At 55.5% G+C, this 137923-nt stretch overlaps 5 protein-coding genes and 1 long non-coding RNA gene across 10 annotated transcripts; 3 read left to right on the forward strand and 3 right to left on the reverse strand.

Annotated features, from left to right (window-relative positions):
* The first annotated feature begins 486 nt into the window (after positions 1-486).
* SAMD14 (sterile alpha motif domain containing 14) lies at positions 487-16425 on the forward strand. 3 transcript variants are annotated; one of them, XM_044248722.1, is made up of 11 exons: positions 487-572; positions 2887-3069; positions 3886-3940; positions 10115-10281; positions 10746-11034; positions 11796-11883; positions 11983-12057; positions 12139-12298; positions 13480-13599; positions 13683-13838; positions 14711-16425. In XM_044248722.1, the coding sequence occupies exons 1-11, from the start codon at positions 564-566 to the stop codon at positions 14864-14866; spliced, it is 1458 nt and encodes a 485-aa protein (XP_044104657.1). In that variant the 5' UTR covers positions 487-563; the 3' UTR covers positions 14867-16425. The 3 variants fall into 3 exon arrangements, with proteins under 3 accessions (XP_044104657.1, XP_044104658.1, XP_044104659.1); XM_044248723.1 differs by lacking the exon at positions 2887-3069 and adding an exon at positions 3502-3779 and having other exon boundaries at positions 542-572; XM_044248724.1 differs by lacking the exon at positions 487-572 and adding an exon at positions 3491-3779 and having other exon boundaries at positions 2989-3069.
* A 291-nt stretch (positions 16426-16716) lies between these two features.
* Positions 16717-33033, reverse strand: PDK2 (pyruvate dehydrogenase kinase 2). Of its 3 annotated transcripts, none has more exons than XM_044248727.1 (11): positions 32989-33033; positions 29991-30132; positions 22803-22874; positions 22237-22421; positions 22031-22120; positions 21758-21835; positions 19516-19595; positions 19328-19426; positions 19060-19167; positions 18375-18488; positions 16717-17801 (listed from the first exon to the last, which is right to left on the reverse strand). In XM_044248727.1, the coding sequence occupies exons 2-11, from the start codon at positions 30056-30058 to the stop codon at positions 17661-17663; spliced, it is 1035 nt and encodes a 344-aa protein (XP_044104662.1). In that variant the 5' UTR covers positions 30059-30132; positions 32989-33033; the 3' UTR covers positions 16717-17660. The 3 variants fall into 3 exon arrangements, with proteins under 3 accessions (XP_044104662.1, XP_044104660.1, XP_044104661.1); XM_044248725.1 differs by lacking the exon at positions 32989-33033 and adding an exon at positions 32018-32205; XM_044248726.1 differs by lacking the exon at positions 32989-33033 and adding an exon at positions 32018-32202 and having other exon boundaries at positions 19516-19592.
* A 5167-nt stretch (positions 33034-38200) lies between these two features.
* On the reverse strand, positions 38201-66207 carry ITGA3 (integrin subunit alpha 3). The gene is made up of 26 exons (XM_044248728.1): positions 65743-66207; positions 57984-58111; positions 57589-57668; positions 55644-55893; positions 54065-54151; positions 53473-53680; positions 52829-53025; positions 51111-51199; positions 50847-50983; positions 50598-50684; positions 49374-49441; positions 49167-49303; positions 48398-48547; positions 48203-48300; positions 47704-47851; positions 47354-47422; positions 46449-46528; positions 46261-46338; positions 45612-45714; positions 45290-45472; positions 44964-45086; positions 44106-44219; positions 43034-43132; positions 39527-39652; positions 38992-39134; positions 38201-38267 (listed from the first exon to the last, which is right to left on the reverse strand). The coding sequence occupies exons 1-25, from the start codon at positions 65946-65948 to the stop codon at positions 39024-39026; spliced, it is 3156 nt and encodes a 1051-aa protein (XP_044104663.1). The 5' UTR covers positions 65949-66207; the 3' UTR covers positions 38201-38267; positions 38992-39023.
* Positions 66208-70494: 4287 nt separating this feature from the next.
* LOC122907723 lies at positions 70495-75910 on the forward strand. The gene is made up of 3 exons (XR_006384745.1): positions 70495-70689; positions 73930-74021; positions 74426-75910. It is a non-coding gene; the product is annotated as an uncharacterized LOC122907723 (long non-coding RNA).
* Positions 75911-101145: 25235 nt separating this feature from the next.
* Positions 101146-106296, forward strand: DLX3 (distal-less homeobox 3). The gene is made up of 3 exons (XM_044250533.1): positions 101146-101470; positions 102519-102709; positions 104290-106296. The coding sequence occupies exons 1-3, from the start codon at positions 101146-101148 to the stop codon at positions 104635-104637; spliced, it is 864 nt and encodes a 287-aa protein (XP_044106468.1). The 3' UTR covers positions 104638-106296.
* A 13982-nt stretch (positions 106297-120278) lies between these two features.
* Positions 120279-125894, reverse strand: DLX4 (distal-less homeobox 4). The gene is made up of 3 exons (XM_044250534.1): positions 125510-125894; positions 121908-122104; positions 120279-121491 (listed from the first exon to the last, which is right to left on the reverse strand). Exons 1-3 carry the CDS (start codon positions 125763-125765, stop codon positions 121249-121251), a joined length of 696 nt encoding a protein of 231 aa, XP_044106469.1. The 5' UTR covers positions 125766-125894; the 3' UTR covers positions 120279-121248.
* Positions 125895-137923: the final 12029 nt, after the last annotated feature.

Raw genomic sequence — 137923 nt, forward strand, 5'->3', positions numbered from 1 at the left:
CGCCTCCGCCCCCTCTCCCTCCCTCCCTCCCGCTCTTTGTCTCCCCGCGCCGGCCTCCCTGCCACGCGCCCCCCGCACCGCCCCTTCCCGGGAGACCCCAGCGGACCCCAGCGGACGCGACGCAACGCGACGCGTGTGGGCCTGCCCGGCCGGGGGCCTGCGTCCGGCTGGTGGCGGGTCGGGGAGGTGGTTCCCTCCCTCTCTCCCTCCCCCCTCCCTCGCTCACACGCACACACACAAACACGCGCACACACACGCGCGCACACACGCGTACACGCGCGCGCGCACGGAGCATCCTCCCGTCAGGGCTCTGGTCCAGCCCCGCCCGCGCCTCCCGCTCCCCGCAAACCCTCTCCTCCTCTCTCGCTCCCCCCATCCGTTCCGGCTCCCGGACCCTCCGCGCCCGCTCCCGCGCCCGCCCCTCTCCCGGGATGGAGCGGCTCGAGCCCGCCCGCAGCCCCCCGCGGCCGGGGTGACGGCCCCCCGCCCCTCCCCGCCTGGCCCGCGCCCCGAGCACCATGGGCCTGAGGGGCTCCCGCGGCGCAGGACGCTGAAGATGATTGATGCTGGAGGTGAGGACCCCGACGTGGACGGGAAAGCAGAGCCGGGGTCACCGGGGCTCGCGGCGGGACACTGAGTGGGATCGGATAGGGCCTTTCTTCCCCATCCCTGGGGGGCTGAGCGGAGCTGGGGTGCTGGGCAGTCGGGGGAGGGGGCGGAGATAGGATTTGTGTCCCTAATCCTCTCCCTCCCGGAGAAATTAATTTTAAAAAACTGGTGTGGGGGGAGGGGGAGAGGGCTTAACTCCTTCTTGCCCGGCGCGGAGTTGGACGGCTGGACGGGAGAGAAACTAGCCGCCCGGCCCCAACTGGGAGTGCGGTAGGTGCCCCGGCCTCCGCGGTGCGGGGAGCCCTGTCCCACTCGCCCGTCGCCGCATCTCAGGCCTAAGGGAGGGGGCTCCGCTTTCTCCAGCTCCTACTGCCCCCCTACCCCCAGCCTCCCCTCCCGGCCTTTCCTTCCCGGTCTTTCCCAGTTGCACTTCTGTCTCGGTCTCTTTCTCCTCTTCCAGGGCCCCCTTTCTCTTCCCTGCCCCGCTGGGGCCCGCGCCTCTCCCTACAACAGCCCCTTGGCTCTCTCCTCAAAGCCCTCCCTGGAGCCTCAGTCCGAACCGGGCCAAGGGACCCCGGCCTCCAGCACTGCTTCCTCCGCCCAACGCATCTCTTTCCTGCCCTTTCTTGGCTCTCTCTGCAGCTCGGTGGACAGTCTCCACCAACCTGTCTGTCTCTGTTCCTAGTTCCCACTCCCCTCTGGGGCTTGTGCATCCTTTTCTCTTTCTCCTTCCCGGGCTCTCAGGAAGCCCCCTGTGCCCCCAGAGAAGAGTCAAAGGTCACAGGTGCTATTCCCCTGGGAACTGGAAGCTTTTGGAAGAAAGAGTGGCCTGGTAGCCCTGGTGCCCAGACTGTGTCCTGAGGGACAGGTTCATTTCCACCTTGTGGCAGTTCCTGGTTAAATGTGTACGTGTGTGTGTGTGTGTGTGTGTGTGTGTGTGTAGGAGGATGAAGGTGGAGGGGGGCTTCTCTAAAGCTCCATTTGGTGAGAGGGGCCTGGTGACCTCTTGGATGGCCTGCTTCCCAGGGTTCCCCATGGAACAGTGTAGGATGGATCCCCCAAACCCACCCCAGGGAACTGACGGAGGGAAAGAAAGCCATTTGTGCTGAATCAGGATGGATTAGACACAGGTGTGGGCTGGAAGGCCCAGCATACCCCCAGACGATACCCGAAAGACTCTGTCCACAAGGGGGTCTTCACCCTGGACTGGGACTTTGAATAAAGAACTCATGGGATCTCCATTCTCTGCTAATGTAAGAGAAGAGGCACACTACTGGCCTCAGAGAACCTCCTTCTGATGGGAGAGGCAGTTCTTATCTCCAGAGGGTCCCTAATCTGATGGGAATACCCTCCCTTCTCCTCAGGGAGCTCTCATCTGATGCAGAGGAGATCTGACCCATATTAGGGAATCCGTGAAGTATGAAAAACCCCTATTTTCCAGTGGCTGGGAAAGGGTGAATTTAGAAATTGTGTGGACAAATGGGAAGAGGGTGGGCTGTCTAGCTTTCTGAAGAAGGGGGCAGCCGGGTCCTGGTCAGCTGAGGCTTTGTGATTGAACGAGGCAATTTTGCTCATTCTTAGGGGCAACCTCTTTCCAAGATGGCCCTTCAGGCAGGAAGAAAAGTTCTAGAATTTCTTTGCTACTAGCACCCAGAGTTCAAAAATGGCAAGAGAGTTCTTGGAGGGCCCATGTCCCCTGGCCCTTTCTCACACCTCATTTCCTGCTTTCAGCCCCAAGCATCATCCACGGAGCGTGGGGTGGAAATAGTTTAGAAGCTTTCCCCAGTCCTAGACAGGATGGCCAGTTCCCCTTCCTCTCCCTTTCTCCCTTCTCCCTGCAGGGTCCTCTTCTCGTGTGCACCCCTCCAAAATTGCAGACCATCCCCCAAGATAAGGCTGGAGGGCAGGAGACAGGTGGAGTTTGAATTCTGCCTCTTCTCTCTTGCACCTCAGTTTTCCCATCTGTAAAGTGGGCACACTAAGAATCTCAAGCCCACACGGCTCCCCGTGAGATGGTTTGTATGTAATATCAGGAGAGAAATGTTGGAAAAGACCCCAGCAAGCACGAGGCCTAGCCTTCCCATGCCTGTCAATTGCATGTCTAGTCCAGCGCCCTGCCCTGCTCACGGGCGCCTGCGTGTCAGCAGTAACTGGAAATCATGTCCCAGCCCTGCAGCATGCCCCTGCCACTGAGCTTCCCCCACCCCCAACCCCCGTCCCCTTGTCCCCCCTTGCTTGGTATTCCCCTTCCCCTCTCACACCCCGGCCTTGGTTTAGGGCTGCTGCCATCCTGCCTCTGCTGGGAAGCCTGCCCAGATTGTTTCAGCTGCGTCCGTCCCGCTTCCCCACCTGCCTCCCTTCTTGCTTCCCCACCAAAAAGCAAAACCCAACCAAGTCCCAAGCCGTCTCACTTCCTGCCAGAACATACTTGCAGCACAAAGATTTGTCCACTGTGGTGCTGTGAGTACTCCTCATACCCTTCTGCATCTGTGAGTCTGTCTGGAACGGGGAGAACTGCGAGTCTGTCAAGCACAGGGGCCTTGCTGATGGTGCCAGGTTCCCAAACAGCTCGTGTGCAAAAGCAGGTGGTGAGCACACCAGTGATGGGGGTGGGGAGCAGGCAGGACTGGGTGACGGACCGGCATGATGGATTGCGGGGTGGGGGGGGCTAGTATGAGCTGATGGATGCAGAGATGGGAGGGTGGATGGATGGATGGACGGACAAATGGATGGCTGAGTAGGTGGGTGGGTAGATGGATGCAAGGACCTGGATTCTGCTTCTGAGCTTGCCATCGCCTTGTTATGTGACCTTAAGCCAGTCATTCTTCCCTCTGTTTCTTTATTTGGAAAATGAGAGGATTGCATTTAATCATCTCCCAAGATCTCTCCCAGGTTTGCTGTTGGACAGTTTATGATGAACAAACGTTTTGAAGGAATGCTGATGATGGAAAGACCCAAGACATTGTGGGGGAGGGAAGGTTCAGTGAGCCATGTGAATGCACACAGTAAATCAGCCTGGACCAAAACCACAGGACTCAGCCCATGTCTAGACTCTGAATTTGCTTCTGCCGCTACTCTGCCATGTCTCCCTCTGCCCCAACTCCCATCCTCTGGGCTGTGGTTCCGATGACTTCTTCTCCAAGGGGCTGGAGCAGGAGTTCTAGGGGAAGGTGAGGGGCCAGAAGGCCAGGAATAGGCAGCCAGGGGCAGCCCCCTTGTCGCCCTCCACCAACCTGGACCCCTTATTCATCAATCTCTCTTTCTCTCTTCCCTCAGCTCTCTCGAGTCATGGCTTCTTCAAAGCTACGAGAACCTGCGGATGAGGTTTTTGGTAAGTTCTGTTTGCTCTAACTCTAGCCAAGGCTACCGCCACTGGGGGGATTCCCTCTGGGACGTCAGTGTGTGCCTTTGTGTGCGTGTATTGTGGCCTGGCCGCCCGAGTCTCTGCCATGACACTCTATGCTAAGGACAACCGTGACGATTAAGGGTCTCCATTTATGAAGTGCTGCCTCATGCCAGGTGCTAGGCCAAACCCCCAACTCACAATGTCGCTTATGCCCCGCAATAAGGCCAAGAGGCGTGCCCATTGTACAGACGAGGAGCCGAGAGCACAGAGTACCCAAGTGGCTTGCTTTAAAGATCATGTGGCAGGTTAGTGGCAGAGCTGGGACAGAAGTCCAGACTGGGTGGCCGTACACCTGTATCCCAGCCCAAGGGACAGCCATTATGGCCATATCACACGGTAACGGCCCTTGGCCTACAGGATATGTATGGAAATCAAATGCTCAGAACGCAAAGTCGCAGTACCCCCAGGCCAGCCCGCTTTGGACACATGGGGGGTGGTGGTGTGCACACAACACACCTGCCTGCTCCATAGTGTACTCCCTGCCATCTTTCCATTGGGGGGGTGGCAAAGCCTGGGCAGGGCAGAGTTCCCAGCATGCACTGGGGCAGAAAGGCTGGTTCCCAGCATGCACAGGGGTGGAAAGGCTGGTTCCCAGCTGGATTTGGCAGAGGAGTCAGGGAATAAGGAACTTGGAGGACCACGAGGAACGTGAAGGGAGAGGTTGAGACAGAAGCCCTTGCCCGATGCCTGTAGCATGTGTATACCCCTTGGGACTCATGTTGGTGTGCACAGCCTCAAGGGGCTCCCCAGCTTCTCATCTCTCCCTTCCCTCCCCTCTCCTCCTCCCCCTCTCCAGTTCACCACCTTCTCCCCTGTGGGACCACATGCCTCCCAGCTCCCAGGAACACTGTTTTCCCTGGCCTCCCTGGGGCCCCGGACTCCTCCAGCCTCCAGCTCTGGGACTCAGACTCTTGTGTCTCACCATCTGCACCAGGCCTGGCCCAACAGAAATGAGCTTCCCCTCTCCTAGGCTTCTGGCCCTCCATTCCCACCCCCAGCCCCAACTCTTCCTGTTTTCCTTCTCCAGGACCTGCTGAGGTAGCTGGCTGCCTGGCCTGCTTCCTGATGGGCAAGGCAATTAAATATTCATGACTCCCCACTGCCCAGGGCTGGGAAGAGAAAGACCGAGAGAGACAGACCCACCCTGAGATGGAGGAAGGCCAGGCAGGCAGGTAGAGTAGGGGACCAGAGGTGAGGCAGGCCCCCACCTTGCCTCAGAAATGCCTCAGCCCCCTAGGGGTCCCTTTGCTCCCTAGACCCTCCCAGAGTCAGGAGAAGGGCCCCTTTCCCCAGTCCTGGGAGTCTGGGCTCAGTGGAGAGGAAGGTGGGCAGCTCCCTGCCCCACTTCCCAGAGTAGGAAGAACAGGGAGCCAGGAGGCCTGGATGCTTTCTTAACTCCCTCTGTACCTCTGGCCAAACCTTTCCTCTCCGAGCCTCAATTTCCCCACCTGTAAAATGAGGGGTTGGACTCACAGCTGCTCCCATCTCTGCCTCAGAAGAGGTGTAGCAGGCTTGGTCCTTACACACTGAGCCTCTGGAGTCAACCTGCCTGGAACCCTGGCTCCTCCCTTCCCTGGGGCAGATTAAGGCTGCCCTGGGATTCCTGGAGTCTCTTCCTCCTAGGGTTGTGGGGAGTTTAAATGAGCTAGTAATTGTGAAGCTCTTAGAACCAGTGCCTAGCACAGCAAGAGCTCAGTCAGTATTAGCCTTTATTATTCTGTTCTGTCCTCAGTCCTTGCTGCTTGCAGACAGTGCTTGGAGATGCCCCGTCACTAGGGAACAGAGGACAGAAGGCTCCCTCCCTCAGCTCAGCCCCAGGGCCTGGAAAGGCCAGGAGCAAACCAGGGGCCTGGAAGGAGCCGGAGGAGTTGTGTCAAGGCTGGGGTCCCAAGCAGCAGTCCTTTGACAGGACCTCTCCTCTCGCCAAGCCCCCACTGCCACCCCTGGACACCTGCAGCAGGCTCTGCGGGGGCCCACCCTCCCTTGCGGCCAGGCCAGTCGCCTCTCCTTGCAGGCTCCACTGGCCCACACCATCCCTTCTCCTTAGCAAGCTCCTTGTTCTTCCTACAGCCTTGGCTCTTTCCCGTCTCCCAGACCTCAGCCAGGCTGCCTCGTCTAAGACAGAGCCCCCAGCCCCTGCCTGTCTCTTTCTTCCCCTCCACAAATACCCCGAGGACCCCACCGTGTGCCAGGCTCTGTGCGTTCGAGGCCCCAGGGAGACAGTCACTGCCCTCAAGGGGCCTGAGTTCCCGGATGAGGGGCGTGTCCTGGGGAGGAGTGCCCCAAGGAGCACTGGATAGGGATGTGACAGATGCGAGGGTGTGGGCATCAGCGCTTCCCTGTGCCTTGAGGCCATCTCTGCGGGGCTGTGCACTGGCCCCGAAGTGTAACTTGGCTTCCTCAACACTGACTGAGCCCCTGCTCTTCCCCAGGCCCGACCCCAGGCTCCCTGGGTCCCCAGCTCGCCCCTCTGCATTGTGCAGATGGGCGAACAGGACGGTCGCCTCGGATCAGATCCTCTTGCCAGGCCTGCAGAGGTGAAGCTGTCCCTCGGAACTGGGGGGGCTTTGAGGGGACAGACAAGGAAGGGGTGGGGGGTACGTAGCACCTAGCGCGCTGCAGGAGCGCAAGGTCAGAGGCAGGAAAGGAAGGTGGCGACAGGGAGGGAGCCCGGTGGGGTCAGCAGGTTAGCACACTCTCAGCTCGTTCTGGCTGGGCGCACAGCTGCAGGCATTCTGTCGAAGCACTTTACCTGGGTCATCTTATTTGACACTCACACAACCCTGGAACGGGGATACTCCTCGTATGGCCCCATTTTACTGATGAGGAAGTCAATCCCTAAATGAAAGGAACTTGGCCAGAGTCCTCCAGGCAGCAAATGGCAGAACAAGATTCAGCCCCTGCCAGCTGGCTCCTCTGCTGTATAGAGGAGGAAACGTGGGGAACACGGAAGGGGTGAGCTGGAACCCCCCTCCCCACCAGGGCCCGACTGGGGGCTGAGGGGCATGGACTTTATGTTATTGACTTTGGGACCCCCTCACCACTCCTCAGCCTTACCCTGGGTTTCAAAAGCAAGCAGTTATAGGACCAGTCAGAAAAGTGCTTTAGAAAGTTTCCTCTAGCCTGTGGGAAGTGGGGAGGGAGGCCGACAGGAGGCCCGAGGCAGCGAGAGCAGGATGCCTGGAGGCTGAGTCCAGGCTTGGGGAAGGGACCGGTGAAGACCTGAGTAAGGCAGTTCAGTCTTCAGGGAGAGGAGAGGCCAGGTTCCAGGGCTGTGAGGAAGGCAAATCAACAGAACTATGTGTTTTTTTGTTTTGTTTTGTTTTTTAAGATTTTATTTATTCACTTGACAGACAGGGATCACAAGTAGGCAGAGAGGCAGGCAGAGAGAGGAGGAAGCAGTCTCCCCGCCGAGCAGAGAGCCCGACGCGGGGCTCGATCCCAGGACCCCGGGACCACGACCCGAGCTGAAAGCAGAGGCTCCAACCCACTGAGCCACCCAGGCGCCCCCCCCTTTTTTCCTTCATTAAAATCCCATTTTCTAAGCACCTACTACATGCCAGACACCAATTCTGGATGAGAACCATGAACAAAATACAGGAATGTTTGCCTTCACAGAGCTGACATTCTAACAAGCAGAGAAACAATGAACTAAGTCAGTAAAATAGACAGCACGCCAGAGGATGACACACAATGCAGGGAAAAACCAGGTTGGGGATCTGGGGGGAATTGTACAATGAGTGGTCATTAAAGTCATCAGTGAGAGAAAGCATTTAAGTCAAGGTCTGAAGGAGGCAAAGGACAGAACCCTGTAGAAATCTGTGGCAAGAGCCTTGCAGGAAAAGGGAAGAGGAAGTGCAAAGGCCCTGAGGTACAGTGAGGCTTGTATGAGGAAGACCCAGGAGGCTAGGATGGCCAGAGTAGAGGGAGCAAGAGGGAGAGAAGTAGAAGCTCAGAGCGGTAAGAGGAGCACAGACTGAATCCGGAAGGCCCCTGGGAGAACTTGGCAGTTACTCTGCAAGATGGAAGTCCCCGGGGGGTTCTGAGCACAGTAGTGACAAGGGCTGACATGTTTTATCAGGATCACTCTGGTTGCTGTGGTGTTGAAAATAGACTGTATGTGGGAAAGGGAGCAAAAGGGGAGACCAGCCGGGAGGCTTCTGTAAGAACTGAGGCAGGAGGTGAGAGTGATCTAGACCAGACCAGGGAGGCTGTGTGTCCCCTCTCCTCTCTCTTCCCCGATTTCTCCTCCTCCCCCCCTTCTCTCCCTTCCCTTCCTCTCCTCTTCTCCCTTCTTTCCCTGCTCTCTCTCCTCTTCCTCTCCGTGCGTACGCGCACGTGTGCATGTGTGCACACACAGACACAGGAAAACGGCAGTTTGATTGTGGGAAGTGAGAAGTACAGAGATGAGCCAAATGCATTCCGTCGTGCGTTCTGGGACTGTCACTCAAGGCTCATCGGGTCCTGGCCGGCCTTCCACCTCTACCCGCTGCCATTGCCCTGGATTAATTTGAATCTAATCCAAAACATCATACCATTTCGCCATAAATATTTCAGTATGTCTAGATGTATTTCGAAAGTAGAGCTAACAAGAATTGTGGCTAGATGAGTTTGGAGAGTGGGAGGGAAAGAGAGTCAAGGGCGACTCCAGCACTTGGCCTGAGCCATCGGGGAGATGGAGCTGCCAGTCATAGCCGGACACAGACATTGAAGCTGCCCGTGGCACATCCAAGGGGAGGGGGCCAGGAGGCAGCTGGCCTGGGGAACTCCTGGCTGGAGCTGGGGCTGAGGGCAAAGCATAGCTCGGGGCAGTTTTCATCGGGTGGATGGGTCTTTCATGGAGCCGAGGAGCAAAGGGGAAGCCAGTCTGAAGCAAGGTGGTGGGTTCATGCCGATGGATTATTTGAGGACTTGGGTGTGTTTGACCTGGCAAGTTCCCTGGTGGGTGCTGAGGTGCCCAAGCTTGGAATTCAGGGGGGCTCAGGGCTGAACCAGGAGGTGATAATGAAACCAGGCCAGCAACTGGGGTGGCTTAGGGGGTATCTGCAGACAAGAGAAAGAGGAGCAGGCAAAGCTGGGTCAGCATGAGTAATGGGATGGCAGAATCCTGAGATCGTGGGGCAGGGGAATGGGGAAGAATGGTCTTAACCCGTGCTGGATTTGGAAAGAAACTCTTCTGCTTGGAGACCCCAAGCTTGGGGACACTGCAGAGCGAAGGCTTCATTCCCCAGGGGGAGCAAGTAGAAAGAGAAACTAGGAGCAGTCGGGTTTACGCACGGTCCATTGGCTTTGCCTACTCTTCCTTGTCTTCATCCGGGACCCAGCCCCGCACCACTGACCCCAGGATGGGAGAGACAGGCCAGCCGCGTGGGGACTGGGTTTTCCTCGATGCCACTACTGTGCTCCCGTTCATCAGGGCTGGGTCTGAGTGCAGATCTGGGTATGGTACAGCGGGCCAGGGTTCCAGCACGGCCAGTCAGGCTCAGAGCCCAGACCACTGCTAGCCGCTGGCTGCAGGCGAGAGACTGAACCTCTCTGAGCCTTAGCTGGCTCAGCTGTAAATTGTAAGTAACCGCGGTCCCTAGCTCCCTGAGCAGATGAGGTGATGTATGAACATTCTGGCACACAGTAGGCTCTTCTTAAGTGATAGCTGTTATTACCATCATTGGTCTGATCTCATCCCCAGCCCTTCTCTCCACAAACCTACCCTCCAGGGGCCCTGGAAGGGGGCCCCCCCCACCCCTGCACTTCCCTACTGCCCAGCATTGCACACTCGATCATCAGCCTCCTCTCTTGCAAACTGCCACCCAACCTTAGACTGGCTTTGGTGCTCCCTCCCCTGACCCATCCCTGACTGTCCTGTCCTCCTCTGTGTCTGTGAGAGGTCCCACCACACTGCTATATTTCTGTGCTGACGTGTCTGGCTTTCTCTGAGACTGTGAGGGACCCCACTCTGCCTCTCGTTGGTACTCCCTGTGCTGGGCGCTCAAACCTTTGTGGAATGTCTGGGGGTGTGAGTGCTGGAGGCCTGAGGGCGGGGGGCCTCTGGGCTTGCTGTCCTCATGTGTCTGGTCTCTGTCCCCTTCACCTGGTTCACAGACCTGGACTTGGCTGTGCCAGAGACCGTCAGACTGGACAGCAGTTTACACAAGGCCCGAGCCCAACTACTGGCCAAGGGCCGGAGACACCGGCCCTCCCGCTCCAGGCTTCGGGACAGCGCCAGTTCTGCAGAGGATGGCGAAGGCTCTGATGGGCCAGGAGGCAAGGTGGGGACAACCCACCCGATCACTGCCCCCCCACCCCGAAAATCCCTCCAAACCCTTTTCCAGGGAAACCACAGCCCCAGACTTCTGACATAGTAAGGCGAACAGGGATTACCCGCATTCATTCTGGCTCGCCTGAAACTTTTAAGGAAGGTATTATCCTTCCCATCTTACATGTGGGGAAATTGAGGCTCCGAGGTTCAGTAACAAACTCACACAGTTAGGGAGTGAGGGAAATGAGATTTGACCCCAGCCTACGTGACTGAAGGCCCCCACCCCCAGCCCGCGCCCCCACTCCTCACTGCCCAGCCACCCCCATGGCCCGTGGGCACGAGGACAGGCCTCCCTTCCCAGGATCCCAGTCCTTGCTCCAGAGGCTCCCTCGCAGTTTGCAGGGTGAGACCAACTCCCAGCCCCTGGGGAAGCGGGGAAGAAGGTTGGCAGTGAGCCGCCGCCCCTTCCCCCAGGTGACCGACGGATGCGGGAGCCCCCTGCACCGGCTGCGCTCGCCTCTGCACTCGGGCCCAGGGTCCCCGGCCGGGGGCTCTTTCTGCCTGGAGCCTCCGGGGTTGCGGCGCAGCCTGGACGAAGACGAGCCTCCGCCCTCGCCGCTCACACGCTACCGGCCCCTGCACAACGCCGCCTCGCACGAGGGCCTGGCCGCCGCCTCCTGCTCGCCGCCCCGCTCCGCGCCCTCCTCCGACAGCTCGCCCAGCTTCGTGCGCCGCCACCCGCGCGCAGAGCCCCACAGCGAAGGTGAGTGGCAGCCGGTGCGGCGCCCTCTGCTGGCGAGCGCTGGGACTGCAGCGGCCCCGCCGGTCGTCCACCCACCCCCGCCAAGCAGAGGGTTGGAGCAAGTTGGGCGGGGCGGTGAGGGATGAGGAAGGGGTGGGGGTCGGGGGACAACACACTGTGGCTTCCTCCATCACTTACCCAGCGCCTACTATGTCACTGTTGGGCACTGGGACACACAGGGAAACAGAGGCACTCTTTGCCCTCAAGAGGCTTACAGTTTGGGGGAGAAACAATCTAATAATTCTTTATAGTTTATGGGAGAAGTGATCAAACCATCTCTTAATTAAATATGTAGTTATAAGTTGTAATAAGTGCACGGTTGCGGCGGGGGAGGGGGCAGCACATAGCGGGGTGAAATGACCTCGTGGGGAGCCTCCTGTAAGGCTTCTCTGAGGAAGTGACATATGAGTCAAGATTGGAAGGCAGGTTAGAAGTCAGTCAGGATAAATGAACAGTGAACAGTAGTGGTCCCTACTTTTTCATGGTTTGCTTATGGCTTTCATAGCTATTCCATGAAATAGGCAGGTTTGATTCTTGTGGGTCAGGTGTTAGCCTCATATTTGGGACGAAGGAAGCTCAGAGAGGTAGAGTGATTCCTCCAAAGTCACACAGCTATTGAAGGGCACCCGAGCCAACTTGCCTGCTTCTAAGTCAAAAGAGGCAGCTGAAGGAGGCAGGCAAGCCACTCCACGGGCTATTTTCTTCCCTCTCTTCCCTAAAAGATGACAGCCGGGATGCTAGCCCACCTGAGCCTGCCAGCCCCACCATCGGTCTGGATAAGAAGACTCGCCGAAAGTTCCTGGACCTGGGGTGAGTGGAAGAGGGGCCAGAAGCAAAGGCTTGGAGCCTTGGGGTGCAGGGTAGCACAGCGGGCAGCACTGCCCCACTCCCCCCCACCTTCCCTCACAGGGTCACCTTACGCCGAGCATCCACTAGCAAGAGCCGGAAGGACAAGGGCAGCAATCGTTTGTCCATGGGCAGCAGGTAAGCTTCCGCTCATAGTTCCGGAGGGGGGGGGCACCCACCCCACGGTGCCCACACCCATGCTGGGTGCTCTCTCCACAGGGAATCAGTGGAGGGGTCCAGCAGGTCAGGGGGCTCCCCGTTCCTGCCCTTTTCCTGGTTCACAGACAGCGGCAAGGGCTCGGCATCCTCTGGCAGCACCACCTCGCCCGCCTGCTCCCCTAAACATGAGGGCTTCAGCCCTAAGAAGTCAGCTTCTCAGGTGAGTCTATGGCTTCCCTGCCCCCCATATGGGCCCCAGACTCAGGTGATGTGAGGGGGTGGGGCTGGGATCCAGGCATTCCTGGGGTCTGTTTGTCCCGTTTGTCTACCTGTTTGTCCATCCAGTTTGTCTATCCATGGAGCCATTCTGTGATTCACTAGTTCATCCATTCTCTGAGTTCATTCATTGGTTTCTTCACTCATTCACATTCTGAGTAGTTCCTCCCCTGAGTCATTCACCACATTCAACCCACTGAGCACCAGGCTTCCCTCCTCAGCCACCCAGCCTGAGGCCGCCCCCATTCGCGCTCTTCTGCCTGGCTCCCCACGTCCCATCCCAGTCGTCCCAGTCACCGGGCAACCTGTGTGGTGGGGTGAGGCTTGGAGGAAATCGGGATGAAGGGGACCCAAACTAGCTAGAGCTCAGGAAGCAGGGAGAAGTCAGGGACAGAAGCAGCCACAAGTGTCTGCTTCTGCTCGTGCCGTGCTCTACACTAGACAAGGCTCCAAGGGCTGCTTTGGCTTTCCTTTCACAAAGCGCAGGCGTGCTTATCCCAATTGTCCGGATGAACGACTGAAGGCCCAGAGAGAAGGGACTTGCCATGTGGGTTCGATGCGGGCACCATGCCTGTTCTGTGGTTGTTCCTTATGTGCTACTGGGGCTGAGGAGACCAGAAAGCTGGGAATTCAGGGGAGAAAGAGTTCCATCTAACTTGGGACTTCCTGATTTCCTATCTGTACAGACTCCCTCTGTCTCTTCCTTCCCTCGTGCTGGGCCCTGGGATAGCAGGGTAAACAGACAGCCCAGGGCTTCATAGAGCTTCTGATCTCTACCCAGGCACTTAGAAGCCAGGGTGCTAGGGGCTATGATGGGGAGGCCCAAAGGGAGGACCCCCGACCTAGCCTGGGGGAATCCTGGTCAGCTGCCTACAGGAAGGGACACCTGGTCTGAGACTTCTGCCATTCCTGCTAACTATTCTGCCTCATTTCTGGCCCCACAACCTCCTAGAAGTCTTACATCCTGATGCTTCCCATGAGTACTTCATAGACTAGGAGGCACTGCGCAGCTCCTGGTGCCCAGCCCCCAACTTAGCTCCTTCCAAATGCAAGCAGTGGGTTGGGGGACTCCCTTGGGCTTGAGGGTGAGCTGTTTCCTCAGCAGCTCATACCTTTCCTCTCTAGGAATCCACCCTGAGTGATGACTCCACGCCCCCTAGCAGCAGCCCCAAGATCCCCAGTGGTCCCCGGCAGGAAACCAAGTGTTCCTACCCCTACCACACACTGTCCCAGTCTTCAGACGAGGTAAGCAAGCCCTGGGCTCTGAGTGTTGAGGCGCAGGCCACAGGCCAGGTCTTCCCCCTCACCATCCTTGGTCTCTACCCCAGTTCCTGGACGAACCTCTCCCCACGGTCCACCACTGGACCAGCCAGCAGGTGGGCCAATGGCTGCACAGCCTCAACCTGGAGCAGTATGTCGCTGAGTTTGCTGCGCGACAGGTGGACGGGCCCCAGCTCCTGCAGCTGGATGGAAGCAAACTGAAGGTGTGTCAGGGGAGGAGAGTGGTGCCCCAGTTGGAGCCCAAGGCAACCTTCCAGGATTGGGATCCCCCCAAACCCTGATCTTTCATTGCCTCTAAGGCCACTGCCCTGACCTCTGACCTGGGTAAGGTCCTTGGCCTGATCTTTGCACTCTAGCACGGGTCCACTGTCGGACATGAAACTCGAGCCCCGTCCTTCAGTTTGACCTTCAAGCCTCAGCTCAAGGCTCCAGGATAACACTGACCTCTAGGACCGTCAAGAGTCAGATCACCTGACTCTTGACTCTGAGTCCCTTGCTGTCATAAGAAACCAGGCCTCTGCCTGATCACCTTGCCTGATTCTCAGTCTTGGAGGCTGCTGGTAGTCAGGGGAGGTCGGGGAGGGGGGTGGGCTCAGATCTCTGCGCTGAGAGGTTTCTAGCGTGTTGCCCACCCTCTGCTACATTGCTTAGGCAAGAGGTGGTGAGGAGAGGCCCCCAGGGAGTCTCTGCAGTAGGGAGGGGCCTTGGCCACTGACTAGCACTGTGACACTGGGCAAGTCATTCCCCATCTGTGGGCCTCTGGGGGCTGGGCAGGTTGGTACCAAGACTGAACTCCCGAGTGGAGGAATGGGAGCCGAGGATTGCCAGGGGTAGGGGCAGGGGGTAAAAGGTCTGGCACCCTCCATCATCCTCTTTCCAAAACGCTCCCCTTTGGACTTCCTGCCCTGGTTCTGATCCACGGGCCCATCTGGGAGGCAGAGGCCACACTTCTGGGAGGACCTGCTGAGCTCCAGGCAGAGTACACCCACTTGGGGCACCGCAAACTGGGGGTCAGAGTTGGCTAGGGCCTGAGGGATTCTGGGGCTCTTTCCCTCACCCTTGAATTCCTCCCCAGAGCCTGGGGCTCAGCAACTCACATGACCGGACGCTAGTGAAGCGGAAGGTAAAGGAGCTGGCAGCCGCCGCTGAGAAGGAGCGCAAGGCCCGGGAGAAGGCCGCACGGCAGCGGGAGAAGCTCCGGCGCCGGGAGCAGGAGGCCAAGAAGAGCTAGGGGAGGGCGGGGGGCAGGCACTGGCACCCAGGCGCTGGTGGCCGCCGGGCTCGGTGGGCACAGGCCTCAGCGGGGAGGCGGGGCCTGGGCGCCAAGCTTGGGCTGGCCGGGCCCCACACTCTCAGGGGGTACACGCCCTCTCTTACCCTGTCACTGTCTGGACCCAGATCCCCCAGAAAGGGAGACCCCAGGAGAGGGCCCAGTAATAAATCCAGTTTTAAGGACTTGTTTGGCACAGAGTTCCTAGGGAGCTGGCAGGTTATGGGCAGAGGACCGAGAGGCCACGGCTGACAGTCAGGGAACCCTGAGGCACATGGGTCAGTCTGATCATCTACCCTCGGGCCATGGCCATGCTGGCTGGCTGTGAGCTAGGACACCTGCCTGCCAGCTGGCCTGTCTGCCTTCTAGAGGCTCTGAGATAAGGCCTAGGTCCCAGGGATCAGAGAGGCAGGAAACCTCTCAGCAGGAGCAAGTGGACCGTCACTCCTCTCCAGCCCTCCAAGCTGGCTGCGTGCTGGGAGAGCTCTCTTCTGCTCCCAGGGGAGGCTGGTAGGCGCTGCGGCAGCCCGCACTCAGGGTAGACTCCTAGCCTCCACACGGCGGGAGAGCGCAGAGAGCAGCATGGGTAGCCCACACAACCTTGGCCAGGACTTTGGGGGCAGGAAGGGACGATGAAAATGTCCTTCTCTTTCCCCTTCCTGGTCCCATGGGTCCCAGTGGTGAGATGACATCCATGCAGGTCTGCCCCTCCTGGGGCCCACTCAAGGCCTGGTCTTTGACCTACTCCCTGACACAGGGCCCACTTCTATTGCTCCCTCAAAGAACGGCTGAGCCCTCTCTGGGGACAGAGCCAACTTGGGAGCTGGGGTGTGTGTGACAGAGGACACCCCTAACCAATGCTTAGGTCACGTTGAACAGGTAAGCCCTCACCCCAGCCAGGTAGAGAGGCAAACTCTAGGAGTTCCCCTGGAATCTACTGGAAGGGTTCATCAGCCTTCCTCCATCTGCTCTGGTCCCTGTCAGGGTCTCAGTGGGTTCCAAAACTGGCACGCTGTGCAGGCTCTGGTTCTCTGGGCCATGACGAGGGGTCGGGCCAGGCCCCTGGGTGGGGCTGGGATCTATCCTGTGAGGAGGAAGCGTTCAGGTACAGCACTGGCCAGCAGTTCCTGCAGGACTGGCCGGTGACCAGCGGGGCTGGAGGCCCTCTGGTTAGAAGTCCACCTCCCCCTTCACCTGCCCGGAGTGGTGGACAGAACCCAGTGCATGCCAACTCTCCTCGTTCCTGCTCTGGGGCCGTGGCTCCAAGGCCATCCCTGCCCTGGCCATGGTCTGGTCCCTGGGACTCAGCCCTTTACTTCTCTCTGCCATCTGTATGGGCAGAGGAGCCACACAGGAAACTGAGCTATGGGGGCACTGGCACCATCAGGGTCTGCTGGAGGGGCTGGTGGGGAGGGTGGAAGGCACCCAGGCCTTTGAAATGATCAGGAGCTCTATGGGCACCCACCTGCATGTGAAGGGAGGGTGGTACTCCATTTATTTCAATAAACACTTACGATGTGCCAGTGACCTTTGTTTGCCCCCGCTGGGAGGCTAGGCTGGGGTGGGAGGCAGCGCCAGGCCCTGAGCATGGAGGGGTGACACATCTGCCCCCCGGGGCTGCCGTGTCAGGTGTCCTGAAGGGATGGCTCTGCCTGGCGGTGTGCTCGTGGGACGTACTGAGTCATGCCCTGGGCTGGGTATCCTGAGTGCGTCATACGGCAGTCACAGGGTCTGCGGTCTGGTCTGCGTGCCTCTGTGCCTGTGGATCTCTCCCCTCCCCCTCCCTCCCCAGGAAAGCAGCCAGGCCATGGTCTCATTCAATCTCCTCTTTACTGCGGATGTCATCATCGTCATAGCCACTGGGAGGAGCACACCACTTTAACCCCCGTGTGCTAAGGGGAAGGGTGAGGACTTTTCAGGGCTATAAAACTCACTATGTACATAGAGCATTCTAGGGAGAAAGCCACCCCAAGCACGTGCATGTCCAGGCACGGGGGGAGCAGGGGTCTGGAGCTCAGGCGGGACCGTGTGGGTGTGGGGTGGGCAAGGGGCCGTGTACGTGTGAGGACATGCCAGAGAGGGCCTCGGGAGGCGCCTAAGGGGCTCTGACCAGTGTGGCTAAACAGCTGATCTCTGGGTCCTCCCCAAGTCCTCCACTTTAAGGGTGTGCTCTGGGTGAGAATTGTCCCCTCCTAACCTTCACCTTCAAGCCTAGGGTAGAGGGAGAGGCTGCAGGACCACATCCCCAAACAGGGGCCTGAGGGGGCAACCCCCTTCTCTACCCAGGGACACTGGCCCCTGGCTAGCGCTGACCCTGGGCCAGGGCTGGAGTCCCTGCATGGGCCGGGGTGGGGGATAAGGCAAGCAGGGTGTCCGCTTGGAAGGCCAGGGCTGTGGACGGCAGTGAGGGGGACGCAGGACCCCTGGAAGAAAAGTGGCAGCTCTGGTCTCAGAAGGAGCACTGCCATGGAAACATGACTCTGGGACAGCCCCCACATCATGATAGAGACATCCCCCCATCCTTAGGCACCGCCCACAGAGACCAAACACCAGGGAGACCACCGAGGGGTCTCCGGGAAGATGGAGATTGGCACTTAGACCACAGACTGGTCACCGCAGTGACTTCCAAAGAGACAGAAGCTGGTCATTAGGGAGAGCCCTCCCTCCACGAGGCGGGGGAAGAGGAGGGTCACCGTGGTGGCCAATCCCAGAGACAACAGTCCGTCCTCTCAGGTGCAGGGAAGCAGGGCAGCCCTTAGCTGACCCGGTACGTGGACGTGTTCTTCGGCTCTGTGCTGGGCACACACCAGTCGCCGGCCTCCTGGATGGTCTGGTAGTGGCGCCAGGCTGACTTGTTGTAGACGGGCAGGCGTTCCACTGAGTCCGTGGACAGGGCCTGGAGAGCACCAGGGTCAGCCCATCCTCCTTCCCAGTGCCTCACCCACGTCTTGGTCAATCACCCTTTTCCCGGGGTGGGTTGTGGGGGTGTCAGACCATGACCTGCGCCGTGTCTGAGTCAGCCCAGCTAGGTGCCACACACTGGCTGAGACAACGAACCCTGGCCCAGAAAGACCCAGGAAAGGACCTGTCCCTTCTGTGCCTTGTTCCTGCCCGTTCCAGAAGGCTACTCACTCAAAGGGTCAGGGAGGCAGAAGTAAGGTGGACTGTGACCTTGAACAAGATCACGAACTCTGGGCCTCAGTCTGGTCCTGAGCTGAATGACAAGTTCTCTATGGCAGCCCCCCTTCCTTCTGCATATAAGAAGTCAAAGGTCCCCAAAACAGGGGTCCTAGTCATAGACCAAGGACTTCCTTAAACTGCCTGCCGAGGTGGGGATGTCTGCAGGCCGGGAACGGTAGCTTTGCTCTGATTCTCAGTCTGGAAAGAGTGGAGGGGAGGAGACAGAACCTAGCAGCAGGCTGACCTGCCAGCACAGCCCGCAAGCTGGTCTCCGCACCAGGACCCTCACCTTGAGATAGATGACTGCGTCGGTCCCAAAGCCCTCCATGGAGAAGAGCTGCAGGTCTCCCTGGAAGTACTTGGCATAGAGGCGGGAGATGGGGAGCCCGTACCCGAAGCCAGCCTACAAGGGGGCGGGAAGGGAGAGTGACCAGGAGGCGGGTCTGGGCCTCCCAGAGCAAAGGGACCAATGTGCTGAGTTGGGGTCGGGCCAAAGGATTCCCAGAATCCCTCAGGGGTCGGGGCAGTCAGTCTGGTGGAGCCAGAAAGGCTGAGCAGTCCTAGCCGCGGGTGGTAGTCAACAGGGGTGGCAGAGGAGCTCAGCCCTGGGAGCCAGCGGGTGTGGACAGGTCTCGGGGCTCCTGGGTCTCAAGTTCCCAAACCCAGCCCCACCTGCTCTACTGAGAAGGACACAGCTGCTGATGAGTGAACTCTGTGGGGTGCCACTGGGAGAAATGAGGAGAGACAGACAGACACCCGCAGCTCAGGTGGTGGGGGTTGCTGCGGTCTGGGGGGCGTGGGAGGAGCAGGCGGGCCCAGACTGGGAGAGGTGACCGGTGCTCCTACAGCTACACAAGAACAAAGACCACAGGAGGTGAGGAGGTGAGAGACGGGGAGAGTGACAGTTTGATGAGAAGAGGAGAAAAGACAGGAGGCCTTAGGAGGCAGGGGGCACTGGAGGGAAACCATCTCACCAGTGGGGTCCCTCCGGTGCCGGGCTGGGGGGTGGGCGCCGTGGAGTACATGTAGCTGAAGAGTCGCTCGATCTTCCGCAGGGGGACTCCCCCACCTCGGTCACTCATCTGGGGGAGACGGACATGGCTTCAGTGCTCACGCCCCCGCCTCGACACCCCTGACCTCTTGGTCGTCCCCATCCCCAGGGTCTCCTCTGAGCCCATCTCCTGGCAGGGGCGCAAGTCCCCATCCCACTGCTCTCCGGCCCCCAAATCAAGGGCCACATACTTTGATGGACAGATCTTCCTCACCCAAGGCCACCATGACCTTGATAGGTGGGAGGACAAGGCTGGACTCGTGGCTTTCCACAGTGGCACGCATGGCATTCTGTGGAGGGAGAGGCAGAAGAGATGAGTGACAGTGGCCTAGCCCTAACCATCCCCCAAGGCTGCAGAGGACCATCCCCGCCCCCTTACCTTGAAGAGTTCAAAAAGCATGTGGTAGAGGTGAGAGGGGACATAGACCATGTGAATTGGCTGTTCAGAGTTGGACGCTGCTGGGGAAGTCAAGACCAAGGATCAGGAAATTGTCAAGAGGTCACCATTCAGCATTCACTGATGCAACACCTAGCACCCAGCACTCAACCAATCACCCATTTATCCTCTAGCATTTGTTCACCCACCTGTCTATCCATACGGTATCCATCCATCACATGGTGTCTGTCCATCTACCTGTTCGTCCATCCATCCATCCAACCATTGTATCCGTGCAACATCCCCTAATTCCTCTCGCTACCTTTCCAACGTCCATTCAACCATCCAACTGTCCCTCAACTACGCATCTGTCCCAACACCCATCCATCCCGTCTACCCATGAATTCGGAGTCCAGATTCAGCCTTCCACTCACCCACTGTTCATGCAGCCCCTTCATCCATTCAAAAAATATCTTTCCAGCCTACATCCAGTCTACTAGCATTCACCTGGACCCCAGAGGCCCTGGAGAGCTTTTTAATCCAGTGAGGAGAGGGGAGGGCTGCCGCACACGGTTCTGACTCCACTCTGCCTCTCGAGGATCTCTCTAGCCTCAAGAGCTTCTTGGTGTGAGGGGCTGTGTGTCTTCTCCTAGTGCCTGGCACAGAGCTCTGTTTGCAGCAGGGGCTCAATGACTGGGCATGGATTAGCGAATGAAGGAATCCCAGGCCCCGTGCTGGGCAGCAGGGCATAGAGATGAATAAAATTCAGCCCTATGGTCTCGGAAATTCAAGTCTAGACAAAGGCATGAGTGACTTTAACCTTGGGTATTGTACCCAGAGCTACGTGCCAGGCCCTGTGCTTGACCCTAGGGATACTGAAGGAATGTGGCCTGTCTCTGTCCTTCCATCTCTGCCCCCAAGTTATTTATTCATTTATTTGAAGAGATTTTATTTATTTAACAGAGAGAGAGACACAGCAAAAGCAGGGGGAAAGGGAGTAGCGGATCCCCCCTGCCAACACCGCTGCCAAACTGAGCAGGGAGCCCAATGCGGAGCTCCATCCCAGGATCCCAGGATCATGACCCAAGCCAAAGGCAGACGCCCAACCGAACCACGTGGGTGCCCCATGCCTCCAAGTCATTCAGACAGTGACAGTGCGTGACAGAGGTACACCCCAGGGGGCTGGGTGCCTAATCATGTTTTCTGGAAAGTCCAGGAAGGCTTTTCGGAGGATCTGGACTTGAACTGGGCCTTAAAGATGTGGGCAGCGTGACTTCCAGGCACAAAAGCCCTCAGGTTAGTGGCACACAGGCAGGGGGTGGCTGAGGAACAGGTAGGGGAGGGAAAGGGTAGGGAAACTTCCAGATCCCTGATCCTCCTTTCCCCTAAAACCCTGGTTCCTCAGCAAGTCCTAACCTCTCTACCTCCAAAATATTTATCAAATCTACTCCCTTCTTTCCATCTCTGCTGCCTTTCCGTCCCCTGGATTCCTGCAGTGACCTCCTAACTGGTCCTCCTGAGGTCTTGCCCACCCCCTCCAACCTCTAAGTATCTTTAAACAAACATCAGACCCTGGCATCACCGTGCTTCGAACCCTTCAATGGGCTTCCCTGCTGCACACAACATCCCAGCTCCTGTCTGTAGCCCATGGGCCCTGCATGCCTTCGCCTCTGTCTCCAACCCCTTCCCCTTCTCCAGCTGGAGCCGAGACATAAGGGTGGGGAGCTGACTGTCCCACCCCAGGGGCTTCAAAGAGGGAAACCTCTCTCTTAATTATGCCACTGTCGTCTGGATTCTGAAAAGGCACCCAAACCGACCCCTTAGTAAATACACTGCTCCTCCCCATCGCTGTCACGTGATCTCATCTTGCCTCCTCCCTGTCACTTGTCACCATCTGAAATTAGCTTGTGGGTTATCTGCTCACTGGCTAATGGCCCCCTTCCCCAGCCTCCCTAGCATCAAGAACGTGACCTCCATGAGAAGAGCGACCTTCTGTGGCATGTTTACTGTTTAATAATGTTTACTTAGCAAATATATTAGTAATAATACTGCTAATAATAAGTCAATAATACTTCTGCTTCTGTCCCAACCAGTTCTTTTCCTTTATTTTCCCCCTCCCCCCATTCTTTTCCTGACTCCCCATCTCATCTTTCTCTCCAGAGCCCTTAGACAGACAGACACACACACACAGACACACAGACACACAGACACACACACACACACACACAGAGCCTCCCTCACTCACTGTTGATCTCCTGGATCTCCAAGTCAGGCGAGGCCATGTAATACTTGTCACACAGGAGCTTGGCCATATCGTAGGCATCTGAGAGAAGACAGTAGCTATTCAGGGAATGGGATGGTCCACCCAACAGGCAGTCCTCCTGGTACAAGGCATCCCCAACATTAAACCCAAACAGACGAGGCCCCTACCCACGGGGGAATGGCACATCCTCTGGCAAGGCAGCCAGAGGGGGTCTCTGGGACTCCTCTGTGGGCCAGCATGGTGGGGACATCTTACCCTTTACCACCTCGGAGACATTGCAGTTTGGGTCAATGCTGCCAATGTGTTTTGGGTGGGCTGGGTTGGTGCTGCCGTCAAAAATCAGGGCTGCGGGCGAGAAGGCAGGGAGCTGTGGGTGGGGCTCCCCTCCTACCCACCACCCTCACTCAGGCCACCATGAAGCCAGGGAGGCGCGCTCGGTCCCGCACCCCGGCCCTGCTCACTGTGCTGGTTGATGAGCATGCGGATGGAGATACGGCTGAGGTAGAAGCGGTCCAGAAAGTACTGGATATTCTGGTTGGAGACCGGGTCATCGCCGTATGTGTCCTTGTACTCCAGCACGCCCTGCGCCATGGTGGGCACCACGTCGTTGTGGCGGTTCCGGATGGTGACCAGGGCGTCCGTGAACCTGCAGGGCATGGCGGCTTAGTCCCAAACTGGGGGCGCCCCCAGACTCTCCCCCACGTCTGACCTCCTCTCCACCAGTCTTTGTTCATAGGACCCCTCCCAACCTGAGAGACACAGTGTCCTCCCTGCTGCTTCCCAAGCCCGCCCTGAGTGTCCCACCACCTGCCCAACGGCCAGGGGAGCCCCTCAGGGGCAAGAGCTTGGATCTTCCTAGTCAGACCCAGGGCTATGGAGGCCAGGGGCTAATTCACCCTCAGACTAGATATCTGTGAGGACAGGGATCATTTCTCCCATCCTCCTGCACATTTCTGCCTCAGGGCTGTGACCCAGGGCCCTTCGCCTGCCCCTGCCCTCCTGACCCCCCACTGGGGCCTTCACTCACTGGCTCAGCGTGCGATGGTCCTCCGGGTCCTTATCTAGGAACACCATGATGTCCAGGAGGCTTTGGACATACCTGTGTGCATTGGAGGGGGTGCCATTCAGCTCCAGGCCAAGCTGGGCTCCCTTCCCAACGAACTCAACTGCCCCCCCGCGCCTGCCTCACCCCTACCCACACAGAGCCACCCTGCCCGACAGGCTACACCACACTTTTTCTCAATTCATTTCATCAGCATGCGAGTCTCCCTGACAACACAGTAAGTTATGCAAGAACATCTCTCATTTGCTGGTCCCCCTCCTAGCACCTTTGCTGTGCAATCTAAGAATAGCAGTCTTCGGAGGGCACCGGGGATCATCCTGTCCCCGGGGTCTCGTGGATTACTGGCCAGGAGGGAAGGCTGGGGCAAGTCGCTTAACCTCCTGGAGCCCCTTCACGGAAACTGATACTAGTATTTGTCCCCCAGGGTTCCCGCTGCATCCCCTGGGGCACACCTGGCAGAGTGACTGGCCCAGGGCACTTCACAGAGCAGGAGCTCAGTGAAGATTAGTGCCTACCATTCTGGGCACCTGCTCAGGGGCCGTGTGGTCTGCCTAAGGAAGCAGATTTCAAACGGGGGGGTGGGGGGGGTGGGGAGGACACAGAAGTGGGAAAAGGCATGCCCAGCTCTGACCGTGGCAGGGGTCGGGGGGCAGAGTCCACGGAGAGCCAAGACAGTCCACTCTACTCCAAAGGCCCAGCAGGAGTGTGCAGACCCCCACAGCCCCCCATCTGCAGGCCTGGTGGGAGGCCAATTTCCCCAAGACCTAGAAGAGCTGGGGAACCAGGGGAGTGCTGGGAAGCAGGGGGCCAGCCTGTGGCAGCAGACAGCGCCAACCTAGAGCTACTGTCCCCCTACTCCTGTAAGCCAGAACCCCCACTGTTTCCCCGCTACCATGCCCAGTCCACGGGTTGTTCTGGAGATGGTCACACTCTGGCAGAAACATTTGCAGCCAGCAGGAGGCGGGGGCTGCCAAGAGCCCTGGGACAGAGCTCTGTGGCCTAAGGGTCTCTCTAGAAAAGGGCCTTTGATGGTACATGCATTCCTGTGTACAACAGTGCTTTGACCTTGGCAGGTCAGAAAGGCAGAAATTAGCTCCATTTCACAGGCTCCTAAACTGAGGCCCGAAGTAGTCATCAGGCTGGGAGGTGGTGTGGTGAGACTCAGTCCCCCACACTCTTGTCACTGCCCTGCACCGTGTCTGCTCAGAATGCTCACCTCGGCGTCCCTGAGGGCCCCTCTGCCCAGAGTACCCGCCCCCCTTCACCTCTCCCCCGCTGCTCTCACTTTGGACACTAGAGGAGAAGGTGGGGGGTGCTGGCTGTGGCACTGACTCTGCTGAGTCCCAGTCCTGGCTTGTCCCTCGGGGCTGTGTGACCTGGGTAAGTCATGAAGCCTCTCTGGGCCTGAGTTTCCACCTCAGGGAAGTGGAGGTTTCGTAGCTCCTTGCATCACTGCCTTGCGGTGAGGGCCAAAGGTGATACTCAGCCCTGTGCCTGCCACACAGTGAGCACTCTCGGGATGCATGCGCCCGTTACGAATGGTGGTTTACACACCGGCCACTGCTGAGCATGTCCTCTGAGCCCCCACAGGGTACCCAACACCCTCCTCCCGGTCGTACTGGCTGTAGGCTCCAAGTCCTGCTCTGGACAGCCTTCATGCTGTGGATGGCATGAACGGGGCCGTCCTAGCCCTGGTGCTCCCTGCCTGCCCTCCGCACCCGGCAGGAGAGACCAGTCTCCCCCATCCCTGCAGCCACAGCAGACAATCAGAGAGGCGCCCCAAAGGCAGGGCCTCAAGCTTCCCGGAGGGTAGGTGCCTGCTAGTGCCTGCCTGTGCCCAGAGTATACCCAGGGTCTCCCCTCCCCCAGCAGCTTTGCGGAGCATGGGGTAGTCCCCTTTTTGTAGCCGTAAACCGGCTCAAAGAAAGCAGGTGATATGGCCCAGGCTCCACAGTGAGGGGCAGCGCTGGGATTCAAACCGATGTCTGTCTGACTCCCCACCCACACCTCCTGGCCAACCGGTCACCATCCACATCGGCCCTGACAGCATGGCTGCTGATGCAACGGCTGCCCCGGATGTCCCCGGCCTCGGACAGCGCTCAGCTCTGCCTGCCAGCTGCCCTAGTCTGGCCTCCGTGACAGCCTGTGAGGTGGGTGCTCGTGCTGCCCCCATTCTCCAGAGGAGGCAGTCTCTGTGCAGAGCCGGACTTCTCTCTCGCAGGCAATGTGCCTCCAAATCCCTGCCCTGCCCCTGCCCCCAAGCCCAGAATCAAGCTTCAGGCTCCTGAGTCTGGGATGGTGAGGGGATTTGGGGAGAGAACCTGCAAGTGTGTAAGGCTGGGGTAGGTAGAGGGAGGGGAGGAAACCAGCTGGAGAGCAGGGCTCCAACCCCTTCCTAAGATGGGGGGTGGGGAAGAGCTGGGTGGGGGCAGGCAGGGACAGAGGGGTGGGAGCTAGGAGGCCCTGCCTGCTGGGCCAGGAGGTGCAGGGCTGGGGACAGCGGGCTAGCTGCCGGCACCACCCCTCTGAGGCTGCCTAACGGGCCCCAGAGAACAGAAGCGGGGCCTGGTCACACGGCCAGGAAGTAGAGCAAAGGGCAGCAGGATGGATGGACAATGGGCAGTGCCCGCCGGCACGGCATGGGGAGGGCTGCCAGCCTCGGGCCTCCCGTCTCCTGGACGATGAACCACAGTGAGGACCCCTGCCTGCCTCCCTCGAAGGGCTGTTCCTTCCAGGGAGTAGTTCCACATGGGCTCTCAGCAGGGAGGCAACAAGATGGGAAGGATCTTCCCAGAGGATGCTGGCCCTGGCCTGGAGCCCGCCAAGGCATGGCACCCCAGATGTCACTCTCAGGAAAGATCTGGTCCTAAAGGGGGAGACACTGAGGAGGAACACTGGCTGCTGGGCTGCCCACCTCGCTGACCTGAAGGGAAAGAACAGGGCTTGGACCTAGGAGGCCTGAAGCCTGGTGTAATGACAGACGTGGTGCTTACCTCCACCGTCAGCTGGACAGAGCAGGCTCAGCAGGCAGTGGGGACCCAATGTAGCTGCCCCAGGAAAGGCCCGGGCCTGCTCACCTCAGCCCCAAATCAGGCCGCCCAGGCCTCCTGCCTTCTGGGGCTTTCTAGCCTGCCCAGAGCCAATTCGGGAGGAAGGGGGTGGACTGTGTGGGGAGGTGGAGGGGGCGTGTAACCGGTAGCATGTGGAAGCGTGTGTGTGTTTGTGTGTGCACACCACGCACTAGCGCCCACAGCCGTGGCAGATAAGGAGCGTGAACAAGGCAGTGGCTATGTGAGGAGGGGGCGGTGGCAGACCTGTCCCTCGTCTGGAAGCTGCTTTCTGCGGGGGAGCTGAGTGCAGGCCCTGAGCCAGGCACACTTGGGTCCCGTGGCCGGCCATGCCCCACAGAGGCCACTGAGCCACTCCGTCCCTGGCTCGAAAATGGGGTTCACAGCAGTACCACTCTGACATCTCAGTCTCGACTCCGGTTATGGAAAGAGAGGCCAAGGGGTTCAGCGAGGGTGAGATTCCAACCCCGACTTCATGCCTGGCGCGGCACCGGCCCCTGGGGCCACCGCCACGGCACTGGTTCTTCTCCAGGGCTGTGGTTCCCACAGGGTGGGGGTGCGGGTCTCCCTCAGGCTGGGTTTGCCCATTGGAGGGAGAGATCATGAGAGGCTGCTGGCCACACTGCCTCCAGCCCTTTTCCCTATAGCCCCGGCAAGACCTCTGTGACAGGAGACTCACTGTCCTCTGATTCTACCCTGCGACTCTCACTTAACCCCCACTTTCTGGAAGCATGCTCCCACCAGCTCCACGCCCTCCTGACACTGCCTTTCTCGCCTGTCACATCCCAAGCCAGCAAGCGCATTCCACTAAGGTGAACCCTACCCTCCCAAGGCCTCGCTCGGGGAGTTTGGCGATCTCTGATCCGGGTCACCGCCCCAGAACCCAGCACTCGGACCTCTCTGCTCACAAGTGCGGCCGCCAGGTCACACAGCCTTAGACGGGAGTCTCAGCTCTCCGACCTGCTGCCTGAGTGATCTCACACACATGTCCTAACCTCTCTGAACCTCAGTCTGCTCATCTATGAAATGGGAGAAATGACAAGGCCTCCCACAGAAGGCTGTCAGGAAGGCTAATTGAGGGAACGTGTGGACATGCCTAGAACAGTACCTGACGCATGACAGGCCCTCCAGGTCTGTTTGCTTTCACCATCACCATCGCTGTGAGGACCACATTGTCCCAGAGAACCTTGGCCACACTCACATCTATGGCGAAGCTCGGGGACATGGCTTGTGTTGACACAGTTCTGCACACTTTTGCATCAAACGGTAGCATTTACCCTTAGAAACAGAGTAGCTCCCCATTTTACAGGTGAGAAAGCTGAGGCTCAGAGAGGCTGGGGGTCTGCCAAGGATTAAGGGTCCAGCAAGCAGTGAAGCCATGCCTCCAAGGCGAGCACGCTGACAGTGAAGTCAACGGCTACGGCTTCCTACTGCCTTCCAGGCACCTCCAAAACGGGCTCCCTCCACACCAGGTCTGTCTGGTTGAAACAATTCACCAGGTTTATTTAAAACCAGGAATGCTTGGGGCGCCTAGGTGGCTCAGTGGGTTAAAGCCTCTGCCTTCGGCTCAGGTCATGGTCTCAGGGTCCTGGGATCGAGCCCCGCATCGGGCTCTCTGCTCAGCGGGGAGACTGCTTCCTCCTCTCTCTCTGCCTGCCTCTCTGCCTACTTGTGATCTCTGTCTGTCAAATAAATAAATAAAATCTTAAACAAAACAAAACAAAAACCAGGAATGCTCACCTCATCCTCAGTGACTCTTGCCTAGAACCTCTCTGCAGCTGAGTAATAACTCCACCAGCCTCCCCACTTCGTATCACTTCCACTACGAACAGCATTTATACCGGACTCTTCTATTTTCCAAAGGGAGCGTTTGCTCCTTACTCGTCAGCCTCTGAGGGTAGAGGCCCTCTTGCCAGGCTCCTTGGTATGCTGTCCCCCTCCGCTCGTGCCAACCTGCCCACCGCCACCACTTCTGCATTCGAGCCAGCAGCAGGTTTTCCTAGAGGGGGTCTGCCCTCTCTTACAGGCGGCCACCTCGTCCCCAGCACAAAGTCCCTCCTCCCTTCGGACCTCAGGCTTTCTTGCTGCAGCCAATGATGCCCATTCCCCGGAAACAACCTCAGCAGGCTCTGGTCAGTGCATCAGGACATTCTAGTAATCCCACGGCCTGTTCTCAGCTGAATCAACCACCGGGAAGTGCTCTCTCTTGTCTAACTTCACTCTGTCCTGCTGTTGCTAGGCATGATTTAGAAGCTTCAAGGGAAGAAAGGCCAGGCCCAGCCCACACATGCGTATCTGGTTTTCAGAAATGGCCTCTCCTGGGGGAGTCACGGGCAGTTCAGCAGCTCCCTGCTCCCCCACATCCCGACACGCATCCCCCAGCTCTCCTAGGAACACAGCGTCCAGGGAGGGGCGCGAAAGGGCCTGGTCCTGGCATCAGGCACTCGCCGGAGAGGCAGCCAGGCCAGTCAACCGGGCAGAGCTGGAGGATAAGCGGGCAAACAGATGGCACCTTCTGTCTCCACACCATGACTTCCCCACCGCCCTGCGCTGGGAAATGCTGTTTGGCTCAGATGTCCCACACCTCCGAGGGCCAGGGCCCAGCGAGGGGTGACCTGGTTGGGCTACAGGAATGCCAGTCCTTGCCCTCTGTCCCTGTCCCCCTTCACAGCTTGCACCAAACTGTGCTGCTGGCACAGAGTCAAGTCCCAGAGGCCCTCGCTAGGCCCCTGCCTGCCTCCACACCCGGGCACAGGCAGCTCCGAGGCTTGGAATGCCCTTCCCGTCTTTCTAGGTCTAGGCTCACTCCGGCCCCCTGGAAGGCCTGGAGACGTGTCACCTCCTCTATGCGTCCACTTCAACTTCCCCACAACTCTCTGCTTCACCTGACACCCACTGTGCGCCTGCTAGGAGCCTGGCCTTGTGCACGGCCACTGTCCTTCCCGAATCTCATTAAACCAGAATAAGTCCTGCCTCTGCGTACATCCATGCATAGAAACGATGCTAGAAGCACACCACAAACCTTCTGAAACCCGACTAGCGTTTGGTTATGGCGTGGAGGGTAGTGGCTGGCACTCTCTTCGGTCTGTTTTCCCGTGTCTTCCAAATGTCCAAGCGGACATGTTATACTTCCACCATGAGAAGGAAAAAAGCCCCAACCCATGTGACTTTTTAAATAACATTTTCGTTCTTCAGTAAAAGTAACTCTTTGTAAGCTCCCTGCTCCCACCACCATCTACCATCTCTGTAGCTCCCGGAGGGCACCTGCTGCTGCTTTCCTGCCTCCGATATGGCACTGGGCTCGCAGCAGGTGCGGACCCCTGCTCCCAAATCCAACAGGGGACCACAGCCATGATGCACCACAGCCAGGAGAACCAGCGAAGCGTTTTGGCACAGGGGCCACCAAAGACCAACCAGGATTCACCATTGGTGTGCCAGTCACACAGCAAACTCTTGTTTGTTCCTCATGTGACCAGCCGTTGGTGTCTGTCATTCAATTACTTAACCTGGGAAGACTTCTAGAGGAAGCTTTACTGAGGATTTCCTTCTGCTACCAGAGCAACTTTTGGTCTTTGCCCCTCCAAAGTTCTCGGGGCTGGGTACGATGCCATCCCTGCGTCTGAGTGTTTCTCAACATCCAAAACAGTCTGACTTGTAGCTTGGATTATATCATTTGAAAATTCGTTTCTTCCTGTTTCTGTTTCCCTATAATGTGGCCCGTCCCCAGGTAAATAGCACCTAATAGGTGCTGGGTGTTCAGAGCCAGAGCTGGTGGTAAACGCTGATACTGGCATGGTTTGGGTTTTGGCTGTGAAAACAATCCCCGGGTGGACCCTGGGTTTCTGGAGAAAGGAAGAGTGGTAAGCATAGGGCTGGTAAATACGGAGGCTAGGAGCTTTAGCTCACTCCCTGCTCTTGCCTAGTATTCCATTTGACCTTGGGGCAACTCTCCAGCCTCTTGGAGCCCCTGTGCTTCCCCTCTGTCCCCACCCCCCTCAAGGCTGCTGAGAGCACAGAGACTCTGGGAGCCCAGGGGCATCTGGCAGCAGAGTGGGAGGTACAGGGACCAGGCTGGGGGTCTCACCAGCTCTGGACGAGCTGCACCGAGGGTGTGCTCAGCACTCGGTCAGGAAGCAGGTTGATCTCTTTCATGATGTTGGCCAGGCGTACAGGCAGCTCCTGCCTGAGGAAGGTGAATGAGGTTTTCTCACAGGCATTGCTGGACCCTGAGGGAGAGAGAGAGAGAGGTGAGCCCACAGAGCTGCAAACCACGGGAGCCAGAGGTCATCTCAGGGGTCAGGTCGATTAAATCCTTCATTTCCTGAGGGTTCAGAGAAGTGACCAAGGGCACAGAGCAGAGCAGCTCTCTTGATCTCCTGCAGTGCGCCCACCACCACGCCACCCTGCCCAATCCTCTCCAAGCTTGTGTCCCCCCCCACCCCAAGCCTGCTTGCCTTCAACCACAGGGGACAGTGCCACTCCCAGGCCCATCTGGAGCCAGCTCTGGCCTCAGTTACCTCCCTTCTTCACTTTCTGCCTCTCCTAGCAGACACTCGCTTTGAGAGGTGGAAGGGGTAGAGAGGGGTGGATCCAGTGGGCAGAGGAGCTCGGGAAGACCATGCCTTCCCGGGTCTGGGCCTGGCTGAGGGCCACTGTGCCTGGTCCATGGCATCTGTGGGGCCCCAGCGTTCTTTTTGGCCCAGTCTGTCTTCACCCAGGCTGGTCTCGTTGACTATTGTAGAGCTGTCCCTGCATTAATGCCCACATGGGAGGCACACAGGGCCCAAGGATGGGAGCCCAAATGTCTTGGTCCTTGGTCTGGCTTCAAGATGAAGACGGGAGTGGTAGACCAAGGCCATGGCCTAGAGTCAGAAGAGCTAGATGCTAGTCTAAGTTCTGCTTCCAAGTCTGCCACCTAGGGCATGTGACTACCCTTCTCAAGATCTGTTTCCCCCACTGCACTACAAGTGGACCAAACTCTACTTTAAGCCCCACCCAGCCCATTTCTATAATTGGGGTCCAGTTTGGACTGGACAGCTACTGGTGGCTGACAACGGGCCCAGGGGGCTTTTCTACATAGGGGGAGCTCAAACAGGGCAGGGGGACAGGCAGACAAGTCCTGAAGAACAGGGGCCCTGTGTCCTGGTTGCCTCCTCCCCACCCTCTCCCCTCAGTGACGCAGCTGTAACTTGAGCCAGGCACTGTCTCTTCAACTCCGGAGAGACCTGGGCACCCCGTCCTAATCCCCAGCTGGCACCAGGGAAATGCCGCGTAGACAGACAGGGGACAGGGCCCACACAATGCCTGTTTCAGTGGCCACAATGGCACAGCCTTGCTTCTGCTCCAGAGGCAACCCCAGGGCATTGCTGGTGGGTGAGCTGGCCCAGGAACCTAGGGGCTGCCAAGGCTGCAAGCCTTCTGACTCCACTTCATGGTGCTCCAGGCCTCCACCGGGTTGGGGACAGGAAGCCAGGCCCAAACAGATTTGCTCTTCAAGTGTCCTTGCCTACTGGGCCAGCTGGGGTTTCTTCAGTGGGTCGGGGTGTGCTCATCAGCCACCTCCCTCCTGTTGACATTTTTCTTAAAGAGCTGGGTCCCCACCTGACCCCAGGATGCCCACCCCAGCCCAGGTCTCCTTCCAGCTGTCTGCACCTCCTAATCCCGCCTTGTTTGTTACTCCCACCAGCATCCCTGCCCCATTTCTTCTCCAACACTCTGAGTCACTAGGACAACCACCATTAACCCTTTCTGTCTGGATATACCCCACTCCCTTCCTGCCCTAACATCACCTCCTTGCTGCGCCTTACTGGGCAAGACCTTTCACAAAGCCCAGGGACATACTTAGACCCCTCCTTCTCAGTGCCCCCACTTCCCACTGACAGCCCAGTACAGAGCTTTTCCCCAGGATACCTTAACCCTTTCAGGGACAGTCCTTGCCCCTCCTCCCCCCACTGCCTTAACTCTTCCCTGCCTGTACCCCAGCAACCTTTCCCTGTCACGCAGGGCCTCTCTTCTCCGCGTTAATTTTCAAGGCCAGGGCCCCCTCCCTCACCGCCCCCCGAGCTCCGCGAGCCCCCACGGCCAGCCGCCCCCACCCCACCCACTCCGTACCAAAGTCCAGAAACTGCTTTATGGACAGCGGGGACGGGGAGAACTTGCTGAAGTGTTCGATGTACTTGGGCGCCCCTGCCAGCGACGCATTCTTCAGCAGAGCGCGGACCCAGCGCATGGTGGCGGCGGCGGCGGCAGCGGCGGCCGCAGCTTGGGCTCGGCTTCGGGTCCTACAGCGGGCAGCGCCAGCGCTCAGCTCGGCCCAGCTCGGCCCAGCCCGGCCCAGCCCGGCCCAGCGACTGGGACCTGCAGCCTCCTCCCCGCCCCCGGGCGGGCAGTCCTCCAAGCCCCGGCCAATCGGCTCGTCGAGGCGCTCCGACGTCGCCAATGGCCGCTCACAAACAACGCCGGCAGAGCCAATCGCCTCTCGCTTCGGCACGTGGCTTCCCCCTGGACCCGCCCCCTTAACCCCGTCCTTGCCCTGGGCGGCCTGTTGTTTTCGCGAGGCCGCGGCGAGAGCCCGCCTCCCGAGCATTGGCTCCGCCCTTTCCTCCTACGGGCCCAGTCCGGCTTAACCCCTGCCTCCCCAGAGTTTCGTCATTCCTCCTCCCTTTTACTTCTTTCTCTCCCGCGCCCTACCAGATCTCCTTCACTCGCCTTCCCTGAAATTGTCCCGATAGCTTCCCTCTCAAAGGGACCTGTTTCACTTGTCCTGACACCCACTTGCGCTCCTTGAGGGGGGCGATCTGGTGGGTTCCCAGTCCGGATGACAGTGACTCGGACTGGGAAAGTTTGCAAACTTCGGGATCAGGATGCAAGACCATGCTAATCCCTCATACAGACGTGCCCCCCCTCCCCCGCCACCTTCCACAAAGATCCGAGCGGCTCGGGAAAGGACGGCCGGAGTCAAAACCCTAAGGACTGACGGTGATAGAGGCAGGCCTTAACATCGGCGCTGTCAGTGCAGTTTTCAAAACACTTCGATTATTCGCTGCTCATTTGACCTGAGAAAGCGACAATCTTCGCATTACCTTAGAGAAAGGTCCTGGCAGGTGATCTGGGCGCCAGGATGCCCGCCCTTCCCCAGCAGCCCTGAACTCTCGGCGGAACAGAGCGCGCGCTCTTGTGGTGAAACGCGGTACGCCCTGACCCCCCTTCGAAACCCCTTCCGCCCCCCTCCCGTCTTGTCCCTTTGAAGTTTTCTCTCTTTCACTGTTCAGTCCCTGGGCACCACTGACCGAGTGCTCAATATGTGCTGGGCGTTGTCTTGGGGACAGGAAACACAGAAAGGATAAGGAGGTAGTCTTCTCCCCGGATCATTTCATTTCTTAGTTTGGGAGGTAACTGCATAAGTAAATAAGTAGTTACTGTGTAACAGAATGTGATTACAGTCAACACGGAGCAATGCGAGAGGCTTCCCAACGGAAGGGACTCTTAGCTGAATGAATAATAACCTATGTGCCAGGTACTGTCTGCATCATTATCTCCTTTAATTCTTCAGACGGCTCTCAGGTGCTATTATTATCCCCATCATATAGATGAGGAAACAGGCTCGGGGATCATTCTCAAAAGCAAATCTGAACTTGTTACTTCTCTTGCTCACAGACTTTCAGTGGCTCTCTGCTTCTTACTGGTGCCTTTCCAGCTCTTGCACGATCTGCTTTGGCTTAACTCTCCAGCCTCCTCCCCTCCACATTCCCCTGCTCAACTCCCAGTCATAGTTGTCTACTGCCTTGAACCCGCCTCCAGTCTCCAAGCCCTTGCAAATACTGTCTCTTCTATTGGGATCATTTGTTCTTCTTGCCACCTATCCATTCTACAAGTCTCCAGCCCTACGAGGCTGGGTTCTGGGCTACCTCTAAGGGCTCTTTAGACCTGCCCAACCTTAGCACCATTTGGCTCCTATCAGACTGAGTGGAAATCGTCTGCTGACTCATCTGTTTTCTCCACTAGACTTTTGAGTTCCAGGAGGGCAGGGCTGTGTCTGTATAATTAACTGCTCTATTTCCAGCACCTGGCATAGCACAAGGCACATTTAAAAAAGGAAAAAAAGAGTGAGGACCACCAGGCAGACATGCCACAGAGTCATCAGGGAGGACCACCAAACATCCTTCCAGCTAGCAATTAAATCACTCATGATGTTGGAGGGTGCCGTGTTCAGGTTGCAAATAGGTACTTTGATTAAAACAACAACAACAACAACCCGACCCTGTGCCTCGCCTATAAACGTAATAAATAATTAATCATTAACAGCTATTACTATTGTCAAAATTTAAGTAAGGAGGAGCGCCTGGGTAGCTCAGTCAGTTGAGTATCAGACTCTTGGTTTTGGGCTCAGGTCATGATCTCAAGATTATGAGACTGAACCCCGAGATAAACGTAATAAATAATTAATCATTAACAGCTATTACTATTGTCAAAATTTAAGTAAGGAGGAGCGCCTGGGTGGCTCAGTCAGTTGAGTATCAGACTCTTGGTTTTGGGCTCAGGTCATGATCTCAAGATCGTGAGACTGAACCCCGTGCCGGGCTTAGTAGGAAATCTGCTTGAGGAGTCTCTCCTTATCCCTCTGCCCCTCTCCCTGCTCTCTCTCAAATAAGTAAATAAATAAATAAAATTTACATTTTAAAATACATTTTTAAAAATGTAAGTAATGAGGAAAAGGCTGTGAACTCTGACACTAGGTATAGGAGAGGATATTGCCCACGATCCTCTTCTTAGTGCTGGACTTCTCTATTGTGGCCTCTGTGCTTGGAGCAAAATTCCTTCTGCAGAGATTGTCTCAGGGTGATAATGGGAGTGGATGGCTCGGTCAAGCTAAGTTAGATGATGCTGAGGTTAAGCTCCTTCCCATCCCACCATGCCCAAATTTCCTATTACATGTACAAGGCAGGTTGGTGGTGGGAGGGAGATTCTCAGGAACTCAGACTGATAGACATTTTATCTCAAGGCAGGCTTCTACAGCAGCTGAATCAGGAAAGCAGAACTGTGGGGACTCTCGTCCAACATTCAAGGGTCTCAGCTCAGTATTGAGCCGTGTCCCTCCTGCTCACAACTGATTGGCCAGAATTAGTCACATGATCTCATCCAACCAGGAGGGGAATAAGGAAGTGCTACCCAGACCTGTGTCCAGAGGGGGAGGATCACCTTAGGGGTCCTTTCAGTGACACAAAAGCCAAGACCCTCTTTGGGAAGAGTTTGGAGGTGCTACAGCTCCAAGGAGCTCCAGAAGCTTGACATTATTGAAGCTTGACATTATCTTTTATATAAAGTGGGCATTGCTGCTTCTCTACCTTTTTTTTTTTTAATAAAATCTTGCAAGATTTTTAAAAAGTTTGTTTATTTGACAGAGAGCACAAGAGAACACAAGCAGGGGGAACAGCAGAGGGAGAAAGAGAAACAGACTCCCTGCTTAGCAGAGAGCCCGTCAAGGGGTTTGAACCCAGGACGCTGGGATCATGACCTGAGCCAGAGGCAGACACTTAGCCGACTGAGCCACCCAGGTGCCCCTGCCATTATGTTTCTTTTATAAAAGTATAGCACCAGTTCTGAAAATGACTACTTATACTGCAGGGTGTGTGTGTGTGTGTGTGTGTGTGAGAGAGAGAGAGAGAGAGAGGGCTGTGTTCTCATCCAAGCATAAACAGTGTCGCACACACACACACACGTTGGGGCTGAGCCTGTGGAACTGGTCAGAGGGATGTGTAGATCCCTAGATGCTATCTTTTTCTTAAGCAGTTAGTGTCCGCAAAGGACAGGACTGAGTGGGCCTGAGCTCTGCTCAGCCTGAGCTGGGCTTTGCCAACCCCACGTGTAGTATTACTCCTGACCGAGTGAATAACCCAGATTTTGGAAAAGGACCTGGGGGTTCTGATTTCTAGATCGGAGACCTCTGGGTAGGGGCTGGGGCTTTTCTGGGGAAACTGGACCTTCTGCTGTTAATTCACCCTGGAACGGGCAGGCCCAGCATGGAAAGTGAGGGGTGGGAGGTGTGGGCTCTGGTGGGGGCAGCAGAGGGCAGGGAGGCAAGTTGGGGGACACCGAAGCAGACATCGGGAGGGGCTCCTGATAGCCTGGGTCTGTGGGCTCTCGGAGCAGCTAAAATTGAGGATCTGCCGCTAGGCTTCTCTGAGTAGTAATTTTCAGCCTTCAGTGAAGTCTTCCAAACATCATAGCTTTGAGGACAACTGACAGAAGGACCTATGCCACAATTTAGGACAAAGAAGTCACGGGGAACGCAGAACTGCTCTGTTCTCCCCGGCTTGTGGGGAAGAGTGAGGGCTTGGGAAGCAGAGGGCTTGATCCAGTGCTGTGGGCTATGAGGGCTTGGGACTGAAGCAGCCTTGGAGGAATGGCCATAAGACTAGAACGCCAGGTACTCCTGCCCAGACACTGGCGGATACCATGACCTTCCAGTCTTTCTAGTCTTGAGTCACTGGTTCACCCTCTGATCTACTCATCATGGTGTCTAGGGATGGGCTTGAGGCAGAAAAGCAGGCTCTTATCTGAATCCAGCCACTGGATGAGGGCCCTGGGCTCTCCACCCTGGCACCCAACCTCCGTCCACCATTATCCAGGACCACCTGCTTCTACAGCCAAGTAGCTTTCTGCTTCTTCTGGACCTGGCACACCACCACCTCCACCTCCCACCTCCCTCCCCAGGGGCCAGCACACTGTCCACCAAGAAGCCATTTTGGATTCTATCCAGTCTACTCAGGTGTTTTCCCAGACTTTATGTTCTGGATCTCAGCTAGATGTCCATGACCATCCTTTAGATCAGGATGTCCCTGAGAGCAGGGACTGGGGCGTCCCGATCCATCTTCACTCTGCCAGCCTCTCAGATCCCAGCCCCTGCCTTTTTCCACCTAGGTGTCAGTTGTTTGACATCGCCAGACTGGACAGGGGGTTGGGACGGGAGGGTGGGGAGTGTGGTGAAGGGAGGGCAATGCAGAGCGTACAAACTGGGAGCTGTTTATTGGTTGCCGTGAGAAGCCTATATACAAAGAAGGCACAGGAGGGGGAGAGAGCTCCCCAGCTACAGTACCATGGAAGTGGGTAGGGACTGGGAAAGGGGGACTGACAAAAGGCAGGGGTCAGGAGAGGTTTCCTGGAACCAGCCTCAACTTCTAGAATGGGCCTCAGGACTTAGCCCAAGGGGGGAGGAGGCAGAGCTAAGTTGGCTTTGGAAGCCAAGGACAGCCAAGAACCCCACTTCTAAGCCCCCTACCCATGGTCGGTGAGGGCAGAGCAAGGTCCAGCTGATGGGGCAGGGACAGGGCTCCCTCCCCGTCCTACATTCAAGTGTCGCTCCCTCCATGATCTTGGGGGGTAGGGAATGGGTGGGTGGGTGTCTCTCCAGGCCTTCAGAGGCCTGGATGCTAGTGGTCAGTGGGAAGTGGGGTCTCCTCTCTCCTTCCAACAGCTCCTTAGTGGAGGATGGGCCCCTTTTTCCACTGAGCATCCCTCCGTGCTCCCAGGGCTGTGCCGTGGCTAGTCTGTCTCTGTTCCTTCAGACAGCATTCTTCCCCAGAAGGCATCTCCTCCAAGGAGAGAGGCCTTGCAAAAATCTGTGAAGGAAAGCTGTCCTGGGGACCTTCCTTCTAGTCCACTCTGCTCTTGGATCTGAGCATGCCAGGGCCTGGAAATGCCACCATGCCCAACCTGCGGCGGGCCCCTGCTCTCTGGGGCAGGATCTCCAGGAGCGGTGGCTGGGGGAGCCCGGTGCGTGGTTCCCTGTCAGCAGCAGTAGTCTCAGTAGCAGTCAGTCCAGTGACTATGGCTCAAGATGGGTCCAGTGTGAACGGTGGTGGGGTGGTCACCACAGAGGGGGCCTCTTCCTCCTGGCTCTGGCGGAGGCCCTTTGGCTTGGTTTTGGCACAGGCAGAGGCGGGGACACGTATGTCCGTGTACCATCCGTGATGTCCAACATAAGTCCACAGGCGGAGGGCACCCCCATGTGTCCAGGGCCCCGCAGCTCCAGCCCTCCCACGGGGAGCAGCCTGTGGCCAGACAGCACGTGCCTGTGCTAGAGGGGTGTGTGTGCCCAAACCTGCCGGCGCCGGCCAAAGGCAGTGGCCCCCGTGGACTGTCAGGGGCATAACTTATGATAAATAGAAGGGGCGCTGGGGGAGCAGGGGTGGGATCGGGGAGGACATCAGTAGTATCGGTCCCGAGTCTGCCAGCTGGTCACCCAGTGCTTCTTGGTAGGCACGGTGCTCCCTGGAGGTGGGTAGCGCTCCTCCTCCCGGATCCGCACTGCGTGGTACTTGGGCATGATCCGGTAATAGCGGGTCCGCTTAAAGAAGTCACACTGGGGGGTGGGGGAAGGGGCGGAAAAAAGGAAGGACATCAGCATCCAGCCCTTGAGGTTGCAGAAAGATGTGCTTAGCACCTCCCCCAACCAGAAGCCCTCAAAGCCAGGACCCCTGACCCAAACACATGCCATCTCCCTGCACTGTGACAGGGAGGGCGAGCTTGCCCACCCTTGGCCCCAGAGGAAGGAGGAACTGAGGAAGGCAGAGAGGAGTGGGGAGGCAGCTGGAGACAGTGGCCGTCGCTGACGCTGCTGACGCAGCAAGTGTGCCGGTCTGCCCTGATCACGCTGTGGGGGTGGGGGGCCAGCGTGTCACCCCGGAGGGGCTCGGAGGAGGAAAGGTAATAGGTGCAGGGGAAGGACTCTCCTAGTGCCCTCCTTCTCTGGAGGTGCAGAATCACTCTGGATATTTGCTGTGGGGCCTATAGATGGGGCCTAGCCTTGGCCTTGGTCCTTTTCTGATCCCCAGAAAACAAAGGGGGTCACAGGGAGCATTTTATGGCTCCCTCTTGGGGCCCCAAATCTTCAGCAGGAGGAGGCAGTGAGAAGAGCTCTTGAGCCCTCCCAGGGCATGGAGGGAGATGGTGGCCTGCTCCGTGGGGTGGTGCTGGGGCCAAGTGAGGTGCAGAGAGAGCCCATGAGGAAGAAGAGCAGATAGGACAGAATCAGAGGCCCTGGCCAGCTGCGGGGCTCAGGGAAGAGGGCCCAGAGGCCGTGTTACCCGGGTGGGCTGGGGGCAGGGGGCTGCCCCCCTCAGTAGTCGTCCGTCAGCCTCTCTGTCTCTGACGGCTGGCTCTTCATCTCCGCCTTCTGCCTCTTAGCTTCATACAGGGCGCGAGTGCGGGCTCGCTTGAAGAAGCCGCACTGCGGAGGGGAGGAGGTGGGGATGGGCCATCAGGGGGCGCTGGGGGGGTCCTGGCCAGCAGCACTCATGGGCTGGGGCTTAGGGCTGGGGAGCCTGGATCCCTGGATCCCAGCCCCTGCTTGGTGGTGTGGCCAGAAGCCAGAGCTCCTGGCTTCCCCTTTCCAGCTTGCAGATCCCCCCCATTAACCCGGCAGGAATGTCCTGGTGGGTGAGCTGAGGATGGGGGGCGGGGGGCAAGGGGTGAGATGGGAAGCTGGGGAGAAGGTGGGGACAACATGGGAGAAGGGTGGGGGTGGGTAGAAATGAGGAATGGGATGAGGGGAGAGCTAGTGATGGTCTGCTGGCAGGAGGTCCCAGAGTGGGAATCCCAGTGGTGGTCTGGGGTCCTAACCTTCCACAGCAGAAGAATGATCAACCCCAGGAGCAGCAGCCCAGCACCCACGGCCACAAGCACCAGCCACAGCTCGATCTCCGCTGGCAGTTCCTCCACCAGGTCAGAGTCAATGTCCACGGAGAACTGGCGGGGGTGACAAGGGGCTCAGCCCTGTGACCGTCCCGTTAGACCCCATGCTCGTTCATCCTGTCCCAGCAGGACCCAGGACCCTGCTGTTTGACCTATTACCAGCAGGGGGCACTCAGGGACCAGAAAAAGCCCCTGCCTGCCCACTGAGAGCGGCAGATACCTCCATCCTCTCTGGTTTTCCCTCCGTGCAGACCCAGCCCCAGAGGACCAGCTTCAGATCTGGGACGCAGCCTGGAGTCTGGGTTTGTAACCCACACATCCGGGCTTAAATATCCGCTCCATCCTTGAACTGTGTGGCATTGGACAAATAAGTTCACCTCTCTGAATCTCCATTTCATGCTCTCTGATAAAGGAGATCATAATAACCTGCCTCATGGTATGGCAAAGTGGTCAAGAGCATTCTGGAGCCAGACTACCTGGGTTCAAGTGCCAGCTGTGCTACTCACTGGCTGTGTGACCTTGGGAAAATCACTGAACCTCTCTGTTGTTCATCTGTAAAATAGGGGTTATGGGAATGATACCTACTTCATAGGTTGCTGGTGAGGATTAAATGTGTTTATTATCAGTAAACTGCTCCGAACAATACCTGGTACATAACCAGCAGTCCATAAATATTTACAAAAAAACAAAGAATGAAGAGCATGTAGTACCATTATTTTTCTTCCCCTACAGTGGAGGTAGACACACACACACACACACACACGTGCATACACACACATATATAGTTATATTATTATAATATAAAATTATATTACATACACTATATGTAATCAAACACTATTATATATACAATTGTGTTATATTATATTATAATATACAATATATTATTTTATAACACATATATTATGCAATATTGTATATAATAATAAAACATAACACATGTAGCATAAGTGTTATAGAATATATTATAACATAAAATTATATTACATATAATGTATTTTATATATATTGGGAGAAAATTTTTTCTGACTATACATTATTTCTTTAAAATTATTTTTATTATTATTTCTTTAAAGAGTTTATTTATTTATTTGAGAGAGAATGAGTGAGAGAGAGCATGAGAGAGGAGAAGATCAGAGGGAGAAGCAGACTCCCCAAGGAGCTGGGAGCCCAATGCGGGCCTCGATCCTGGAAGTCCGGGATCTTGACCTGAGCCGAAGGCAGTCACTCAACCAACTGAGCCACCCAGGCGCCCTTGATTATTATTTTTGTTTAAATACAGATGATATCAAGAAAACTAAAGGTTCCCAGTAATTTTACTTCCCAGAAATAACTCTTCAACATTTTGGTGAATCTCTTTCCATCATTTCTAATGCATAGGTTAAACACACGTCCTTTCTTCCACATAAGCAGGGTCTCTGTGCAGCACATACCCTTCTGTGACCCGACCTGCCTCCTCTTTCAGCTATAATTATCATCTCCTGATGTCAATTAAGAAAGATCGACCTAATCTCTGATGACTGGATAGCCATTCAAAATGTGCCACAATTTATTGAGCCGATCTCCTACCAAAAGACATGTAGAGTGTTTCCAATTTCATGCCATTATAAACCACGCTTTCAAATCTCCTCGTACATTTATATTTGCATATTTGTCCTATTAGCTCCTTAAGATATATTATCGTGGGCTGGATCAAAGGAAGTGTACGTTTTAAACTCTAATAGACATTGACAAACTCATTTCCAAAAACAATCCATCCATTTATACTCTAACCAATAGCATTTCCTTCTACCTCATCGGCACCAGACAGCCTTAGCGTTTTTTAATCTTTTTCAATCTGATGGAAAAAAAAAATCTTGTTGCTGTTATTTTTATGACCTCACTACTGAAGTGACCATTCCTAGTTCACCCTGTGGACACTGCCTGTTTATGTTATGCTGCCCTTTACCTTGACACACTAAAAATCTATATCAATCCTTCGTCATATATGCTGGAAACTCTTTTAAAAGCAACCTATCGTTTGCCTTTCTAGTTTCTCTTTATCTCTTTCACTATAAACAGATTTAAAATCTGTATTTTTTTTTAAAGATTTTATTTATTTATTTGACAGAGAGAGATCACAAGTAGGCAGAGAGGCAGGCAGAGAGAGAGGAGGAAGCAGGCCCCCTGCTGAGCAGAAATCCCGATGCGGGACTCGATCCCAAGACCCCGAGATCATGACCTGAGCCAAAGACAGCGGCTTAACCCACTGAGCCACCCAGGCGCCCCTAAAATCTGTATTTTAATTTAATATAACATTTGTGTTATATTATATTATATATAATATACAATGTATTATTATATATATATATAAACATATTTTAATTTAATATAACATTTGATTGGTCAATGTTTCCCTTGCAACTTCTGGGTTTAGTAAAATAACTCCTTCTCCCCATAATTAAAGATTATTATTAAATTATTTTCTGAGTTTTTTTCCTGGTATATTAAGTTTTATTTCCTCTACGTAAATATTTAATCTAACTCCAGTGTAGTTTTTGGTTATCATGTGAGGGAAGGGGTCTGTCTTTACTTTCCAAATGTGTTAACACCACTTCATAATCCAACTTTCTCCACTGGTTAAAAATGCCATCTGGGGGCGCCTGGGTGGCTCAGTGGGTTAAAGCCGCTGCCTTCGGCTCAGGTCATGATCCCAGGATCCTGGGATCGAGCCCCACATCGGGCTCTCTGCTCAGCAGGCAGCCTGCTTCTTCCTCTCTCTCTGCCTGCCTCTCTGCCTGCTTGTGATCTCTGTCAAATAAATAAATAAAATCTTTAAAAAAAAAATGCCATCTGGATAGTAACGTAAATATCTCTTTGTAACGTAACGTAATATCTCTTTGTAATGTAATGTAACATAACGTAACGTAAATATCATTGGTCTTTCCAGCTTTCCTCCGCTACCTCAATTGGTCTTTCCAGCTTTCCTCCGCTACCTCAATTTATTTTAGGAGATATACCACAATACATTTAAGCAACCCTCCCTTCATCTCCTATATTATGTCCTCCATATCTCCACTATAGCTTTTACACAAAAAAATGGACAATTTTGTTCTTTTTTTCCCCCTCTCTGATGTAACTCAGAATCAAGTTTGAGAACTTTGTTTTCAAGTCTCCACGGAGACGCAACACCCTCACAGACAAGTTGCGCAGATCCAGTAAGCCCTAGCAGAGTCACCGGGGGACTCATAACCATACCCCACCTGGGGTCCCACCTCCCCAGACTCAGACTTCATGGCTTAGGGGTATAGTCCAGACACCGGGAGCCCTCCAGAGGAGTCACAGACTGCCAATATAGAGAACCTCGTAGCTAACGTGTGTGCGGGTGCTCTGAAAACCTGCCCCCTGCCCCCATGCCCGGTCCAGGCACTCTGGCTCCTTAACGCGCTCACTCACCCACACGGTCTTGTTCTCCATGTTGATGGTGGGGATGCTGGTTCGGAGGAACAGGGTAGCCCAGCCCGATACACTGACTCTGTCAAAGTCTCTGTAATCCTGCATTGGAGAGATGGAGGGGTGGGTGGGGAGGGGTGGGTCTAAAGAAGCATCTGAAGCCCCTCAGAGTCTCCCTCTTGACCCTGAGCATCCTCCCCAGGTCACCCTCCCACCACTCGGCATCTTTAAGCAGCACCCCAAGGGCTCCGAGAGCTGGACATCTGCACACACAAATCCACATTATTCATGCATCGGGTCCAACGCCGGATGTGGGGGACAGCAGGGACAAGGAAGGTCATGGTCTAGGGTCAGGTCCCTGGGCTAAATCTGGCCCAGCACATGCTTTTGTAAATAAAATGTTTTTGGCGCACAGCCACGCCCGTTCCTTTCTACATTGTTTACGGTGGCTGGTGCTCCGTGGCGGGGCTGAGGACTTGCAGCGGAAACTGCACGCCCCACAAAAGCTGAAAAGGTGGATAATCTTGTCGTTTGCAGAAAAAATCTAGTCTAGGGGGCTGGCATGGGAGTAAGGGTGACCCAGAGCAGAGCGTAATCGGCGGCACGCGTGGCTTCGGAGAAAGTTCTGGAGAGGTTGTTTGCAGCTGGAAACCTCAGCAAAGACCTCACTGGTGGTGAAGCAACCGGGGAGAGCTTGAAGGCTGAAGAGGAGCTCCCGTACAGAGGTAACAGAAGGGGAGCTGGCCTCCCAGGGGGAGGGAGCAGCACCGCAGCCATGTGGGGGTGGGAAAGGAACAGACACAGGAGGGAACGGACTCCTGGGAGACGGCCGTTCTGGCTGGAGATGAACATGACATCACATCCACACACAGATGCACAAACGAACACTGACAGGCCTACAGGGGCAGGTGTACAGTACCTCCTGGGTGAAGTCCGACGTTGTCACTGACACACGCACACACAGGGGCACACAGACACGCAGGAGGCCTGGCTGTGACCCTGGCCTCACGCTCTCCCTGTTACTCTCCCCACCCTGGAGGGGGCGCAGTAGAGACGTCCAGACCCAGGCACTGACCTCAATGAAGGTGCTGTTCCACACTCGGGCCTGCACCGTCACGTTGGTGATGGCAGGGCTGTCAGGAATGGGGCACTCCAGCCACACGCAGCGGGCCTGGTCACTGCCGCACTTCTGAGGTGCGCAGAGGAAACGGGACATGAGACAGTCTGGGGTTCCACATTCTTCCTGCTTCATCCCTTCCCTTTGGCTCCTCCTCTGGCTTAGTCCCACCCATGGCTGACCCCAAGAGGCCCCACCTCACCCCTCCGCTCACGCATACCACCCCACCCCTACACTTCCACACTGAAGCACATAGAGATGCCACGGATGTAGACGACATGAAATCTGGTCCCTTTGCCTATAAATGGGACCCAGCACCTGATACTTCCTTCCCACCCCAGTCCCACACTGAGCCTTTCTTCATGCCAGCTTCTCCCACCTGGGACTTTAGCTCCTACCTCTCCACCCAGCTAGGCCTCAACTTGCCTCCTAGGCCTGTTCCTCTCTCCCTTCCAACAGAGGGCGCCCTGCACCACCCACATCTCCCCACCTCCCCTCCATCCTGCCTCTCCCATTACCCAGCTCTAAGGTCCAAGACTTTGGGCCACTATAGCACCCCCAAAAATATGGGGCTCTTGGGAATTAAGCCAGCGTCTCTTCCTTTGACCCCTGGATTGGCCGTTCCTCAAGGACAAGAGCAGTAGGATGCCCGCTGAGTGAGGAGATGAGTCTTCCTCCCTCTGACTAGGGGCTCCTGATGGCACAGGGGTCACATCACCCCATCAGACCAGTGTGCCCAGTCTGTGGTGCCCCCTGGTGCCCACATGCCCTGTGATGATGCAGACGATCCCTCCCAACCTTGTCCTGGCCACTCACCAGCTTGGTCTCAGACTTGGCTTTCTTGGCAGCAGCCAGAGTGACTGGCGGGGGGGCCGGGCCTCCCCCTGGGTCCAGCTGTCTTCGCCTGCGCTGTGGGGATGGTGGCCTGTCACCAGGGACCTGAGGAGGGAGGAAGATGTTAGCTGGGAGGAAGGAGTGGGAGCAGAGTCAGGGGAAAGGCAGAAAGGGCAGGGCAAGAGGGAGGTTCCTAAAGGTACATGAGGAGAGGGGAGGGCAAGACACTGGGCTTTCTGCCCTGCAGCATGCAAATGAGATATGATGCAAATGAGATGTAAATGCAAGACCCCCAGTGGTGTCCTTACAGAGAGAGTGAGATTCAGAGGGTTGACGAGGTCTCCAGGAGGCCGGCAGGGCCAGGACCCATTGCCGTGGATGGTGATCTCTGTGGGGTACAGCAGCCACTTGCCATTGATGACTTCATAGGGCCACTCAAGCCCTAGGACCAGGGTCCCCAGGGCTGTCAGCCCTTCTCCCATTGGGCTCACCTGTGGGCACAAGGGGTGTCATGGCCACTGCCTCCTGGCAAACCACCTCTATCTCACCCATCCGCAACCCGCACACCCTCAGACCCCAGGCCCTCCCTGCCTTAGAAGTCCCCGCCTGGGGTCCCTGTGGCCCCCTTACCTGGAACTCATACTTGAGGGGGCTTCCCACGTCCTCCGCAGTTTTCATGCCAGACTCACCCATCACCGTCCCTCCGAAGAAGCTTTGTAGTCGGTGATTTACTCTAGGGGTAAGAAAGATGCTGGAGTCTGAGAGGGTGGGAGGGGCCTTGGCAGAGGGGGTGGGCACCAAGGTAGGCAAACTCCAGCCCCTCTGACATCAGGCAGACCTGAGATAAATCCCAGCTTTGCATTCACTCGCTGTGTACCAGTTATCACTCAAGCAAGTTATGTATCCTCCCAGAGCCTCGGCTTCCCCATCTGTAAAATGGAGTTTGCTGAAGTCGCTATAACATGGGGCTGCTGTGGGAAGTCTGTGAGCTGCTGGATGTAAAATTCCTAGCACAATGAGCTCCCTTGAAATGGTAGGGCCACTCTGAAACCTTGGCCCCGGGCTGGCTGATTCCTCCACTGCTACCTGCCTTTCAAAGGAAGTAATAATAGCAAGAGTAATAATAGTGACTGCTGTTAGGGGAAGGGGTGGCCCGGGGGAAGCAGAGGCCTGAGGATACTAGGCCTAGAGGGGTGTGTCCAAGGAGCTTGGGGGCCACGTCGAGGACAGTGCGGCCTGTGCACCGTCACAGCGAGACTAGGGGAGGGATGGTACCCACATGCTGAGTGAGGCCCGGAGCGTATAGTCTACCAGCAGAGTCAGGGTCATTGGCCACAGGTTGTCCTGGTGACTTGACCTGAGGAGGGAATGCAGGGGATAGGCGAGAGCTGTCAGGTAAGGCCAGGGCTGCAGGAGGTCCCAAGGTACCTTACCCCTGCCACGGACTGGCTTCTTGAGGTCACTCACGTGGAGAGCTGCAGCTGGGCCTGGAGCTCCCTTGTGTGCAGGGTCACTCCAGTGACCTCGAAGGCGATGAGCAGCTCCATCTGCCATGAGGAACAGGGAGGCAGAGAGGGGCGTGTGGGGCTGGGCAGGGGTGATGCCATGGGGGAGAGAGGGGCTGAACTCTATTCGAGGGAGTTGGTTCTCTGGCCTCCCCTCTGATTTGGGCAAGCAATCTCTTCCTGGCCACCTGCATCCACACTTTCACCCTGTTAGCTTCATCCAGCTTCCCTTTCCCCTTCTTCTCTGTCCAGGACATCTCTGCTACTTTCAATGACATGACCTTGAGCAAATTACTGTAACTTTCTTTTTTAAAGAAAGATTTATTTAGAGAGAGGGAGAGCATATGCTGGGGGAGGGACAGAGGGGGAGCGAGAGGCAGAGAATCTCAAGCAAACCCCCCAAGTACAGAGGCCCAAGGGGAGCTTGATCTCGTGACCCCGAGATCATGACCTGAGCCAAAATCAAGAGTCAGGTGCTTAACCGACTGAGCTACTAGGCACCAGAGTTACTGTAACTTACTAAGCCTATACTATCTTTCTGTAAAACAGCATCTACCTCCTCAAACGTTTGTGAGAACTGCAACATAAAAAAAGTGTGAAGTCTTGGACTCCGGGCCTGGCACATAGTAGGTGCACAGAAAAATCAAGTTCCTCACCTCCACCTGCTCTAGTTTTGTGCATCGCCAGTGGCCCCATTTTTCTTAGTCTCTGGGCCTCCCCCCATGTACTCCTGTATTGCTCTGTCTCCTACCCTGGCTCTTTCCTTCAAGGAAGACTGGGAAGCAGGCAGGCAGAAGCAGGGTTAAGGAGCTCATCAGTGTAGCAGCCTGGGACCCACAGGCCTGGGAAGGTGTGGCCCACACTCACCCTCTGGTTCCGTTTGAAGGGGTTCCCCAGCTCACAGACAATGGTCTCATTGGCCTGGCATGTCCCAGCCTGAGGAAAGTAGAGGAATCAGGAGTGAGTGGTCAGAGTTGGGCATCTCCGGCCTCTTCCCTGTGGCACTGGGTCTGATGCCTACAGGTTCCTATAGCATTACAGCGGCCACAAGCACCTGAGGAAGCCCTGCCAAGAGGAAGCGGGGTGAACACGGGACTAGTGGGAACACATGTAAATGACATGCATATAAGGATGTAAACGCTCCCGGGGCCCTGCTTGGGCTCGGGGCCCTGCTTGGGCTCCGAGTCCTGTGGGGGTCACTCGCGGGGGGCACTCACGGGGCGCACTGAAGACAGCAGCAGGGCAGGAGGCACTGCCAGGGTGAGCAGTGCCTCGTGGGCATCTTCCCCAGCGCGCTCCCTGCTAGGGGTGTTGGTCACATTGATGCTCAGGAGCAGTTTTCGGCCATCTCTGCTGTACTGCAGCCTGGGGGTGCAGTGGGGAGGACCCCCGGTGTTGAACCCAGAGCCCCGCCCCAGGCCCGCTCCTGATCAGTTAGGCCCCGCCCCTCAGGCCTACTGAGTGAAGAAAGCTCGGTCTTGGGATAGCCAAGCCCCACCCTCCAGCCTCCTTTGGAGAAGAAGGCCCCTTTCCTGGCCAGCGAAGGCCAGAAGCATCGCTGGCCAATTAACATCCCTGCCCTCAGCGTGCCTCTCCCTGAGACCCCTCCCCTCGAATCTTCCAAAGTCCCTAGGATCTCCCAGACCCGTAGGGCCCCGCCCCTCACCAATAAAGCCCCGCCCCACCCTTGGCCAATCAGCTTGGCCCAGAGCTCACCTGCTCAGCGGCTGCCCAAGCTCTGACACGAAGGCCGCCTGTATCTCCAAGTTGCTGTCGCATTTGTTGTCCTGGCCGCACTCTTTCTGGAACTGGACCTGGGGGTGACCAGAGGCGTGAGGACCTATAGAGCACAGCGACGTCTGGCTTCATGGGCCTCCGGGTCCCGGCCCTTCAGGCCCCGGCCCCACCCACCTCGGTGTGGTTCTCCAGAATCTGCGCTTGATTCAGCACCGGGTAGGGGTCTAGGGACCGCAGCCCCAGCCGGGGGTGCTCAGGAATCCTCAAAGGCAAAGAGTAGTTCATAGAGATGATGATGGGACGGAGTTTGTCACGGACGTTGTCCTGGGGAAGGAGGGGGAGCTGAGCCCAGCACTGTGCTCCCCTCCCCTCTCCCCAAGTTGACTCTTCACACCACCCTGAACCCTCAAGGAAGAGCTGAGCCTCCACCCACCCTGAAAAACCCCAGTACGGTTGAACCCCGTCTGGTCCCATCACCAAATTGACCTCCTTTCTACAACTTCTGTCTGCAAGCAAGGTGAGGAGACTCCTTCTCTCTAGAGTTGGGGGGGGGACATATTGGGGGTGGGGCTTGTTGAGCCTCCCTTCATCCTTGGGGTTCCCAGGATGAGCTCTTTCAACCTAGATATCCTAGAGAGGGGCTGAGCTGGTCCCACACTCAGGGGCCCCTTTTGCCCACCAGACACCAACTAAGCCAAGAGTCCCACACCCCTCACTTTTGTAAGAGGCGATGAGCCCTTTGGCACCCATCCCCATTCCGAGGCCCTATCTCTTTCTAGCACATTCTGTGCCCTGTACCCGCTGCAGACTTATGGCCTCCCAGGTCCACCTCCCCGACCTCTGTCTCTGGGGAGACTCCAGTCCCTTGCCCCTGACCTGGTGGGGCATCTACCTCCCTCCTCCAGATCTTGGAGTTGGTGTCTGACCCTGGCCCCTCCCTCACCATGAGGAGCAGTTCTAGCTTCTGGCAGCGCGTGTGGGGCATGGAGAAGAAACCGTGGAAGACGGCTGACTGGCTGCGGGCAAAGCGAAGCCGAGGCGGTCGGCGGTCCCGGTCGGCCTCCAGCGTGTAGGCCAGGGCTGGGGGAGGACGGGGTGTTATCAGTGCCTGGGCAAGCATGCCCCTCCCCCCTCACACCCCCACACTCACTGATGTTTCTCCTATAGTTGGGGTTCCCAGCACTCTGGTTGTAAGCAAAGCACAGTTCCACCTGCACGCTGTTGAGAGGCGGGAGATACAGAGGGGGAGGTTACGGTGGGACCCAGTTATCCAGGCCCTGGCCTTCACCCCTGTACTGGGCCAGGGGAAACAGAGGTCCTTAGGAGGAAAGGCAGGGGCAAACCTGGGGGGTCCACAGAGCTGCTTTGGGGTGTCCTTGGTGTCTTCCCTCCCCCCTCCCCTGAAAGCCATAGAAAACAGGGTTAGGGGGTGGCAAGTTCGTTAAGCAACTGACTCTTGGTTTGGGCTCTGGTCATGAGCTCAGAGTCATGAGATCGAGCCCCTCACTGGGGGCTGGGGGGAGTCTGCACTCAGCAGGGAGTCCACCTGAGACTCTCTCTCCCTTTCCCTTTGCAGCGACCCCTCCCTCTAAAGTAAATAAAATCTTTTTTAAAATTTTAAAGAAAACAGGGTTAGAGGTCACCAATAGGGAAACTGAGGCCCTGAGAGCAAGAATGAGTTGCCTGAAGTCATCAGTTGATTGGTGTCCTGCCCCGTCCTGTAAAGGACACACTGTCCAGGACACACTGTCCAGATTCTCTCCCACTCACCCCTGCTTTCTGCTCTGGGACCATTTGCCTTCTGATCCAGGCCTCATTCACAAAAGGCCTCAGGGTCATCGCTATCATTACCGTGACCATGTTAGCAACTAACATATTCTGAGCACTTCAGGTGGACAAGGTGCCATGTGAAGGGCTTTTTGTACTTTATCTCATTTAATTATCAAAATGATCCCATAAATTCGTTATTATTATTAACTTTGTTTTATAGGCAATGAATCTGAGACTCGGAGAGATAATTTGTTCAAGGTGGCTCTCTCCCATCCACTTAAGTGTCTCCTTCTTCCCTCCTCCTCTAGGACCTCCCTCCCCAGAGCCCACCTCTACCACTGCAGTGGGCAGAGCTGGATTTGTACAAGGCCGTCCAGAGCTCCCACTCCTAACCACCACACTCTCCCACCCCTCCAGTATTTGCCCATTACCTCCTGCCACGAAGTTGGCTTTTTAATGAGGTTGGGTAGAAGGGGCAACACTTATCCCAGAAATCAACCCGATACGGGTGGAGTAGCAGGAGTTGCCAGGGGAGAGGTTTCCCTTCCTTGTTTGCCCATACATAAGGAGCAGCACGTGCACAGAGAAGGGCCCAGAGTCTCACCAGGAGGTGGCTGTGCAGAACGCTGGGTCCAGCACGGATGGCCGGGCCACCAAGGTCTTATGGAGGATGTTGATGACAGGCCGTGCCCTGCACAGAAAACAGACATTAGTGCTTCCTGCCTGGCCCCTGCCAGGCCAGGCCCAGGGCTCGGGCTTGCGTGGACCAGTGCTGAAGGTAGACAGAGCTGGGGCTCCGTGCAGACAGGGCTGGCGGGGAGAAAGGCCCCTATCCACCACTGGCCTGGCTTACCGCAGCAGCACGATGCGGTCGGACAGGCTCCCCACCAGCAGGTCCGGGTAGGAGTTTCCATCCACATCCATCCGTCCACTCAGTGAGTAGCCAAAGGTGGCCAAGCCGGGCAGTCCCAGCTCCTCCCCCTGGATTACCTGGGGGCAGGGAAAAGCAGTGGGCACAGGCTCAGGGTGCGCTCTGGGGAGCGGCGCCCAGGGGGAATAGGGAGAGGGTAGGTGAGGGGAAGGAGGGAAAGCCCCCTTTGTTCCTGTCCACCCGTACCTGCTGTGGCCGTCCCAGGAGCCCGCTGGAGCTGCTGTGGTAGATATACACTTTGCCCAAGCCCTCAAATGGAGCTCCCACGGCAATGTCTGGGGAAGAGAGGCAGGACAGGTCACCCTGAGTCCTGCGGGCCCCAAGTCTCCCCGACCTGGCACTCCAGGCCACAGGGTCCAGCAGGAAACAGACCTCACACTGCCAGGCAGCGCTCAGAACATCAGAGAACAGAGCTCTACCGCTCAGGATTAAAACCGGGACCGCTGTGAGCCCAGCTGCCTCGTTTTTATATTGTGGGAAAGCAGATCTAGGAGAGACAAGGGACTTACCTAGAGTCATGCCGCAAGTGAATAGGACAGGCAGGTCTACACTCCTGAGCACTGGCCCAGTGTTTGTTCCTTACTATGGTCCCTTCCCTCTCCTCCACCAGACTCCCCTTCAGACGCCTGGTTCCTCCAAGGGCATTTACCAGCATGGTCACAAAAGCAAGTGTTCCCCGTTGGTGACTTTGCCAGGTAGTTATCAAACACTGATCTCCTTTAATCCTGACAAGAGCGCTGGGGTTGGGGACTGCTGTCCCATCTTAAAGAGGAGGAAGCAGACTCAGAAAACCCAAAGTCACACAGCTAATGAGTAGAAAGGGGACGGTTGAGTCCATGTCTGTCTAACACCGGGGGCTGGAATTTTAAGCACACTATCACTTTCCTTGTTAAAAATTCCTTAGATTTTAGACTTTTAAAATTCTAACCATTATTTCCACAAATAAACCCCACCATGTTTCATTATCTTCTTAGGCTTTACTAAAGCCTTTCTAGTTCGCCGCTTTTGATCTGATAAAGCCTAGGTAACCGGAAAGCCAAGCTTGTTAGAAAAGTATGTAAAGGAAAAGTAGGTCCTGAGTAGAAACTGGATGGCTCTTCTATCAGTAAATGCTTGGGCTTTGCTAACTGAACTTTCTAGCACCGATTTTCGCTCTTCAGCGACTCCTCTGCTTTCCTTTTGGTTCTCAGGGATGTTCTGGGAAATTGAGGTCATCGGGAAAAGTGGTTTCCAGATAAGCCAGGGGCTGTCATTGCAACGAGGCTCTTCCTTCATCTATCTCTTTCCTTGATACCCCACGTCTGATTGATCCCCAAGTCCTGTAGAGCACTGAACATCCCCCATATCTGGGGCACCCACTATGTCCCAGCCCTTAGCATCCCACACTTGATCGAATACGTTCGTGACCTTAACACCCCCAGCTTGCTCTCCCCCATCCATCCCATATCACTCTCCAGAACCATCTTTCAAGATACCAAGTTATCATATCACACCCCTGCCCCTGAACCTCCTCTGGACACCCACCCCTCTGCCATTACCCAAATGTAAAGCCCCAGTTCCTCTGCCTGGCTTTCATCTCCACACTGCCTCTCCAGCCTCACTCATCTCTCAAGTGAACACCCCACATCCACTAAATTTGGATAGACTGAGCAAGTATCCCACGCTCTCATGGGGCCCCTTTGGTTCCCCTCTGGTTTGCGCACTCAGCCCAGTGGTACAGCCACTCCTCCCGGAGGCCCACCGAGCTTACCACGGGTCACGCCCCCTGCACAGCTTCTCTCTATTACTGCCATGAACTCCCTGGGCCTGGACCCCATCCCATCCTCTCTTTGGGTCCTGTCAAGCCTGGTATGCAGCAGGCACCCAGTCCGTGGGTGTGCTGGGGCAGGAGCGCTGGCTCATACCCTGGAATCCATCCTGGTTGATGTCACCAATGCTGGCCACGGAGAAGCCAAAGGCGGAGCGACTGGGGCCGTGGAGAAGGAGGGAGGGGTGGGCAGGGAAGGAGGTGCCTGCCTGGTTCATGAAGACATACAGGGCACCCCCTACCTCTTCTTTCCGCTCAAAGTAGTACGGGGCGCCCACCAGGAGGTCCTGCCACCTGCACGGGAGAGAAGGAGGGAGAGATGGGACATAACTCTTGTTTAGTGGGCACAACTGCGCCAGGGTCCAAGGCTATACAAATGGCATCTCTGGCCGTGGCTCCTGGGAAGGACGTGGCAATGTCATCAGGACCCGTCTGATAGAAGACACACGTCCCAGAAAAGACAGGGAGCGCAGATCACACCCCGACAATCCACATCCCCAAGAACCATACAAGGACAAAAGTAGAAGCAGGTGTCCTGCAATTGATGTGGAAATACCCAGAATCTCATCAAGACTAAGTGCAGTCAACATGCAAATCCCAATAAGGAGCAGGCAAACAAACAGACAGTTGGACAATCGGATAATTGTGACCTTCCATTGCTCTGCCCAGGCTTGGGCAGGCCTGCCGCCCTGGCCGTTCCCCAGGGTTGCGGGGCCCCAGAGGCTGTCCCTGGATCCTCACCCGTCATTGTTCAGGTCCGCCAGGGCAATGGCACTGCCAAAGTAGGCGCCCACCTGCGTGCCCTCCAGCACCTGCCTCCTCCGCAGGTCTCCGCCCGCCTCCTGACTCAGCAAGAAGACAGCGCCCATGTGGCGGTACCGGGGGGCACCTGTCACGATGGTGATGTCCTTGGGGTGCAGGATGGCGCTGCCCACCTGCACTGTGTACCCTAGGATGGGTGGGGAGGTCATCAGTCAAGGCTCAGTAAACTTGGTCCCCTTCCACCCTGCTTGCCAAGACTTCCCAAATATCTTCTGTTCCTTTATTCCAAGTTGGACAAGAAAGTGGACCCTGGATGCCCAGCCTCCAGTCTTGCCTGCACACCAGACTGTGACTTCCATGAAGGTAGGGACTGTGAATTTTGGGCACTGAGAACAGGCCTGGCATACAGGTGGTGCTCAATAAGTGTGTGCTGCTTGAGCTCAGTGGTGCTAGTCACACCTGCACCAAGGCCTCACTCTTCCACTAGGCACTGAAGGTGAGAGGCCAGCGTGCTAGGAACTGAGCCCCCTCCTTCCTCCACCACCCCATGACCCACCACAGCTCAACTCACCAATATAGAGGTTTCCTTGGTCCTCTGGGTCCTTATAGCTATATTCGGATAAATCCCAGTCCTTCCGCTGAATCATGTAGCTATTTCCTTTCAGGAGGGGGAGGGAGGGGTTTGAATCACCACTCCCTTCAACCACCATGTCCAAGTCCTCCTGACACCCCCACACAATAAGGATATAATAACCCCTTTTATTTCTGAGCCCTCTGCCATTGGAAAATCACATCTGCTTTAATAATTCTGTAAAGTAGAACAACGATGCCCATTTTGCAGATAAGAAAATCAAGGCTCAGGGATAGGGAGCAGGTGTTGAGCCAGGGCTGGAATCTGGTCATCTAGGCTCCTGGACACAAAATGACATTGCTCTCGCTCTAGACACTGAGGCCAGACTCCACACCACTATCTCCTGGTCCTGCCCCAAACTCAGCTGTCCACCTGACCCTTGCTCCCTGGGGCTGCCGCTGGAGGGCACCTGCTGCCTTGCTGAGGTTCTAAAGGACTAGGGGTTGTGGGGGAGGCAGGACCAGAGGACTGAGCCGAGCCCTCAGCCTCTGGTGTCTGCCCCTACAACTATGCCCTGGACTACCTCTTGGTCAAGTGGAGGAGATTCAGGACTCCCTCTGCCTGTTGATTCTGCAATTAACATAGATGCAGAAAGGAGAGAAGGCTCACTAGGACCACCACTATGTGGTGGAGAGAGGCAGAGATGGAGGAGCTGTGAGCCTCAGACACCCAAGTATCTGAGCGTGGCCATAGCATTTATAAGCACGGCTCTTGATCCAAAGAAAATACTCCCCGGCCCCCCAAAGATTGCCCTCTATGTATGGATGAGAAAAAAAAAATGCCCCCAACTCATCGAGAAGTGGAAAAGAGAAAGTAGAACAGCGAGTTGAGTGTGATCCTGTGTGTGTGTGTGTTTTAAAGATACCTATATATTCTAGGGGCGCCTGTGTGGCTCAGTGAGTTAAGTCTCTGCCTCCGGCTCAGGTCATGGTCTCAGGGTCCTGGGATCGAGTCCTGCATTGGGCTCTCTGCTCAGCAGGGAGCCTGCTTCCCCCTCTCTCTCTACCTGCCTCTCTGCCTACTTGGGATCTCTCTCTCTGTTAAATAAATAAATAAAATCTTAAAAAAAATAAATGAAGATATCTATATATTCTAAAATAAGTCAGAGGCTCCGCCAGACACTCGGTAGTCTGCACGGGGAAATGGGGCGAGGGAGGTGGGTGGGAGAGAAGGGGCACTCTCTCTCTCTGTATCACCAAATCCTACTGTCCCAGTTAGTAGCTGCACCAGGAGCATGTTTTATTGTCTTAATAAGGCTTTCAATGCTTTGAAGCAGAGTCAGACGGACCTGAATTCCAGTTCAGGTTTTGTAACTTACCATTGGCCCTGGGCAACTGACTTCACTTCTCTGAGGCTCAGTTTTCTGGAAAATGGGTCTAAGGACGCTTTGCCTCATAAGGATAGTTTAAGGCTAATAAAAATAATAAGCGCTTGAGGCGCGAGAGGGGCAAACAGGTCTCTTCTGCCTCCTGGGAGCGGGTGGTCTCGGCTCCTCCCGGCGTCCCCCCGCAGCACCTACCTTGCCAGTTGTAGGCCCCCGGAGCGCCAAAGTACACAGTGTTGTGGGTGAAGCCGCCGCTGGTTCCCAGCTGGCACATGCCTGTGGCCAGGTAGTCTGTGTTGCTGTTGCACATCTCGTTGTGGTACGTCTGCCAGTCGTCAGTGGGGTCCAGCTCGAGGTCGTTGCCCCGCACGTAGCACTTGCCCACCATGCGCCGCTGGTCCTCCGACCCTGACCACAGCACCTGGGTGTAGCGGTGGGCGCAGACCTAGGGGCACACACAGCCTGAGCCCGCAGCAGGGACCGAAGGCCGGCTGTATCCTTGGCCCTGGGCACCGCTGGCTTGGCTGGGGAGGAGCTCGAAGAGGTCTCCCAGCTTTTCTGCCATGCCACAGTGACACCTGGACCTGCGTCTGCTTTCCAGGATTCGGAAATCTGCTCTGAAGGGTGGGAACAATTTTTGGGAAGGCCAGGAGGTTTTGGATTTGAGAGTGGCGTACAGATCTTGGCAAAAGGAAAAGGGGAAAGGATGAGGGGATGCGGGGCCTGAGCTCTCTGGTCTAAACAGAGCAGATGAAGGAACTTAACCTCTCTGCTGTGCCCTCTTAATGGGTGGGCCATTGTTAAAATAATCATAGCAATGACACCAGTTAATAATAGCAGCAAACGCCTACTGAGTGCTTCTTATACAGCAGACAGAAGTCTAAGCTCTTCACATACAAACTCCAGTCGGTCTCCCAACATACCCCTGTGGAGTGGGGACAATTTCCACCAACCCCCCCATTTTAGATAAGAGGCACAGAGAACTAAGTCTCTAAGATCTCACATCTAGAGAGACGCAGAGACTCCTCAACCTCCCAAGTCTGAGCTCCTAAGCGCTAGGCTGCTCCTGCCTCTCTTGTAGCTTCTGGAGGGGCTCGACAAACAGTCGTGGGACACATCAATCAGAAAAGGGTGTTGATAAAACAGTCAGGGGCCAGGGGAAACCCGGAACTGGGTCTGCTTGCTTTCTGTGTCTGCTTCCAGCCGTGAGCAACCCCAGCAGCAGGCCGGAGTCACTGCCAAGCCACTGGTGCTAGCCGAAGCGGGGCACACAGTAGGTGCTCACTGAACATCTGTGGAGCGGGTATGCTTGCAACTGAAGAAGGGCCCAGGATCTAGAACCACCCTCAACAGAGGCCTTCCATAACACAGTCCGAAAATAGCATTTTCGTGAACTGAGGCGAACCCGGGGCTTACGATGGTGTTCAAAGGTGACAAACTGTAACAGAGATGACTATGGGGGTGGCCATTGATTGGATGGGGACACACTCTCTGGAGTGATGTCAATATCTCTTTGATGGGTGTCGGTTTCACAGGTGTTTGGTTGGTCAGACCTCCTTAAAACTTAAAATCTGTATGTTTAACTGTCTGTAGATTTCACATCAATTTTTAAAAAATGAAAAAAAAATTTGCCTATCTGGGATTCAGAAATTGAGACCCCAGAGGCCGACACGGAAGAAGGCAGCCAGGAAGTGACAAGTGACAGCAGGGAGTGGCCCCCAAACCCCCAGGGGTGAGCTGGGGTCAGCAGGGCTGTGCCTCTTCCGCCCGCCAGCCTGTCAGGAAGGAGAGGGCCCAGGCCGCACTGCCCCAGGCTCCCTCTGCCCTTTCCTCCTCACAGTTCCCTCAGCTCATTCCCACGCAGGGTGAGCACCCCGGGAGGGGGTGGCGGTGGGTGGGGGGGTAGGAAGCGGGTGATTCAGACAGGACCCAGGCCCTGCCAGGCCCTGGAAGCATGCCAGAAGTGCAGATGGAGGAGGCACTCAGGACCATGGAGACATCCAGCCACAGAAATGGACATCTGCAAGGTTCCAGCTCACTCACTGAAGACCCCTCTCCTGCCCTCTGCTTCCCCCACCAGCTCCTGGGAAATGAAGGAGAGGACTGGCGTAGAGGGAGCTGACAGTGAAAGCCTACTTACCAAGACTCTGCCTGCAGGGCCCTGGCTGGCCACTGTCACCCCAAGCCACATGTCCTCAATAATGTGATGGTCAGGGTCACCTGTGGGCATGGGAGGGATCATGAGCTGGGGAGCCCGTCCTCCTGGTGCTCAGAGCCTCTAGAGGGTAGGGGTTGGTCTTCCTGGCCCTCCACTCCTGCACGCCAGCCTCCCTATGCCCTTCTCCAGCCACCATTAATCTCAGCTCCACAGATGCCACGTGGTCCCACTTTCCTCTAGCGCTCCCTCCTCCCAGAGGGAGAAGGAGGGAGTGGAAACCGCCCAGTTAAGCCGGATAGCTCCTCCAGGTCACCCTCCATGCTACCCCCTCCACCGGACGCCTGCCCCAGTGCTGACCCCCAGCGCCCTCCCCTCACTTTTCTCTGAGATGTCCATCCGCTCACAGTCGTCCTTGTCAGCAGTGAGTGGGCACAGGTAGACGGCGCCGGTCCTGTTGGTGTAGCCATCAGGCAGGGCGAGGTCCCGAGGAGCACCAGCCAGGAGCCTGGGTGGGGAGGATCCAATGAGGTTGGTGGGCCTGGGCTCAGAATCCCCAAAGTGTGCTTTGAACAGCTTTCTGTTCAACATGTTTGCTGAGCACCTGCTGTGTACCAGTGCCAGGCTGTGTGCCGGGCTCTGGGGTCAGGAGATGAATGGATCCCGGCCCCGGTGCTCCAGGAGCAGCTAGCGCAGGAGAGGCAAGAAAACAGACATCTGCAGTCAGTGCCTCCAGAGAGGAAAGCAGGGCACAAACCAGCCCGGAGGCAATGGCATGGGGAGTAGCGCGGGAGGCTCACAGACAGAGGAACGGCACTGAGTCTGAGGACGGCCAGGGCTCACCAGGAGAAAGGGAGGAAGGGCACAGTAGGCAAAGGTATGACCTGCATGAGGGCCAGGGAGCATGAACAAGCAGTGTGACTCAGGATCCGCACAGCCCTAAGTGTGGTGGGAGCCAGGAACATGGTGGGAAGTGGGGAGGGCAGGGTGGGAAGGGGGTTTCAAGCAAGGCAGTGACATGATCAGATCTGGGTTTTGGAAGGGGTGCTTTGGCCTCTGCGGTAAAGGCAGACCAGAAGAGAGAATGACTGGGGGAATCCTGGCAGTTTTCAACTTCCAGTGGGGGTGGGAGCTGTGGGAGATGACACAGGAGGCATTGGTCCTTCCTCTCTAAATTATATGAGGACTCGGGCCCAGGGGCTAGCACTGAAAGGTGACACTGGATGCAGGGAGTGTCCCTGAAAGCAGAGCCAGGTGAGCTGGGGTCAACAAGGCCCCTAAACAATCTGGGTGATGTCTATCCCTGCCCCCCGCCGCACAGGACTACCACCCCCTCGAGACAGGCATACAAGCTATGAGGGGATGGGCACCTGACACTTTGTGGACAATGGAGCCGCAGGGCTGAGTTCTTGGCAGGTGGGCCTGAGAGTGGGGATTGCCCCCAGCATGCCCAGAACCCATCTTTGGGGACAGCGACCGCAAGTTCCTAGAAGGGTGCCTAGGGCCCCGGTCACACATCCCATTACAGACAGGTGGCTAGAGGACAGGAAGGCAGATCAGCCTGGGAGCAATATCTCAGAAGATGGTCTTTGGCCCACCAGCATCAGAAATCCCTGGCCAGGGGCTCCTGGGTGGCTCAGCTGGTTAGGTGTCTGCTTTCAGCTCAGGTCATGATCCCAGGGTCCTGGGATCGAGCCCCACATCGGGCCCCCTGCTCTGCAGGAAGCCTGCTTCTCCCTCTCCCACTCCCCCTGCTTGTGTTCCCTCTCTTGCTGTCTCTCTCTCGCTCGGTCAAATAAATAAATCAAATTTATTTAAAAAAAGAAAGAAAGAAAAGAAATCCCTGGCCGATTTGTTAAAAACTGGCAAACTCCTCAGCCTACCGCAGATCATCAGAATTGAACCTGGAGGCAGAACCTCAGAACCAGCCTATTTAACAAATACTGTGCACCTCAGGTCAAGACAGCTCTAGCCCCTTTGCTCTCTGATTATCACCTCCCTGTCTGTAGCCTGTGGACATTCTGCCTGGATGGCCTCCTGGATCCTGACGGACACAGCCTTCTGGGTGGCAGGCACCTCCTCGGTACCCCTCTGTCTGGCCCCGGCACCACCATCATCCCCAGACTCCCAGCTCAGAACTGGGCTCCGGGCTACCCGCCAGAGTCTGGAGGAGCACAGCAACATCCCCGCCCACAGCTCCTGCCTGGGACCCATGAGTGAGGGCAGCGGGGGAGTGGGCAGGGCCAGGCCCGGGCATGCTGGGACCTGGGGTGCCTCCACCCACTGGCTGTCAGGAATGCACTGCCTGAGGGTGCTGGGAAGGGGGTGGGACCTCTGCCTGCGCCTCACTTCTCCACTCCAACCTCAGCTGGGAAGTGTCCCTGGGGGCAGGGGTGCAGCTTCTCCAAGCAGAGCAGCGCTAGGAGGGGCGGGCAGGAGGGCTGGCAGGGCGCCAGGGTGGCAGCCCGGGCCCGGTTAGTCACCCTCTGTCTGGCCTGGAGAGGGTGCCTGGTGAGTCCACTGCCTGACCACCCAGGTCCCCCCGCCCCCTAGTGACTGCCAGGTGAGAGAGAGAGGCAAAAGCCACGGGAAAGGAAACGTCTCAGCCTGTGGGAAAAGAACCGAAGGGCCTGGTTCTTCCTCAGGAGGGATGTTTCTTTTCCCTCTCTGAGCTGTGAGTGCTTCATTTGTGAAATGGGGACTGCGGCTGTCCCACCAACTTCCAGGGTTGCTGAGGGGAACAAATGGGTCCATGTTTCAGAAGGGCATTTGGACTATGACGTCATGGCCAATGTGAGCACTTAGTTCGGCATCAGGGACTGGACTTCCGTCACCCCCAGGTGTTCCTCCAAGCACGCAGGAGTGGTTAGGGAGTCTGGAACAGAGGGCAAAGAGCAGACTGGCTGTTTAGAGGGAGCGGAGGATGGGACCTAGGAGTCCTCCCATTGATGGCAGAATCACGGGGCGGGGGGGGAGGGCACTGGCTACGATGAACTTGAAGGGGTAGGTCCAGGCCTCAGGAGGCGAGGTGTGCCTCGGGATCCCAGGCTGCATTCCGAGGTGGGACACGCAGTGGAAGTGTTGCTGTCCCCCAGCTGCAGGCTGGGTGGCAGGGGGGACCAAGCTGTGGGGACATGGGTGGCCAGGGAGCAGGGTAACCGTGACTTCCCAGCTCTGTTCATCTCAGAGGTAGTGGGCTGAGGGACCCTTCCTCTTAGCCTCCTGGGGTACCGCACAGGGAAAGCCAGCCATGAGTAGCATTTGGGACTGAAATCAATCCATTTGCCGTCCATACTCACTCAGGCCGTCACCCTGTCCCAGCCTTGTGCCCACTGATGGGCGGTGGGGCAGGGCGGGTGCCCTAAATTCCAGCCCCACATCCCAGGCCCCTCCCTCCCCAGAGATTCCATGGGGAGCCCCCCTCTAACCCCCCTGGGGTATTTTTAGCTCCTACTTGGCCTGCTCAGAGGCCCTTTAAGGCCCTCTGGCTCCCAGCCCAGGATCCAGTGGGTCCCCAGCCAGGGGACTGGGAGTTGGATGGGGGAAGGCCTGTGCAGAGGGTCAGGTCCAGATCCCTCAAGCCACAGCCAGGTGTGGGAGGGGTCTTCCTGGTGCAGAAATGAAATGGAAAATAGAATGCAAACGCACCCCTCTACTGCTTGCTTTTGGGGCTGCTCCAGAGCAGTGGGTCCAAACGCTGACCCCTCCCAGATCACCAGTGAGTCCAACTCCAGGCAGCTGTCAGAAGGGAGGCCAGCAGGATGCTCTGCCCAGCTCTTAGAGCACAGAAGAAAGGAGATCTGACTTTCCCTCTCCTGGAGCCGGGCTGAGCCCCTCCGGGACTAGGGGGATGGATGAAATGACCTCTCAAGGGCTTTCTGACAGCTCCTCAGCCTCGTCTTTGGCTCCAGCCAGACAGCCCCTCCTGGCCTCTGGGGAGCCCTTGAACTCCAAGTTCCATAAAAGCACTTCCTCACCCCCATTCCATCATTCTTCCTGGGGTGGGGGTGGTGGGGGAGGGTTCAAAGCTAATGCAACGGCCAAGCTGAAAACGGCAGAAGCGGAGGAGGCTGGGGAATGGGGCCCAGGAGCATTCAAGGCACCAGGCTGCTCACCCCAAAGAGAAGCCTCCCTGGGGGGCACTGGGGTGGGGTGATGCTCAGAGAATCCGCCTGTATGATTCAGGGAGGCACCTCGGAAGCTTCCAGTTAACCTGGAGGGTAACAGGGGCCAGCAGAGAGACCACAGGCCCCCACGCCGCACTCCTCAGGGTTCCCTGCCCCCTTGAGCCTGGAGGTGGGTGGGTGGTGCCGAGCGCGGCTTCTGCGCTGAGACCAGGGGTGCAGGTACAGGCAGCCCTCGGATGCTGGGTCCCAGCTCTGTGCCCAAAGTGCCGCCTGAATTAGCCATCTCCCTAGAGGCTGCTCCTGTGGCAGCCGAACAACAGCCTCTCCGTCCTCCCCTACGTCGCCTTGACGCTGCCCACCCAGCCCCCTCTCCCTCCTGGTGACTCAGCCCTAGAACCAGAGCAACAGGCCAGAGGAAGCGAGAGAATGAGAGAGGACGGGAGAAAGAGGCCTTGGCCCCAAACAAGGCTGTTTTTCTCATTTCTTCTCCCTCTTGCTGGCTCCTTAGTATCTTTTCCCTTTTTGATCCTCTGCAGTGTGGGGAGAGGGGGGTTCTCCCTGTTATCTATTCTCCATCCCTCCTGCTGCAACAGACATCTTCCTCCGTAGCTTAGCTCGGGGCAACCCCCTTTCATTTCTTTCTCTAAAAAGTCAGGCTTCCCCTTCCTCCTGCCCCATTTAAAGCTCCTCGTCCTGGGCGGGTCGCTGGAGAGAGCCCAAGGAACAGGGCGCTCCACGGTGCAGGTCTGCCTGCAGCCACAACTGTTCTGCCCATCTCCTCCAGCATGAGTCTTGGAGGCTGCCAGGTGCCTGCCCTGCCCAGGGAAACATGTTTTAGGAGAGCATGGCAGGTAAGCCCGGTTCCTGCCTACCTCAGATATGACCTCATCAGACAGAGGCACAGCCACGCCCGCCCCAGGCTCCGTAGACACCCTCAAGTTCATGCAAGCGCAAAGGGGAGAGAGAGCTCCAGAGGTATCTTTGTGGTCTACAAGGTCAGGCCGGACCAGGACAACTGGATTCCCAGGAGGGAACCACAGAGTAGGTGCTGGGGCCCAGGGGGCAGAGACCAGCTCCCAGAGGAATGGTCCCTCTGCTTCCCCAGGGCTCACATCCTACCCAGAAGCCCGAAGCACCTTGGTCCTTGGCCCTCTTCCTCACCCGTACTTCCCGAGACAGGGAAGCCGGGGCCTGGGTAGGGGTGAACTCTGATGTGGGAGTTCCCTAACTCGGGTCCAGAGATAAAGACGATGGGAACGAGATAAAGACCTGGGGTTTTAACGGTTTCTGAAATAAGGCCTTCTTTGAAAACAGGATGAGAACTGTGCTCTTCCCTTCCCCTTACCCCCGAAGGACGCACAGATGCAGGATTTTCCGTGTATTTGCAGGAACCACCCCCCCAACCTCCTGCAGACCTTCTATGAACTGAGGCTAAAAGTTTGTTCAGGACCAGGAGACCTCCCCCCTTTTCCAAAAGGGCTTGTAGGCTAACAGAATATAATACCTGACTGGTTGGTTCCCCGAAACTGTGCGCTCAGACAGCTGTTCACATCTGGCTACACAGCTGGCTGCAGCTTAGCCCAGCTGGCCCAGCTGGCCCTCCCAAAGGGCCAAGGGGCAGAATTCAGCGAGAGGAGGAGATGAGCCAAGATAGAGAACCACAGGGAGAGACATGCTACCCAAGAGAATGGCCCAGAACTTGATCTAGAATTACCTGCCTCTCCACAGTTCATTAGTTTTAGAACCTTCTGGGCTTTAAGCAGGCCTAATGTGATCTCTAGCTGCCCAGGAAGAACAGTAAAGCCCCTCTGCTCAGCCATCTAGGGTGAGACCCATGGGTACAAGGGCCTGGCTTTGGCATGAGAGCCCTGAGCTGCTCCCCGGAGACACAGGCACATACAAAGTGATGTTCACACACTGCCTCACTACAGTCCCACTGGCACCTCATGAAGAAGGCATGTTGTCCTTCCCTCACCCTTGACAGGTGGGGACATTAAGATTCAGGTATTAGTGACAGATCCAAGACTAGAAACTGGCAAGGGGACTTAGGGCCCTGTTCTCCCTCCCCAGCATCTGCTTTCTTCTTAATAGGCCAACAGAGGCAGGAAAGAGTACATAGATCCAGGTCCAACCTCTCTTTGGAGAAAACTGGCCCCAAGAAGGGAAATATCTTGCTCAAGGTCACATAGCGGGTAGGGGGTTGGATGTGGGGTTTACAGAGGCCATTATCTACTCCAGATTTTCATTATTCACTCTCGATTTCCCCACCTTCTTTTTCCACTGTGTTGTCTTATATCATGCAGATTCAGTATTGAAGTCTAAAAAAATCTGGGGTGCCTGGGTGGCTCAGTCAGGTAAGCAGCTGCCTTCAGCTCAGGTCATGATCTCAAGGCCCTTGCATCCAGTCCTGCATCCGGCTCCCTGTTCGGTGGGGAGCCTGCTGCTCTCCCCTCTGCCCCTACCCCTGCTCGTGCAAACTTGTTCTTTCTCTCAAATAAATAAATAAAATCTTAAAAAAAAAATAAAAAGAATTCTAAAAATTATTTTTCTGGGCTGGGGCAGAAAGAGTGCCAATACAGAAACTTGGGCTGATAGCCACTTTCAGGGTCTCCAAAAGATGAAGGGCTGGTCAAGGGCAGCCCACAGTTGCTGGTGCTGTGCTGGGAAGGGTGTGGTGGCCTAAGCCTCTGCAAAAGCGAGATGGAGGCCAGGTAGGTAAGTAGACTGGGCCAGGGCTGGGCCAGCAGGGCAGAGGCCAAGACTGAGGCAGAGTTTGGACTTTGGATATTCCAAGCTTCCTCAAGTTTCTGCAGGCCCCAGCCAGAGTTGGGAAAGCTTTCAATACACCTTGTAGGAAACCCTGTCTTCTTGCTCGTGGAGCTAGACACCAGGCTGGGGTAGATGTCTGATAGGTTCCCCAGCCTAAAGAGGTAGGTGGGACCTGCCTCACCTGTCCCAACTCCTTCCCTTCTGCCATAGCCTCCCCTCTCCCAGCTGCCTTTTTTTCCCCAGCTGCCAACCTCAGCACCTGAGCCCAGGGCAGAGAAACTTCTAAAACCTAGACTTGCCCCTCTAGGCAGGAGTGTGGCCGGTGGCTGTGGCGGGGGTGGGGGTGTAATAGGAAACACGAGCAGCTGGATGCAATCTCCTTCGCTCCTCTCCCCTACGGGTAGCTGTTCCCCCTCCTTCTCCTTACAGCTGTCCGGGAAGGCGAACAGAAGAGAAAAACACCATTTCCCTCTTCAAACCAAAACAAACACACTCAGGGTTGAAGATTCAACATGAATCTGTGGAATGCAGGGAAGATGTCTGGTGGGAGGGCGCCCCTGTGGGGGGTGGGGTCGGGGACAGGAGTGCAAGCAGGAGTTGGGACAGCTCCTTCTGCCTCCCCATCTTCAAGGGGTCAGAGGAAGCTCCTGGACAGTTCCAAAGGCCCAGACTCGCCCATCACTTCACCCTGCACCCGCCAAGCATCAAGCTCCCAGTGCCTGCAAGGCCCTCCAGTCTGGATCTGCAGAGGGTGTGGCTGGCAAGGCCCTGGCGCTTAAACATAGGGGGCCACAGTTTCTTCCCAGTTAAGGGGGAAGAGGGATCCACTGGGTGTTTACCTTGCAGTTTTCCCCAGGTCCCAGCCCTGGAGAGAAGTATTCCTACATTAGGTACGTGGTCGAAGGCGTGGGAGGAGGCTCAGGAAACGGGGATTCCACTTCTACTTTCAAGACAGCTTTATAGGGCTGAGGGGCTGAGTTTAGACAGGTTCTGGCTGGGTCAGCACTTGCCAGGGATTGCGGACCCCATCCCACACCCAATCCCTCTGCTTCCCGCCAGACCTGGGTAGGGAAGGCCTGCCCAGGTTTCCCCCCGCCCCGCTTAATACCCGTTCACTAGAGCCCGCGCCTCGCGGGCCTGGAAGCCGGCCTGCGACTCGGCTCTGGATCCACCCGCACCCCTGCACACACACTCTCTCCCCCCGCCCTACGTTCCTTCCCACCCCCAGCCAACCTCAACTTACAGGTAGCGCTGCTGCCGCTCCGTCTGCCGGTGGAGGGCGACCGAGTAGCCGAAGAGGCTGCCGGGGTTCTTGGCCTCCTTCACCACCAGGAATCGGGTGTCCAGGTTGAAGGCGGAGGCGACGCGGCCGCCGGCGGCCACCATCAAGGCGAGCGCACAGAGCATCCCGCGCGGGACGCAGGCGGAGCGGCGGGGGCCGGGGCCCATGGCTGCGGGGGCGGGGGCCGGGGCAAGAGCGCGTGAGGGCGTGCCGCTGGGAGTGAGGACCTGTTCACCTGCTCCCCGCGCCACCGGAGAGCACTCGGGCGGGCTGCGTCGCTGAGCCCCGCAGCGCTGAGAAGTTTCTGGCCCCCAGCCCCGGTCAGTTTCACGTCCGCTCAGGGTCTGCGCTCTCAGACTCCTCTTCGAGGTTCGCGGGTCTACTCTCCCGCCTGCCCCGCCGGCGGGTCACGGCCCCCCCCCCCCCGCCCCCGGCACCCGGCACCCTGCCCCCAGCTCGTCCCGGCCGCGCCCCCTTGGCCGCACCGTAGCCTTCGATCCTGGCTCGGCGGCGGATCTGGGAACGCAGACCGGTCGACCGCAAGAGAGACGGGAGGGAGCGGTCCCCTGCGCGCGCGCCCCGCCTCCCCACGCCCAAGCCCGCACCTCCCCACCTTGCGCGCCCAGCCCGGGCTCCGCTTTCCTTCCGGGGAAAGAGAAAAGGTCCCGGCTCCGCTACCGCCTCTTAAAGGGGCAGCACCGCCCCTCCCTCCTCATCCTCCCTAACCAGGCTCCGCCCTCTCCCCCAAACACCTGTCGGGAGCCCCCAAAGGCTTGGATTTCCCCTCTCCGCCCCTTGCTTCTCCCAGGGAGCGTCACCTCCCCAGCAAGATGGATTGGACGGGCGGCGCCGGGGGGTGGGATTTGTCCGGCTGCTTTGCTCCGGCGGCTACCGCTGCTGGAAAGGCCTTTCCTGGCGCGGCCACCTCTGCGGGCCCGCTGGAGAGCCCCGGCGTTGGCGCATCTGGGAGGCGGACATTCGCGCGCCTCTGGGTGGAATGCCGGCTTCGCCTCCGCAGCGCTGTGAGTCCCTGAGAGGCTGTTGGCGGTCTCTGGATGTTCTTCCTCGCACCCAGTCCCTTCGCTGTCCTTGTCGAGATGTGTTTCTCTTGCCCGCCCGCCCCCGCCCACCCTGATCCGGGCTGGATACGGTCCCTCCGCAAAGCCGGACGGATATTCAGCAGTCGTTCTAACCGAGCATTGCTAATTGTGATGAGCCGCAAGACAGCGCTTCCCCACAAAGGGCTCCGCCTTCTGGTATCCCTTATAAACCATTCGGGGTGGAAATGGGTCCCTTCTGCTTAGAATGCACAGTGTGGCCCGGGAGCGGGGCCTAGACTCTAACCATGTCTCGTCCACTCCAGCCTTCAGGGCCCAGCCCAGCAGAGGTCTCCTCCTCCTACCCAGGCTCAGCCTGAGTGTTGGAGACTGGGCAGAACGCCAGCCTCTTTAGGTGTGTAGTGGGTGGCCCCAGGTGGAGGTAGGTGGGCGGAGCGCAAAGCGCTAGTCATCCTCGGAAGAAACTAACTGAAAGGGAACTTCAAGAGGAAACTATGTACTTTCTTGAATCGAACTCAGATTTCTCATACCGCAGCATAGAGACTCACTTCCCCTGCACATTCTTTTCTACAGGCTGAAGGAACTTTGTTTGGCCCAGAAGTTCAACCTTCAGCCCTCACTCTCTTGCAGTTTGATTTAGAGTCCCTGTCTCTGAGAGTTTATAATAATAAGAAGAAAACTACTGTGTAGAAAGTGCTCAGAAAAAAAAAAGTGCTCACTCAGAAGGAACTATGTTAAGTGCCTTACAGAGATTATTAGATTCAATCTTCACAACAATCTTTGAGGGTTATCTGCTTTATGATGAGAAACCTGAGGTTCAGAGAGGTTAAGTAACTTGGTGAAGACCACACAGCTTGGATTTTAGTTCTGTATTATCTGACCTCGGAGTCCTTCTTGACCCCGTATGCTAATCATTATCATTGGTTTGATACTCAGGGCAGGTCTAGGTTTGGGGGAACCTGAAGCTTGTACCATTTGGCACCTCCCTAAGGAAGGGAAGAAGGACTCGGAGTACAAAATTATGTTAACAGCCTGGACAGGAACTTGAACGTTATAGTTTATGAATCATTTCACATGCAGACTCCTATATCATCCTCCTATCCTCCCTTTGAAGTCAGGATTATCATTCTCATTTAACTTAGGAGGAAACCTAAGGTTTCCAAAGTCCAAGTTCAGATGGCTCACAGGGCTGAGGGTGAGGGAGGGGGCAGAACTAGGACTGGAAGCTACTCACCACAGCTGCATCTGTAAGAGACAAGTCCCGACAGATGTTGGTCACACAACCAGATGCATTGGAGCAAAAGCAACTACAACAACAGTGTTCTCTAAGGTTCCCAAGCTGTGACTCCCCAGAGTCACCCAGCCTCTCCCCATGGTCTGCCTTGTGGCCCATGGCCTGCAGGGGTTAGGAGACATCTGGGCATAAGGAACAGAAAGCTGACCTGGGTGGAGGTTGACCAGTTACCTTGTTCTCCTTTGGGCTGGCTACTGGGTCACAGCTGCCTTATTCTTGGAGAAGAGAAGATGTTTGGGGCCGGGAGGGCAGGGACCAGGGCAGATGCTCTGTGTGGGCAAGGAGTCCCACCTGAAACAGCTTTGAGAATCCTGTGATGACAGATGGGCTCTATGCCAGGCGTTATCTCTTTGGCCATCCCAAACAGGAATGACCAGTATGTCCGATCCCAGGGCTGGGAGCAGGAAAGGGATGAGGGATGGTTTTTCCATTCCAGGGGAGTATCCTGAGGGAATGTGGGAGTGGGAGCAGGACTGCCTGGGAGCGGGGGAGTGCTGGAGCAAAGGAATGTCAGAGAGATCTGGGGGAGACGGAGTGGGGATGGAGGGAGATGTGGACACTGGAAGGGTCTCTGAGCTGGAGAGAGGCAGAAAGAGAAGCCTCAGGTTCATGACGATGGTCTGAAGTCCCCTGGTTCCAGTGACATACCATCCATAGCCTGATCTCAAACCTCAGTTGAATTTGTCTTGGCAACTCTTCTCCGTGGAAAAGGGCCCACCTAGAAAGGTAGACAGAGAGAAACAAGGGCACATCAATAACACACGTGAGAAGGAATCAGAGTCCTTTTTTTGATGTTTAACTGCTGACGCTTATAAGCCACACCCCTCCCCCTGTGCCCTACACCTGGACAAACTGATAATGAAGCCCCTGGTGGGGGGAGCATGTTCCCTTCTTTGGTGGCCACGGGAGATTCGAACCCCTTTCCCGCACAAATGCTCATCTTGATCTCAGTCCCTAACTGCAATAAGGCTTTCTCCTCTCCTTGCTCTCTCGAGCCATTCCAGACCTTGCTCAACAGGCCAGCCCTGCTCTCCCCCAGAGACCTCGATTATGTAAATAATAAACTCTTTAATACCCTCTTGGCCTGTGTGTGACGTCATCAGTCTTGACATCAAGCAAAACCTTGGGTGGGGTCTGTCTGCTTCTGCCAGGGACGGTGAAAACAGGTCAACTATGGGTTCTGCTGTGGAGGAAGGGAGGCTTCTTGGAGGAGTATCTGGACAAGGGAGAAGGGAAGGACTAGTAGGACAAAGCCTTGGGAGAAAAGAAAGAAGAAGAGTTATAGGGGTCTGGATTGGGGTGAAGTTTTCTGAGTCACAATGATGACAATGTTGAGATTCTTTGTTTTTTTTTTAATATTTTATTTATTTATTTGATAGAGAAAGAGCACGAGAGGGGAGAAGGTCAGAGGGAGAAGCAGACTCCTCATGGAGCTGGGAGCCCGATGCAGGACTTGATCCCGGGACTCCAGGATCATGACCTGAGCCAAACGCAGTCACTTAACCAACTGAGCCACCCAGGTGCCCCAACGTCAAGATTCTATCCAGGTGACTTGGTTTATTCAATGCTTGCTAGGTTTGCATTAGCCTTCCTCTGGGGACCCCACCCCCCATATCGCTGTCTCAGAGCCCCGGACCACTCCGCTTGCTAGCTCCCTCCTCACAGGAAGCTCTGAGCGCAGACAGGTTGTGCGTGGGCGGCTGGAGGAGAGAGAGATGGAGCAGAATTAAGGCGCCTTATGAGTTGAACATGGGCTCTCTTCAGCCCTATTACCTTGGGCAAGTTACTATCTTGCTCCAAGCCTTGATTTCCCCATCTGCACCATGAAAGGGCTGGAGGATATATCTCCTTATTCCCCAGCCGGCAGCCTGTGTATCCCAAGGCTCCTAAGATTTGTGGAACTAAGTGGACCAAATCTATTGAATTAAGACTCAGGTCTCTATCTCTGATCTGAGTTGAAAATGCAAATTACTGAGGAGGGAAGGAGGAGCAATGAAGCATGAATGGGTTTATCAGATTTCCTTTCTCCTGCGACCTAGATACATTCAGGCAGATGCCCCGTCCCTGCCTTGGAATCTGCCAGCTTCAAACATTCACTGACACGCCCCTGTGTACTGGCCCAGAGCAGGGAACCCCCAGGAGTGCTCAAGGGCACCTTCGGGGGAGGCCGAGCTTTCATCCAGACCCCACATTTGGAGAGCTGTCAAATGTAAACAGTCTAAACCTTTACCACCTTATATTTTAGGGCTGGTGCTTGGGGGACAATGGTGGGGGTGTAGAGGGGGCGACCCGCAGTCACTCTCGAATCTTCCAGCCCTGACAATGACTTCTAGTCTGGGCTTGCCCTGTGATTATAGACTCACAGGTCTGTGGGAAAATAGAACTGGGGCCCAGAAGTCGCTCACGGCGTGGTCATCGTGTCACCGTTTACGGCAGCTGTGTTTCCAGAAGCATGACAGCCCCTTGGATACAGGAGATCTTCAATCACTGCATGTCCAGCCGAATTCAACCAGCCACGTGTTCTTTATGGCCTTAAAAACAGAGAACCCAGGCGAGGTGAGTGGAAGGCCAGTTCTGTCTCATAAATATCCTCTTGTCCCTGTCCCCTCCCCAAGCCTGGGATCCTGTTGGGACAAATGTCTTGGCTCAGTGGGTTGAAAAGGAAAGTCAGAATTCTGAGGCATGAATCGCTGTGCCCACTGACTCACTTCCTCCTCCACACCCACTCCGGACCCAGCTGGGCCCTGAGGAACAGGTTGGAGCCTCCTCCCTGCCCTTGCTCCTCCTCCCAGCACCCCACCCCCCTGGGGCCTCACTGTGGACCTCACCCTTGCGGTAGAAGGCTGCAGCGGGACAGGAAAGCCAGATACCCCTGATTTGCAATCTGCTTGCAGGTTTCCATGAGCTAAGGAGCAGACGACAGGGCAGGGGGGGTGTGGGCAGGGAAGGGTGCGGGGTTGGGGGAGCAGAAGCCCCCGCTCTCAGGCTCCCCACTCTGATGTGCGAGGCAGGGCACCCTCTGGAGTTTGTTTGGGGAGGTAGCAGAAATTCCCCTCTTCATTAAGGGCCCTCTCCTTTCCTGCCAGGATCACAGAAATTCTCACCATTAGGCAACTTCCCTGTAGCCTAAGGCCTTGCCTCCTGAAGGTTCCTGAAGGCGGGGAGCTCTACCTGGCAGGGCAGCACGTGGGCTCCCTGGCGGAGACTGGCAGGATATTACAGCATCACCCACAGAAACCAGAGCCCCAGGGGAGAAATGATTCAGGCAGCATGAAGGTGGTGGTGGTGGGGGGGGTGGGAAAGGCCAGAGCTGGGACAAAGAATAACTTCAGGGGTGTGGGAGGGGCGGGCAGGGGTTCCAGACAGACCCCTGGCACTACCCTCCCTGGTTAAGGGTTGGCATGATGGGGTAGTAAGGAAGGGATTTCACTTTCCTGGAAAACAACACCCAGAATCCTGGCTTTTTCCCTCGGCAGTTCCCCTTCCCCACCTTGTCCTGGGATCCTCTGAAGAAAAGAGTCATTGGGTTTGGTTGGTTTGGAATAAGGTCAGGGTAGGAGAGCCTCTGAGCCAGGTACATCCAGACCACTCACCCCTTCAGTGGCAGAACTGCTCTGGGCAGCGTCCTGGTGGTAGCTGGAAGGCTTGATCGCTGAGCCAGATGGACGGAACCCAGGGCTACGGCCTGGGGGAGGACGAGCAGGCGCACACAAGGGCACGGACCCTAGGAGGTGCCATGGGCCAGGCATCGGGGCAGCGATCGCAAGGACAGAGGCTGGAAGGGACATGCTCAGGAAAGGCTTCAGCGTGCCGACCTTGGAATGGAAGGGAACGGAGGATGGGTTCCCACCTGGCAGTGAGCTGAGAGCTTTTGTGGATTCCAAAGATCCATCTGGAGCTGATGCAAGGAGGGACCTGAGGAAGGGTGAGGACCCACCCTATTGCACAGAGGGACACGGATCTGAGAGATGCTTGGGTGAGGTGGGGGCAGGAGATGATGCAGGGGACTCGGGGAGAGGTCAGTGGCAGGGATGTTTTGCGAGTCTGCGGGACATCTAAGGCCTCCTAGGTGGAGGCACAGGTCGCCCCAGCCATCTGCCAGGGACCCCAGAACAGGGGTGGAGAGAGGATAGTACACTCCAAAGTAGTACACTCCAAACCTACCAACAGAGGGAAGTTCTTAGGGGCCTTTCCCCAGAAGCACTAGCCTCAGCCTGGACATGACCAGGGCCATGGCGGTCTGGCTTCTAGTGGTCAGGCTGGGGTCACAGCAAGGTCCCTGGAGATGGTTCCTGGGGCACCGTCTCCCACAGACCCTTGCCACCCACACGCAGGACTCCAGGCCCTCCAGCTCTGTCCTTTGTTCTGTCTAGCCCCCTTGTTGTTCTCGCTCTCTTGGTGGCCCCATTTACAACCCCAGGGGCCCGCACTTCATTCATTCCATGCCTTCTCTGCTCTCTACTCCCATAGACAGCTTTAGGCTTCAGAACACTGTACCCCAACGCTTGCTGCCAGGGTGCCAGGCAGGGGGAACCGCTGCCTCCGTGAGCATCGGCCTTTAACTCACTTTTGGTCTCCTCTGAGCCTCAGTTTCTTTGCAAAGGGTGATGATCATGCCCAACTCTAGGGACAGCTGGGAGACTGAGTGAGAGCATATCTGGAGAACATGGGGCATGCGGCCAGACACTAGGCCTTTCCCCTCTCTTCCCTGAAATAATCGTTACCTGGCTCAGAGGCTCTCCTACCCTGACCCTATTCAAAACCAACCTTGGGGGCACCTGGGTGGCTCAGTCAGTTAAGCATCTGCTTTTGGCTCAGGTTGTGATCTCGGGGCCCCAGGATGGAGCACCTAGTTGGGCTCCCTGCTCAGCAGGGAGTCTGCTTTTCCCTCTGCTGCCCTCCCCTGGGCCCACTCATGCACCTGTTCTCCCTCTCTCACATAAATAAATAAAATCTTAAAAACCAAAGACAAAAACAAACAAACAAAAAACCCAAAACCTTGGACAGCTTGCAGAATCAAGCCTCAAACACCCAGCTGCTCAGCTCAGCCTGGGGCTTGAGGTCCTCCAAGATCACTGCTTACCTTTGGTCCTTGCCCTCCACACTCCCGTTCTTTCCCCATGGCCCCAGCCTGTGGAGGGTGGGGGAGGGGAAGATCTTCACCCTCCAAATTCTGCTCACCCCTTTCTCAAGAGCTTTGTCCAGGGTGTTCCCTCCACCTGCAACCAGCACCGACCACAGTGCCTTTCTGCCCACTGACAGCTCCCCTTCTGTCAAAGCCAACTGAGGTCTACCGTCTTCCAGGCTCCCTGGGCCTCCACAGATGTTTTCTGCTCCAGGATAACCCTGTTTTTCCCTCGGATAGAGTGCTTGTCACGTTGGGCCATTGTGTCATTTATTGCAAAATTGCTTAAGCTCTCTGTGACTCAGTCTCTCCGCCACACACTGGAGTGAACAGCCGCGCACTAACCGTGCAGTCATTGTGGAGAGTAATTAGGAATTGCGCAGCACCTGAACATAGTGAATAGGTCAATAAATGCTATTTTTTTCTTAAATATTTATTTATTTGACAGAGATCACAAGTAGGCAGAGAGGCCGGCAGAGAGCGAGAGGGGGGAAGCAGGCTCCCTGCTGAGCAGAGAGCCCCACATGGGGCTCGATTCCAGGACCCTGAGATCACGACCTGAGCCGAAGGCAGAGGCCCAATCCACTGAGCCACCCAGGTGCCCCAATAAATGCTATTTTTTTTTATTAAGATGGCGAAGGGGGTGACAGTGGCTCTCTGTCTCCCAACAGCCCTGACTCCAGGGAAAGCAAGGAAAAACAAGCACAGACCCTCTCTCCACCTTGCCCATAGCTCCTGCTACAGTGCTCTGCTTGGAGTGGAGGTCAGTGATACGCATCAAATTGAATCTTCTCTGGTCCATCAAACAACTCATAGTGCTTCTTATGGGTTCCTCTTGGCTCCATTCCTGTGGGACATGGACATTTCTATGTCCAGGAAGTGAACCCCTGAGAACTAGTGGAGGTATTAGCACCTGGGGAGCCCCATCACAACACCCCCACCCCCGAGTAGCCTGTGGCCTTCCCCGGGGCTCCCAGAGTGGGACAGGGATGGGGAGACAGTGGAGAGTAAGCATCCTGGAAGACTTCTTGGAGGAGGAAAATGGAGAGAACTGGGCTGAGAAAAGGCATAGCTGTTTTCACTGGGAGTCTCACAGGGCTAAGCCCTATATGACCTTTATTCTTCATGACCAGCCTGTGACCTCAGTCCTATTATCCCCTTTTCCAGAAGAAAACAAAGGCCCAGACTGGCAAAGTGACATGTGCAAGATCACAGCACCGGTTGAGGGGAGCAAGATTCTAATCCTGATCTGCTGGGCTCTGAGGGGAGGGCTCAGCTCAGAGGCAGTCCAAACTGGGAATGGTGGGAGAATTCCAGCCTTGGGCCAGCTGCCCACGCATCCAGGGAGGCGGTGGGCGGGGCGGAAACAGCTACCAGAAGCCAGGGGCACGCGGCAAACAAGAGTGCCAGGAAATGACCCGGACCCGGGGTCCTTCCTCTGGGCCCGCCCTGTGCCCCTGGCCAACTGCTGCCTCCCATTCCTGGTGCTCTCTGTAAGAGAACAGAGAAAGCTGGGCCAGAGGCCAGGGATGGCCAGGAGGGTCTTGAAGCCCCAGAGGGGAGCCCTACCAGATCTTAGTCACCACCATGCCCCACCCCCTGCTGCCCCCGGGTCCCAGGAGGAGACACAGAGCAGGATCCTCGAGGTCTTGTGTTGTCTGCCTCGGCTGGAGCTCAGACTGGGGCAGGGCGCAGATAAGGCACGCGGAGAGATGTGTGTTGAAAGGAAGGACGGCAAGTGTGGCGTCAAAACCGTCAGGCTGGAGGTGAAGAGACTTGGTCCTGACCTGGTTCCTGGCCCCCCCCCACCCCTGCCTCGTGACCCTGGACGAGTCTCAGAACCTCCCTATCCATCAGATCAAGTCGTTATCCTGGAATACCCATCACAGCTTGGGTCCCTTCCAACTCTGACAATGCAGGTCTATTAATTCTTCGGCTCGCGCACTAACTTGTTATTTCAGCGAAATACATAGTACAGTTCAGTGAGTATATTTGGGAACTAATGAAGTGGTGGGCAGAGCGGCAGTAATAAGCAAAGTCTGTCGGGGGGCGGGCAGTGATTTGTTAAGAGCAAGGTGGCCTGGGTTCAAATTCTCCCTCCATCACCTGCTGACGGAGTAACCTCGGGCAAGTCCCTTACTCCTGTTGAACTACAACTTCCTTATCTGTAAGAGGGAGATAATAGGAGTATATACTCCATGGGGTTATTGTAAAAATTAAATGAGATAATGTGAATAAAAGAAAATGGTACATAGCAAGTGTGCAGCAAATATTAGCTATATTATTCCTTAGAGATGCGTGAATTTCAGCAGGCAAAGATGGTGGTGTGTGTATGGGCAGGGCTTATGGTGGGGTCAGGGGGATGCATGGGAACAGTGTGTCCTTAGATACAGAGGCAGGAAAACCCAGTAGGAGTCTAAGGAGTAGCAAGAGGCCAGTCCAGACAAGGTGGAAAGAGCTAAGTGGAGAGCAGATGGTGAAGGGCTTTGGTCAGGCTAGGAAACTTGGATCTGACCTTCTAGATTGGCGTTTTCTAACTGATGCTCCCCTAGAGTTCCATGAGCTGCTACTGGATGTTTCATAATCATAGGTAGGGGAGGTAGGAGAGGTGTGGGGGGAGCTTGGGTGGCTCAGTTGGTTAAGCGCGTGCCTTGGGCTCAGGTCATGATCGCAGGGTCCTGGATCAGCCAGGCATCAGGCTCCTGGCTCGGCAGGGCGTCTGCTTCTCTCTCTCTCCCTCCCTCTCTGTTTGTGTGTACTCTCTCCCCTTCTCTCTCCAGCTCTCACTCTCTCTCAAATAAATAAATAAAATCTTTAAAAATATATATATACAAGGGGGAATGGCGGAGAGGACTAGAAGTCCGCATGCAAAAGAATGAAGCTGGACCCCTACTTCAGATCACAGACAAAAATGAACTCAAAAAGGATCAAAGATCTAAATGCAAGAGCTAAACCTATGAAACTAGGTCTTCTCCAGAGAAAACACAGGGGTAAGTCTTGGTCATCTTGGATTTGGGAATGGATTCTGATGCGAGGACCCTGAAACCACAAGCAACAAAAGAAAATATAGGGAAACCCGGTGTCAGGTATGAATATTTGCATCCCAGCCTTGACATCCATATGTTAAAAAGCTAATCCCCCACGTGGTGATATTAGGAGGTGGGGTCTTTGGGAGGTGATTAGGTTGAGAGCCTAGAGCTTCAGGATTGGGATTAGAACCTTATTTTATCTTCTAAGATTTTATTTTCTTTATTTTTGTGGGAGAAGGAGATCACGTGAGCATGAGTGTGGGGGCAGGGGCAGAGGGAGAAGCAGACTCCCCACTGAACAGAGAGCCTGATGAGGGACTCGATCCCAGGACCCTGGGATCCTGACCTCAGCGGGAGGCAGCCGGTTAAGCCGCTGAGCCACCCACGTGCCTGATTAGTGTCCTTGTAAAAGAGGCTCCACAGAGCCCTAGCCTCACGTGAGGATATAGGGAGAAATCTGCCCCTGCACGGGGGCCCTCACCCTGCCGTGCTCACGCCCTGAGCTTCCCCTTCCGCCTCCAGAACTTCGAGCTGCAAATGTCTGTTTACAATCTTCCCAGTCCATGGTATTTGGTCACAGCAACCAGAAGGGACTAAGGTACTGTGACTCACACTTTAAAACCTCAAAGTTGGGGCACCTGCATGGTTCAGTGGGTTAATCCTCTACCTTCAGCTCAGGTCATGATCTTAGGGTCCTGGGATGGAGCCCCATATGTGGCTCTCTGCTCAGCAGGGAGCCTGCTTCCCCCCCACCTCTCTCTGCCTGCCTCTCTACTTACTCGTGACCTCTATCTGTCAAATACATAAATAAAAATCTTTTAAAAAAATAAAACAAGTAAAACCTCAAAGTCCTTCAAAGGACACCTTCGCAAAAAGATAATCCCTAGGATGGAATAAAATAGTTCTAGATCACATATCTGATAAGAGATCAGTACTAGAATATACAAGGGACACTTATGAGTCAATAGTAAAGAGACGAGGAATTCAGCTGAAACAGGGGCAAAGGGTTTGAATAGATATTTCTCCAAACAAGGCATAGAGAGAGACAACAAGCCTAGAAGGAGATGCTAGTCGTTAGGGAAATGCAAGTCAGAGCCACAAGGAGACACCACGTCATGCTCACGAGAATGGGTACAGCCAAAGAGTTAGGTAAGCTTCAGTAAAGACGCCGAGAATCCGGAGCCGTCATGCACCATCGGTGGGGATGTTAAATGATGCAATTGCCTCAAAACACAGTCTGGCATTTTCTCAAAGAGTTAAATATAGAGTGACCTTTTGGTCCAGCAACTCCACTCCCTGGCGTACACCCAGGAGAAACGAACACACACGTTTCCGCAAAAGCTTGTACATGGGTGTTCAGAGCAGTGTTGTTCATAATAGCCCCAAAGTAAAACTCACCCAAATGTCCATCAACTGATGAATGGACAAGCAAAATGTGTCATGTCCACACACCAGACTGTTATGTGGCCACAAAGAGGAATGAAATGATACACATTCCAGTATAGTCAAACCTTGGAGACATCTTGCTGAGCAAAAGGCTTCTTTTGCTCAGGCAGAAAAGGCTATATATAGTATGATTCCATTTATATGAAATGTCCAGGATCGGCAAATACGGAGACACAGAGCACATTAGTAGCTGCCTAGGGTCCAGGGGGGAGGGATGGGGGTGCAGACTGGGGATGAGGCTAAAGGGCCTCAGAGTATGAGATTTCTTTTGGGGGTAAAGAAGACGTTCCAAAAGTAATTGCGGTGAGGGTTGCTTGACTATGAATATTCTAAAAACCACTGAACTGTACGCTTTGACAGAGTTGTATGGTATGTGAATTGTATCTCAATAAAGCTGTAAAAAGAAAAATATAAGGCAGGGTGCAAAGCTATCGTCATGTTTACTTAGGAAATTCTGGGTCTGGGAGGGGAGTTTTTGCTTGGGGAAAGCTTTGAGCTGACATGTGTTGGCAAACGTGGAGTGTCTTTGAGTTTGCAGCATTTCCCAAGAGGATGACCGTAGTTTACCGTGGAACCGTTTTCAAAGGAGCTTCTCTTGGCTTTTTCCAAAACACATTTCACAGAACACAGTTTGGGAAGTCTGGCCACAAGGAATGGGGAGCCATTGAAGATTCACGCAGTGGGAGAGGGTCTGGCTAGAGCTGGGTTTTGAGGGAGAAAGGGCGGCGGTAGGGAGAATGGAAGGAGAAAGGACAGCTTAGGGACTTGGTGCCAGAGAGATGGTTTAAAAGCATCCAAATAGACTTTTCTCTAAAGAAGATACACAAATGGCCAGTAAGCACTTAGGAAGATGTTTAACATTATTAGTCATCAGGGAAATGCAAATCAAAACCGCAGTGAGATACCACTTCACACCTGCTGAATGTGCAGGCAGGGGGCAGGGGTCTGAACATGACTTTGGTTGTGTGTGTGTGTGTGTGAGGGGGGTGGTTGTGGAGCCACCCTGCCTCACCCCTCTTTGGCTCCTGAAAAGGGTGCTTCCCTCCTCCCTGGGTTCCCCCACCCAAGCCTTAGGAATTCCCAGACCCTCCCTGACCAAGACAGGAGCTCCCCACCACCCTGGCGCTTCCGGAGAGGATGCTGGGGGCTCTCATTCATCCTGGCTGTGTTTATGTCCCTTTTCCTGGAAGTGGGCTGGGCACCAGTCTTCGGAAGGCTGGAGGGGGTTGAGAAAGACCTAGATCTGGAGACCTAGAGGAGTTGGGGCAGTGGGGGGCAAGAGAGGATAGGGGCAGGTTGACCTGATCAGAACGTGGTTGGAGCAGGAGCCGGTCCAGTCGCAGACTACCTTATTTTCTGCATAGCCCCCCCTTCCCTAGGCCATGAGAAGCACACCCAGAGCTCAGGGCTGAGAGAACATGGAGGAACCTGGCTTTTAAGACTTGAAAGCTTCAGTCGTAATGGTTAACATGTATTGCATACTTAGCGTATACTCTATCCCATGCTAAGTTCCCCTCATCTGCTCCTTAAAACAATCCCATGAAGCAGGTACTATTATTACCCCCATTTTACAGATGAGGAAACTGAGCTCTAGAGCATTGCAGTAACTTGCCTGATATTACACAATAAGACAGCGGGCCAAGGCAGTCTCATGAAATGAGGTTTGATAGCGAGCTCTAGACAAGGGACCGACACTGGAAAAGCCCACACAGCTGCCTTCTTCCTAGCCACAACCCCAGCGTTCCTGTCCCACGGTCCAATCCCGGGCAGCCCCGCATCTACAGCCTCTCCTGGATCCCTGGGAGTGTGGGCAGGGAACACCCTAAGACCACTGCGGCAGTTAAACTCCTAGCTGCCTAGTGCGGGAGCTGTCCAGAGATGTCCTCCAAAAGACATCCTCGTATTCTCAATCTGACTCTGCAGGAGTGTGTCCCCCTCCAGGCTCCTGGTAGGGCAAGGGAGGGGACTCCCAAGGAGTTCCAGGACATCTGCCCAGAGATCAGCCCTTCCAGCCAGGGTGACAGCAGGCAGACAACTCTCCAGAAAGGGGCATAATAGAGGAGCATAAGGACCAAAGCTTATTTCCCAAAGTCCAGACGGGGTTCATTTCCACCCCAATACCAAGCCAAGGGCTCCCAGAAAGGCAGCAGCTAGATTTCAGAAAGAATGCCCATCAGCAAAGGATTCTGCACACAAGAGAGAAGGCTTGGGGGTCTCCCAGCTGGAGCAGACTCTGTCCAGCCCAGAGGCAGGGGGATGGCTAAAGTGGTCCCACTGTCGGTAGCGAAGAAGATGGGGATCCTGTCTGTGACCAGACCTATTGAGGGCCCGGCTGTTTCTTGATGCTGATCCCAGTTTGGAGGCAGAGGGATACACCAGGCAGCGGCCTCCTGCTCCCACGAGCCTAGTGGGGTTGCAGTCAAGAGTCGGCTGTGTGCAGAGGGGAGCGGGCAGCATTCACTCCCCAAATATTTACGGACAGTGTTCCTAGTGCTGGGCCCTGAGCCAAGACTCTCGGGTCAGGCCCTGGCTGCGTCCATTACTCTTGTCTCACACGGGCCAGCAGACTCTGGACAGGGGGTGGGAGGGAAGCTGGAGGAGGCAGGAGCCTGGCTCACCCCACGTGGGGGATGGGACACATAGAAGAACAGTAGCGGCTGCCCAGAGATCCCTCCCACAGCCCACCCTCCCAGCAGGAATCTGGCTGCTGCCGCCCAGAAGCCTCAGGCCTGCTCTCAGAGGAGCCACTGGGAAACTGGGGGCAGGAAGGGGGCCTCCCAGGCTCCCAGGATGGGGGGTGGGAGCCATCTCTCTGGTCTCTCTGGTTCACATTATCCAGGCCCCCAGGAGCCGGTTCCCGCAGGGCCAGGCTGTAGCAGATAAGCTGCTGCCTGCCTTCCATCCTGGGCTGGAGGCTGTCCCTCGAGGCAGAGCTGACGGGAAAAGATAATCAAGGAGCAGGTCAGAAGGGGGGGTGGCGCTGCCCTGGGTCGGTGGGCAGCCACCTCCCAGAGTACGGTCACATCACCCACGACAGCCCCTGGACACAAGCCCAGAACCACCTGCAAGTGTGGGGCGGGTCCCAAGAAAGTGAGGACCCAGGTCGTGGGCAGCGGACAGGGGCCTGCCCTGTGCAGCTCCCCACCTCTGGGCCAGGATGAAGGGCTGCCCTGCCCCACTCCTAGGGCCCTTCTGGACCCTTGTCCCTACTCCCCCTTCACCTCCATCACCCTACGTCCGCCCTCTTGTCCTGGCTTCCTCTGTGTCTCAGTCTCCCCAGTCCTCATCTCTCATCCTTCTGCAAACACAGGCTAGGACAGGAACCCAAGTGCAGCCCACCCAAAAGGCTTGCCCGGAGGAGCGGGGCTGGGCCGGGAAAAGTGGTTGTGGATTCTCCCAAAGTGTGGAAAGCCTAGCCCCCTGGCCTTCTCTGTGTCTGCCTGTCCCCGCCTGTGCCTGGGAGGTTTGGGGCAACGGCGCAGGAACAAACCACATCTCTCCCCGTCACGGTCTGCTTTAAGTAGTTAAGTCTGAACTTCGGCCAAGTCTCTCCTGCCCAAGTAAACACCTGCTCCCCTTTCCTGCAAACACCCCAACCCCCGAAGACAATGGGAGGAGCTGCCACCTGCCCCAGGGGGAGCCCCCATCTGTTCGTGGTTGGTGCTGGGAGGGACGCTTAGGTCCCATGGGGTGCAGCTCACCAATAAAGGACAAGCCCTCTGGCTCACCATGGCCTTTCCTTGCCCAGACCTGGGCTTCCCTGGCTGGAACTGGTCAGGGGAATAGGCCAGTCTTTGTACACCTTTGGGGGTTCCCAGCCAGGGCAGCAAGAGCAGGTCTGCCCTAGACTTGGGGTGTTTGGTGGGAAATGTGGCTGTCCCAGCAGCCGTGAGCACTCCTTCCCAGCACGCAGGTTCCCTCTTCTCTCTTTCCTTTCCCCTCAACATCTGGAAGGTGCTCTGGCTTTTCCCAGGCTCCAGGGCCCCCTCCTTCAAGAAGTCCTCCAGGTGGAGCCGGTCCCTCCCCGGCTGACTCAGAAAGTGCTGGTGAGCCCCTGCTCTGTGCCAACCTGGAGGAGGCCCCGCCCAGCTCCACAGATGTCCACAAGTTATGTGGGGAGACAGACGGAGCAGGTGTCCTACTCAGGTGTGGGGGCTGGTGTGCTCTACCTTTTGGGAGGTTGGGGGATGGGGATGAGACTAGGGAAAGCCTCTCTGATGAAGACATCTAGGAGGGCTTGCTGGAGAAGGTGGCGTTTGGAGATGGGCCTTGATGAGGAGGGTCCTATTCCTTTTGGGGGCTCCATCCACCCCTGCTGCCCCCTTACCCCCACACTGAACTAGATAGAGCCTCCCTGACCACAGGAGCAGAGCCTGCTCCCTGTCTTCCCGCCAACTCACCCAGGGTGCCGCCTCTTCCCTACAGCTCCCCCACCTCCCAAGGACACCCACCCCCACAGCTTCCCAGCTGGGCACTTGGGGCCTGGGATGGAGCCTCATTTGCACAACAGAGGTAGTGAGGCATCCCCTCTGCTGGTTTTCCTGCTGATCAGCTGGGGTCATGCTGCTGATGGTTCCCTGCAGCGAGATCTCCTCCAAGGTGCCTCCTCACAGACAAGACCCTGGAGGGAAGCAGCATAAACAAGGGTTGCAGAGGACTGGGAGCTCAGAGTCCTTCCACCCAAAGACTTGGAGGGTGGGTTCGTAGGGGCGGTCTCTCCTTCACGCTTTCCAGTGTCACTGAGGTGAATCTCAGTGGCCTCCTCCAGCCATCTTGGCCTTTGGCTACTGACATCCTCCACATGTCCATGTCCTGTCCGCCTGAGAGGGGCTGGCCTTCTGCAGCCCTGCACCCATGCAGGAAGCGGCTAGGGGGAAATTCGCGGAGCAGAGGGCCCTACGCCGCACTTCTCTCCCCTACTCGCTTCACAGGAAACCCCAGGGTCAATCGCCCGGGTTCATGAGCTCTCTAGGCTTCCAGACTCAGTCTGCCCCTCTCATGTAAAAATCCATGCTGGGATTTCAAGCTTCAGCCCTCACCCTGAGGGGCTTGGGGTGTCCCCTCTCCCACTGATTGCCAGATTCTGCGTGTCCTCTCTGCCCCTCTCTCGTGGGCTGTTGGCTCTGCCCTTGGTCAGGCCTTCCCTCTTTAATTCCTCCCTAAATACTGCTCACCAGTGGAGAGGGAGGGTGTCATTTCTGTGGGGTGGGGGTGACAAAGGAGGGAGGTGGCCTACGTTTCCACCCACAACTGACTATCGGACACCACTGGTGTCCAAGCACCCAGCTGCCCCTCCTCCCACAGCCATGCTCCATCTCACCCTGGTTGCCTATTGTCTTGTGATCTTGTTGGTTCTCTGTCCTCTGCTGTGTCCGTCTCTGTCTCCTCCTACCCATGCTGCCCAAGATTCATCTGTATTGCTTCTTCCAGCTGAAGTTTGTTCCTTCATATTGTATCGTATGCCGTCATATGAATAGACCATCCATTGTTGATCTAGTCTACTGCCGACGGACATCTGGGTGTGTTTTAGTTCAGGGCTCCTGGCATCCTTGTGTGTATCGTTTGGAACATAATGTATGCTTTTCATGTTGGACACATGCCCAGAAGTGGAAATGCTAGACCATAGGGGCAGAATATGTTCAGCTTTAATTGATGCTGTCATAAGATTTTCCAAAGCAGTTCTGCCAACTTACACTCCCTCAGTGGGGTATGAAAGTGCTATATGCTTCATAGCCCTGCCATATTCCATTGGTCTTCTCATTTTAGCTCATTGCAATTTTTACATTTTCCTACTGACATGATGTCACATCTTCCCTTAGGTTCACAGGCCATTTGAAAAGCCTTATTTGTGAAGTGCCTGTTCAAGTCACTTGCCCATTTTCCATTGGGTTCTTCATCTTACTTTTATTGATCTGTAAGAGTTCTTTATATATTCTGGATACAATCCCTATGTGTTGCAAATATCTTCTACAACTCTGTAGCTTTTCTGGTCACTTTCTAAATGATGACTTTTGATAAACAGAAGTCCTTCATTTTAATGGAGAATAATTTATCAAGTTTTTTTTTTCATTATGGTTAGTAAATTTTGTGTCCTATTTAAGAAAACTTGGCCTACCCCAAACTTTTGAAGACATTTTAATGTTTTCTTCTAGTTGTTTTACTTTTCTGTATTTAAGTGTTTTTTTTTAAAGATTTTATTCATTTATTTGACAGAGATAGAGATCACAAGTAGGCAGAGAAGCAGAGAGAGAGGGAAGCAGGCTCTCCACTGAGCAGAGAGCCCGATTCAGGGCTCGATCCCAGGACCCTGAGATCATGACCTGAGTCAAAGGCAGAGGCTTAACCCACTGAGCCACCTAGGTGCCCCGGGATCAAGATATCTTTTATAGCTTTTTTCCATATGAGTATCTAGTCAACCCAGCACCATTTATTGAGAAGACCATGCTTTTCTCCATATAGTGAAGCAGCAATATCTGTGTCAAAAATCAAGTGGCCATTTTTATGTGGATCTGTTTCAGGGCTCTCTATTTTTGTTCTACTGGTCTATTCTTGCACTAATACCACATTGTCTTAATATCTGGTGCTAGAAGTCCTCCAACTTTTCTCTTCTTCAAGAGAGTCTTGGGGCACCTGGATGGCTCAGTTGGTTAAGCATCCAACATATATATGTATGTATATATATATATATATAGAGAGAGAGAGAGAGAGAGAGAGATATCATTACCTGAGCCAAAGGCAGAGGCTTAACCCACTGAGCCACCCAGGTGCCCCAAGCATCTGACTCTTGATTTCAGCTTGGGTCATAATCTCAGGGTCGTGAGATCAAGCCCTTTGTCCGGCTCCAGACTGGTGTGGAGCCTGCTGAAGATTCTCCCTCTCCCTCTGACCCTGATCCTCCCTTCTCAAAAAAAAAAAAAAAAAAAAAAAGAGTCTCTTAGCTATTCTTGGTCTTTTGTATTTCCATATAAATTTTAGAATCAACTTGTTGATATAAACTCACACACATTTCTGCTAGGACTTTGATTGGGATTGCATTGAATCTATAGATTGACTTGTGAAGAATTAATACTTTTACAATATTGAGTCTTCCAATCCATGAACACTGTATACCCCTCTGTTAATGTAGATATTTTACAGTATTTTTCAATGATGTGTTATGATTTTCTGTATATTGAGTGATATTTTACTCTTTTGGTTAGGTTTATTTCTCAATAAGAATTTGATATCTTGGGGCACCTGGATGGCTCAGCGGGTTAAGCCTCTGCCTTTGGCTCAGGTCATGATCTCAGGGTTCTGGGATCGAGCCCCACATCGGGCTCTCTGCTCGGCAGGGAGACTGCATCCCCCACTCTCTCTGCCTACTTGAGATATCTGTCTGACAAATAAATAAATAAAACCTTAAAAAAAAGAATTTGATATCTTTATAATGTGTAAATGATTTTCTTTTGAATTCCTTTCTCTAATTGTGCACTGATAGTACCTTGAAAGATATTTGATTTCTTATACTGAACTTGTATCCAGTGACTTTGCTAAATTCACGTATTTATTCCAATAGTTTGTATACTTTTTGTATTTTCTGTGTGTGCCATTATGTTATCTAAATATTGGTAGTTTTATTTTTTCCTTTACAATTCTCATAACTCCTTTCTCTTGACATGTTGCCCTGTCTGGGTCTTCTAAGTATCATACTGGACAGAAGTGGGGATAGGGAGATCCTTGTCTGGTTTCTGATCTCAGTAGAAAAGCTTCCAATATTTCGCCATTAAGCTTGATGCTAGCTGTGTGTGTTTGGAGATACTCTACATAGTAATACACTTTTGGACATTTTTCTGATAAAAGAATGGTCTAAGGGCTTGAGGTAGGGAACACTTCGTGGGAGGGGCGCCCCTGGGAGTAGCCTGCTCAGCACTCAAAAAACAAAAAGGAGTTGTCTCCAAAGGGAAGCACCTCCATGATGACTCCCTTTCAGGTCCTCCATCTAACCTTCAGTCTAGGTCCCCGGGTGTTCCCCTTTGGCTCTGGAACATGAGACGACCAGTCCACTCCCATCATTTCTCAGGTAATTAAAGCTCAGAGTACGGTGGTGACTAGTCTCAGATCCCACAGTAAGTTACTGGCAGACCCAGCATTAGAACTCAGGTTTGCTGGATTCCAGCCCCCCTTCAACCACCACTCTGGTCAGAAGTTGGGAGGTGGCCAGAATCGTGCCATATGTTCTAGGAATAGAAAAACTTTGTCCAAGTACTGGACCCATACCGACAGATGCTGTATAAAGAAGTTGGGCAGGCAGCAAGAGAGGGAGGGAGCCTGGGCTGGAGGTGGGAGGCCATGGAGGAGTTGGCTCTCACTTCTGGTCCTGTGCAGTTTGGAAAGAGGCTTCGTGGAAAGAGGCTGGTGTAGAATACCTGCACTCATGCGGTAGGATGAGCCCATGACCAGAGAGGGCAAGTCCCAGACTCAGGATGCACAGGGAAGTGGGGACGAGCTGGGGCTGGACCAAACCCTGAGTGCCTGATTGCCTAGAACAGGGACAAAGGCCCTGCAGAGAACCCTAGCTTGGTCCCCCCACATTCTACTGCAAATTCCTGGGATGACAGGGCTGAGAGAGGGAAGAGAAAATGGAGGGAGAGGAAGAACAGAACAGATCAGAAGAGGATGAGGAGATAGACACAGAAACCAAGGGGCTGGGAGGCACCTGAGCCCTGGGTGGGGAGAGAAACTGGCGTACCCCAAGACGTGGGATATTGGAGTCAATCTTCCCAGCAGCATTCTCCTCTTCTGGCCACCCGTCCTCCCCCCAGCCCACGAGGAATGTTCAGAATGTGATGAGCTGATAAGATTGGGACTCCCACTCCACCTGGCACAGGATACGGCGGCGGGGGGAGTGTGCTCTGCCACCCCCCCTTATCAGAGGGGACTTTCTTCTTGGGGATGAGATGGTGAAGTTTTCAATGGACATAATCCTCATGGAGGCACTTGGTAGAAGGTCTGAGGAAGGGGCGTCTCTCAGGCAGGGCCAACGGGCTGGATGCCAGAGCCTTGGGCATGGCCAGATGCTTTTCAGCTGAGCTGCACAGTGAGTCAGAAGGCACGGGGACTGGGCTGAAGGAGGGGGTTCCCAGTTGCCAGGGAAGTTGGGGCAGGACAAGAGGGGAGAAGGAAATAAGGCACAACAGTGGCTGGCGCTCTTCCAGAGGACTGGGCTCCCTGGCTGATGGCCGAGGAAGCCATCTGGGGACCCTGTCCAAAAAGTGATCCTGGTAGGTGCTACCCCATCCCTGCTGGGTCTGGAGTCCCAGTGCATAAGGAGCAGCCTGGGGCTCCTGAGGTCCTCAAGGAAGCAGGTGCATGGGGGCCTCTGATTCAATTTAGGGCAGTTACTCTCAGGTGTGTTCTTAGCCTCCAAGCTCACCCTTGACCACCCCGGCTTTCTGTGGACTGTGGGGCCTCCCTCTGGCAGAAGGGGTACAGTGATCTCAAAACACCCAGGCCGTGGGCCTGCTCCAGTGCCCACTTCCTGCTCTCTGCATGGACACTTAGGAGAAAAGCTGCCAGAACGGAGCAAAGGGAAGGGAGGTACAGGGGAGGGGAGGAACTGGTGGTTTGAGGTTGGGCCTGGTTGGAAGAGGAACAGAGATGGAGAAAACCTCAGCCCCAGGGACCAGTGTGTGGCTGCACCTGAGACCCGTTGTGGGAGACCTGAGATCGGGGTGGGAGGCAATCCAAACCTCGCTCAGGGCCTGTTGCCCGTTGGCTCTTGCTGAATGAGAATGGAGGGCAACGGGCACGATTCCACGAGGCTTCAGTGGGAACAGACCCAGGCAGCAGGCCTGCCCCACAGACATCTAACCCCAGCTACGGACAAGTAGCTGGGCATTTGACCTGCCGCTGGATAGGGAGGCATTAGGCAGATGCCTTGAACACAATCTTAGTCTTGGCCACTTGCTTCCTCCCCACACTTAGCACAATGCCTTCTGGCACTTAGGAGGAGTCCAAAGTGCTTGGGGAATACAAATCATGAATGAATAAATGATGGATAAATAAATTTATCAACCAACTTGAGTTCCCAGCAGCCAGAGTCCTCAGCATTTAGAGATGGACAGGCCTGCCACCTGGTGGCGACTGTGCTAACTGCAGGCCGAGGTCAGGGCCCAGCGCCCCCGTTCAATGGCAGAAGCCTGGATTGTAACACTTTCCTTGCACTTCTCCAGGCCTCACCACCTTGGTTTTCAGCTATAATCGGGCAGTTTTCTCGTGTTTTTAAAACCTCCAGGCTGCCTGGGTGGCTCAGTCGGCTCAGGTCACGATCTTGGGGTCCTGGAATGGAACCCCACTCAGGCTCCCAGCTCAGCAAGGAGCTTACTTCTCCCTCTCCCTCTGCACCACGCCCCCCCACTCTCTCCCTCAAATAAATAAATAAAATCTTCCCAAAAAATAACTAAATAAATAAAGCTTCCAAGGAAAGAAATTCCTCCCTGACCTTTGTTCCTTAGAAAATTCTACTTATGGCTGACCTTCATGTTTTCCTCTTTTCCCTTTTGTCCTCAAGGCAGAGAAAGAATCAGAGGGCTTCCCCACCCCTCACCCAGACTGGAAGGCCAGCCTGAGGCAGGGTGGCCCATCTGATTTTGTAAATACAGTGTTATATTTGCGTATCCTCTTGTTTGTAATGGAGAACACACTGCCTACAGAAGCTGAAATACTTTCTACCTGGCCCTTTCCAAGTCTGCCAACCTCTGTGGGAGCCGCCCTGCTGATTCACTCATGGAGCAATTGCTAAGCACCTACTACGTGCCAGTCCCGGGATAAACTCTGGCTGGAGTCACCGAGATAAGGGACACGGCGGCTGCTCCCTGGACACTCACAGTCTACAAGGAGAAACCGGCCAGCAAAGAGACCACCTGCCTAAGCAGAGGCTTTACCACAGGCTGTCGAATGGCTGTCAAGTCCCACAGTGGCCACACAGTCAAATGCACCACTGAAAGGAGGACTGAATGAATAAGGGGGTGGAAAGCACGGAAGAGCAACGTACAGGGCTCTCGGCTGAGGGCTGAGGCCACATAGAGGGCTTCTCCTTGGACTGATCTCCCAGGACAAGAAGGAGTGAGCCACCTGGAGAAGTGAGCCACCTGGTGAAGGTGACAGGTGCTGAGCACCGAGGGACAGGCTGGGGGAGGTCTGGAGCAGAAGCCTTACTGTACCATCAGGGAGGCGTCCTGAGCTTGGGCAGTGGGATGAAGAGAGACAGGACATTGAGAGATATCTGGGAAGCAGGATCAAAAACATGTAAGGGAGGGAGTCCTGGGTGGCTCAGTCAGTTAAGCTGCCTTTGGCTCAGGTCACGATCCTGGGCTAATGGGATCGAGTCCCGTATCCGTCTCCTTGCTCAGCAGGGAGCCTGCTTCTCCCTCTGCCTGCTGCTTCCCCCGCTTGTGCTCTCTCTCTCTCTGACAAATAAACAAATAAAATCTTTAAACAAAAACAACAAACAGACACGTGGGGGTAGACTGATGGTGGCAGGTGAGAGCAGAGTAAATTGAGTGACCGACCGATGGTCCCCGAGAAAGGGAGCAGTGGAGGAGGAGAATGCTTAGTGTTTAGGGATAAAGATGGGAGGTTCCATTTCCAAAAGAGTTTGAGCTGTCTGTGAGATGTCCAACTCAGACCATCCGGAAAGCAGCAGGAGACCCAGCCCTGCACCCAGGGGGACCTGTGCTGGAACTGTCGTCGAAAGCCATAGGAGCGGAAGAGATCGTGCCAGGCACAAGTGAGCCGAGGGCTGAGAACCGAGCCAAGAACGGGATCCCGGGGCATCCGTGACGTGCCCGGCTGGGTGCAAGGTATAGGGGACAGAGCGGGATCAGGGGAGGCTCCTGTCCTTGAGAAACTCACTGTCCAAACAGTAAGAGAGACACAGTGACAGATCATCTCAATATAATATAGTAAGTGATAAAAAGGATGCATGTTTGTTTGGCTTCAGGGAGCTGGCCCAAAGCGATTTAGGAGAAAGCACTTTGGCTGGCCACCAACAGGGTAATGGATAGCTAAAGATGCTTTTGCCTGCACGGCATCTCTCCCCTCTTCTGGGAAGAGTCCCGGGTTTCCCTTTGCCACTTCTCTATCCCCTAGCTGTCTTTGAGGGAGCTGGCTTCCTACAGGCTCCCTCCCACTCTGGGAAGAGCTGATAACCCAGGCTCCTTTGGACACAGTAAGGGGGTCAGGGACAGGCGTGTGAACTCAGGGCACCCACTGAGACCCAATCCCAAGACTGTGTCTGGAGAAGCGCTTTCCTGGCTAGGATTTTTAGGTGAAGAAGCCTGGGCGGGGGGAACCCCATAGAAAGCAGATGGAGAGAGAGATGAGTAGACCTCATTTGAATTCTGTGAAGCTCCGGGCTTCCAGAAGGCAGTGAGGGCCCTCAACCACAGTGACTAGCTTTTTAGAGGGCCAATCTTTCTAGAAAAATGCAGCCATACCAGAAAAAAAAAGAAAACTTGATAATATTTTATCTAAGCATGTTTTATGTCTTTAACATAAAAGTATGGAGTTATTTGAAATTATGTTTTATTCTTATTATTTTCTTTCCTGGTCCACAGATGCTGTTATTTATTTATTTATTTATTTTAATTTATTTATTTGACACAGAGAGAGAGATCACAAGTAGGCAGAGAGGCAGGCAGAGAGAGAGAGAGGGAAGCAGGCTCCCCGCTGAGCAGAGAGCCCCATGCGGGCGGGTCTCTATCCCAGGACCCTGGGATCATGACCTGAGCCGAAGGCAGAGGCTTTAACCCACTGAGCCACCCAGGCACCCCAATGCTGCTATTTAAATGAAATAATACGACTAGTTAAAAGAGGCAATCAGCGCCAAATGATACTAGGACCAATTAAATAATATGTGTGAGAAAAATATAACAATATTTTTAGGACATCTCTTTTTATCTGATATAGGAAAATTTATTTGAACTCTTTAAGAACTCTTTGCTGGACATTTAAATTCTGTGAGCTATATGATTGTGTATTCTTTTTTAAAAAATTTAGGTTTATTCGTTTATTTAAGTAATCTCTATGCCAAATGTGGGGCTCGAACTTACAACCCTGAGATCAAGAGACTTTTAACTGAGCCAGCCAGGCATTCCTGGTGGCCTATTCTCAAGATTCAGAAGTTTAAGACTTTAAAAAGGAGAACATACATGTGATAGGACAAATGGAGCAGATACTGTTCATATTTGGTAATAATAATAAAACAATAATAATACAACAATGGCATGTTTCTGTCTGACCCAGGACATGGTAGGATAATGTGATTCTTGGTTTTCTATTCCAATAATACTTCTTTGAACTTCCTGCCCCCTTTTTCAGGACAGCCTCCTTTCCTTTTATATATAGTGCTGAAACTTCACAGAGTCAAATGTCAAAGTCACTTGGACCCACAGCTCTGTGCTTAACAAGCCCACAATATAGGATTCCTTGTGTCCCTCCAGCGTGATAACTTCCAACTAAATCTGTCCTCAACAAAAACATATGAGCATGGAACACTTAGGATTCTACTTACTCGCAACAGTGGGGTTTTAGACTTGTGGGAATATATTACGGCTCCTCAAAAATGCCCAGCTACTTTGCATCTACAATCCTGCATCTACAATCTTGTAGATCCGCTGTTTATCAACTGGTCCTTTGTGTCTATGAGTTAATCATATAGACTAGCCACGACTAAAATGTCCATCATTTTTTAAAAGATTTTATTTATTTATTTGACAGAGAGAAACAGTGAGAGCAGGAGCACAAGCAGGGGGAGTGGGAGAGGGAGAAGCAGGCTCTCTGCTGAGCAGGGTGCCTGATGAGGGCTCGATCCAGGATCCTCAGTCATGACCTGAGCCGAAGGCAGATGCTTAACAACTGAGCCACCCAGATGCCCTGATTGACTTCTTTCTTAGGAAAAAAAAATTTTTTTTGGTCTTTTTTTTTTCCCCCAACATAACAGTATTCATTATATTTGCACCACACCCAGTGCTCCATGCAAGGAAAAATGGTTTTAAAACACAGAGGGGCCCTTGGGTAGGTCAGTCAGTTAAAGCATCTGTCTTGATTTGGGCTCAGATCATGATCCCAGGATTGTGAGTTTGAGTCCCCTCGTGGGGCTCACAAACAGTGGGAAGTCTGCTTGAGGTTCTTTCCTTCTGTCCCTACCCCTCTCAAATTATAGGTAAATCTTTAATAAAACCCATGGAGGTGATCTGTAGTGTGAAATCCAAGTTGGATTCTGTGACGGTTAATTTTATGTGGGCTGAATTGGGTCAAGGGCGCCCAGGTATTTGGAGAAACACTGTTCTGGTGTATCTGGTGTTTATGAATGAGATTAGCATTTGAATCAGTAGACTGAGTAAAGATTACTCTCCCCATCATCGTGGTTGGCAAAACGGGGGTGTGGAGGGAGGTCCTCACATCCAATCTGTTGAAGTCCTGCATGGGATAAAAGGCTGATTGGAGAGAAGACACTCTGTCTTCTGGCTATCTTCATGGTGGGACACCGGTCTTTGCCTGCCTTCACACTGGAACTTACACCATCCATGGTCCCAGGTCTCAGGCCTTGGAACTCAGGCTGAAACCTCACAGTCAGCGCTCAAGGGTCTGCAGCTTGCTAATTAGAGATCTTGAAATTCCATCTTCCATAACTACATGAACCAATTCCTTAAACAGTTAGATGATAGATAGATAGATAGATAGATAGATAGACAGATGGATAGATGGATGGGTATCATATTGGATCTTTTCTCTGGAGAACCCAGACTAACGTCGATTTCAAATAAGTTACAGTTTCTATTAAAAAAATTAAGAAAATCTTGTGTTTTGGGTTTTTTTTTTTTTTTGAGTTCTGAAACACTCCTATTTCCTAAATGGGAGTCTTTTTTTTTTTTTTTAACTGTATGAGTTTTAGCATAGCCTGTACATGATACGGAACAATTCCAAGGCAGTCAGTTCATCCTTCTGTAGGTTCTCCATGGCCTGTCCAAGGATCATCAAACAGCTTTGGAGAAATAGCATATAGATTTCCATTTTGCTCTGATTCATTTCATTTTTTAATAGATTTCATTTATTTATTTGAGAGAGAGCCACCAGAGCAAGAGAGAGCACGAGGGGGAGAAGGTCAGAGGGAGAAGCAGACTTCCCATGGAGCTGGGAGCCCGATGCGGAACTCGATCCCAGGACTCCGGGATCATGACCTGAGCTGAAGGCAGTCGCTTAACCAACTGAGTCACCAGGTAACCGTTTCATTTATTAAAAGATTTTATGGGGGCGCCTGGGTGGCTCAGTGGGTTAAGCCACTGCCTTCGGCTCAGGTCATGATCTCAGGGTCCTGGGATTGAGCCCCACATCGGGCTCTCTGCTCAACGGGGAGCCTGCTTCCCCCTCTCTCTCTGCCTGCCTCTCTGCCTACTTGTGATCTCTCTCTCTGTCAAATAAATAAATAAATAAAAATTTAAAAAATAAAGTAAAATGAAAGATTTTATGTATTTGAGAGACAGAGAGAGAGATGGGGGGAGGGGCCAAGGGAGAGGGAGAAGCAGACGCCCCGCTGAGCGTGAAGCCCGCCCCAGACCCAATCCCAAGACCCTGAGATCATGACCTGAGCCAAAATGAAACGCTTAACCAACTGAGCCACCTAGGCGCCCCTCCTTTCTTCATTTTGGTCTTTCATATGCTTCCAAATTAGAGAAGGACATTTCTCTTCTCTCACCCTTTAAGAATGACTTCACAGGTCAACATTCTGACATCTGTGCCGTGGACAGCAACCCTGACAGTCATCTTGTGGGCAGGTGTCTAAGGAGAATCTCCTTCCACATGTAGAACATCAGTAATCTCATTGTGCTTCTGCACATTTCAAGGAAACTGAAACATGACTAAAAATATTTGTTATGGGGGTGCCTGGGTGACTCAGTTGGTTAAACATCTGCCTTTGGCTTGGGTCATGATCCCAGTGTCCTGGGATCGAGCCCCAGGTAGGCCTCCCTGCTCAGCAGAAGCCTGCTTCTCCCTTTCCCTTTGCCTGCTGCTCTGCCTGCTTGTGCTCTCCCCACCCCCCACTTCTCTGTCTAAATAAATAAATAAATAAAATATTTTAAAGTCTTTAAAATAGCTAAAGTCTTTTCCATTTACTTCTGACTCCAAACCTGCAAACGTACCTCCATCCCAGAGGGGTTAAAAGTCAGACTGCTGGGGCGCCTGGGTGGTTCAGTGGGTTAAAGCCTCTGCCTTTGACTCAGGTCATGATCTCAGGGTCCTGAGATTGAGCCCTGTGTCAGCCTCTCTGCTCAGCAAGGAGCCTGCTTCCTTTAAAAAAAAAAAAAAAGGCAGACTTCCTGGGTCCAAATCTTGAATATGCCAGTTACTTAGCCTCTCTGTGCCTCAGTTTCCCCCCTGTCAAAAGGTGGAAAGGAGAGTGGCCACCTTATAGAGTAGTGGGGCAGGAACTCGGGTGTAGAAGGTTTGACCAGTGCGCATCACGGTCAGTGCTGCATGAAAGCCAGCCCTTGTCATTGCATCTTCCCTCTTGACTCAAGGGCAGGGAGAAAATGCTGAGTCTACCCCCTTGGGTGGGGCTCCAGATCCTTCCCCTCCCACCTACTCAAGGATGGATCTTTTGATGAACCCCTCTCTGCTGGCTGCTGTAATTGACATCTAAACAAGCTTGCTTCCATTTAAAACACACACACACGCACACACACACACGCACACACGCACCCCTTTCCTACTGTGCCAAATACCCTCCAGCGACCGCGCTTTCCCCTCCCTCCTGCCATTCCTCGGCAAGCGTTGCCTGCACTTGTTCTCTCCATCTCCTCCGCTCCTACTGCCCCTCAACCAGCTGTAAACAACCTTCCCACTTCCCCTCCACCAAACCTGCTCTTCCTGGTGTTACTGACTGCCCCCCTTGAAATGTCACCCAAAGGGCACATCTCCGTCCTCATCCTGCCTGAACCGCACGTCCCCAGCAGGAACACTCAGCAGCGACAGCAGCACCCGCAGACACACCCGGGGCCACCCAGACACTGCCCTCTGCACTGCCTGACACCAATCTGGCCACTGTCTCCCAGGTGTCGCCCTAGAACTCTCTTTGGCTCTCTTCTGTCCCTCCCTTCCAGAGCCATCTCCTCCATGCATGTGGCTTCACTTACCACAAGATGCCCCCAAACCCCCAACTTGCATCTCCCATCCCAGACTCTGATTTTTCAGACCCATAGAGCCAACTACCTGCTGGACAGCTCCCGTAAAGCCGGTCATACTCAGCATGGTCAGAGCTGAGCTGACTGAGCCTAACCACTTGGGACAATGATTAGGCAGAATCTTCTTCTTCATTTTTAAGATTTTATTTCTTTGAGAGAGAGAGAAAGAGAGAGGGAGGGCCAGGGGAGAGACAGAAGGAGAGGGATAGAAAAAAATCTCAAGCAGACTCCTCACCGAGTACAGAGCTTGATGTGGGGCTCGACCCCGAACCCGGAGATCATGACCTGAGCTGAGATCAAGAGCTGGACACCCAACCAACTGAGCCACCCAAGGGCCCCGGCAATATCTTCTTTAAAAAAAATGTTTTTTTTTAATGTTTCTTATTTGTTGGAGAGAGAGACAAGAGAGGAGCGGGAGATGCAGGACTCGATCCCAGGACTCTGGGATCATGACCTGAGCTGAAGGCAGACGCTTAACTGACTGAGCCACCCAGGCGCCCCCCCCCCCCCGGGAGTATCTTTAAAAGCCAAACATACATCCTGTGGCCCCACAAGTCCACCGTTAGGTACCCAACAGCAGTGCGAGCCAAAAGGCATGTACAAGAATGCCCATAGCGCTGCTCATGATGGTCCCAAACAGGCAACTACTCAAATGCCCACCGACTGCAGCACAGATAAATAAATGGCGGTATATTCACATGATAGAAACCTGCATACGACAGCGAAAATGAATGATCTACAATATATCCAATAATATCAAACTCACACAAACATAATCTTGAACAAAAGAAGTCAGACATAAAAGAGTACACGCTGTATACTTCCATTTATTTCGAAGTTCAAAATCTTGCAAAACTGACCTTTAATAGTAGGAGCTGAGACTTTAGCCTTGGGGTGTCATAACCAGAAGGAAACCTGAGGGGGCCTCTGAGGACTGGTACCATCGCTTCCCACCCTGGCTGTCAGTTACATGGCTGTGTTTGGGTCGCACAAATCTGTTATTTATGATTTGTGCACTTTTCTGCAAAAAGGTTTAAAAGAGCAAAACTAAAGTAAAAGGGCTGCTCGTCAAGCAGTCCCTCTTCTTTGTGTTCTCTCTTCCTCTCTCACTGAGAATAGTCTCAGTGAGACTTTCCACTTAGTTGCCAGTAGTCCCCACTGTCCCCTCTCCTGGTCACTCACCCCCAGTCCATTTCCAAGCACTACTGTTCCTCCTCCTCGCTGTCTCTCAAACCCATCTGCTTCTCTCCATCCTCACTGCCTCCTGCTTACCCTGGACCCAACAGCTCTCTTGCTCAGGCTCCTTCAGTAGCCTCCAGGCTGTCCCCCCAGGTTCTATTCTTGTCAGCTCTGATTCATCCCCACACAGCAGCCAGAGAGACCCTTCTAGAACCAGCACCTAGTCATGTCTCTCCCCTGATTAAAATCTTCCAGTGGTTCCCTGTCGCCACTAGATAAAGCCCATTCTTTCGCTCTGGGGTTCTAAGATCTCTGTGCTCTGGGTCTCCAGCTTTCCCTTTAGCCAATCCTTCCCCTACACTGTGCCCCAGGCAGTCCCATGAGTCTTTGCAAAGACTTTTTCCAAACTCCCTTCTTCCCCTTATCCTTGCTTTTTCTGGCTGAATCTCACACAACCTTCATGTCTCAGTCCAGATATCTTCCTGCCTCCATGTCACCGTGTCACAGCAGAGCGTGCCACACCTGTCCCAGTACATGTCACATGATAGCAAAACTGGCTGCTTTTGTGTCCACTCCTGTTGACCTTGGACTTCATGGAGAGGGTATTGTGTCTGTCTTGTTCATCACTCTGTCCCCAGTACCAAGAACAGTAGAGGGTCAGGAAGGATTTATTGGGTAGATGAAGGATTCCAGGAGACATCCAGATGGCCAAGGGCTGGAGGTCTGGGGTATACATCTAAGGGGGTTGGTGAGACGATGAAGGCGAGTTCCCCCTTGAATGACAAGAGTCCAAGAATTTAGAATCAGAGTTTGAAGGGAATTTAGAGACCATCTAATAGTCCACTTTTTTTTTAAGATTTTATTTATTTATTTGACAGAGCGAGATCCCAAGTAGGCAGAGAGGCAAGGCAGAGAGAGAGGAGGAAGCAGGCTCCCCACGGAGCAGAGAGCCCGATGTGGGGCTCGATCCCAGGACCCTGGGATCATGACCTGAGCTGAAGGCAGAGGCTTTAACCCACTGAGCCACCCAGGTGCCCCAATAGTCCACTTTTTAAAAAGATATTTATTTATTGCCGAAAGAAAGAGTGCAAGACTGGGGGAAGGACAGAAGGACAGGAAGAGAGGAAGCGGACTCCCCTCTGAGTGAGGAGCTGGACATGGGGTTCAATCTCACGACCCCAGGATCATGACCTGAGCCGAAATCAAGAGTTGGACCCTCAACCAACTGAACCACCTAGGCGCCCCGTAATAATCAACTTTCTGATTTACAAATGACAAACTTAAGAGAATGACCCACTGGCTGGACAAGGATGGGTGCAGGGGAGGGAGATGGCAGCTGCAGAGTAAGGCAAGGTGGTGATGAGAAATGAATATTTAGGGGCACCTGGGTGGCTCAGTCGTTAAGCGTCTGCCTTTGGCTCAGTTTAGGATCCCAGGTTCCTGGGATCAGGTCCCACAGGGAGCTCGCTTCTCCCTCTGCCTCTCTGACTCTCGTGAATAAATAAAATATTTTAAAACAAAAAAGGAAAAGTGAATATTTAGTGCAGATAGGGCTCCTAAAATCAGTGAAGACCATATTCTTTCTGAGTATGATGGTGGGGCTTTTGCACGAAACTCCCTTCCCGGGTCTCCCTGGTGGAGCTGGACTCTGGCCTCCTAATACCGACCACTAGATGGCGTCCGCTCCCCAGGCAAAGGAGAGAGCAAGGGCTGGACGGCTTCCCCCTCTGCCTCCAGCCTTCCTCCTGAGTTCCTCCCCAGGGATCCAGCACCTCCTGAGCCCAGCTGCTGTGGCTGTGCCCAGAGAGCATGATACCTGGGTTCCAAGAAGCAGCTTGCTTCAACAGTTTACCTTTTCTCGTGCCCAGGGAGAGGGTGGGCGATGGACCACAGCTCCCCTGTCCCGCCAGCCTCGCAGAGGCTCCCAACAGACCACCCCGCAGCATCCCAGCACCAGGGGCTGGACTCTGGCCCGGCTGACACCTGCTCATCATGCTGGCCCAGAGCAGATGCACTGGGCAGCACTGATCCCACTACATCCTCCCACTGCCTTGCCAACTCCGAGCCTGCAGGGTCCTGGGCGAAGTGATCTGACAGAGCCCCTCTGAGGTCACACATGGCCCTATCTGGGAAGCTGCTGCTACTTCTACCCTGGAGGGAGGTAGCCTGATGCCAGGGCCGGCTCCACGCCTTCCCTTTCTGTCATTCTGCAAGCACACTCAGACAAGATGATTCAGCCCCTCTCCAGGAGTAGAGAATCTCAGTTATTCATTCAACAAACATCTATTGAGGACTGAGGTTGTGTGTGTCAGGACCTGCTCTAGGTATCTGGGAGGTGATAGTGAACAGCAAGATACAGTCCCTAGAGTCTTGGATCATAAAGTGCAACAGAGAACCAGATGCTAATCTCAGCGTACCCAACCTTGTTGAATTGCTCACTGAAGTCTCACTGTGCGGTCTTGTCCATCCGAGCCGAATGTAGCACAGAAACTAGCCTAATGTAATCCAGCACCACAACCACATTTGCAGGATTCCAGGATTCCGGACTCCCAGTCCAATGCTCACTCACTGAACTTGGGAGCTGCAGGTTGGGGTGGGGAGGAGAGAAAGGAGCGAAGCTTCTTCAAGGACCTCATAAAGAAGGCAGACTAACTCCCTGCCCTCTGCCAATCACCCAGCCCTCCTTGTCTCGGTAGTGAATGAATGAATGAAGGCATGAGAAGGGGGGTTGCCATAGGCTGTCTCTTTTCTGGGGGGAGCTGGGTGCTCCAGAGCAGGCCCTGACCTCTTCCCCCGCTCCCATCCTGGGAGGGGAGCCGGCCGGGCCAGTGCCCTCGCTGCCCCCAGCGCCTCGGGCTTTCTAGGCGCCCTCTTGGCAACAGAACAGAGGGCATCCTGAGCGGGTGGCAACTCGCCCCGCCACGGGCTCAGAGCGGCGGGCGATAGGCGCTAGGGGGACGCGGAGATAGACAGACAGATAGCGCTCCCCTCGCCCGGCCCCCGCCCCCACCTTTCCCACGCTGCAGCCTCCCTGGAGCAGCTCAGACCTGGCGGGCCCTCCAGCCCCTGGCCCGAGGACCGGGGCCCTCTGCCTCCGCCAACTGCAGCTCCCAAAGCCCTGGGAGCCCCTGGCAGCCTGCCCACGGAGTCTAAGTTTGGACAGGGGCACAGAGCCCCCTGCACACTTATCTGCCGGGCTGGGGAGTCTACGAGGGAAACCCGTACCCCCGGGCCCGGCGAGACGATGGGAGGCTGGCGAGTCCAGAAATAACCACAAGGTGGCGCGCTGGCACTGCGTGTCCTTGGTGGCCTTAGCCCAGCCGTGCCCCTCAAGGGGACAGGGAAGAATTGACAGGGCTGCTCCGTGTGAAGGTCCTAGCTGCCGGGAACTGAGATTTCGAAGATCTTCCCCTCCCCCAAAAAGAAGGCGGAGAGCAGAATAGGGGGTGGAATAGAGAAATGTTGTAGGCTTGGGAACAGCTTGGATGACTTTGCAGGCCAGATAGGACTTAAGAGGCGTCCGCCGGCAGGAAGGGGAGCCTCTTCAGGGCCCTCTCCGAGGGACAGGACTCAGTGGCGCATCATGGGTTGGAGCTACTGGAGACTGGGAAGGCGCTAAGAGTTTTGTATACATCTGCATACAACTATGCATTCACACGCAGAAACCCCCTCCCACAGCCTTCCACTCACACTGCTTATACTCTCCCGCATGCCCACCCCTGCATGCACACACACACAGACACACTCCTACACTTTTGTGCATGTCTGTATACTGTGGACCACGTGAAACCCTTACACCACACGCACCAAGTCCACCCGTCCCATATACCTGATCTCTAAAAATGCCCGCATTCCCTTAGTGTTGTCCCCAGTGCCCAGAACAGGCCGCCCAGACTTACCAAGACACATAGAAAGCCAGCCTGTGTCCCACCCAGCCTCATGGGGACTCAGGTCCCCTGCTCCCTCCAGCAAGCTCAGGCAGTCTCTGAAACAGCATCGCCCAACAGGTTACGCCCCTCCACCCTCTGGATAAACCCCTAAATCCACACCCACTTGCTCCCCCACTCCAGCCGCACCCCCCAACCTCTCCAACAGGACCCTCACGGCCCCATTATGACATTCACGGTTCTGTGGCAATTTGTCCTGATGGGCCCCTTTCTCTGGAAAGACATTCAAGGTTACATTTTATGACTGCATCGCTGTAAATAAATCAATATCCTATAGTCAAACATTTTCTTCAGCCTAAAGTGTCTGTCCCTTTTCTTCTGATTGTAAAAGAAATTTAAAGTATTTTCATGAGCCCTGGGTCTTTCTCATTCTGGGCACATCTGTCTGACTGTTATTTGCATAGTGTCACACACACACCACCTTGGACCACCTCCCTCTACAAACGCCCAATGGGCAAATTCCCCTGCTTCTCCATCGCACCTAAGCCCACCTCCCAGCCGCAGCCAGGGAGACAGACAGACTGGCAAATCCCGGGGACGCCCGGCAGAGACACCCGCCCCCTACGCCTTCCTGCAGAGACGCTGGAGGGGTTATCTGAACTGGGGGTGGGAGCCACGGGAGGAGTAACAAGGTGTGTGTGTGTGTGTGTGTGTGTGTGTGTGTGTGTGTGTGTTTTGGGTAACAACAAAGAATGGGGGAGAGAGAAGAGAAAGAGAACGAAAGAGCGCAAGAGCATGTTTTGCCTCGAAGGCAAGACTTGCAGCCAATCAGAGCGCAGGAGCCTCCCTCCGCGACTCCACTATTGAGTCTATAACCGGCTGGCCGGGAGGAGCTGGCAGCATTTGACTGTGGCTTGGGACGCGACGAGAGGCGCGCAGCGACCGCCGGAAGGCCGGCGATGGTCTAGGCGCCCCTCGGCCTCCCCTCCCCCGAGAACCTGCGGGTCCTCCCCTCGCCCCCCCCGGACGCACACCCCCGCCTCGTCTCCTGTGCCTCCTCCGCGCTCCTGCCCGCTCCGGCTCGGCGGCCCAGGCCGGCCCCCGGACCCGCGGCGCCCGCCAGGATGAGTGGTTCCTTCGATCGCAAGCTCAGCAGCATCCTGACCGACATCTCCAGCTCGCTGAGCTGCCATGCGGGCTCCAAGGACTCGCCCACCCTGCCCGAGTCTTCTGTCACCGATTTGGGCTACTACAGCGCTCCCCAACACGACTACTACTCGGGCCAGCCCTACGGCCAGACCGTGAACCCCTACACCTACCACCACCAGTTCAATCTCAACGGGCTTGCGGGCACGGGCGCTTACTCGCCAAAGTCGGAATATACCTATGGAGCCTCCTACCGGCAATACGGGGCGTACCGGGAGCAGCCGCTGCCCGCCCAGGATCCAGGTGAGAAAGACGGGGAATTGAACCCCAGATCTAGGGACGCGTTGAGGGGATTAAAAAAATAAAAGTGCTGTCTAAAGTTAGGCAGTGTGGGTTAAATGACCCCAGAGGGGTCAGGACAACCTTTCAGTCGCAAGGCTGTGCGCCGGGGTCTCGGGGTCTCGGTGAGCATGCGGCCAGCTAGAGGAGGGAGGAGAAGACGGGTGTCAGGGGACTTCTGAATCGAGTTGCTTTCGCCGGCACATCAACTCTTCCAACGGGTGGCAAGGCTTGGGGTTAGGCAACGGGGACTGGAAACTCCAGGGACCCTCTGGAAATGGGCCGGGGATAGGGGGTGAATGGTAAGGGAAACTTGGAGAAAGGCACACACACACACACACACACACACACACACACACGGAAGCAGAAACTGAGAAGTGGAAAAGTGAAAAAAAGAAAAGGGGTGGAGAAGGAGTGAAAGACAAATGTGGAGAGACAAAGTGAGAGAAAGGAACCCAAAAAAGGCCAAGAAAGAGAGGGAAGGAGAAAGGAAGGAAGAGGGAGTTTGTATTATGCTTGCAACTTTTCTGAGAATCTAAAACGATTCCAAGATTAAAAAAAAAAAAAGTTTAAAAAAGGAAAAGGAAGGAAGGGAGAGAGGGAAAGAGCGAGAGAGGTGACGGAGGGCAAGGTGGGGCGGGAAGGGGGCGGCCGGCAGGAGGGTGGCGAGGAGACGCGAGGCTGGGAGGCGAGCCGGGCAGGCGTCGGACCGAAGCCTCGGCAGTCCTCGCCCGGGTGGCGGGCGCCGGGGACGGCGCTCTGGGGCCCGGGCGCGGAGCTGCGGGCTGGGGGCGCGCGTCGTGGGCGGCCGCCGGGTCCGGGTCTCCGCCTTCAACCCCCGGTCCGGCTCGGTCGCCGCAACACCCTGCCGGGGCGCGGGCGGCGGAGCGCGCAGGCGGGCGGCCCGGAGCGAGTCGCTGGGCGGGAGCCTGGGACTGCCCGCGGGGGCGCAAAGGGCGCAGAGGGCACAGGCCCAGGCTGAGCCGCCCCCCGCCCCGTGCGTTGTCCGCAGTATCCGTGAAGGAGGAGCCGGAAGCCGAGGTGCGCATGGTGAACGGGAAGCCCAAGAAGGTCCGAAAGCCGCGCACGATCTACTCCAGCTACCAGCTGGCCGCCCTGCAGCGCCGCTTCCAGAAGGCCCAGTATTTGGCGCTGCCTGAGCGCGCCGAGCTGGCCGCGCAGCTGGGCCTCACGCAGACACAGGTCAGTGAGGGGCCAGCGACGGCCGCTGGGGCTTGGTGGGGCCGCGCGGGACCCGGGGGCTCCCCAGGCGCCGCCAAACTGGCTGGCCTTTGAGATCGCCGGCAGGCCCTAGAAACCCTCGCTCGTAGAGCGAAGGCCACCCCTCCCCCATGCCGAGCCACAACTGCTGTCGGAAGTTTCTGCATTAAAACGTGTACAGGCGTGCATTATTTGTGAACCTGTGCAACTGTGTCTGTCTGCCACAAGGAGAGGTATCCTCCCCTTACTCCAGACGCCCTGGCTCCCACGCTTCTCCGCAGGGCTTGTCCCTCACTTAACAGGAGTTCACCTCTTGTCTGGGCCCCCCCTCCCGGCCAGCAGGCCAGGCGTGTGTGGGTAGCAGCGTACATACACGTGTGTATGCGTGTACATTTGCACACATGCCAATGGGCCAGTGTACATGTGGGAAGGGTCGCAACAGGAGTGTGACCTTTCAAGGGTCATTGTGTTTATAGATGGAGGGACACGTGTACATGGCTGTATCCACAGCTGTGCACACTGGCGAACATGTGTACAGAAATGTTCGCTTCTACCCAAACACCACATTAGTGCTTCACCCAAATGCTTCACCCCTTCCTCTGCACCAAGCCAGGGAGGGAGATACCCCACCAAAAGGGGATGAGAACTCAAAGGTGAGCTCCACCCCTCCCCCCAGCCTGTTCCTAGAGCCCCCCAGCAGGCTGGCCCTGCTCAGGGGGGAGTGGCTGTTGGATGCCTGGATCCCTACAGGTGTTGACAGGCGGGCCTGGGTGGCTGCGTGGGGCCCTGTCCGCTGGGAATCTGGGTCACCCCGTGAGGAGCTGATTCATTGTTTGTATCAGTCATGGGGTGGGGAACACCAGGGGGAGGGGGAGATACCCCAAGGGAAATGTGGGGAATCATGGCTCACCTGCTCCTGAGTCCCCAGGTCACCCCCGTGAGCCAGTCCCAGGGTGCCCATGGGTGCTCGCGTTCACAGGGCATTTACCTGGGTGCTTCTGTGCCTGTGTGTGTCTTTATAAGCTGGTGTGTGAGTGCGATGCTGTGAATGGGTGCATTCCTGCACATGGAGATGCTTACGTGGGTGTGTGTTTGTCTCTGTAGGTCTGTGCACCTCTGCTCATGGGTTTCTTATGTGAACAAATGCCACGAACTGCCTGTTCCCCACCCCACTGGCTGCCTTTTGTTGAGTGCTTACCACACGGGCAGTCCTAAGTTCTTTATCCATCTGAATTTATTTGAGCCTTGTGATGACCCTATGAAGTAGGGGCTGTCAGCATCCCCATTTTGCAGATGGGAGAAGTTAAGTAGTTTGTCCAGGGTCATGCACTAGAGCGGACTTTGGACCCAGGGAGTGGAAGGTTCCTCTCCACGTTCTAGCCCAGATAGAAGAAAGATGCTGGCCCTGGGTTGGGACCCTTGGGTTTTGCCTGGACCTTGTGTGTAACATGGGGTGGGCTGAACTTGGGCTTGCTCTCTCTAGGCTGGGTCCTCTTGGGGTTTTTGCTGAGCATCCTGAAAGGCTAACTTGCTCCCCCATTTCTGCATGCCCTCCCACGCAGGTGAAGATTTGGTTCCAGAACCGCCGCTCCAAATTTAAGAAGCTCTACAAGAACGGGGAGGTGCCCCTGGAGCACAGCCCCAACAACAGTGATTCCATGGCCTGCAACTCACCACCGTCCCCCGCCCTCTGGGACACCTCCTCCCACTCCACTCCGGCCCCTGCCCGAAGCCAGCTGCCCCCGCCGCTCCCATACAGTGCCTCCCCAAGCTATCTGGACGACCCCACCAACTCCTGGTACCATGCACAAAACCTGAGTGGACCCCACTTACAGCAGCAGCCGCCTCAGCCGGCCGCCCTGCATCACGCCTCCCCCGGCCCCCCGCCCAACCCTGGGGCTGTGTACTGAGCACCCACCTGGCCTGAACCTCCCATGAAGGACCCCGGACCAGGCAGAAGGCACCTCTGTCCTAGCCGACACTCAGGAATCATCGAGGAGCACTGGGGAAAAGGCACCCCTTGCCCCCTTTCCTTGCCCCTTCCTCCAGGGACCCGAGAGCTTCCAGATGAAATTTGCATGGACCACGGATGTCCCCTGAACCTCCCTCCCCCTGCCTAGGCACTGGGGTCCCCCTCCAGATATTGGGGCACTCCACTCCAGCTGGGACAGCCGTTCCCCTTCTGCTCCAGGAGCCTGGATTGGCTTTCAATGGCCCATCGCCTTCCAGCTTCTAAAACTTAGTGCTCGTTCCGCAGACTGGAGACCTTGGGGACCAGGGAGACCACGGAGCGTTTGCAGCTCAGGCCCGGGCCGGGGCACCAGGCACCAAGGATCCCAGGACCTGCTAGGCCTGGTCCCTCCTAAACCACCTGCGGCTACCCACTTCCCGAGCATCCCCTCTGTCAAAAAGACATTGGACATCGTGACCAGGACTCAGGGTGGGGATGTCAGGAAGCTCCCAGCCTGCACTTCTAGCCCTCATTTCAGATTTGAGGGTTAAACCAAAGAAATCCCCCCAAGTGAGGGAATCGTTTAATATCTGTGGCTTTAGAGGGAAGAACTCAAGGAACCATCTCTGTCCTCTCTCCTCCTCTGGTCGGAGAGGAGCGGTGGGTCTCAGGGGTCTTTCCTAAGGACCCATTTCTTCCGTGTACAGGACTTTGCACAACTTTGGTTTTAAAAGCTGTTGAAAACTAGGAAAACAAAGGGCATTGTTACCAGATAGGACCAGTCTCCCCTGCATGGGCACCTCAGCTCTGCCTCACTCCCACCCACCTCTTCCTCTCTCTCCTGCAGTAAGTTGGCAGTTTGGGCGCCAAACCCCAAATCTCCAAGGAAGCATGCCAGGCAAGGCAAACCCCAAACCATCCCCTTTCCGGTGACTTTGGAAACAGATTGCTCCCGCCGATGGAGAATGGCGGGTGAGGTGCACGGGGAGAGAGGGGAGGGCAACAGCTCCGTGCCTTTAGGGGTGAAGGGGTGGCCGTCTGAAGGGCTGGTAGCGCCGCCCCTCCTTGGCCCGGAGGTCCTGCCAGAGCTAACCTTCCTCCGCCCTGATGTAGTCAAACATCGAAGAAAAGGGGAGGTGGTAGACTAGCTATATATATAGTAATTTTTTTTTTTTTTTTAAGAGCAACAGAGAGAAACAGCCTCCTCCCTACTGTGGTTTCCTATTTATGTGGCCTTTTCCTCCTGGACATACCTGCCTATGCGTTGTGAGCAGAGAGAAACAGGGATGTGGGCTCCGGCCAGATCTGGGTTTGGTGGGAGGTGCGGGAGCAAGGAGCGACGAGGTAGATCTCAGAATCCCACCCGAGCGGGGCAGGAACGAAGCCAACTCCCACTCCCTCCCAGCCTTCTCATTTCTGCTTTCTTACTGGATCCATCTTTATATATAACATTAATAAAAAAGAAGAAAATAACCGCTGAGCTCTTTGAACTGGAGGCTGGAGGCAGACAGCTTTCGGGGAGGGCCTGGGAGTTGGGGAAGGTGTGGACACAGAGAGGCCTCTGAGCTTCCAGGGGCTCCTGGGGAACTCTGCGTCCCGAGGATCCACTGCTGGGACTCTCGGCTCAAGGGCTGGGCTGGGCCTGGCCGCTGGTTGCAGGTGCTCCTGACCCTGTGGCTGCCCCCGACTGGGGCAGGTCCGGGTGGGTGGGAGGCTCCCGGCTGTGGCCTCCCTGACTCCACTCTGCTTGGCCGCTTGGCGTTCCCTGCCAGCCAGCTGCCTTCCGCCACGGCCGCCGCCGCCAGGTCACCTCAGGGCTGCTCTTTGATCTTGGGCTCACACGCAGACATGCTTGCACACGTGTGTAAACCCCCTGCCTCCACGCCCAGGCACTCCCCGGTCCCTCACTCTCTGGTCTGTCCCTTCCAGCTTGGGGTGAGGGTGAGGCCTCAGGCAGGGGGAGCACCACCATGCCCCCAGCCCATGCCGGGGATCCAAGCAGACTCAGGGAAGCAAGCACATGGAGTGGGCTCTGTGTTTCCCTTCTCAGACTTGGCGCCCTGACTCTGAGCCTTCTTGCTACTGCCCCCTAGACCTCCAGGGGCGGGGGCGGGGGGGACAGCACGGCTCCCACCCACCCCTTCTGGCTGCTCACCTCTGACACTGGAGACAGGGACCTGGATGAGCTGGAATGAGGGGAAGGGTGTGAGGGACACGTGCTGGTGCAGCTGGGAGACTGCATGAAGGCGCGCACACACCTGTGAGCTGCCTTTCCCCCTGAGACACGTGTACCGAGACGCGCGGTGACATCTCTCTCTCCCCTCACACCTACATGAACTCCCACTTGAGACAGACACACACACACACATACACACGCCTCTGAGACCCCCTTAGCGTCACACAAACGTACAAAGCCATAACACTCCCAGAGATAGAGGTGCCCAACACACAGGTGCACACACATGTATCCCTCCCGTGGCCTCGGGGTTATACACGGGGACGTGCCCACGCACACAGCGAGACGGAGGCAGCTCCCCGTCCTGGCAGAAGTCTTGGGTTGAGAATCAGCACCACCACCCAGCAGCCGGGGTGACCCAGCTCGGCCTGAAACCTCCCTGTGAGGCCCTCAGTATCCTCATCTGTCCAATGGGGACAACAAGCCCCGCCCTGTTGGCCTGGGGAGGGGGTGCTGTAGGGAGGCACCAAGCCCAAGTCTGAAGGAAGGGTCCCAGGACCAGGGTAGACCAGCAGTCCTGGGCACCTGGCCTGGGTGGGTTCTCGGGGGCTGGGCTGCAGAACGGTGGGGAGCCCCCGCCCAGCACCCCTCTCCCTCTCAGGAGGCCGGCCTTCCCTCCCCCCAGGCCTGAGGGAGGCGGAAGGGAGGAGGGCCTTCCGCCCACGGACGCCAGCCGGGCTGGCAAGGGTTAAGTGGCAGCTGCCAGGCGGGGCTGCGCTGAGCAGTTTGGTTTGAGGGCTGCGTGCAGGCGGGAGCGGTGAGGCGGCAGCCGGGCAGACTTGCTGGAGACGCTGCATTTTATTAGGGCTGGGCTGCCAGCAAAGGGAGGGAGAGGGAAAAAAAAGGGCAGAAAGAGAGAGGAAGGAAGGAGGAGGCTGGGCAGGCAGGCTGGCGGGCGGCTGCTGCGGGATGAAAGGATGTTGTAAGCTCCCTAATTCCTCCCTGCTCATCCCTGCTCTGTCAGGCTGGATTAACTGCCCCGGTGACCTCCCGCGGGGGGGTCAGCCCCACCCCGACCTCCCCTTCCTCCTCTCCTCACCTCCAGGCCACGCAGCTCGCCCTCCTCCCTGGCCCTGGGCAGGGGGCGCACAAAAAGGACTTGGGGGGGGGAGACCTGGCAGGGTGCCAGGGTGGGCCCACTTGAGCCCATCTTTTGCCAGGTGCTTCTTGATAAACTTTGGGAAGCGGGCGGGGAGGGGTGTGCTAGGGAAGCCCAGTCTGCCCTGGGGGTCACTGTTCTCCAAACCTCAGTAACAGCTCACAATCCCTACAGTCCTACTCTGTGCCAGGCATGGCATGGGACCCTCACGGCAGGTGGGGAGGTGGGTGACATAGTATCCATTCTTCAGATGGGGAGACTGAGGCTCAGAGAGGTTCAGTCTCTGTCCAGGTCCCATAACTAACATGTGGCGATGCTGAGATTTGCACCCAGGTCTGTCCGGAGATTGGGTGCTCTTAATGGGCTTTTCTGTGGCTCAGTTTACTAAGGCACCCCAGGGCAGAGCATCGGAGCTTGCCGCTGCCACCGGGCTGCTCCACCCACCCCAGCCTGCCAGCCCTCCTCCCCGGGCTCATCCCTGGAGGAGAAGTGGAGCGGGGAGGGGCTGGTCGGATGAGAAGCTTAATGGTGTGGTCAGGAATGTGGTGCTGGAGTCAGCCGACCTGAACTGAATCTGGCCTCCACCACTTCAGGGGCTGTGTGATCTTGGACAAGTCACTTTAACCTTCTAAGCCTCAGTTTTCCCATCTGTAATGTGGGGATAATGCTACCTGCCTAGTAGGGTTGTTGAGAGGATTAAATAGGATAATGTGAGTAAAATGCCTAACAAGGTACCCAGCACTCAGGGAGTCCGGCTCGGTTAATGACAGTTGCGGTTGACAATGGTGGATGGTGAGGGTGGTGACATGGTGACAGGGCGGGGAGAAGGGGCTGACTCTCCACCTGGATTCATGCCCCCTTCCGCCTTTCCGTACCCTCAATTCAGACCCAAGCCGCAGGCTGCCCTTAATCCAGCCATCTCGAAGAGCAGTCAGTGCTCTCCCAAAAGCAGTAAATCAGCCAGTATTTACTGAGCGTCCACTCCATGCCAGGGGGTTCCTGGAGCCGGCACAGCGGGTGCCCGGAGTCTAGGGAAGGGAGGCACATACCTGTACCAGGTGCTCCAGACCAGAAGCGGGGCTGGCTGTGGAAAGGTCCCCAGCTGGGCAGACCGGACCCAGTCCGGGAGGACGGCCGGGGCTGTCCTGGAAAGGGCAGGGGCAGTGGGTGGGGAAGGAGTCCTGCAAAGGCTCCGTGGAAAAGGCAACATTTGACTTATGCCCTGAAAGAAGGATGACAGCATGGCAGGCAGAGGTGGGGTCTGGAAATCTACTCTCTCGAGCACCAGCTACGGAATAACTCCGCTTGCAAGACTCAGGATGGAGAGGAAGGAGGCTCATGGGAGAGCTCCTGGCTGGCCAGAGGGCTGCTGAAGGAAGGGGCGGCTGGGATCCAGAAGGTCCCTAAGTCTTTCTAGAGACACTGGGCTCAAAGAAGGGCAGGGTCTGGTGGTTCCCAGTCCCCAGATGGACTGGCAGCGGCCCTGACACCGTGAACTTGCGGAAAGGAAGTTCCTTGCCCCCCTTTGGAGAAGAGACAGCCCCAGACTTTCTCTACTCCTGTCGCTGTCGCTGCCGCTGCCGAGGCCCCTCCCTGCATGGGGTCCTGGACAGGGGATCCTCGAGTTCTCAGCCCCCCCCCACACGCAGCCTGCATACACCACTCGCTTTGGCAACACACCATCACTACCACTTGCTCCCCCAGTCTAAGGGCGCCCCCAGACCTTGGTGCCCAAGGGGATTCTGGGCAGCTGAGACAGGACCCCTGGTGTGCAACCTCCCAGCCCCTAGATGAGGGCTCCGGTTGGCCAAGGCAGACTGCCTGAGTTGCATCAACCTCAACGGGAGCCCAGAGGGGATGGAAGAAGAGGGGAGGGGAGGGGAAGCAGAGGGGAGAACAGAGAGGTGAGGGGAATGGAGGGGGGAGGAGAAGGGGGTGCCTGCTGCCAGCACCCTGGCCTCTGTTTTTCTAGCTTTAATTGCAGCGTTAATCACCTTAATAAGCTGTTTACCAGCCACCCAGCAGCCTGAGACTGGGAGACGTAGCAGCCAGAAAGTGCTTGGAGATGAGTTTCCCGGCAGCCCTGGGGAAGGAGAGGCAGTGCTGACTGGTGGACCCTGGGGGTGTGGGGGGGCCTTTGGGCAGAGAGGGCAGGTGGGGGCTGGTGGAGAAGGCTGGGGCCAGGGAGTCCAGAAGGCCAGCCTGCAGCTCTTTGAAGAGGCCCAGCCCCCTCCCACAGAAGCCCTGGAGTCAGCTCCTCCGGCCAACCTTCTCTTGACACCCAGCCTGGGTCCCCAGCATCCCCCCCCCTTTCTCCTTTGTCACTCGCTCGTGCTAGTCACAACCGACAGGGTGACTTCCCGGGCCCCAGTTCCCAGTTCTGTGGCATCTTCTGTGCATCTCGCCATCTTGACTGTCTTGTCCCCAGCTCACAGCATGGAGCATGGACCCCATGAATATCTTGTCCGCCCTGGGCTGGAGGACAAGTGGACGTCTTTATACCAAGGTCTCTGGGGGCAGAGCTGGGAGAGGGTCTGAAGCAGGGGCCCCAGGGGGTGAGGGCAGGGACTGGGGCATGTTCCCCTGGACAGGGGTGGGATGGCAACGTGATGGGGATGGGACGTGCCACCCCCACTGGTGCCCAGCACAGGCTGCCCAGTGAGCACAGTCCCACGGTGCCTGAATGAGTAAGGAAGAGGACAGAGCTCTCAGGCCCCTCACACAAACCCTCTCGGCCTCGCCTCCTGCTCCCAGCAGATGAGGGGGCATCTGAGGGGGGATGATACCTGCTCCTGTCTTTCAGCTCTTGGGGGTTCAAGAGGAGGAAAGCCCAAAACCCAATCGCTGCTCTGAGCTAGCACGGAGGCTGACAGTGATGGTACCCTCCCTGCGCATTATCTCATCTAATTGTTGAGGAGCAGCCTCAGAGAGACCAAGTGACTTGCCCAAGGTCACATAGCAAATGCGGAACAGTGCTACAGTGGGCCGTTGGGGGCTCCCCTGCCCGTAAGCCAGCCACAGCTGGGCAGGCACCACTAAGTGGGCTCTGAAACCCTGGCCTGCAGACTGCAGAAGCAAGAATGTTTTCTGGATGACAAGTGGGTCAGACCTAATGATCTGAGCAACCACTGGCTGAAATGGGTTCAGTCCGCTGACTGGTGAATTCTGGAGGCTCCTGCTGGGAGTGGGGGGTGGGGGGAGTATGAGACTGCCCTGTTGGGCCCCTTGGAGTCCTGAAAAGCTCAGAGGCCCTGGAAGCACTTGGGAAGGCTCTGGTGGCTGCTTTGCCCAAGGTTGGTGGTCCAAGAGAGGAGGGGCTTAGGGGCACCCTCGGAGGAGGCTGACCTAAGGAGGGGACCCTCAGGGTGGGGGATGAAGGGGTGAAGCCCACAGGCTCAAACTTCTTGGTTGTCTCCTGGGGCAAATTGGAGCAGGATTGGAGATGTCTGCTGAGTAAGCAGGGCAAGGAGACTCCACACCCTAGAAGATTAGCTGGTATGGAGCAGGGGGTGTCCCCCGACCCCAGGCAGTTCACCTTGAACCTGGCAAAAGGCAGCAGAGTGCCCTTCCCTGTGCACTGAGAGTGCCTAGCCACGTCATGCAATGCGTGTGGCACTGTCCCACACCCACCCCTGGGGCCAGGCAGGCCTACCCTGAGCTCAGGAATCTCCCATGGGGAAGTGGGGGGAGAGACATACCCTTGGCTAAGGGAGGGTAGGGAGGAAGAGGCCAGAGGGAGGAGGAGGCTGGTGGGTTTAAGGAAGGAAAGCAAAGAGAAAATTGCTTCCAAGCACAGACTCAGATCCTCCCAAGATGTGGGCAGAGAAGATGCTGAGTACGTTCTGCGTCCCGACCCTATGCCAGGAGCTTTCACGGGCATTGTCTCAGTTGATCTTCTCAACTGTGTGGAAAAGTTAATGCACTTTTTATTCCATTTCACAGGTGAGATCACTGAGGCTCAGAGAAGTTCTGTTGCTTCCCCTAAAGTCCCCCGATGAATGTGAAACAGAGTTCAGCCTTCTGAATCCCTGATCTGTGGACCTCTTACCACCCCATGGACTCCAAGAGTGAAACGGAAAGAAGGAGTGTAGGGGGTCAGGCTGGACCTTTCCCCTTGTTCTCAGACTTGCCCTGTGCCCTTAGAGACACCAGGATTGTCATTCTGTAGGCTAGCACACACATGTCTAAACAGGCACATGTATGCACACTCCTGAGCTCACGCCCTGGTTTTGGACACTTACTAGCTGTGTAACCTCAGGGAAGTCACTTGCCCTCTCTGAGCCTCCCTTTCCCTCCTCTATAAAATGGAGCTAATCATACCTATCTTGCAGGGCTGCTGAGGAAATGAAAAAATACATATGAAGGGCTTAGCATGTAGCTCAACAAACTTTCTATTAGTTTTCAATGAAACCAGCCCTCCTCAGTTGGCCTAGGGAGTTCTAGGCACCCTCAGTAGACCCAAAGCTGATCCCTCCTCCTCTGAGTGGGGCAGAGCTCTCATACTGGGAATTTCTCCTCCTACTGGAAAATCGTTTTCTTTCTTTTTTTTTTTTTTAAGATTTTATTTATTTTCCATGAAACAAGATGGGATAGGGAGGGAGACAAACCATAAGTGACTCTTAATCTCACGAAACAAACTGTGGGTTGCTGGGGGGAGGGGGGTTGGGAGAAGGGGGGTAGGGTTATGGACATTGGGGAGGGTATGTGCTTTTGGGTAAATTGGAAGGGGAGGTGAACCATGAGAGACTATGGACTCTGAAAAACAATCTGAGGGGTTTGAAGTGGCGGGGGGGTGGGAGGTTGGGGTACCAGGTGGTGGGTATTATAGAGGGCACGGCTTGCATGGAGCACTGGGTGTGGTGAAAAAATAATGAATACTGTTTTTCTGAAAATAAATAAATTGGGGAAAAAAAAGATTTTATTTATTTATTTGACAGGCAGGGATCCCAAGTAGGCTGAGAGGCAGGCAGAGAGAGAGAAGGAGGAAGCAGGCTCCCTGCTGAGCAGAGAGCCCGATGTGGGGCTCAATCCCAGGACCCTGGGATCACGACCCGAGCTGAAGGCAGAGGCTTTAACCCACTGAGCCACCCAGGTGCCCTGGAAAATCGCTTTCTTGATTCCAGTCTAAGTCTGCCATGCTTCAGATGTGTTGGAAGGATGGCCACCAAGGGCAGACCCATATGCTGGGCCTTGGTGCCAACAGAAGCTAAGAGGGCAGGGGTTAATACTTTTCGGTTACTAATCAGCTAAAGAGCTGGTCTCCCCAACTATATGCTTAGAGTACTGTGTTATTTTGTATTTGCATTCTCCTAGGAATATTTCCCCTTACTTATTATTGCTAGAAAACAGCGACTGATGTCCTCTGTACATCTTGTATCTAGCCACTATACCAAAATGTTCTTAATTCTGTCTTTTTTCCCTCCTAGAGTCTCTTGAGTTTTCCAGGTATACAATCAAATATCAGTAAAAAGGAATGGTTTTACCTGAGCTTCTTAGCTTGGTAGAAGGAATTCTGGGGTTATAGAAGGGATAAGCTCTCCTGAAAGCCGAAGTCAGGGACCTCACATGCCTCTGCCTTAGCTCTGAGCCAGGCATCAACTGGATGGTCTTGCCTCCTCACCTGGGTTTCCTAGAGGGCTGGGGACTGGGATTCTAGCACAATCAGACATCATCACCTGCCAGCCTCCACCTCCTGTGGAACTTCCTTCCCTCTTCTCAAAGCAGCTTTGAAATGCAGCCCACCACTCGCGCGTTTCTGGGATTTCTGGGGTTTCTGGGTTTCTGGGGACGACAACTGGACTGGGGTTCCGCTCACAGGTGGAGATCAACAGAGGCACTAGAGAGCTGGGGCAAGATCTCTTCTGGGCAGAGAAGGTTTTTCTGGTCAGAGATAGTGCTGATAATTAATCCTTGCTGAATCCTTACTTTATTATCATATAATACCTTTTTGTGTTTTCACTCATGTAGTCCGCACCAGGACTCTGTGAAGACCATGCTGTCATTATCTTAATTCACCGGTTAAAGAAGGTGAGGCTCAGAGGAATTAGGAAACTGGCCCAAGGTCACAGAGTGGGATTTGAACTCAGGCCTTGGTTCTTTATTATTTTGTGTTCCTGGAGCCAGAAGTGTCCTCTTCACCAGTGCGTGGTAAGCTGGTGAGTCAGAGGAGAATTTAGGTGAGTGGGGGAAGAGGGACACTTTTGCCACCAAATTGGTACGGCCAAGGTGAAGACGTTAAGTCCCCATATCCCCTGGCACGCTTGGTATATTTCACAACATACCAAGGAGACACTCTCCCTGTCTCCGTGACCTTCTGAGATAGTTTGATCCTTATCCCCACTGCATCAGTGAGGAAAGGAAGACCCAGGAAGGTAAAGTGACTGGCCCAAAGCCTTGGAGCTACGGGTCTGCATTCCAGAGACTCCATGAAGTCTCCCCAGAGGAGGCAAATTTTACTTTTCAAGGAGCCAGGAAGACTAAGTCTTTCTGTGCAGATGGGGCTGCCAAGGGGCTGGGAGTGGGAAGGCCCCAAAGTCAAGGATGAGTCCCAGGGCAGATTCAGTCTTTGGAAAGGGAGGTAGGAAGACTGGAGAAGGTCACAAGGGATGGGCAAAGCCTGCCTTGGTGGACCCAGCTGATCCCCCTGGGCTTGGGGAATGTGACAGGAGCCCAGCAGGGGCATGTCAGGAGGCTCCTGTGGTCTGGCTTCCCCCAGGATCTGTTGGAGCAAAGAATTCCCGGTGGCTCCGGGGCTGGGAGGAGGAGTCGGCAACAGGCCCCGGCTTGCAGAGACAGAGAAAGCAACTGCTGGGTCCAGCCCTAGAGGAGTGGCCTGGTGGCTGGTGGCGCAGCAGCGGGTAGGCTGGGCAGTGGGCAAGGAGGGACCTGGGCAAGAGTCATGTGCCCTCATCAGCAGGCAGCCCTCCACCCCCAAAACAATGCGTGCACCAGGGTTGAGAGAGGGGTGGTCAAGCAGAGCAAGGAACCACTGAGTGGGAGAGCCCCCAGTCCGAGAGCCGAGGCCAGTGCCCTGTTGTCTGGCAACCCAGTCTGAGGGCAGAGTACGAGTCCTGAAGGGTCAGGCAAAACAGGACAGAGCAAGTGATCATGGGGTGGGCTTCTAGGCTGAGGGGATTCCTGAGCAGAGGGGGGAAGAATGATACCCCCCAGGGAGCCCCATGATCTCTGTTGGCTAATTCGATGTCCTGCTCCCAGCCTCATGACTCGGGCTAGATGTTCTTCATCGGCTTGAAGCAGGGGGATGAGAAAGCGGGGGGCGCAGACCAGAGGGGAATTCCTCATGCTGGCCAACGGATCTTTCTTCCATCTGACCCCAAGTTCAACTGGACTCTAAAAGGGATGGTTCAGATGAAGCTGAGAGGAATATGTTCCACATATATTCCATAAAGAGTGGCACCCTCCCCTGGAAATGAAGTCATCTCTCCATTTTTGGGCCAGAGAAGCAGAAGGTCTGGCACTATGAGGCATTGAATCAGAATCCTTGATGTTTGGAGGAAGCTGGGGCCAACTCCTCTCCCTTCCTGGGCTGGCCAGACATGTCCCCCAGGATGCCAATGGGGCTGAGTACGTTAGAGTCATCAAGCTACGGGGTTGGAAAGAGCTGCTGAATGCACCTATTCTGACGAGGGAGGCAAAGCCCTGTACTCAGGAGCCTCCAGTCTGATGGGAGACAGGCTCTGCCTTACACAGCTCCAGACCGGAGTGGAAAGTGGTGGTGGAGACATTTCTACCACTACACACACACACGTACATGCACACGCACATGCACACACACGCGTGCGCGCGCGCGCGCGCGCGCGCACACACACACACACACACACAGGATTTGGCAGGAGAATTGATCTGAGCCTCAGAGAGGGTTTGTAACTTGCCCAAGGTCACAGCAAGTAGTGGCAGAGCAGCACAGGTCCCCTTCCTCCCTCCCGGCTGCTGGGGTTGCCCTCAGGGCTGGGAATAGGGGTGGGGGAATCCGTGGGGATCTCAGAGAGGACAGTGTTTGGGTTCCTGGGCCTTGGCTGGAATCGATGGTCTCGTCTGGGAGCTATGGAATGTGGCAGGGAGGGCTAGCATAGGCTCTCTTGCTGGAGCTCAGGGAGAGAAGGAGGCAAGGCTTCAGGGAACAAAGAAAATAAAGTCATAATAAAATTACTGGGTTTCTGTGGCCATTCAGTCTCCCTCCCCAGCTGCTCACCAGGGAACTCCTCCCTGAAAATAGGAGACAGAGAGCTAGGACAAAGGACCAGAGTGAGAGGTGGGTGGGGGAAGAGAGAGAGAAAGACGGAGAGAGAGCCCTCTGTACTACACACACACACACACACACACACACACACACACACACAAGCTATTCTATGCGTTTCTGGGTATGTTTCTATTTCTCTCTACTTATGCCTGTGTTTAAGTCCCCGTGCCTCCTCCCAGTTCAGCCCTGTGTGTTGTCCTTCTCTCTCTAAGTGTATAACCTGCGAGGGCATGTGTCCGCCTACAATCGTGGTGAGGCCTCGTGTGCACGCACGCACGTGTCTGTGTTGGCTCTGCCAACCACGTGTGCACCGCCGCGTGGCTGCCTGCCTGTGTGCGCACCTTCTTTGGTGGAAATGTGGGTGCACTTGTGGAGTCCCTGTGCCAAAGTCTGTCTGGCTCTGTGCCTTGTCCAAGGCTCTGGTATCTTGAGGATGGGAGCGGAAAGGTCTTTGATTCCCCCTTCTGAACCCATCTGAGCTGGCCAGGAAAGGGGGAGAGGCAGCCCCTTTTCCCTCTCTAGGCTTTTTCATCTTGGAAGGGGAGAGACAGTAGTCACCAGGGTGCTCAATGGCTCCAGGGTGAAGGGGTGTGGCAAGGGCTAGAGGAGAGAGAAATCAGAGCTGGAGGCCTTCCTCTTCACCCCTCCTCAGGATGGGAGAAATAAGGGAAGAGATGGCAGAGAAGGGAGGACATGAGAGAGAAATACTTTGGGTGTGAGAATATTTTTCTTTTCCACCATTACTGCAAAAAACGTTACTCACCGCCTAGAACCAGAACTCCGGAGTAAAAGGGGACCCTAGTCCCTTGAAAACCAGCTGTCTGTGGGCAGGGTTCAGAGGAGGCTTCCCAGAAGCCTGAAGCCACACTCACCCATCTTCCTCAGCTTCTCACTCCTCCTGGCTACCTGGCTACCTCAGTCCGCCCAGACCGTCCCCTCAGAGACCACAGGAGTCTGGACATGGAAAGATTTATCCACGTGACTGGGGGTGGGAAACACCAGCGGGGATGCTTTTCTGAAGGAAGAGGCTTCTGTGATCCTGAGGACTGAGAGCTGAGAGATTTACCTTCCACTCCCCCCCCCACCCCACCCCTGCCACCACAACAATGGAAAGAATCAGAGGGGACGCTCCAACAGAACTCCATCAGGGGAGGAGGGAGAATGGGTGCATCATCACCGCCTTGGGACGGGAGAAGTTGAAGAAGTCGGTGTAGCCTCCTCTGGCCTTTCCCCTCTCTACCCACATCCCTTACACTTTCTGCGGAAGTCCTGCATCTCCGAGACCCCGTCTACACAGGCCTCAGCTACCCCGGATAACATTCCATTGACTCTGGATCCAATCCCAGAGGCAAGTTTGGGCACCCAGACTCAGAGGAGGCTTGGAGCTGAGTAATCAGCTACAAGGGCTATGCAGACAATTTGTCGGGGAACCACCCGCTCCCCACCCCCACCTCACACAGCAGATTTGGGGATGGGGGAGGGGGGGTCTGTCACTTCGTGTCTTCCCCCCAGCCCCCTCCCACCACCGCCTTCTCCCACTTCCCACCTGCAAGTAATTTGGCCAATGGGAGGGCGGTTAAGATTGCAATGTGGAGTCCCTCTAGATCTGCGACCGTTTGGTGGAAAGGGGCTGCCTCCTTCGCCCCCAGACCCTGTGCACTCTCTTCCTCTTCACGGCAGCAAATTACTTGTAATTATCTCACATTGGAAACCTTCAGGAGCTGCTCCCAAAATTGCTTTAATTAAATTAATTGAATCTCATTTTGTCGGGGGAGAGAATGGGGGGCCTGTCTTAAAATAGCATATGGGGAGAGGGGAGGGAAGCCCCAAGTCGGCTTCTCCCGTGGGTGAGACCTTGTAGGTGAGAGAGTGGGCCCTGGCCTCCGGGTTCCCATTCTCCAGTCTTAGCTGATTTTAGGTGCCCTTCCACATTTAGGACCTCGCCTGTGCCCTGCTTTCCAGCGGTGGTGACAGGGAATGCGAGTGGGTCTCCAGGTTCCAGCCCCATTCTTCCTCCCTACCGTGGGGAGGCAGAGAGGGAGGTGAGAGGCGAATGAATGGTGGTGGCCAACAGAACTCACCCTGGCCGTGACCCCTCCTCCCCGATAATCACCCAGCAGCCATAAATGCCATTTGTGAAGCACGTACCATGTTCCAGGCACCGTGTCAAGCGTGTTACAAGTACTATCTCACTTCATCATCACAGCTACACTGCGGAGCTGATCCTATTAGCATTCCCATCTCAGGGGGGGAGGAACACCAGGCTCAGAGAGAGGTTAAGTAACTTGCCGAAAGTCACACAGCAGAGCTGGACACTTTGGAGGCCCAAACTGCCATTCTTAACCACTCGAGTTTGTCCTGGCTCCTTTATGGACCCGATTTTCCGAGAGAGGAGTCTTCACGGGGAACCCTAGGTTCCCCTTCTACAGCTCCGATGGCCTGAGGTTGGTGAATGGGGAGTATTCCCCCCATCTGGGGTTTCAAGCCCATCTTCACCCAGGAGCCCAGGGAGTTGGACCAGCTCCCAAGTGGAAAGGACTCCCGTTTCCCCTGGAAAGGTCAGGTGGATGGGGTATGGAAGGGGGGCAGCTGGCCTCTGGCTGGGAGAGTAATTACACTCCTTCTGCTACTTAACTTTACAACCTGGGCTGTTGTTTTAACGTTGGGACTCGTGTTGGGCTGTCCAATTAATCTCGCCTTTGGAGGCTTTCCGAGATGGGGCGGTAGATCTTATCTTGGGTCTGTGGAAAGAGGAGTGTAACCTGCAGTGGGAGGAACAGCCTCCCTGAGGGCCTGTGGCCTCTGAGAAGACCCAGGGGAGGGACCTGGGGCTGGGCCCTGAGAGCCTGTGGAGCTGCAGGCTAGAGGCAGGGGAAGACCCAGAGGAAGAGGGGGTGTTTCAGCTCTTGGCACCCCCATTCCTCAGGGCTCTGATCTTGGCTTTGGCCTACTCCATGCCTTTTGCCAACCGCAGGATAACCCTCCGGGTGTGTTGCGGCAAGTGGGGGTGGCCACTGACCCAGAAGGGACCTAGGAGGAGCTGACAGCAGGCTACCTGGGGTGGGGGTTCCACTGACTTTGTACCTCTTCTACTCTACAGAGACCCCAGCCTGGACCTCTCTTGGGCCAGGGGGTTTGGCTCAAAGTGCCTGGGTGGGATTTTCCAACTAAGGCAGCCCCTCTAGTTCTCAGTGCTTGGGAACAGGTTTAGGCAGTAAAAGGGAAGATGACTCGGGAACTTTTTGCCTGGAATTGGAGGCCCCTCCCCCAATCCCTTGGGCCAAAGCTGGGCTGGATTCCCTGAATTGTTCGCAGCCCTGTTCCTGGGCCTCTCTGCCACTGGGTGCTGTGTGTGATGGGGTGTGGAGGCCTTGAATGCATGGCTGGGTCCAGGCTGAGTTGAAGCCCCTGACTATACTGCACTACTTCCTCTAACCTGGCCCTTACTGCGAGGGGCTGGCCATCCGTCTGGCTCCCCAGTATGCCTCAGTCACCCGGGATCTCCAGGATCTAACACAGAGCAGCAGCTTCACTTTGTTGGATGGAGGAGAAGTCCAGGTCCTTCTGGGATTTTCTCCTCCTCCCCCTTCCCCTAGGTGGGCTGGGACCTCTCTAGCCCAAGGAGCACACTGGGAGGATGGGACTGGCTCAGTGGGCATGTCCCCTTGCCAGGTGAGCAGGGACAGGAAGATGGGGCATGGGGACTCCTGGCCCTGGCTCCCTCCAGATCTGGACGAGGCCAGAATTTGCAGGTAAGGACCATTCAGACCTGGGTCATTTGCAGTACTGACATCTTCCAGTTTCACACGGGAGTGTATGAAAATGGTCATTAGAACATTCCAGAGCTACAGCAGCAGAGCTAGTTAGTGGCAGAGGTAAAACTTGCATCCAGTCCTCTAGCTCAGTGCTGGAAGAATCCGGCAGGAGATGAGAGATGAACAACCAACACCCACCCCTAGAAGTTGGGAAACAGACTCACAACCAGGGCCCAGGCTTTTGCACAGATTTAATCTCCAAAAGCTCCCGGTATGGAGGACGCTAGATGGGTCATAAACAGAAGCAGTTCCTTTGGACAGAGAGCTGTGAGGAGATGAACTGCCAGCCCACCCTCCCTATTTGGGGGGGTCTCTTCTTATACGCATCCAGAGAGTCTGTTCGCCCCACCCATGTTCTCCAAAGTGTTACCCTGTGGGTTTCCAAGAGGGTGTGCTTGTGGGGTTGTTAGGTATTAAGGATGGGAAAGGAGGGGCTGGGCTCATAATAAATAAGGATAATTGGATGTGTTATCCACTGCAACTGAACAGACATGGGAAGAAGTCTTTTTTAGAAGTGGATGAATTACCCATAGGTCCACAAATGCCACATTTTCGGCATCTCTTCTACCTCACCTTGGTGAGGTACCACCTTGGTGGTACTACCTTGGTAAGGCAGTGTATCAGTCATGGGGCTAATGGGCCAACCATCAGGAAAAATCGATGGGGTGGTGCACCCGATGGTGCTCACCGTGAAGACTTGGGATGCCCACTTCATTTCCGCTTTTGCTCATAACAGGGTTGGGTGAGACCCAAGGCACACAGAGAGGAAAAAATACTCAAGTGTTTCTTGGTTTCATCTCCAGGCTGTGGCAGACTGCAGTCCAGGGAAGGGGTGGGAAGACTAGGGGTCCTGGAAGGAGTCAGCTTCAGCCAGCAACTTTCCCTCCAGAGCCTCTGATCAGCAGGAGGGCATGTGTCCAGTTCATAGTCGTGGTTGGGGGGCGGTGGGTTAAGACCAAAGTCCTGATTAGGCTGTTTGGGTTACAGGGCAAGGGAGACTGGACTCCGCCCCATGCTTGTTCTCCTCTAATTCCTTGTCCACTTGAGAAAACCCATCTGGAGCTGGTTTCCTCTGAGACCAGAAGGGGCACAGGTGGGCTGGGTCCTGGGCTTTGTGGAGGATGGGGTGGGGGTGGGGCCCGACCCACCCTTCCCAGGACTCACATCATCTGAGATGGAGCCAGGACATCTGGGGAGTGATGCTGATACCAGGCTCCAAAGTTGTTGCCATAGCCACTGGTGGGCAGGGCCCCCGCCTTGGGCAGATCCCAGAGGGATGGGAGGGGTGGGGAGCAGGGAGACAAGGCGGGGGGTCTCCCAGGGAAGTCCCCTTCCTGTCCTCCAGAGTTCTGCTTCAGGAGCTTTTTGTATTTGGAGCGTTTGTTCTGAAACCAGATCTTTACCTTTGGAGAGAAGAAGGGAAAGAGGGAAGATGAAGAGGGGTGTGCGTGTGGGAGGCGGTGAGCCAGGGAAAGGGACTCCCCCGCACCGCAGTCCTGGGAGCAGGGCAGAGGCTGGGGACGTGATGCAGTCCTCCAGAGTAACCGAAGTCGCCCAAGGTCCCGCCCCTGAGCTAGTATCCAGTTCTCCCCGTCTGGGCGCCTTCCTTTACCTGCATCCACCCCTCCTCCCCCAACACACCTTTTAACACCCCCCCCCCACACACACACACGAAACTGAGGGCCAGCTCTTAACACATGCTGAAGACCCGCAACCACAGGGCTAGGGGACTCCTGGGGCATCCCCCTGGGGAGGACGGTGGGTTCCCAGAGAACACATCTGGGGAAGGCTAGCTGCAGAAAGGACGGGACGGCCTCACCTGGGTCTGGGTGAGGCCGAGCTGTGCGGCCAGCTGGGCCCTCTCGGGCAGCGCCAGGTACTGCGTGTGCTGGAAACGCTGGTTCAGGTGCTGCAGCTGCAGACTCGAGTAGATGGTCCTCGGCTTGCGTAGCTTCTTGGTCGGGGCTTGCGGTCGCTGCTCCGAGGGCTCCGGGGACAGCGGCGGCTTCTCCGAGTCTGGGGGGGAAGCACAAGGCCGTGCGTGCGGGAAGGTGAGAGGGTCGGACGCGCAGCTCCAGGAGCTCATTTGCATCTCGTTTGCATGTAGGCCTCGGACGGGCCAGAAACTCAGGTGCCGGACTCCGCCCTCCTCTTCCTTCCGTTCCACGCCCCCTTCCGACCCACGCCCCCTGTGCGCCAGGTGGAACAAGAAACGCTCCTTGCCCTCAGGGAGCTCCCACTCTTACGGGTTCTGTGACCCCAGGAAGAGATCTCCAAGGGTCGGAGCGAGGGTACACGTGGCGCCAGGGGGCAGAGGTCAGAGTTCAAGAGGGTGCGGTGGCGCCAGCTTGGGGCGGGGCGGGGCCGAAAGGCTTGGTTGGGGGCTGGGCTGAGGCCTGTCGCTGACGCGGGCAGGTCATTCCAGGCGGAGGGAACGCCAGGGCAATGCTCAGAGGCCCGAGACGTGTTTGCGTGGCAGCCTCCCTGCTGCCAGAGGAGAGGTGGGTCAGAGGGCCCGACCAAGCGGGCTTGAAAGCCAGGATGCGCACGCGCCCCCCTCCCCAGCATGGGAGTATGGAAAGGTCTCCCAGGGTTTACCATCCCCTGTTGCAAGGCACGGGCCCTCTCCCGAGGTGCAAACTGCAGGCGTAACCCGCTCTCTCCTCCCCCATGGCCGGCAGGCTGGGACAGACGGCTTTCTTTGACCCTAGAAGCCCGGTGGGACTGAGGCGACCCCTCCTGCGCCCCATTACACTCACAGAGGGGTTCACGGCTCTCGAGGATGGGGACCGGGATTCGGAGAGCGCGCAGCGCCTGTCGGCGCCGGCCCTTGCGGCCGCTCCAGTATCGTGCTGCCGGGATGCCCCGCGAGGTCTGGTCACCTCCTGCCCCCAGGCCCAGTCACTCCAGGAACCTCCGCGGAGTAACAGTGGCCCTAGAATACAGGGGTTGCGGGGCGAGGGGTCCTTCTCTTCCCGTTCCAGCGGCCCCAACCTGCGCCAATCTGTGGGGACAATCCGGGACCATTCCATTAGGGTGATAGGACTGGGAGGACAAAGTGGCCGAAATGCCCCCGGGCTTAGGGCCACGTTTGCAGTTTTCCACGCAGGTCTGCTGGGCCACCCCAGCTGAGAGAGCTCGTGGCTCCGGTGCCCAGACGCAGCTGGTGTTCGCCCGCGACCCGCACTCTCACCGCGCCCCTCCCTCCAGTCGTGCTCCCCCAGACGTGTAGTTCCTCGCCTCGGACCGGCCTCGGTGACCGGTTGCCTTCACCTCCTCCGCATCCCTACCCCGTGGCCCTGGGCGCTGCAGGCTTCTCAGATCCACCCCCCTCGACCTCCGCCTCGGCCAATTCCCAGAAAAACCGTTGGGTTTCCGCTCCCGCCTGCGCCTGTCCGGCCTCCCCTGCTTCGACCCATAGGCTCGCAGCCTCAGGCTGGCTGCCCAGCGACCGATTCCCCCACGCCTCTCTGGCTTTGGGGAGCGCGCAGCTCGGGCAGGGACGCAGCGCCTGGGAGGCAGCCCGGCTACTGAACTCCTCCAGCCCTCGGCTCCCTCGCTCTCCCGGCGGGCGCCCGTTCAATTTCCTTCCCCGACAGCTGCCCTTCTCCACACCAGCGGCGGCAAGTCGCGACTGGGATCTGCCCTGGTGGCGATCTTGGAGCCCAAAGGCCTCCCTGGAGGCGCTGGCGCTGCCAGGGCATGCTCCCCCGGGGTGGTGGCAGGGCTCTCTTGGAGCCAAATCTCTCCGTTAAGCAGGAGTGGGGGGCAAAAGGAGGACTCAAGCCCTCTCTCACACTCCAATCATTCACACTAGAACGGGCAAATCCACCGGCTTTGGGAGAAAAAATGCAACCATCTAGACTAAGCACATGTATGGTTTTCGTTGGATCCGGGGAAATTTTGTAAAGGAACTCTCCACTCTCTCATCCTTAGAGGTGGCAGAGGGAAGGCTAGGCATGCAGAGGACAGGAAGGAAAATACTAACCCTGTAAACAATTCTCTGAAGGACAAGGCTATCTAATTCCCAGCCCCACTACACACACATACACACAAATGTGCCATATACTAAAGGGAAGACTCTGAGGGATTCGTTTGTAGAAACTAGATAATTTGTATTAAAAAACAAACAAACACACAAACCTCCTCTCCCAACTGCTCCTTCTCTAACAAGGACAGACCCAGTGGCCTGGGAGAGGCAGCCCAGTTGGCACAGAAGGCAATTAACTTTGGGGGCTCTGAGGAAATTCCCTAAAATCCTCTTTTCTGGCCTCATGCATCGAAAGTCAATTTGCAAGGGCCAAGTGCAAATTGGCTTTCTTTGGGCCTCAGTTTGGCCATGGAGGAGGCTGAGCTCTCAAATCTTTAGGGTCGCTTCTGGCTCTGATGTTTTCTGAGCTCCTGTGTTGGAGTAACGGAGAGAGATATCTTGGCCAAGGACGACTCCCATCCAGTGGGTGTGCGTCCTTGGAGGAGACTGTGCTAAAGACAATCGTGGGGGCAATTAGGTGGGAGCAGGAGGACAGGGGATCTGAGCTCTAATTCGGAGCTAGTACAAGTGGCCACGTATAGGGTTACAAGCATTCCGGCCATACCAGGCCCAGGACCAGGAAGACAGGCTAGCTCCTTGGCCTTTTTGGGGCCTCCCAGTAAGCACTTTCTCAGGGGTTCCATGTTGCTCCAGACAACAGGAACTGGGGCCTAATCCGTCCCCCACAACGACAAGGGGTGGAGATGTCCCAGAGGGCCCGCTCCTTCAGCAAGAAGGCTGAGGGGACCAGGGTCTACAGCTAGAGACTGCCCGACACACCTGTAGTTACACTCTTAAAACAATGAGTGGTGAGGTCCCGGCCCCCATTCCACCAGGCCAGCTTCCAGTCTCTGTCGGGTACATTCAGGCACCCGCCAAGGGAGGGGGAAGGGGACTAATCAGCCCCCAGTTCCACTGCCCTCCCGCTGCGGCCTGACTTCCATTTGTCTGGTTCTGGCTCGAGGGCTGCTTTCTGAGACAAGACAAACGCGGAGAGACGACTGGGGTAGGGAAGGAGTGCACGACGGAAAGAATCCTGGGGCAGGGGCTAGGCACCCACACCCACATCTGGATTGTTTCAGTTTTCCGTTACACGTAGGTACACACAACCCCGCTGCTCCAGGGGGTGGGGTAGGGAGCCCAGCCGCCCGGCTTCACACGACTGCAAATCGAAACCAGGTCGGTCTGGAAATGGAGACCTAGATCAGCTCGCCCCCGCCCCTCCCCCCGTCTCCCGCCCCATCCCTTCGCCCTCCCCCCAACCCCCAGATCCCGAGGAATCTGAGTAAGGTCTGAATCCCGCTAGTTGCGCCCAACCAGGCGAGGGCGAAGTTTAGGGACGCACGGGATCAGGACCCCAGAGTGGGAAGAGCCGCGGCGGCCAGACTTACCTGCCTTCGGCTCCTGCTCAGAGAGCACCGCCGGTAGCTGGCAGGGCAGGTAGGTGTCTCCCGGGGTCGCCTGCGCAGTGTAGGAGTAGGACAGGAGGTGGCCATAAGGCCCAGAGTAGGGCAAATCGGAGGCGACTGCGGTTGCGGGGGACAGGCCAAGCGGGTAGGTAGCCACTACCGATGGGACAGGGGCAATGTCCGGGAAGATGGCTTTGGAGGCGTCCTGGCCAGGGAGGGGGCAGGGCAAAGAGGTCATTGCGGCCAGGGCCGGGGCCGAAGGGCCTAGGCCATGGCCCGGCACGTAGTCCGCTCCCTCTGCCAACTCTCTTTTTACTGAGCCTCGGGCGTTGGGACTGGCTGAGCCCCCAGCCAGCCTCCCGCACACTTAGGATTCCCCGGAAAGTGTCTCTCTGCGCCTCTTCCAGCGGAGAGCGCGCGCCTGGGAAAGGGGTTCCGAAAGGGTGCCCCCCATGGCTTTTCCCCTCCCCCCTAAATCCATGGGGCCCCCCTCGTCTAGCTCTTGGGTTCGGTTCCCGGGACCCGACGGGGGCACCGCCCACTTAGACGCCGCGGATTGGCCGCCGCACTCAGTGACCTCACGGAGGCTGGAGCCGGGGCCCGCCCCCGGGGCAGCCCGCGGTAGGGAAATTCAGAACCGAGAGATCACTGGGGCGGTGCGCACGCTCCAGGCCCAGCTACCTCGGGGTCTTCTCGGTGAGGTGTGCCGGGGTGTCACGGCGATTGGGGCAGTCTGGGAACCTCGGTTTCAATGGCAGAAACGCGAGGGAGCTGGCGGGGCTGGGACTGCCCAGGGCGAACCGAGCAGGGTCGTGGCGGAGGCCCGGCGGCTGCGGGGACTCCGGGCACCGGCAGCCGCGCTCTCCAGCTCCCCGGGATCTGCAACGCCGCTGATCCCGCTGCCGCCCACCCGCAAGGGACTCGAGACCAGACCGCCAGCGCAGGCAGCTTATTCAGCTCGTCGGAATGCGTCGCTGCCGAGCGGCGGCAGTTTGTTGGTAAACAGACGCCGGGTCGGGGAAGGTACCGCCCCGCTGCCAGCCTGCCCCGCACGCGCGCGGCGCACACGCCCCCGCGGGGCGCCCTGGGCCTGACACGCGGCGACCGCCGCGACTGCGCCTCGCCGCACCCCCACTCCCGTCCTGGTTTCCGCTTCCGGCAAGGGCCCCCGTGCGCTTGCAACACCGAGACTCCCGCCGGCCCCCCAAGGCCGCTGGAGGGACCCGCCGTCCCGGCTTTGCCCGCGCGGCACCCCGCCTTTCCTGCCGCCGTGTGAGGCTGAAGTCTTGCAGGAACCCGGGCAAAATCCGCCGAGTAGGAGGCGAGTCCGGTTTGATGACTCTTCCGAGGGTGCAGGAAACACGGCGGGCCTGTCTTGGTGGCCGCGTTTTCCAGTTTGTGCAGGACCTGCCTCTAAACTTTAGTACCTGAGACCTTAATGGGCAGGTGTCCACGTACTCAAGTTACCTGCAGCCACAGGTATACAACTACACACAGGCTCCATTCAGATACAACATACATACAAACACAGGCCTCTACACTGATGTTCATATTAGCATCCCTCCACAACTGAGAGGTTCATTCACGGATCTGCAAGTACGGAGTGTAGGCTCAGATTGCAAAGCACATCTGTTTTGGGGAGATATATATATATATATATATATATATATATATACCCAAAGATAAATAGCACTATCCCTGAAAAAACACCATACTTGTCTCTTAAGCAGACCCACAACTATAACAAGTCAAATCGCCCATGTACACACTCAAAAATGCAGGAAATCCAAGCAAATAAGCATTTAGGCATATGTATCCACCCTCCGCGAGTGATAGCCGTTCACATACCTCTAAGTTGATTCATGGGAGTAGGAGAGACAGTTACACCCCCAAACTCACCAGTCCCCACAGATTCCCCAGCATACCCACCAACATGCCTTTTCTCCTTTGAGTAAGCAGCTCCGTGGGGCGTAGTCACGTTTGTATACACACATTTGCTCCCATTATCAGGGCTCAGAGGGAAGGCAGCCGTCTTAGAATTGGAGGGTAGGAGAAGACCAAGATCAGACAAAGGGGGAGGCTGAGAAGAGAAGCCATTGGAAGGTGGTCAAGATCAGAGAGAGAGATCAAAGGGGTGGGGGTGCCAGGGAGGTTGAGCCCCCCCAGTCAGTGTCCCAAGGGGGAAGACGAGCGAGTTGGCTTCAAACTGGACTGTCCTCTGGAATGGAGATGAGTTTTTGCAAGAAAGCACTTGACTCTGAGCTCTTGCCCTTGAAGCCTTGAAGCTTCAGGAGAAGGGAAGACTCCTCCTTTGGGTGTCTGGAGAACCTAGTCCCCCTAGTCCCTCTCATCCAACAGGGTGCTGTTGGGAGAGGGGAGGGTTTGCTCAGTTGGAAACTGCTACTTTCACGTAGGTCCACTTTCCCCCTTTCTTACCCAACTCCAGCCCTGCCTCGATCATGTCAGCTTAGAGCTGGGACTATGAACGTACAAGGATATATCCTTCCAAACCTTTGTATCTACTACCATCACTTTCTTTTGGAAGGAGGCAGCCACACAACAGTTTCAAGGACAGCCTCTCAGGGCACAACGAAGGAAGAGAATGCTTTCTTGGGTGGAGTTGGCTGTCAGAGAAGGTTACACAAAGGAGATACTTTTTATCTTTTTTTAAAAGATTTTATTTATTTATTTGAGAGAGAAACCAAAGAGAGAGAGTGTGCACATGTGCGCATGCCCCTGCGTTCAAGTAGGGGGAGGGGCAGAGGGAAAGGGAGAAGCAGACTCCCCGCTGAGTGGGGAGCCTGATGCAGGCCATCCCAGGACCTGGGGATCCTGACCCCAGCCAAAGTCAGCTGCTTAACCAACTGAGCCCCCCCAGGCACCCCACAAAGGATGTACTTTTGAGGTGGAACTGAAAGAATGAGAGGAAGGACACTTTGTCTCTCTGTCATGTACCCAGAGTCCCTTCTGTGCTGGACCTAGCTAAAAAAAAAGGGGGGGGGCAAGGATGGGTTTTTTGGCAGGCCTCTGTAGGAGTTGACTTTGGGCATCCTCCAAAGCCGGGAGACCCATAATGAAAGCCTCTCCTAAACTCCCAGGGGCTTCACTGAACTCAGGCAGGATCCTCATTTCTGTGCAGGGGTAGGAAACACCCTACAGCCCTTTGGAACTTACAAAACACAGCATTCAAGTCCTGGGCATCTTCACAAAGAACCCACAGGGTACGTACCATTATGATCCTCAGTTTACAAATGAGGAACTATGTCCTTCCATCTCCACATCCCTCTTCAGGGCTCCTTTCTTCCACAGGCCAGAGGGTGTGGGTCTGGGGCACTTGGCTGAGAAATGCTTTTTGTCTTCAAAAGCAGACTCTTCAAGGACAGGTCCCATCCAAGCTGTATCACAGCCCACCAGCCCCCAGCTGAGGGTCTAGGGGGAGACAGGAAAGGCAGAAGGGGCCGCTTTGGGACTAGGAAGGGCTGTATTTGAGAAGGCTGTGTTTGAGAAGAGGGAAGAGGAGGGGAGGACCGGCATGGGAAGTCTGAGGCCTGGGTTGCCATCCCAGCTCACAAAGTGGAGGGCAGTGATAGCCTGGGTTGGTCATTGCCCGTCTCTGAGCCGCATTGTATCCAGAAAGGATGACAGGAGGGTGCTGCATTGAACACATCCAAACCTTTGTTGTCTGCTTTCGAATGAACTGCAAAAACAGAAATCCCCAAACACAATAAAATCAAGAAGAAGGGGGAGGAGGAAGGCAGGCAGGCAAAACAAAACAGACTCTCCTGCCACTACCAATACCTCTCAGCCTCTGGCTTGTCACAATAGCCAGAAGCGGCCCTCCCAGTTCTTTCTAACGCAGATCCCCTCCGTTAGCAAAAGAATGAGGGACACTGTGCCACTGGGGTCTCTAGAGGCAGCCAGGTGTCGGCGACGACCTGATGAGATCTGGGCCGTTTGCGGTGGTTTGCAGGCTCTTTGTGGGTCTCCGGGAAAGCGCAATCCCAACGGATCCATAAATACCCTTGGCGGTGGGATGTATGCCTTACTTGAGGGACTCTCCCCTGAAGCGGGAAACTCCATCCTAACCAGTGTCTCTCCGGTGCAGTTCATATTGGACAGCCGAAACACATGGTGGGGGCTGGGGGCTCTTGGCACAGTCCCTGCAGTCCTACCCGGCGGGCTTCTGCCACGCTAGCCGGGCACTGGGGTTTAACCCGGTGCAGATTCCACGCGGCACCTGTATGGACCCTGCTCAGGGGAGTAGAGATTCCATTGGACCCCAGTCCTCGGCCCTGGGCGACCAGTGCGGGATTATCCGCTGCCCTCTGCGCTGCACCCCACCCACTGTCTCAAAAAACAAAATCTTCCTTAGTTCTCTACTCTCAGCCGACTTTAGGTGCGATTTGGCGGGGCTTTCCTAGTAACCTGGCTTGTGGAAACTTTGTGAACAATTTGGTTTGGTGGGGTGTGTGGGGGAGGTGGGTGAGGATTTCGTCCCTCTTCTGGGCAGGGTGGTAAAGCCTCCCACCTTTGGCAAGGGGCGGGGAGGCACCATTGGTAGAGGCCTGCGTGCCTCGCCACACACTCCGATTGTACTTGTCTCACATTTCTTTAAAGGTGATTATTTAAAAAATATTTTAATTATTTTTAATTTTTATTGATTTTATTTTTTAAATAATCTCTACACCCACGGCAGGGTTCGAACTCACAATCTCTGAGATAGACCGTCGCAGGCTCCGTGGACTAATCCAGCTAGGTGTCTCTTGTCTGGAAATTTTGAATGATTGTGTCTCTTTTCTTCTTTCGGATTGATCAACTAATGAGCGCTGGCGCAAGCGGGACTGCCGAACGCCGGCTGAGGTCACCGCCCACCGGCCACACACTTGGGTTTGCGCTTCTCATCCGCACGCTCCCCGAAGAACTTTCTTTCTATGATTGACCTTCCCCCCCACTATCATTTTCCAGATGACTTTGGAGAAGCGCTCAGGGGGAGGGGAAAGATGAGATCTCAGCTTCTGCCGTTTGAGATCAGGACAGTGCTCGGCAGGCGGGACCCACGAGTCATTCCGCTCTGTCTCTAGCCAGACTCTCCCCGAGTGGTGTTTGCTTTTCTTTCCAATGCCAGCCTCCGCCCCCAAAAAAGTCTTGTATTTGGGATTGACCCGGACGTTTAAATGACCAGCACGTATATATGAAGTCACCAAGCATAATAAAAACAAAACTATGACCACTCCTGGACATACCACAATCCCCAACACCCCCCCCCAAAAGAAAAGGGTTAGCAAAAGATGGGGCGGTCTGGAAGGTGCGTTGGAGGCGCCGCCCTGCGCGTCCCCTCCATCCGCCCCAAGGCTGGAGCTGGGCGCTTGCAAGGGAGCGGGACGCGGCGCGGTGGGGGACGCGGGGGTGGCGGCCCGAGCGCGGGGTTCCGGCTCGCTGTCCCAGCGCCAGACGCGACGGGCCTGGGCGAGGACCCCGCGCCCTGAGCCGGGCAGACGGACGGCGGTACTAAGCGCCAGATCCCGAGGATCGCGGAAAGCCCGCGGGAGGCCCCGAGGCCAACCCGGCTGCTACGAATTCCCCGCGCTCGGAACGAAGGCAGCTCGGCCGAGTGCTGCAGAGTTTCCCAGACCCGGGCCCGGAAACTAGGGCGCTCCGCCGAGGTCTCCTTCGCTCCGTCCCGGCGGAAGGTGGCGGTAGGACGGGGCGGGAGTGGGGAAGTGGCAAACCAGCCCACAGAAACCGAGCGGCGGTGTGCACAGGCACCCGCGACGTAGCTCGAAACTCGGGCGCGCACCGCAAGCACACACACCGCCAGCGGCCGCAGCCCCACTCCCTAGGCAACCACACCACACCTGCCGCATATACACAACCATAGCACACCGACACAAAACACCCAGCACACACCCGCCGCACAGGTACACACACACCCTACACTCTCCCGCGACTCCCTCTGTTCTATGGAAGGTCTGTAGGGATGGGTTGCTGGTTTCACTTTCTCACTCCCTGCCAGACTTTGGAGGTCCAGACTGTTTCTCTTTCATAAGAAAGGGGTAGGTCGGGTCCCTGAATCATCAGGGACTCTGAAGTCAAGGAGAAGGGGACAGCCTTCCCTCTGCTGGGCTGGGCCTGAGAAAGTGAGGGCGCGATGGCCGCGTGGGGACTGCAGGGCCACCTGAACCCCCATACCTACCCCCAAAGGAGAAAAATAATCACAAGTACAAACAAACAAAAAAAATCCCCCACTTTCTCTCCGTGAACCACTGCTCCCAGCTGCAGGTAGTCAGACCTGGTGTCCTGGCAGGGTAGGCAGGGGGAAGGTAATGGGGGAGGGTGAGAGGGACCTGGGTCCCACCCCAACTCTTCTCCTGTCTTCCAAACCCTCCCCCACCGGACTCAGCAAGGAAAGGTGGAGGCACCAAGCCAGCAGGGGGGGAAGGGGGAGGGGGGAGGAGACTCTCAAGCTCTAGGGGAGACAAGCCCTCCTCAGCCCAAATTCTGGGGGAATGTGCCCCAGAACTAGTAGGGAGGGGGAAGCTCAGCTCTACACCCCAACGACCAGCCACCCTGATGGGGCGCTGGGGGCCTCAGTTTCTGTCCACCGGAAACCTGCACGAAGGAGGGCCAGATAGTGATTCTCCGGCTGTCATAAACACAGGAGGATCCTGATGGAGGCACTCTTCCTGGAAACAACTCTGAAGAAGCTTCTGGAGCCTTTGGGGGATAAGGGGAGCAACAGCGATTTGAGGCCCTGTGTCTTGGGTCAACACAACAATAATGGGAACATAGATAACACTTGCTAAGTGTGTTCTGTGTTCCCGGCACTGTGCGAAGCCCTCACATGCATCATTTCACTCATCAATCACACTTACGACATAAGTATCCACATTATCTCCACTTTACAGAAAAGGAAACCGAGGCACAGAAAGATTGAGTAACTTGCCTAAAAGTGAGAATTGGAATGCTGGCCAGCTTGTCCTCTTGCCTGCTGTGCAGTTGTCTTACCTGGCTAGTGCCACTCAGCAAGGGCAGGGGATAGGGCTGAGGGGGCAGAAAGGACCCCAGGAGAGGAATGCCCTCCCCAGAAGGGTGGTAGGAGGAGTAATAATATTTACGATGGTTAATATTTATTGTAGACTTGTATGCAGTGCCTCCCATGTGCATTTCCTCATTGAAATCTTCAGAAAACCCTGTGAGGGGGTCCTGTTATTTTCCCCCATCTTCCAGATGGGGAGACTGAAGCACAGAAAAGGTGTGTGCCAGGTCTAAACCCATCTGGTTGGAAGGGAAAAATGGGAGGAAGGAGCTAAGACAGAGTCAGGAGATTCTGCACTGTGGAGGGCCTCAGACACCAATCAGGAGCTTAGAATGGGGCTGTGGGCAGTGGGGAGGACCAGGGTGGGAGCTGAGAGGCTTCCTGGGAAGGGGAGAGTCAGGAAGCAGAGAGCTCAGTTAGGAGGTTGTTGGTGGAAAGGAGGGCAAGTGTCAAAGCATGGCTCAAGGAGAAACTCTCCTGGTGATTGTAGCACAAGAGAACAGAGGCAAAAATGACTCTGAAGTTCCCAGGCTGGGTGTTTGGTCCAGAGATTGAGGCATTTGATGGGCGGATGGACCATGCTCCAAAATTCTAGGTTTGGATGCTCCAGCAGGCAACCAGCCACTTTGGTTTCCCTTCTTGCCCCTGCACAGGTGTCTTTCCCCAGGGCCCTGGCCGAGTGCACAGGTGAAACTTGCATATATGCAGATGTATGCAAATGAAAACAACCCAGTCTGGGCCAGGCGCCAAAAGCCAGGGGAGGGGGAGAGCCGCCCTCTCCCTGACTCACCTGCTGACATGCCGCCTGGAATGCCACCTCCCCAGCTGGTCTTCCTCCAGCTCGGGGAACTTGCTCCTGGAATCACCCGGCAGCTCAGACCCAGATCACAAGTCCGAAAGACCTGGGGGAGCTGAGGCTGGGCACGTTCTAAATCAGAGTAAGGCTTTGTTCTGAGCTCTGCTCAAAAAACTGTGTGCAAATGGGGCAGGAAGCATACCCCGGTAATATGGCATGTATAAGTATACGGGGCACGTGACATGCCTATAAACATTTTCACAGATATGATTTCATTGGGGGCTCATAGTAACTTGCGACGTGGGCGGTTTATTAGCCCCATTTTGCAGATAAAGACACGCATGAAATGCTTCGCCAGGAAAAGCCTGCCTAGTACAGAGCTGGATTTCCAGTCCAGGCCCTCTGACTTAGTCAGTGCTCTTTGCTCTATCCTATGGTTTGGTGCTGGGCTGAGGGGAAGGGAAGCTAATTCTCAAGTCTGGGACTCCATTTAGGGAACTGCTGCCCCCTGAACTGTCTAGATATTCATGGTCCAGCTGCCTCTAAGTCTTTTGGCCCTTAAGAACTTCAGCGAGTAAGGGAGCGCGTGTCTCTAAACCTGCGGCCATACCCCTCCTATCTGTCGGGACCATGCAGCCCTACTTCCAGCACCTTTAGCCTCCCTGTGGGTCAGTACTCTCTTTCTAAGTACCTCTTAGGCACAGGATCCATGCAGGGCCCTTTGGAGAATCAGCCTAGGTCCCACCCAACAGTGAATTTAGCAATTTATGTGTACAAAATTGTGGAAAAATTGTATAGGGGCGCCTGGGTGGCTCAGTCAGTTAAGCGTCTGCCTTCAGCTCAGGTCTTGGTGCCGGGGTCCTGGGATCGAGTCCTGCATTGGACTCCCTGCTCAGCGGGGAGTCTGCTTCTCCCTCTTCCTCCGTCCCTCCCCTCCAGTGTCCAGCGCAAGACCAGGTGTGGAACACATGCTCAGTGCACAGGCAGTGAATGAATGAATGAAAATGAGTGGAATGGCATACCTGTGTTTGCCCTTATGAGAAATCCCCGGGCCATAGGGTGACATTCAGGAGGTTAAGTGTTACCAAAGGGCCTCTTCCCCCTCCCTGCCCTCCCACTGCCCCTCAGTGGATTGTACCATCTCTTACATCCTGGCCCTCGCCACCACCCAGCCAGGTGCTATGGGAAGCACACTAGCTGGGCAGCCAAGCAGGTCTAAATTCTAACCCCACCTCCACACCTTCCTGACTCGGGCAGATAAAACTTCCCTGTGCCTCAGTTTCCTCATCCCTGAAAATGGACATCCCAAGAAGCCCATTTTCACAGGACTGTGAAGATTTAGTGAATTACTGTAAGTGGTTGACACGTAGTACGTGTTTTAATTTGTTTGCTCCCCAGCGCCCGGCTAGCTCAGTGGGTACAGCAGGAGACTCTTAATTTGTTTGCTCTCCTTGCTCTGGGATCCTTTGACTCAGCCACAAGGAATATGCTTGTCCCCATCACTTCATCTCCCTTGAGGGTACCACAGCCAATCTGATGATAAAGCTGTGATTCCCAGAGGAATTGGGGGCAGCTGGAGGTGTCACTCCCAGGACAGAAATCTGCGGGGCAGACAACCCGCCTGCCTCATGCCCTGAATACCGAGGAGTTTGGGGAAGCCTTCATTCTCCAGCTAATCCCGAAGCCACCCTCTGCTCTTCTTAAATCTAGGGATGCTGGTGAGGGTCTGCCCTCATCGGCAGCACAGTACGTGGAACACTTTCATGCTGGGGATCTCAGCTAATCCTCACCACCCGGTCAGGTGGGGCAAGTATTACTGTCCCCATTTCACAGATGAAGAAACCAATGCTTGGAGCAGCTCAGCGCCTTGCCCAACATTGCACAACCCATAAGGGGCTGAGCTGGGATGGGAGCCCCAGCTTCCTGACTCTGAGGTTCTCTGGGTTTTTCCAGAGCAGCCCAGCTGTCTCTGAATGGGCAAAGGAGGAGACAGAGACAGAGCTGTTAGCAACTCGCTGTTGCATGGCCTGGTGGGGCTTCTGGCCAGGTGTGGGAGGGAGGTCCGAGTGAAACCCCGATCTCTGCAGGGTTGAGATGACAATGACAGGAGTTGAGACCAGGAGAAAATGAGGGCAGCGGAGAATTGCAAGAGCGTGAGGGGATTCAGACTCGTTCTGGTTGATTATTGAGGCCAGAATCGGGAGAACCAAATGTAAGTTAGAGTAAGGTAGACTTAGGGGCAATATAAGGAAGACATTTTTAATAATTAGAGCTTTCCAAAAGGGCACACCCTCCGCCTCTGTCTTAAGCACCATTCCTTTTACCCTGTACAGAGTGCGTATTTCATATCCCGCCTCCTCGGTTGGAATAAGGCGATCTACGGGGGCAGGTCCGCTTCCTCTGGAGCTCTGCTAACTCCACTGGGCATGGACGGCTGGCCCTCACTAAGTGTTTGAGAGTCTTGATCGCTGGAGATATTCATGCAGAAGTGCAGGGACGCTCAGAGATGGGGCCGAGACCCTGGGCTCGGTTGGGACAGATGGCAATCTGCCACCAGGACAGGTGGCTTCGAGTTTCAGAGCCTCATTCTTCTCATCTGTAAAATGGAGTTAATAATACCTACCACATAAAATTGTTGTGAGAATCCAGTGGCGTGCTACGTGTGACTAGCAGAGTGCCCAGCACATGGAAAGCTAATAATGTGGCTTTTTTATGATGTATGTGGTTGAGGGGCCCTGTCATGGCCTAGAGATTGGGGGTAGGTACTCACTAATGTCCCTTCAATTCTGACAACCAGTGATCCTATTCCATAAGCATCAGGAAAGGAGCTAAGCAGAAACCAGGAAGCAGACTGACTCAGTGGAGGAAACTGGTCAAAATAAGCAGAATTCCTATTCAGAGTCCCCAGGGACTTGAGATCATCCCTCGGACTCTTCCTACCTTGCCCTGCCTGCCCCTGTCTTAGGTGAGACCCAAGATCTAGACTTGGGGCCCAATCCGTAGAGAGCCTGGACATCATTAGCCCTGAAAAGGAATACCAAGAGTCCCCAGCAGTATGTCCCACCCTAGAAGTCTACCCTCAGCCAAGGACAGCGCCAAAACTTCTGATTTGGCCATTACCTGCCCTAACCACAACCCCTTCACCGGCCCAAGCCTCTAAACCAGTCAGATGACGTGGCACCTCCTGGAGGGTCGTGGTGGCTCTTGAATGCCAGGCACCCGGGCTTGGAGGAGCCCTCGGGAGCCTCTGGGGCAGCCCTGGGCTCCCTTTTAAAGTTGTCATCCTTCTTGAAGCTGGATGGCCACTCAGAGGTCCCCGGAGCCATGGGGTCTCCAGTTCTGGGCTGAAGAAGATCTGGAGTGGGCCTGGAAATCTGCATATATAAGCACCCCCTGTGAGAAACTGATTTAACCCAGCTCCCTTCACCCCGCTGGGGGAAGCTGAGCCTGAGACGGGAGGGGACTGGCCCAAGATGACATGTCATAACTGGATGGGAGCCCGGCTCTCTGAACCCTGGTGCAGGATGTTTTCCAACCCAGCTTTGTGTCAGGACTCACTCCCCCAGAGACTTAGAGGGGAAGCCCACATGGTCGTCTTTCTGAGTATCCCCCAGGGGCCCCCTACAGAGGGTGTGTCAATTATGGGAGACCTAGTCATCCTCCTAGAAATGGCCGCTGCCCAAATGAAATGGAAGCATCTTGAACTTGCTGGGGGCCTCCGTGATGTCAAGGTGTGAGAGCAAGTCGGGGTTTGGGGCTAGATCCATTGTGGGGGGCGTCACAATCACACTGGCAGAAAATTGTGATCTGATATGAGAAGACCCTCCCTATCCACCAGCACCTAGCGCAGCCGCTGGCATGTGGGGCCGAAGGACGGCATGTTCACTAAATGGACAGTGATCCGTGTTGAATGAATTCTGTCAGCTCTGAGGCTGCTTCTCAGGGGCAGGAGGTGTGGGGACTCAGCAAAGCCTGGAAAACACCAAACAGGGGGTTGCTCCGAACAGACGGTGGCCAGGGAAAGGGCAGCCAGGAATGTGGAGAGGGTTAAGCTGGCGGCCCTGAACTAGATTCGTCCCCATGGCAGCCCCGGGCTGGTTCCCAGCAGGTCTCAGCCCCAGAGGCTCTCCATGATGGTGTGCGTCCCGTGGGTTGTGGCCGCTGTGACTGCTAGCTCGTGACTAGTGGGTAACCGAGATTGCATGTGGCTGGGGTGTGGCCCCGGGCCGTGGGTGGGCACTGTGCGGTGGGGGGCCATGTGTGCCCATCAGTGTGGCGGTGTGTGAGTGTGACCTTGTGCAGAGAACTGGGCGCTGGCTGTGTGATGCCCTGTGGGGCTCTTGGGGACGGGTTTGGAGAGCAGCTGGGCGTTGGGTGTGTGCCTGTGGCTGTCTGCGTGGCTGCGGGTTGCTCTGCGGGACCCGTATGCACCTCTGGGTGGAGATGGTCGTGGTGGGTGAGTGTGCTTGTGTGGGACCCCGTGGTGTTGTCCCAGGGATGGGCACCACTGCCTTTGGCCCTTGTGGTGGTGTGTGTTGTGTGTGCAGCTAGGAGAGGCGCCCTT

This window comes from Neovison vison, chromosome 5 (genome assembly GCF_020171115.1).
Source record: "Neovison vison isolate M4711 chromosome 5, ASM_NN_V1, whole genome shotgun sequence".
NCBI lineage: Eukaryota > Metazoa > Chordata > Mammalia > Carnivora > Mustelidae > Neogale > Neogale vison.

What these genes read in the sequence shown, in the direction of transcription:
- SAMD14 (XM_044248722.1), top strand. An exon ending in CGTTTGTCCATGGGCAGCAG is followed by an intron (nt 12,058 to 12,138) that starts GTAAGCTTCCGC and finishes CTCTCTCCACAG; the next exon opens with GGAATCAGTGGAGGGGTCCA. An exon ending in CTAAGAAGTCAGCTTCTCAG is followed by an intron (nt 12,299 to 13,479) that starts GTGAGTCTATGG and finishes TTTCCTCTCTAG; the next exon opens with GAATCCACCCTGAGTGATGA.
- PDK2 (XM_044248725.1), bottom strand. Translation starts at nt 32,135, where the DNA reads ATGCGCTGGGTCCGCGCTCTGCTGAAGAATGCGTCGCTGGCAGGGGCG. An exon ending in GGAGATCCAGGAGATCAACA is followed by an intron (nt 19,596 to 21,757) that starts GTGAGTGAGGGA and finishes TGACTTCCCCAG; the next exon opens with CAGCGTCCAACTCTGAACAG. An exon ending in TGCTTTTTGAACTCTTCAAG is followed by an intron (nt 19,427 to 19,515) that starts GTAAGGGGGCGG and finishes CTCCCTCCACAG; the next exon opens with AATGCCATGCGTGCCACTGT.
- ITGA3 (XM_044248728.1), bottom strand. Translation starts at nt 65,948, where the DNA reads ATGGGCCCCGGCCCCCGCCGCTCCGCCTGCGTCCCGCGCGGGATGCTC. An exon ending in GATGGACATCTCAGAGAAAA is followed by an intron (nt 57,669 to 57,983) that starts GTGAGGGGAGGG and finishes CCATGCCCACAG; the next exon opens with GTGACCCTGACCATCACATT. An exon ending in CTTGGGCAGCCGCTGAGCAG is followed by an intron (nt 47,852 to 48,202) that starts GTGAGCTCTGGG and finishes CTGCACCCCCAG; the next exon opens with GCTGCAGTACAGCAGAGATG.
- DLX3 (XM_044250533.1), top strand. Translation starts at nt 101,146, where the DNA reads ATGAGTGGTTCCTTCGATCGCAAGCTCAGCAGCATCCTGACCGACATC. An exon ending in GCTGCCCGCCCAGGATCCAG is followed by an intron (nt 101,471 to 102,518) that starts GTGAGAAAGACG and finishes CGTTGTCCGCAG; the next exon opens with TATCCGTGAAGGAGGAGCCG. An exon ending in TGGGCCTCACGCAGACACAG is followed by an intron (nt 102,710 to 104,289) that starts GTCAGTGAGGGG and finishes CCTCCCACGCAG; the next exon opens with GTGAAGATTTGGTTCCAGAA.
- DLX4 (XM_044250534.1), bottom strand. Translation starts at nt 125,765, where the DNA reads ATGACCTCTTTGCCCTGCCCCCTCCCTGGCCAGGACGCCTCCAAAGCC. An exon ending in TGAGCAGGAGCCGAAGGCAG is followed by an intron (nt 122,105 to 125,509) that starts GTAAGTCTGGCC and finishes CTTCCCCCCCAG; the next exon opens with ACTCGGAGAAGCCGCCGCTG. An exon ending in TCGGCCTCACCCAGACCCAG is followed by an intron (nt 121,492 to 121,907) that starts GTGAGGCCGTCC and finishes TTCTCTCCAAAG; the next exon opens with GTAAAGATCTGGTTTCAGAA.